This window comes from Sciurus vulgaris (assembly GCF_902686455.1).
Source record: "Sciurus vulgaris genome assembly, chromosome: 1".
NCBI classification, from domain to species: domain Eukaryota; kingdom Metazoa; phylum Chordata; class Mammalia; order Rodentia; family Sciuridae; genus Sciurus; species Sciurus vulgaris.
The window spans coordinates 72,269,018-72,413,196 of record NC_136461.1 but is presented as its reverse complement, the minus strand read 5'-3'; the positions used below and the strand labels follow the sequence as shown (position 1 = coordinate 72,413,196).

Here is a 144,179-nt window from a genome sequence, read left to right as displayed (position 1 = left end):
CTACCCTCAACGGATTTGATGTCTAGTGTTGGAGACAAACATGTAAAAAGCAAGGATAATACAAGGTCAGCCCAAGGTGCTACATGAGAGCAGAATGGGGTTGCTCCTGGTTCCCTAAAGCATGTGCCACAGCCTCTTAAGGAGGCTAGACAATGCTAGACCTGAGGCTTGAAAAAGACATTGCATTTCACCAGATAAGGTAAAGAGAACACAATGGCAAGAACTCATCTCACCAGCAGTGGGAGATGAGATGAGGCGAACCTAGTCAGTCAGGAAAATCATGCTTTGGAATTGGCAGAATATAGGTTGTGACACAAATGGTATGCCTCTACTTCATGTACAAACAGAGAAACAAGTTGTACCCCATTTGTTTACAATTTAAAAAAATACTATAGGTTGTGCATTGAGAAAACAAGAAAGACTAGAGAAGCGACAAGGTAGGGCCACAGGGGCTATGTAAGCTTTAGATCTGGGAGCTTAGATCAAAGGCAGAATTGTGGAGGACAAATTGGGGGAGAGAGACAGACAGACAGAGGAGCTATTACTGTGTATTTAACCACAATAACAAACACAATGAGAAATTTGCCCTGAGAATTGTCTCTAAAGAAATATATCACATTGTGTGTATATGTTTTCCCTACTGTATACATATTGTTCTTCTTCAAAAGACTTTTCTCCTAAATACCAAGTCATTTTTTGAGGCTTCCTAATTTTGACCTATGCACTAAAAGGAGAGGGTATCCTTTCATTACTTCTATTATTGAGAAGCATATGTGCTAGGAAGAATGAGTTGAATGCATACTTCTATCACATGGATATTTCTCCTTCCTGAAGTTTTAAGAGGCTTATTCAAGACTGTTTCTGAATCATCCCTCCTCAGTCACCCTGACACCTACACATTCCGAGGTCTCTGACCTCAGCCAGCAGAAGTTTTGTGTCATAAATGTGACAAGGCTTGTAGGTGCTCCCACTAACAGTGTCAACCTGACATGGTAGTCTGAGGGTTACCACTGCTGCCTGTACCCTACTGCTAACCACCATCAAGATTTGGGGTGGGATCACAAAGATTTAGAACTCAGTGAAGTTGTTGTGGGGAGGGTGTTTGAAGCAAATATTAGGAAATGCATTCCTTTTATCCTCCCTCTGGCTGGGCCAGCTTGCATGGGACTGCGTGGGAGGTGGAGGGTTAGGGGGAGAGGGTGGTGAATGATGGAGGAACTATGAGAAAGGATTGCTTTATACCTTCCCCTGTGACTGCCTCCATTTGGAAGATGGTAGTGAATACAGTCATGTTAGCATGGCCCCCACCTCACAATCAAGGAAAGACAGAACTGCACAGTCCTGAGCACACTTGGTGCTGATCTGCCTCCTACCATCTGACTCTCTGCAAGATGTGCTCAAACCAACTCCAGAGATGCCTCCTTCCTATTCCACTATCATCCGGGGATAGAGATGGCAGACTCCTAACACGTCCTTAATATTCAACTCAGGGGGCAGGGAAGAGGGGTTTCCTCACTTCTTCACATAGGAAGTCAGAGAGCCTGGCTGGGCGTTGGTGTAAGAGAGAATTCCTGCACCCCCACTGGCTTACCATGGAGCAGGGAACCTGTCTTTGCCCTTGGGGCACACTGGGTAACCTGTCACGGACTGCTGGAGGTTCTGCTCTTTGCAGCGTGTTTATAAGACCAGCACTGAGAGCCTGGATGATCAGCAAGACAAGGGGGAAGCCCTCATTGTCCACAGTCAATTCTGGAAAATAAGACCTCTCAGTCTGGGTCTGACCTCTGGTGAAAATGTGTTCTATCTCAGGACAGACTAACATGGAGACTGCTTCCTTAGCAGGTCTCTACTACTTTTCTCTTGCAGGTCAAGTTCCTGAAAAAGCTTTTAAGAAATCATAGTAATGGACGGAGGAAGGGTTGGGTGGATCCATGATGATTCTTCTACTAGATTTTTATCTCCCTTTCATAAATGGTTCCACTGTCCCTCTGGAAAAGATGAGCACAAGGAGAAGGAATGTGAGATAAAGGCTATTGGGGGTGGGGTGGCTAATGGAGAGATGACATGATTTCACCTTCCTCAGGGAGGTCCTGACCTTTAGCCCTTGTGCAAAATATTCTGTCAAAGTTTCCACACTTACATGACTGAGTGAAAAGAATTGCCTTTTATTGTCTGCATTAAAATTGAAGCAACTAAATAGGATAAAACCCACAGATACATATTTCTCCCTCCTGGTCTTTTCAAAGAATAACAATCCATTTTTACAACAGGCAGTTTAAAAGGTAAGTAATTAAAACAGAAATGGATACAAGCCAGTATCACAGACCAGTATTGTCGGGAATATGTCTTAAAAAATGATAACTGTTCAGTCATGTAGCCAAATGGAATTTTTTCTTTCAGTCCAATAGGTTGTACTCTATAAAGCAAAATCTTCAGAAAATTTAAAACATAAACAAAAAAATTTTAAAGCAAATTGGGGGAAAATAATGATAGCATATGTGACTGGCCCAGTGTCCTTACTATGTAAGGAATCATTACTAATGCCTAAAGCCTCTGCAAGCCCCATGTTTTCTCTCTCTGTTTCATGTGTCTAGTAAGTTTCCTGGAGAGTAATATGTGTTCAACAAATAATATATTTTAAAAAGCTATATTTTGTTGAATGTTCACTGTCTGCATGTATTATTGCTCTCCTCCCAATACACTAACAGGTCACCTATCAAGATTTCCATTTTACCAGAGAGAAAACAGAGCACAGAGCAAGTGGCAAAGACGGGCTTCAAACCCAGGGCTCTGACTCCCAGAGCTTTCCCCTTCTTCCTTTCTGGGGCCCACCTTTATCTGAATAAATGCTTATTTATTGGAATTGAATGGCAGAAAAAAATATGTTTAGCTTATTTAATGAGAAATATGACTTCTTTTTCCAAACAACACCTTGTTAGGGAGCATGCCTTGAACTCGAATAGTGCTGGTGCTTATGGAAAATCATCTTTACCTTTATGAGGGAATGGAAAGGCCCATAGAAGCTTCCAGCTCTCACACTAAATTGCTCAGTGATTTAGACAAGTTGTTAAGCTGTTCCAAGTCTCCGAATCCTTATTTGTAATGCACAGATAATCAAATCAAGGGTACAGAGAGGCTCAGTAGCTTGTCCAAGGTCATGCAACGGTAATCACCAGCACAGGGCATCAGACCCAGGCAGCCCATCTTTAGAGCTGAGTAGTTCACAGGCTGATGTAATGTCTAGGAGAAAAATGGATGTAAGCACACTTTGAAAATGCTAAACTGGACATGTTGAAGAGAAAACTTAATATGCTAAACCTGGCTTTTGTTTAAGAAGTATAAAAAGTGGAGTTCAAAAGGGATGCCTGGGTGTGCTCTTTTGGACTGAATATCTAGTTGTAAATTTCTGTAGCTTAAAATGTAAGCTGGTAGACAGATAATCTTCTCCTTCCCACTCCTTTTATAGTAAACCAGTGTGACAGTACTGATTAATGCATCAAAGTCAACATGCCCACAATTAGGATTTTATCCGAGTAGAGCCTTTTAAAAATTGCATCTACTGGGGTGGAGTTTCTGGCACGTGTAGTAATGAATCATCAAAGAGTTGAGATGGAAAAAAGATAGTCACCCCATCAAACGTGAATTCAGCATCTCTTTCATCTCACTGGCTGCAAGCCAGGAGAGTTGGTGTTAATAACATATTTTAATATCACTCATGTGCTTTCCATTTGATCAGTGATGAGGTCAGCAGTCACACATAATCTCAGTGCACCTTTTGGAAGATGTTCTTCATGGTCTCTCTCTCTCTCTCTCTCTCTCTCTCTCTCTCTCTAATTTATGTATTTTAGTTTTCAGAACCATCTGAGAGAAGATTTCATATATTATAAAAGGGGAATGATAAAATATTATGAGGCATAAAGGGCATGACTTCATATTTTAGGGTTTTGTTAGTCAACATTTCATTGCTATGGCCAAAATACCTGAGAAGAACAACCTAGAGGAGGAAAAGTTTATTTGGCTCATGGTTTCAGAGGTTCAGTCCATGGCTTACCAGCTCCAGGACAGAAAAGTCATGGCAGAAGGGTGAAAGCTCTCAGTTCAGGGCAGCTGGAAGAGAGAGAGAGAGAGAGAGAGAGAGAGAGAGAGAGAGAAAAGAAGGAGGAGGAGGAGGAGGAGGAGGAGGAGGAGGGAGAGGGACAGGAGAAAGGTTCAGAGACAAGATATAGTCATCATAGGTATACCCCCAGGCCCCTACTTCCTCCAGCCATGTCCACCTGCCTACAATTACCACCCAGTAACCCATTCACATTACTAATCTATCAAATGGATTAATCCACTGCTGAGATTACAGCTCTCCTTGTCCAATCTTCGCTGCTGCATTGCCTGATGAGCTTTTGGGGGGACATTCCTAGATCTAAACCATGCCAAGTATGTATTTCCTAAGCTGAGGAATAATTATCTGTCTAGTCAAAGTAAAATGGTCACATTCAGGAACTTTAACACTGATACATGCTTTCATCAAATCTGCAGTTCCTAATCCGATTTCATCAGTTCTCCCAATAGTCCTCTTGATTGCATTCTTTTCCCCTTTAGTACAGGTTCCAATCCAGGGTTGCCATTGAATTTAGTTGTCATTCCTCATTAGTCTCCTTAATCTGGGGCAGTTTCTCAGGCTTTCTTTGTCTTTCATTTCACAGAAATTTTTGAAGAATAATTGATATTGTTTTACATATCCTTAATCTGGATTGGTTGATATTTCCTCATGACCTGATTCAGGTTTTGCATTTTTGGCAAGAATGCACAGACCGTGGTGTCTTTCTCAGGGTGTCCTTGTCCTTCAGAGGCACACGATATTGTTCTGCCCCTGGTAGGTGGTATTTATTTTCATCACCCAGTCAATGTGTTGTTGGATTCCTCCTTAGGTACAATGGTCATAAAAATATGTGGCTCAGATCTCCCGTTGCGAGGAATGTTGTGAGGAATTGATGGATTGCCCTGGCTGCTGTGCTCGGAATCCATCTGTTTAGGGATCAACCAGCTTCCCATTGACTTCTTCCAGCCAATCAGTCAATGGCTGCATTAGCATTGCAACTTGGATCTTTTTAAAATTTATTCCTTCATTTTTTGTTGTTATTGTTTGCTTTTTTTCACACTCATTATCTACCTCAAGAATCCAGGGTTACTGAGAGAAAAGTAAAGGACCAAATGCAGTGAGGCATGGCAAGACCTTGTAGTCACCCTCACGAGAGAGAAAACATTTCTTCAATGGTGGGATGAGACAGACATCGTTACCCTCTGTACACGTATGATTACACGAATGGTATGAATCTACATCGTGCACAACCATGGAAATGAAATGATGTACCCCATTTGTGTACAATGAATCAAAATGCAGTCTGTAAAAAATTTAAAAAGAAATAAATAATTAAAAAAAAACATTTCTTCACACTAAGCACCAAAAATATTTCTTCTTCTCTTTGTGTATACATGTAATCTAGTTGGGTACATGTCCAGTGATAGAAAAGTAAATGTTGGGAACTGTTTTACTGGGCCCTGATTTGCTTATATTTTTGTAAATATATACATGACAGTAGTTTTGCTCTTATAGGGTAGACAAAGCTCACAATAACAGAACTAAGATTTTCTTTACTCACCATTCAAGAAATGGTGAGTAAAGATTTTTAATACTAACAATCTGTCATAGAAACATTATTCATAATAAGAATGATATATTTATATACTACTAAAAGGTTTGCAAAGGCTTTCACATGTATTATTTAGGTTTATCCTCACAATAACCCTATGCTAGGCAGAGCTTATATTATTATTCCTATTTTGTGTGTGTGTAGGGAGGGGGAATTGTATTCTTCACAAACAGAAAAATCAAAGAAAGTTAATTGAAATTGCCCAATAATCATAAGAAATCTTTCTGAAACCTGGCATGAGACATTCAGTTTCTGAAACTACCTATTGTTATACCTGAAAATTTTCATTTCTTTTATAATGTTTAATATTTAATACAATTTATAATGCACTAGAATCAGTTTTCCCAATCTGCAGAGAACCCTCTACAATTCCTTTTGATGCTTTTGGCAATCAGGATTTAATAAATAAAATAATACAGGTATTGAATATGAATTCTTTTCCTTTGACATTGCTGAACATTTTAAAGCAAGTTTAAACTTCTTAGGTTTCCATGGGTTTAATTTAAAAAGAGAGAGAAAGGAATTGAATTTAGTAATTTGAGATCTGATTTACCTGGGAGGCAGGATAGAAGAGTTGTTATTTTTTTTCCAGTAGAAATACATTTCTAAAAGATGCAATGAAAGTTGTGGTTTTATAGACAAAAACTTGCTTTTCAGCAATATCTTTGAGTTATATATGTATCAATTCTCTTTATCCAAAGTAATGCTTTTGGTTTTAAGGTCTCTTTTGTTTGATATTAATAGAGTTACACAGGCTTTGTTTGGTTAGTATTTGCTTAGTATATATTTCTTATCATTTTGATTCCAAGACATCTCATTCAAATAGAATGTGGCTGGATTTGTTGGTTCGATTAAAATTCTCCAAAGTTTATAAAGAACTTAAAAAACTTTACACCAAAAATGCAAAGAACCCAATCAATAAATGGGCTGAGAAAATGGGCAGACACTTCACAGAAGAAGATATACAGATGATCAACAAATATATGAAAAAGGGCTCATCATCCATAGTAATTAGAGAAATGCAAATTAAAACAACACTAGGATTTCATTTAACTCCAACTAGAATGGTTATTATCAAGAACACAACCAGTAAAAAGTGTTGGCGTGGATGTGGGGAAAAAGGCACACTTTTACATTGCTGGTAGAGTTGCAAATTGGTGCAGCCACTCTGGAAAGCAGTATGGAGATTTCTCAAAAAACTTCGAATGGACCCACCATTTGAACCAGGTATCCCACTCCTCAGTTTATACCCAAAGGACTTAAAATCAGCATACTACAGTGTTGCTGCCTCATCAATGTTCATAGCAACTCAATTCACAATAGCTAGATTGTGGAACCAACTGAGATGCCCTTAAACAGATGAATAGATAAAGAAACTGTTGTATATATACACAATGGAATATTAGTCAGTCATAAAGAAGAATAAAATTATGGCATTTGCTGGTAAATGGATGAAGTTGGAAAGTATCATGCCAAGTGAAATGGTCTAAAGACCAAAAAACTAAAGGACAAATATTTTCTCTGATAAGTGGATGGCAATGTATATTGAGTGGGGTGGAGGGAGGGAAGAGAAGAATGAAGGAACTTTGGATGGTGTAGAGGAAAATGGGGTGGGAATGGGTGAGGGACTGAAAGATAGTAGAATAAAACAGTATTATCCTATATATGTATATGATTACACAAATGGTGTGAATCTACATTGTGTTCAACCATAGAAATGAAAAGTTGTACCCCATTTGTGTACAATGAATCAAAATGCAGTCTGTAAAAATAAAAAAAATTAATAAAAAATATATTTCTATTTGAACCCAACAGTTTGTTTGTATTTATTGTGATTACTGATACATTTGGACTTAGTTCTATAACCCTAGTTTGTATTGTCTATAAATCATGATTTTTTTCTTGTTTCTTTCTCTTTTACTGGATTAGTGGAGTTTTTCTTTATTGCCTTACATTTTCTCTCTTTTAGTATTTACTCAACATTTTAACTCGTGACCTGACTCAGAAAAATCTGAAGCTCATCAAAATCTCTTGTCTCAGGTCACCCTCATTCTCCATCCACTCTCTTCCACGTTCTTTCTTGTCCACGATTGTAATTCTTTTTTCCATTTCCTTCCCCACATTGTTATTTTTACTGATTTCCTGGTACAAATGATGCTTATTCAAATTTACTTATGTTTTTACCACTTACTACAGAAGTGCAGACCACTTCTTCTTTCTGGGTTTAGTTTCCTTCTTTCTTCAGTAGCTCTTTTATTGTGCTTCAGTCTCCATGAAACGCCTCAGTGTGTAGTACTTCTTTAGCTGGAAATTAATTTCCAGTTTGCCTGATATTTCCCCTCATACTTTGATAATGACGTTCCATTTCCTCTTGGCCTCTGCTGTTGCTGAGAAGTCTGTTACCAGCCAGAGTAATTCATCTTTTCTCACTGGTTGCTAAATATAAGATTTATTCATCTGTAAGACTTCAGCTTATGAGTGTGTGTTAAATTTAATTGATTTGCGGTAACTGTACTTCTTGAATCTGAAAATGTAGTCTAAAAATGTGTCTTTCCTCAATTCTGAAAGATACTTAGGTCTTAGTTTTTGAAAACCAGTATTTCCATTTGCCCATTTGCTCTTTCCCTGCTTTCTGAAACTCTGGTTAGAAACATATTGGATCCTCTCATTCTCTTTTTCTTATCTCTTAACCTCTTTTTCTCATTTTACATCCCTTTTTGCTTTCTTATATAGTCTAATAAATTTCTTTATATGTATCTTTCAGTTCCTTAACTCTGTCTTCAGCTATTTTTAAACGTCTGAGTGGTTCATTGAGTTATTTTTTTATTTCAATGACTCAAATTTTTCACTTCTATTTTTATACTGATCACTTTCCTTTTTAAAGTGTCTTGCTAAAATTTCTATTTCTTGAGCAAACTGAACTCAATAAGATGTGAACAGAGGATAAATTCAATCTTTCTCAAGTTGCCCACTTAAATGAGATATACGGTCTAGGCTTTTTCTGTTTTTTGGGGGTAGAAATCTCAAACAGGTCTCAAAACTGTTCTAGCTATTACTAGGTAATTAGGTATCTTGTGATTATTTTTAGACACAGTGTAGTCTAACCTCAGTCATTGCAATGTTCTACTTTATATAATAATTAAGTTTCTGAATTTCATTCAAAGTTAAAATCTCTCTTCCTCCAAGCCATGAAGGTTTCTAGTGAGGAAACCTGAAGTGGGAGAAGGGATTCTGGCAGCTTTGGGATTTTTTTTCCTGGTCTGTGACCCTAAGGTCAGTTGCCTTAGTCTCCGTAATCTCTCTAGGTACTAGTCTAGGTCAGGGGATAGAAGAAAGGGCACAGTATTATGTGCCTAGCCTTGCCTTGATCTGACTTTGGGACCATTTGTTCCCAAATATTAAGTTGCTGTCCCTTCCTCTCATGGAATGCTTTCTTGGGTTTCTCAGAGGTAATCCGCTCCCAACACACAGTTTTGGTTAACTTTGTTGATGCTGTGACCAAAAACACCCAACAAGAACAATTTAGAAGAGAAAAAGTTTATTTGGAGCTCACAGTTTCAGAGGTCTCAGCCCATGGATGATTGACGTTATCACTCTAGGCTCAAGGAAAGGCAGAACATGGTAAAAGAGACCAGCGGAGGGTGCTCAGCTTATGACAGGGATAAGAAAGGGAGAGAGGGAAGAGAGGGGGGGGGGGGGGGCAGGAGAGGGAGAGGGACCCTAGGAAGAACAACCCTTCCAGGGTATGCTTCTAGTGACTGACCACCTCCAGACACACCCCACCTGCCTATAGTTACCACCCAGTCAGTCCATTCAAACTAAAATGGACTGATCTCTCATAATTCAATGAATTTACCTATGAAATGCTGCATGAATTTCTGCCTGAATAGGAGCTTTTGTGGGACACCTCACATACAAACCATAACATACACACACACACACCATCATCAAACTACAACTGCACTTCCTGTGAGTGGGCAATGCCTCCCTCATAGTCAACTGCTTACCTCTTCGGTTCACCATGGTTGTCTTATAGGGTGGATCACTTTGCTATCAAGGAGGCCTCTGCAGCAAAGTCTCCTTTAAACCAGGCTCAGGCTGCTGGATCTTATTTGGTTCATGGAAGCACCGACCACCTCTACGCTGCCACAGGTAGAAGTGTCAAGTGCTCCCTGTGTGACTCTCTCCCCCCTCTCTGCTCTTAGGTACAGCTTCTCTTTCCACTCCTATGCCCACTCAAACCCTGAGACAGTAGCTCTCAAACTTTAATATGCATACCAGTCACCTGGGGAGTATTGTTGAAATGCAAATTCTGGTTCATCAAGCCTGGGCTGGGGACTGAGATCCTGCATCTCTAACAAGCTACCAGGTGATGTCTATGCTGCTGTTCATGCACCACATTTTGAGTAGGAAAACTCCAGTGCATATAAGTCAGGTTCACTGAAAGATATTCTCATTTGCATGACATCTAGGGGAAGGACCCTTCTTTTGTACCTAGGAGTAAAATAGATAAACCATCTCAGTATTTCAGTATCATTTTCCAAAGCAATTCCCTTTTTCATTTGCTTCCTTCCATAGGCTGGAGGGGACAGATTGCCAATGCTAAAAGAAACAGTTTTACAACCCCTCCTTACACTTGTACAAGTGGGGTCTAGCAGGACATTTTAGAATACGAGATCCTGGTATCTATTTCAATCTAGGCTTTTAGAACTTCAGCTAAAACTGAGAAGAGAAAGCCATTTACAGCAATGTATTTGAATCAATTTTGCTAATCGAAATTTTAATTACGGAAAGGGAAAAATATACCCCAAAGCAGAGCAAATCATAACAAATACTAATTTTCAATGTGCAGATCAATGACTTTTGTTTTTTATTATTTATTTATTTTTAAATCTTTTACAGACTGCATTTTGATTCATTGTACACAAATGGGGCGCATCATTTCATTTCCATTTCATCTGTGTTCATCAGGGATATTGGTCTAAAGTTTTCTTTCCTTGATGAGTCTTTGTCTGGTTTTGGTATCAGAGTGATTCTAGCCTCATAGAATGAATTTGGAAGGGTTCCCTCCTTTTCTATTTCCTGGAATACTTTGAGGAGTATTGGTATTAGTTCTTCTTTAAAGGTCTTGTAGAATTTGTCTGAGAATCCATCTGGTCCTTTTCTTGGTTGGTAGGCTTTTGATGGTTTCTTCTATTTTGGTGCTTGGAATCGATCTGTTTAAATTGTGTACATCTTCCTGATTCAGTTTGGGAGGATCATATATCTCTAAAAATTTGTCAATGTCTTCAATATTTTCTATTTTGTTGGAGTATAGATTTTCAAAGTAGCTTCTAATTATGTTTATGTATTTCAATGGTGTCTGTCGCGATCTTTCCTTTTTCATCACAAATTCTAGTAATTTGAGTTTTCTCTCTCCTTTTCTTCATTAGTGTGGCTAGGGATTTATCAATTTTGTTTACTTTTTCAAAGAACCAACTTTTTGTTTTGTCAGTTTTTGAATTGTTTCTCTTGTTTCAATTTCATTGATTTCAACTCTGATTTTAATTATTTCCTGCTTTCTACTATTTTTAGTGTTGATCTGTTCTTTCTCTAGGGCTTTGAGATGTAATGTTAGGTCATTTAGTTGTTGACTTTTTATTTTTTTAATGTATGAGCTCAATGCAATGAACTATCCTCTTAGTACTGCTTTCAGAGTATCCCAAAGATTTTGATGTGTTGTGTCGTTGTTCGCATTTACCTCTAAGAATTTTTTTTTTTATTTCTTCTCTGATGTCTTCTGTTATCATTGCACCATTCAATAGCATATTATTTAGTCTCCAGGTGTATGAATAGTTTTTGTTTATTTTATTGTTGATTTCTAATTGCATTCCATTATGGTCTGATAGGATACAAGGTAGTATCTCTATTTTTTTGTATTTACTAATGGCTTCTTTGTGGCATAACATATGGTCTATTTTGGAGAAGGATCCACCAGCTGCTGAGAAGAAAGTATATTCACTCGATGATGGATGAAATATTCTGTAAATGTCCATTAAGTCTATATCATTGATTGTATTATTTAGTTCATTAGTTTCTTTTTTCAGTTTTTGTTTGGAGGATCTATCCAGTAGTGGTGAGAGTGGTGTGTTAAAGTCCCCCACTATTATTGTGTTTTGGTCTATTCGATTCTTAAAATAGAGAAGGGTTTGTTTGATGTACATAGATACTCTGTTGTTTGGGGCATAAATATTTAAAATCCTTATGTCTTGCTGTTTTCTGCTTCTCTTAAGCAGTATGAAATGTCCTTCTTTATCCCTTCTGACTAACTTAGGTTTGAAGTTCACTTTATCTGATATGAGAATGGAGATCCCTGCTTTTTTATTGGGTTCATGTGCATGGTATGTTTTTCCCCATCCTTTCACCTTTAGTCTATGGGTGTCTTTTTCTATGAGATGTGTCTCTTGAAGGCAGCATGTTGTTGGGTCTTTCTTTTTAATCCAATCTGCCAGTCTATGTCTTTTGATTATTGAGTTTAGGCCATTAACATTCAGGGTTATTATTGTGATATGATTTGTATTCCTGGTCATTTTGGCTTATTTTTGGTTTTTAATTGGACTTGGTTTCTCCTTTGATTGGCTTTTCCTTTAGGGTAGTTCCTCCCTTTGCTGACTTGTATTGTTGTTTTTCACTTCCTCCTCACGAAATATTTCTCTGAGACTGTTCTGCAGTGCAAGCTTTCTATTTGTAAATTCTTTTAACTTTTATTTATTGCGGAAATATTTTATTTCATCATCAAATCTGAAGGTTAGTTTTCCTGGGTATAGGATTCTTGGTTGACATATGTGTTCTTTCAGAACTTGAAATGTATTGTTCTAGGTCCTTCTTGCTTTAGGAGTCTGGGCTGAGAAATTTGCTGATATCTGTATTGGTTTCCCTTTATATGTAATCTGACAATTTTCTCTCACAGCCTTTAAAATCCTATCTTTATCTTGTATGTGAGATATTTTCATTATAATGTGTCTTGGTGTTAATCTGTTGTAATTTTGTGCACCTGGTGTTCTGTAAGCCTCTTGTATTTGATTATCCATTTCATTTTTCAGGTTTGGGAAATTTTCTGATATTCTTTCATTGAACAGGTTGTTTATTCCTTTGGTTTGTATCTCTGTGCCTTCCTCAATCCCAATAATTCTTAAATTTGGTCTTTTCATGATATCCCATAATTCTTGGAGGTTCCATTCATGACTTCTTAATATCTTCTCAGTTTGTTCAACTTTACTTTCAAGATTAAATATTTTGTCTTCATTGTCTGAGATTCTGTTTTCCACAAGATCTATTCTGTTGGTGATGCTTTCTATTGAGTTTTTAATTTGGTTTATTGTTTCTTTCATTTCAAGTATTTCTTTCTTTTTTTTTTTTTTCAGAATCTCTGTCTCTTTATTGAAGTGTTCTTTTGCTTCCTGCATTTGCTCTTTTAACTGTTTACTGGAATAGTCCTGCATTGCCTACATTTGCCCTCTTATCTCGTCTTTTGCTTCATGGATCATTTTAATTATGCAGATTCTGAATTCTTTTTCTGTCATCTCTACTGCCATGCTGTCATTGGAGTCTATCAAAATAGCATAAGTGTTAGGGACACTTTCTTCCCCTGTTTTTTCATATTGTTTCTGTATATTCCCCTCTAGTAGTGAAGATTAGAGGTGCTGAAGTTTTCCACCTGCAGGCTTATTGTGACCCTGCATTTTTCCACTACCTCTCCTTTGAAGGGGAGATCAACAATAGCACCCAATACAGAGAAAATGGAGCCCTGAACAAGATAGCCCACATAAAGACTTTAACATTATCATAATGAACAGGATGAGTTCAATTATTATTTACAGTATTTCTAGATGTGAACAAAGAGGATGGGGAAGGGTGTAGGATGTAAGTGAGTAAATAGAGGTACCTGTAAGAGGGCCTCCAGTCTCCTGTAGTTGTCTTCAGGAAGGGAGCCGCCCTTCCAATGTTGACTGCCACGCCCTCAGGAATAATTCAAAATGCCTGCACCAGCCTCCAAAGAAGCCCCCCAACACCAGAGGGTGTGCTGAGTCAGCACAGGGGGCAGGCACAGTGTCCCCCTGTGGTTGCAGGGAGCAGGCGGGCTCAGCAAACTGCGTCCATCTGCAGTGAGGGGGCGGTCCTCAATGACTTTTAAAAATCATATTTACATCACCCCCAGAAGTTGCTTGTGCTTTTCAGTGATTTGCTGGTGGTCTGATTTCTATCGCCATTCCTTAGTTTCTTTTGCTACAGAATGTCATACAAATGGCACGGAATCAAACACTATAAACTCTGTGTCTGGCCTCTTTCATTCAACTTAAAGTTTTTGATATTCATTCTGGCCATCTCATTATTAGTTTATCCCCCCAATTTGGTATTCCATTGCTTAGATTTATAACAATTTGTTTTTTAATTCACCTGTTGATGACATTTGTGTTGTTTCCAGTTTTTAGTTATTACAAATAAAACTGCCATGAATACTGCTGTACAAGTCTTTTTGTAGACCCACATTTTCACTTCTCTTGAGTGAAACACTACAAGTGAAAATACTGAGACATACAGTAGGTAAATGTTTTAATTTATAAGAAACTGCCAAGCGGGTTTTCAAAGTGGTTGTATCATTTTATATTTTCACTGGCAATGAATGAGACTCCCAGTTGACTTGCATTTTGTTAGCATTTGACATTCTTAACCTTTTAAGTTTTAGTCATTATAACGTGTTAGGGGGTATCTCATGGCAGTTAGTCAGGCACAATATTTTTTTATGAAGTGTCCAAGTATTTTTCTCACTTTAAAATTAGACAGTCTTGAAGGTAAAGGATGGGAAAAAACATATCATTCACATGGATCTTGTAAACAAGTAGAGATTTCTATCCTCATATCAGATAAAGTGAACTTCAAGCCACAGTTAATCAGAAGGGACAAAGAAGGACATTTCATACTGCTTAAGGGAATTACACATCAAGAAGACATAATCATAAATATTTATGCCCCAAACAATGGAGTATCTATAAACATCAAACAAGAATCAAATAGATCACAACACAGTAATACTGGGTGACTAACACACCTCTCTCACCACTGGATAGATCCTTCAAACAAAAACTGAATAAAGAAGCTATAGAATTAAAATATAAAATTAATAATTTAGACTTAAAAGACATATGTAGAATCAATGACTGAATACACTTTCTTCTCAGAAGCACATAGATCCTTCTTTAAAAAAAACACCATATCTTAAGCCACAAAGCAACTCTTAGCAAGTATAAAAAAATAGCTACCCTGCATTCTATCAGATCATAATGGAATAAAATTAGAAATCAATAATAAAATTAAAAATAGAAGCTACTCAAACACCTGGAGACTAAATAATATGCTATTGAATGATGAATTGATAGTAGAAGAAATCAGGAAGGAAATTAAAAAAGTCACTTAGAGGTAAATGTGAATAATGATATACCATATCAAAACTCTGGGACACTGTGAAGGCAGTGCTAAGAGGAGAGTTCATTGCAATGAGCTCATTCATTAAAAGAATAGAAAGTCAACAAAGAAATAACCTAATATTACATCTCAAAGCCCCAGAAAAAGAAGAACAGATTAACACCCAAGTAGTAGAAGATAGAAAATAATTAAAATCCGAGCTGAAATCAATGAAATTGAAACAAAAGAAACAATCCAAAAAATCAACAAAACAAAAAGCTGATTCTTTGAAAAAAATCAATAAAATTGATTAAACCATTAATTGATAAAAACTATTAGCTGAATTAACAAAGAGAGAGAGAAAACTCAAATTACTAAAATTCATGAAAAGGGAAATATCATAGCCAACACTACTGAAATAATGCTAATATTGATAATCAGAACCAATTTTGAAAATTTATACTCTAATAAAATAGAAAATCTTGAAGACATTGACAAATTTCTAGAGACATATGACCTACCCAAATTGAATCAGGAGGACATAGCGAATTTAAATAGATCAATCTCAAGCAATGAAATTGAAAAGACCATCAAACGCCTACCAACCAAGAAAGTCCAGGACTAGACAGATTTTCAGCTGAGTTCTACCAGACCTTGAAAGAAGAACTAACACCAATCTTCCTCAAATTATTCGATGAAATAGAAAAGGAGGGAACCCTTCCAAACTCATTCTATGAAGCCAGTATCACCCCAATACCAAAACCAAACAAAGACACATCAAGGAAAGAAAACTTCTGACCAATATCCCTAATTAATATAAATGCAAAAATTTTAATAAAATATTAGCAAATCACATAAAAAACATATTAACCATGATCAAGTGGGGTTTATCCCAGGGATGCAAAGTTAGTTCAACATACAGAAATCAATAAAAGTAATCTATTACATCAATAGACTGAAAGATAAGAATCATATGACAAAATACAGTATTCGTTTATGTTCAAAACACTAGAAAAACTAGGGGTAGTAGGAACATACCTCAATATTGTAAAAGCTATATATGCTAAACCCAAGGCCAACATCATTCCAAATGGAGAAAACTTGAAAACATTCCCTCTAAGAACTGAAACATGACAAGGATGCCCTCTTTTGCCACTTTTATTTGACATCATCCTTGAAACTCTACCCAGTGCAATTAGAATAAAGAAATTAAAGGGAAACAAATAGAAAAGGAAGAACTCTAACTCTCCCTATTTGCTGATGACATGATAGTATATTTATAAGATCCAAAAAACTCCACAAGAAAACATCTAGAACTCATACATGAATTCAGCAGAGTAACAGGATATAAAATCAGCACCCATAAATCAAATGCATTTCTACACATCAGGGATGAATCCTCTGAAAGAGAAATTAGGAAAACTACTCCATTCATAATAGCCTCAAAAAAAAAAAATACTTGGGACTCAATCCAACAAAAGAGGTGAAAGATCTCTATAATGAAAACTATACAACACTAAAGAAAGAAATTGAAGAAGACCCTACAAGATGGAAAGATCTCCCATGTTCTTGGATAGGCAGAATTAATAGTCAAAATGGTCATATTACCAAAAGCACCATACAGATTTAATGCAATTTCTATTTAGGTTCTAATGACATTCCTCATAGAAATAGAAAAGGCATTCATGAAATTAATTTGGAAAAATAAGAGGCCTAGAGTAGCTAAGGCAGTCCTCAGCAAGAAACGTTAAGCAGGAGGATCACAATAGCAGACCTTAAATTATTCCAGAGCTATAGTAACCAAAATGGCATGGTACTGGCACCAAAACAGACATGAAAACCAATGGAACAGAACAGAAGACACAGAGACAAACCCACATAAATACAGTTACTCATACTAGAGAAAGGTGGCATAAACATACATTGGAGAAAAAATAGCCTCTTCAACAAATGGTGCTGGGAAAACTGGAAACCCATATAGAATAAAATGAAATTTGACTCCTATCTCTCACCCTGCACAAAACTCAACTCAAAGTGGATCAAGAACCTAGGCATTAGACCAAAGAATCTGCACCTATTAGAAGAAAAAGTAGGCCCAAATCTCTGTCATGTAAGCTTAGGAACCGAATTCCTCAACAAGACACCTAAAGCGCAAGAAGTAAAATCAAGATTCAATAAATGGAATTATATCAAACTAAAAAGCTTCTTCAAAGGAAGCGATCAAGACCATAAACTGAGAGCTTACAGAATGTGAGAATATCTTGCCACCTACACCTTAGATAGAGCATTAATCTCTAGGACATATAAAGAATTAAAAAAACTTAACACCAAAAAACCAAATAACCCAATCAAAAAATGGGCAAAGGAACTGAACATACATTTCACAGAAGAAATATGAATGGTTAACAAATACATGAACATCACTAGCAATTACAGAAATGCCAATTAAAACTACACTGAGAGTCCATCTCACTCCAGTCAGAATGACAATGATCAAAAATACAAGTAACAATAAATGTTGGTGAGGATGCAAGAAAAAAAGTATGCTCACACATTACTGGTGGAACTGAAAATTGGTGCAACCACTCTGGAGAGCAATATGGAGATTTCTCAGAAAACTTGAACTGGAACAACCTTTTGACACAGTTATCCAACTCCCTGGCATTTACCTAAAGAATTTTAAATCATCATACTATAGTGACACAACCACATCACTGATCATAGCAGCTCAGTTCACGTAGCCAACCTATGGAACCCATCACTGGCTCTTTGCGGTTCCAAAATCCATGGATATTTGTCACCGCCTGCAGCAACAACTTGCATGGGTCTTATGGGTGGTGGAGTGGAAACTGAGGCACTTCTATCTTTCTCTTTAGTGCACTGCTTTCTTGCTTGTTTATAGAGGATAGAGGAAATGAGGTTTATTTGCTTTGAGAGGAGAGAGAGAGACTTTGCTTAAGAGAGAGAAAGAGACTTTGCTTAAGAGAGACTTTGAGAGAAGGACAGGCTTTGCTTAGAGCTTAGAGGAAGAGACTTAGCTACGCCTTAAAGTCCTGCATCCTGTGATGTCTACCTAAGGTGCCCTAGTGATGCGTCTCAGTTCTCCGTTCTGCGATCTGCCTTCCTCCGCTGCCCCTACTCGCTGCTGTGTTTTTTCTTCTGGCTTTTCTGCTAATGGCTGCTGTTGCGTATGTCCCTACTAGCTACTGCCTTGTGTTTTTCCCTCTGGCTGCTAATGGCTGCTGTGGCGTGTCTTCTCTGGCTACTGCCCCGCCGCCTGTCTTCTGCTACTGCTTTTCTGCTAATGGCTGCTGTCCATGTCTCTGTCTTGCTCCGCCTACGCTTATATTACCTCCAGGAGGCGGAGAGCAGGGCCACGCCTCTTATGCAAAGATTAGGCTAGACGCTCGGAGCAGGCAATTAGTGCTCGAGAACACACGCGCATACATTGTGTGCGTGGACGAGAAAATCACCTGAGTGTGCTTATGTCAATTAACCTCCTCGCTGCCGATGTGATCAGGCGCCATCCCGGCGCCACCAACATGGCACAGCCCCCAACAGGAACCAACATAGGTGCCCTTCAATAGATGAATGGATAAAGAAAATGTGGTACATATACACAAAGGAATATTACCCAGGCATAAATAAGAATGAAATTATGGCATTTGCAGGTAAATGGATGGAGCTGGTGAATATAAGCTAAGTGAAATAAGCCAATCCCCAAAAACCAAAGGCCAAATGTTTTCTCTGATATGTGGATGCTGATTCATAATCGGGGCAGGGGGAGGCAAGGGAAGAATGGAGGAACTTTATATTGGGCAGAGGAGAGTGAGGGGATGGGAGTGGATATGGGGATGGGAAAGATGTTGGAACGAGATGACAGTATTATCTTACATCTGTATATGATTGCAGAAATGGTGTGACTGTGTTGTGTACAACAAGAGAAATGAAAAGTTGTGCTCCATATGGATACACAGAGTCAAAATGCATTCTGCTGTCTCTAAAACTAATTAGAACAACAACAAAAAAAAGGTTGAATATTTTCTCTGATATACAGATGCTTATTCAAAATAGGTGGTGGGAGGGGTGGGGAGGAGGGAGGAGTGAAGGTTCACTGATTGGACAGGGGGGAATGGGTAACAGAGGGGGATGGGAATGGGAAAGACAGTAGAATGAACCAGATATAACTTTCCTATGTTCATATATGGATACACAACAGTATATTGTGCATATGGTTGTGTAACTCCACATCACATATACAAGAATGGAAGTTATAGTCCATGTATGATATGTCAAAATACATTTTACTGTCATGTGTAACTAAAAAGAAAAAAAATTGGATAGTCTTTTTATTATTTATTTGTAAGAGATCTTTTGCATGAGGGGTATGAGTCCAAACACACGTACATCATCTTTCCCCTGGTTTATGTATTGTATTTTCATTTGCTTAATGATATTTTTCAGAGAAAATAACAATTGTTTTGAATTCCAATTTATTACTTATTTTCTGAGAACACTGTTTTTTTCTAACAAATATTTGACTCATTTTAGTCTCCTATATTTTCTTCTAGAAGGAAATCTCAGCTTCTGTGAATAGATTTATGATTCACTTCAAAGCAATTTTCAGGTGGAATGAGACTGATATCATTACCCTACATACATGTATGATTACACAAATGGTGTGAATCTACATTGTGCACAATAGAAACAAAAAGATGTACCCCATTTGTGTACAATGAATCAAAACGCAGTCTTTAAAATAAAAAAAATTATTATTATTATTATTTTTTTTTGCAGTGCTGGGGATTGAACCCAGGGCCTTGTGCTTGCGAGGCAAGCACTCTACCAACTGAGCTATCTCCCCAGCCCTAAAAAATAATTAAAAAAATTTTTTTTTCAGTATGAGGTGGCAGTTCATCCCCACAACCCCTGCATGTAGATATTTAATTGTTCTGGCACCATTTGTTCAAATGCTTTGTTTTCTCTGTTGAATTACCTTGGCTCCTTTGCTGAAAATCAGTTGACCGTTTATTAGAGGCCAATTTCTGGCCTCTGTTCTATTCCATTGATCTACTTATCTAATCCTGCATTAATATCACTCTATCTTGGTTACTGTAATTTTTTAACCTGGAAATCAGGTGGAATAAATCCTTGAACCTTGATCTTTTTTTTTTTTTTTTTTTTTTTTTGGGTGCTGGGGATCGAACCCAGGGCCTTGTGCTTACAAGGAAAGCACTCTACCGACTGAGCTATGTCCCCAGCCCCTTTGATCTTCTTTTTAGCATCTGTTTTGACTTTCTCATTTATGTTTAGAACCAGCCTGACACTTTCTACAAAAAGGCCTGGTGGTATTGTGATGAGGATAACATTGATTTTAGAGATTGTAGTAGGAGAATTAAAATCTCGACACATTAACCATTGTATTGGTTCTTATCTATTCTAATCCAAAAGTCTTTCCATTTCATTAAATTGCTTTTTTGCACAGCTAGACTTTCCTGTGCAATGTTAAGTAGAAGTGTGAAAATGAACATTCTTGCTTTATTCCTGATCTCAAGGTAAAGTGTTCAAAGTTTTGATATTAAGTATGATGTTAGCTGTTAGTTTTTCATAAATGCCCTTCATCAGATTGAAGAAATTCCCATTTATTTCTAGTTTACTAAGAATTTTTAAATTTTATTTTTGTCATAAATGGGCATTAACTTTTGTCAAGTGCATTTTCTGCATGAATTGAAATGATATAATTTTTCTTCTTATTCTGTTAATATGATGAATTAGTTTGATTTTTCAAATATTGAACTAAGCTTGCGTTCAAAATATGTCTTTCTTGGTAATGCTATATTACCAGTATGTATGAGATTTTACTTGCTATTTTTTGAGGATTACTTTTATAAGTTCATGAATGATATTGTCTGTAATTTTCTTTCTTTTTGGGGGGGGTAATTTTCTTTTTATAATCTTCTCGTCAGGTTCTGCTATGAAAGCTGTGTGTGTCTTATAAAATAGATAGAAATGTTTTCTCTCCTCTAATATCTCAGAAAGTTCCTGTAAGATGAATATTTCTTCCTGAAATATTTGATAGATCCATGCATGGTGGCTCATGCCTGCAATCCTAGCTACTCTAGAGCCTGAGGCAGTAGGATTGCGTGAGCCCAAGAATTCAAGGCCAAACTGGGCAACATAGTGAGACTGTCTCAAAACAAAACAAACATATAAACAAAACTTGATGGAATTCACCAGTGAAGACATCTGGACCTGGATTTTTGCTTGTGAAAAGATTTTAAATTACATACTCAATTTCTCTGGTAGGTAGGATTTTAGTCAGATATTTTATTGCTACTTCTGTCTGTTTAGGTAAGTCATGTTTTTAAAGGAATGTCATTTTAGTCTAAGTTGTCATATTTATTTGTATAAATATATATTTGTATAATATTATCTTGCTATCTTTTGATGTGTATGTAATCTATAGTGATGTCCCTCTCACTTTTGATACTGGAAATTCATATTTTTTTCTTCCTTATCTTGACCAATCTATGGACATACCACATTTTATTAATCTTCTCAACTGAACAGTTTTTGAGGTTTCAATTTTCTGTTGTTTTCTATTTCACTGGTTTCCATTTTTGTCTTTATGATTTATTTTTTTACTTATTTTTTAAAAAATTTTTTCTAGTTTTTTAAAGTGAAAGCTTCAGATAACTGATTTTAAGCTTCATTTCTAACATAAGTATTTAAAAATATAAATATTCTTTTATTAATTGAGGCACTGGGGATTGAACCAAGGCTTTGTACATGCTAAGCAAACATTCTACCACTGAGCTACAACCTCAATCATTTTTTAAATTTTATTTTGAGACAGAATCTTGCTAAGTTGACCAGGACGGCCTCAAATTTGTGATCCTCCTGTTTGAGCCTCCTGAATAGCTTATAAACATCTTTTTAAGCACTGCTTTGGTAATAGGTAGTGTTTTCATTATTATACAGTTCAAATATTTTCTAAATTCTCTTGTGATTTCTTTGTTGATCTGTGGGTTATTTATATGTGTGTTGCTTAACTTCCAAGTATTTGGGGTATTTTCTAGATTTTATTTATTTATTTACTTTTGTTGTTGTTATTGGCTTCAATTTTACCACCATTTTGGCCAGAGAACAATTTCAGTTCTCTTAGACTCACTAAAACTCATGTCGTGATTTAGAATATGGCCTATCTTGGTGAATGTTGCACATACACTTAAAAACAAGTGTATTTTATAATTGATGGGCATAATGTTTCATAAATTCCAATTGTGTTAAATTGGTTGATAGCATTGTCAAGATATTCTATAATTTTATTTTTGTCTGCCTGTCCTATCAATTATTGAAAAATGTTGAAATCTCCAATCATGATTATAGATTTGTTTATTTCTCCCGTTAGCTGTGTTAATTTTTATTTCATGTAATTTGAAGGTCTGTTGTTTGATGGGTTGATCGTTTTACCATCATAAAATCGCACTTTCTTCTAGTAATAAATTCATTTTTAAAGTTATAGTATACCATCTCTTTTTCTTTGTCACTGCTTTTGGAGGTAGGTACTATTACTTGTGGTTTTGGAGACTGAATGAAACTCACTGAAGTCATTTAACTGGTAAATACCGTAGAAGGTACTAAAGTTTTTGAACTTGACAGTAAGTCTTAGAAGTGAGGTACTTTAATTAATACAATCATCTATGATACAGTCTTCCAACATATCTTATTTTTATTCTTTTGGTTTTCATAACTTTTTTATCTACATGTTTATTACCACACATGGGTCTTCTCTTTACTAACTTTTGTATTTTTTCCCCTCGTTGTTTGTCTCCACTATATCTGTACCATCACAGTACAACATAATCAAAATTAACCATGTCCACAAGTCATGAAGATGAAACTAAGATTTGTGTCTCTTAGAAAATCTTGTCTTACAACAAAATAATTTAAAATGACATATGTTTTTGTTGTTGTTGGTAAGTAAAATATTAATGGCTGCACAAATTTAAAATCAAGTGTATAATTATCACAGTGTGCTTCCTTCATAATATTATAGAATCCTATTTTATTGTGAATTATTTTTTATTTCAAACTTTATTACATTAAAGAGAATACTAAAAACTACTTAGCTCTTGATCTTCCACTTTAAATGAATCAATCCTCAATTTTAAATGGACTAAAAGTTAACAGCTCAGACTGTTTTTATAGTGCATTCATATCTTAGTCTACTGTGTTATTATTCAAATTACAAAAAAACATTAAATATTAATCTGGCCAGTATCCATCAAAATCTAATTGAAAAGAATCAATCCCGGAGATGAGAATGTTAGTGTCATATTTCAGCCTTCTTTTGCAAAACAAGGGGAAAAGTTTAGTGCATACAATGCAAAAAATTCCACAAGATTTATTTCAACTCTTTCCTTTTTCAAGTTTACCAGAGTAAATATTTGTGCAGCTGAAAGTATTGCTGGTAGCAGGTTCTTGTTGGCTGCCTCAGACAAGGCAAATATCTCACCCTAGCTTGAGCATCAGTTTTGGGAGAAGTTAGCCCATTACATAAGGTGTTGCCATTGTCCCATATATGGCTTCATCTTGGCCTGAGAGGACCCCCAGCACCCCACAATTGTTTGATGATGCTGTGATATGTACTCATTTCTGACTGTGAAATTAGGCTGGCAAACTTAAGTATTTTTGTAAAAGTGAATCTAAAGTCTATCTTGAATTCCCTGTATTTATCCCTGATAGTGAATTTTGTTTTGTCACCTTTCAGGTAAATTCAACAAATTCAACGTTCTCCATTACTTCAAGTTTATACTTAACACTTCTGTTCCTCCCCTTTTCTCACTGTCTTGGCTTCAAAGTTTTGAAGGGATGTTGCAGTGTTACAGGCGTTCAGGTAAAGTTGGCAAGTCATAAACATCTGACTCAATACCTTTTTTTGAAAGGTGATTCTCCCTTCTAATCTTTGGATTCTGGCCTTGGTCCCTGCTACACTCAACTGCTGATGCTCTTCATGGATTGTTATCAGCAAAGAGCTGACTCTAGTGCTGTTCTGCATCATTTCAGGGCCCACAGAAAACTCAGAGTGAATTCAGTGCCTCCTGAGTCTAGCTCTGCCATGTTATCACTTCAACATGGCCATTTCCACGGCATCATGTCATGAGGCACATAGACATGAGTATTTCCTATCCAAGTGGCAGATGGAAGTCAGGACACAGTACTCTTTTTCTGTTTTTTAGGATAGGACAGGTTATGCTACGGTGAATGCTTCCCAAATCTCAGTGGCTTAGATGGTCGATGGTTTATTCCTCACTTGTCTTCCTGGGTCAGCCCTGGTGCCATTCCATGCCGTCTTCTCTTCTGGCTGTTGGGTCCAGCCTGATGGAGCTGGTATTGCTGATATCAGAGTAGAGGAAAAGGAGAATAAAGTGAATCTCGTGCTGCTTAGTATAGCTCACACATTATTAGCCAAAGCAAGTCAAATGGATAAGCTTGAGAATAAAGCACAGATAAGTGTAATTCTCTCCTGGGACAGCACAGGTTACATTTTTAAATACAACCTACCTCATTGTTCCTACATTCCTGAACTGAAAGGAGGATCTAAGCTTCTCTAATAACTTAACCTGAGGAGTGGTGAGATGTCAGAAACACCCCTGGCTTTCAGCGTTGTTTCTTCTCCAAACCAAATTCTCCTGCCCAAGTCAGGAAACCCTATCTAGTCTCTGGGGAGGGTGGTCAGGTTCTTCATCTGTTCCCGTCTCACGGGTTGTTTGTGAACAGAAAGTTCATGTTCAGCTTCTTTCTGCAGTCGGCCCTTTGGAGCTCTAGACAATGCATCTTTTGCAAATCACCAATCTTAGTACTTAAGATTATTATTTTTGCTATGAGTTTAAGAAAATCTATTTAGGAGCCAAATAACTGATAATGGATGTTCTTTGCTCTATTTTTTTTTTTTTTCTTTTAAAGATCATTGTCTTTTTGTTTTGTGTTGCCCCTTGATAAATGCCCCCAGAAATTGCAAATGTTCTTGACTTGGTGGGTTGAGTGACAGGGGCAACAAAGGAAAGTAATCAAAGGAAACCTCAATTATTATCTCTAGATGCAAGTCCATCACAATGGAAAATAGTGAAGCGGCTGAATGAAGTTGCCTGGGTGCTGGGACCCTGAGTGATTTCTAGAGTGGGCGTACTTTGGTAGTGAATTGCTGTCTCCCATGTCATCACCCCCAAGGCTCACTGCAGAGGACGTGTAAAGGGTTTACAATGCCAGATTCCTGCTTTCTGCTTGGGGCCTTTCTTTTGAGAATGACCATGTTTGTCCATGGTTTAAGACTAGCCAAGCTCACAGGTATGCTACACCAATACTCAAGTGAACCCACATGAAATTAGAGTGAAGTAGAAAATGAATAAGACAAGAAACTTAAGAGTCTGTTTCTTGGGCCATTTAAAAGTTAACAAGCCCTGATGTCTTCATTAGACTGTATCTAATGAAGGACTGTATCTAAAGGAAAATTATAGACATTTTCCTTTATCTATAATTATAATTATTCATGTTTGAATTCCTATAATAGTTATAGGAGTTCACTTAAAATGTTATTTTAGGGGCTGGGGTTGTGGCTCAGTGGTGAAGTACTTGCCTAGCATGTGTGATTCTCAGCACTGCATATAAATGAATGAATAAAAATTAAAGTTCATCAACAACTAAAAAAAATAAAAATATCATTTTAAATTTTGGGGTTATACGTGGTATATGTGTTTGTTACAGAAAATTTTGAAAATATGGAGAAGTATATATAAAAAATAAAATACGCTAATCCCACCTCCCCAGAATAACAACACTTAACATATAGGGGTATTTATTTGTGGTACTTTTTCTCTCATTCAAATAAACACAAGCTTTTAAAAAGGGAAAAATTGATTATGTAGTTTTGCATTCTATAAACATGGAGTGATGAATATGTTTCTATGTTATTTTACTTTCTCTGAAATGTAATTGTGATAGCTGTATACTCTCCCACAGTGTGGCTGTATAATAATTTATTTGATCAATTTTTGGTTAGATGTTTATGTTCTTTTAACCATTTCAATTATATAAATCATACTGAAATATTTGTGTTTGTATTAGAACATTTTATGCTAACCTCATAGAAGTGAAATTACTCGATCAAGTATTATGAACATTATTAGGCTCTTGATATATATCACTATTATTTATGTAGTTTACTTATGTAAGAAAAAAATGATGCCAATTAAACCTAATACTTTCTTACCACTTTCAACTTTTATTTTTGAAAGAATTTTCCTTGTACTTATTCAAATATAAAATGAGTTTACATTTTATTCTTGTGTCTCTATAAAGGAGACACAAAAACCCTGGTTAAGGTATTCACTCCTAAACCTTCTCATTCTTCTGAGTCACTCTGCAACTTCGTGTGGTCCGTGATCTGAGTGCCATCTGAAGCACTGTGATGCAACCTTAAGCAGCAAAAGAGAAAGAACGCACTCCTTTCTTCCCTCCAGGATTTCCTTCCAACCACTGACCTACATGCTTAAAATTTGGTGCATATGGTCAAGCAAAGGCAGCTTAGCCACAACTGCTGCCTGGTTGACAGCAACCATGAAGCACTACTCAATTTAGAAACATTAAAAATACACTTCTGGGCTGAATGAATATGTTGTATTGCAAACTGTCCATCAGAAAGATTTTACCAGTTTGTACTCTCACCAGCAGCACAAGTGCTACCCACGTCCTTTAAATCTTAGTCAATCTGGTGGGATCCTTAAAATAAAAAACCTTTGCCCATTTGATAGGTGGTAAGTGATATCTCATTTTAACTTACACTTACTGTTAAACTAGCTGAAATTCATTTTTATATATTTCTGGTCACTTGGATTTTTCTTTTGCTGATGGTACATATACTAGGTTAATTTTTCTGTTTTAATGCTAATCTTAACCCTTAAGAGTTCCCTGCAGGCCTCCCAGCAAGTAATGTAGGGAGCCAGTTAATCTTTCATCTATCATACATTAAAAATAATTTTCTCCTCTAGTTTAATTTTTATTTCAACTTCCAGGATTATTTTTGTATTTATGTACAGATGTATCTGTTTGCATATTTTTCTTTGTGACTTTTCCCTTGTTTTTATGTTTAAAATTCCTTCCAAACCTGAAATCAAATAAACATTAATCTAATTTCCTTCTAATTACTTCATGGTTCTTTTTTGCCAAATTATTTCATTAATGCACATGAAAATGTCTTTGGTAAGTATCTATCCTTGTTTTTCCTCAAAAATCAATGACTGTACCAGTGCCACTAAGACTTACCTCTCTTAATTATTTAAGAAGCCAACTTATTCAAATATACTTTTATATTTCCTGGGATCTGTATGTGGCATAACTTTTCTGGTACAATGTTTTGTGCCTCTGGTCTTGCTCCAGTCTTAAGTATTAATCAAGGTGACCACATAATTTAGAAACCAAATAGGTAAACTTTGCAAGCAGTATGTGGGTCATCCTTCATATTATGCTTTTCTAATGTATTTTCATATCTGCTAAAACAAGAGTCCCCTCATGACTTTTACTTTCAAAACTGGACACTCTATTCTGAAGCATAAAAGTATGCAAAATTAAGAAGCGATAGGATGAATATCTAAGATGTTTTTTTATTTCTTCATACGTAAAGTTCTTCCAGACTTCATGTGGGATATGGTTTGCTTGATTTAAATGAATCTATGTTGATTTTGATTTTCAAGATTTTTGTATTTATGGTCTATTGCTATAGCTTTCTGCTGATTTCCACTTGAAGTTATTCAGATGTAGTAGAGAGATACTGCGCAGGTCACCTACCTTGCTGACATCACCTCTCTCTTCCTTTCTATGTAGTTTCCTGTTTGATCCATTTTTTCTCAGAACCATATAGTTAGCTGTGATTTCAGGTACCACTTAGGTCTCTCATTCACATTATTCCAGTGTCCCACACCATTCACCTGCTGTAGGCATCCTCATCCCTCATCAGAACAGATAAGTGAGTTTCAACAGAGCCTCAGTTCAGACACTTCCTAAAGTACAGGGTAGAAGATCCATGAATTCCCGCCCACGTGACCCCAAGCCCATGCTGAGTTGGGGGCAGAGGAACATGGGCCTCTTTCCATCAACCCAGACAGGAAGTATCCCTGGAGTCCCATACTGCTTCTCACTGTGGCAGGAGGCAGACGGTTCAAATTTTTGTTTGTTTATTTGTCTTACAGCATCTGTGCTCTTCCATGTAAAGGCTGACACAGGCTCTCCAAGTACACAGTGTAATACAAAACCGATACTTTGCTCTTTCAGGTGCAGCCATTTCTCCCGGCCTCCCAACCCCACTTGTCAATCTGTGCTCCGCTGGCCTCTTACGTCACAGGAATTTCCGGCCTACCCTACAGCCATTTTCCTGCTTCCCACGTTATGTCCTAACATGCTAGCTAGCTATTGGTTCAGCTTGCAAGTATTTTCCTCTGCTATTGGTTCCTTCCAGCCCGGGAGATTCCAATATCTGGAAGAAGCATCCACGCCATCTTTCTCTTTTCCTTTCTTTTCACTCCAGAGCAAACGCGCTAGTCATCCCCATAATAAAGTCTCTTGCGTGAGCCCTTGTGTCCACCTTGGATTTTTCTGGGAGCTATTGTCCAGCCACAACTGAGGCAGGCGCATGCAGGGGCAGTTCGGCGGGAGGGGCTGAGCTGCATTTTTCCTTACACACAGTTCCTTCAGTCATTAGGTTTCTGTTCTCTCCAGCACTCCAGAATGCCCGGTTTTCCTCTTATAGACACCATTTTATGAATCTTCGTGTCTCCGGGAACATAAAAACACAAGGAAGCTGATAAGCAAATGTTTTTTGAAAAAGTTTTGAAAGACTTTCCAGTCAGTGACCCCTACTGGAAAGTAAAGATCTTCAGGCTCTGTGCTTGCCATTTTCAATGTTAATTTTTATTTGGTTTTTCTAATATAAACATTTTGGTAGAGAAATGAGACATCCCAGACCCAACTAGGACTGAAAGAAAGTTTTGGTGGAAAATTATTGAACTTTATGTGAAAGATTGGATTTGGGGTTCACATCTTTCTCTTTAGTTGTCTTTTACCTCTTGTCCTTTTTTTTCCCCCGCTCCTGCTCCCAAGTCTTTATCACTGCACCTGTTTTCCTAAGTCACTTCTTGCCTTCCCCTCACAACTGATCCACACTTGTTTAAAAACCAAAGAAACCAAGTAGCAATAGCTAAACTGTGGAACCAACCTAGGTGTCCTTCAACAGATGAATGGATTAAGAAAATGTGGTAGGTATATCCAATGGAATATTACTCAGCTTTAAAGAAGAATGAGATAATGGCATTTGCTGGTAAATGGAGTTGGAGAATATTATGCTAAGTGAAATAAGCCAAACCCAAAAAGTCAAAGGTTGAATGTTTTCTCCGATATGTGGATGCTAATTCACAATAAAGGGGTAGGGGCACTAGGGAAGAATAGAGTTACTTTAGGTAGAGGAGACCGAAGGGAGGGGAAGGGGTTGGGGGGCAGGAAGAATAGTAGAGTGAAAGAGATATTTATTTCTCTCTCTATATTTCTCTCTATATATGATTATTAACTCATGTGCATATATGACGGTATGCGCAATGTGATCCTACAATATATACAATAAAAAAATGAGAAATTATACCACATTTATATACGATTTATCAAAATGCATTAATGCCTTCTATTGTCATGTAAAACTAAATAGAACAAATTTTAAAAATTTAAAAACCACATAATAGCTACAATGTCTTTCTCCTTTGGCAACACAGCTCCCCAGACCTACTTTTCTTTTTTCCTTTAAGATTCATGTATTAGGCCTGGAGTTGTAGTTTGGTGGTAGAGCGCATGCCTAGCACCGTATGAGGCACTGGGTTGGATCCTCAGCACCACATAAAAATAAATAAAGACATTGTGTCTGTATTCAACTAAAAAATAATATTAAAAAGTTATTTTAAAAATTCATGTATTAAAGGTAGTTGCACCTGCCTCTGGCTAATGCCCGTTCTCCTTTGCAGTGCTCAAGTTCAGGAAGTTCCCAAGTTGCAACATAATGTGTTTCCAAAGTGCCTTTGTTAGTAAGTCGTTTGTAACTTGGAACAGATTTTCCCAGCAAAAGGCTCTAAGTGGTGTTTACAGTTCCCAGGCCAGCTTACAACTTACTGAACACACTACACATTTGTTGAGTCAAGCATTCGCTAAGTACTGGTGGTTGAGAATTTTTGGGCTCACCAGGTTGCCTTTCAGCACTGTGCTGCTTGAATTGTGCGGATTACTCCCCAGATCCTATTCTCATCTATCACACGCAACATTCCTGCTTGTTCGGGTAAACATATGAGCTTTCTTTGATATTAGCTTTCCAAACTGTACCTCTCTCTACAGAGTTCATCTGCAAAATACTGCAGTAATTTTCTGAACCCCCAGGTGAGCAACAATTATTTGCACATGCAGATAAAAATTTAGCCAAAATACTCCTATGAAGGGATGAGATTCACGGGGTAAGGAATCTAACATTAATAAAACATTGTCTTCAAAGACAGCAGAATTTCTTTGGTGGTAGGGGACAGATTGACAGGTGGTTTCCTAGGGTCTAATTCTTAGGGCCCCATATCAGTGTTGAATGTACAACGAAGGAATGGCAAAGGGCTACAGGCACATGTCTGGAAATATGCTCTTAGAAGTACGCATAGGAAGGACTTTTCATCTTACACCTTTGTCTTCTTGTGAGGTTACAAGACTTAAAGACTCATCGTTGAGCATCTCGGTGACCTGGATTTTGTTTTGCAGGATCCAGACAGAAAAAAATCTTTATGACATTTGTTTTTCTTTGCATCTTTCTTTACCAAAGGTGGGTTATTGAAGGTTTTATATGTCAGCTTTGAAAAAAAAAGATGTGTCCAGTACTCTTTACCCCAGGAGGACAAAAAGCCTCCTGCGACAAACTTAAATATATTTTGTTTCCTGATGTAATAAAAAGGTGCCTAGGATAGGCCCCAAGCCAGATGTACTTCAACTTCCTTGGCCTCTGGTGGTTGCCTGCACCCTGGGGTAGCTTCGGGGTTCGAGTTTTAAGACCATCAGGTCTGGGCCTGGCAGTGAGCCTGCCTCCCACAGGTGGTGGGTGTGGGCTGAACTTTCCCCGCAGCCACTTCAAACAAATCTCTCCCTAGCGAGGAAGGAGAGAGAGGGACTGCGTTTGAATCCGGAGAGTCTTTGAGGTGTGGCTCTGTAGAGTGTTAGCGGTCCTTCGGGTGGGCTCCCTCCTCTCCTAGGGCCATCCTCCTGGGGATCAAATCTCAGGAAGAAGTGCATCTGCAGAAGGGTTGCTGTCCCCTGGCTGGCGCGGACCTCTCCGCGTGTGAGTTGCGGTCTTGCCGGTGGAGGGCGCTCTCCCGTGGGAACTTTTGGACTCACGGGGCAGGGCGGGTCCAAGCAGGGAGGCAGCCTCCTCCATCCCCTCCCTCGCTCAGCCAAAGTTTCGTCGGGCTTTGGGCTCGTCGCCGCGGCTGCTGGAGAGCAAGAGCTCCGCTGATCGGCCGCGGGTTCCCGCGTCCTCCACGGCTTCTCGGTGCCAGGTCAGAGCCAGGCGCCCGGTCGCCCCGTCGCTCTCGGCCCCGAGGGCATGCGGCAGTCGCAGGGGTCCCCGCTCTTGGTCTTGGAGGTGCGGGCGAGAGTAAGCGGTGAGTGCAGCGCGGGACAATGAGAGGGTTCCCAGAGCCGCCGCCCGCCTGGGCACCCACGGGGACGCCGGACGCAGGGGCCTCCGCCGACCCAGCCCGTGACTTTTAAGGGTTACCTGACTTGCAGTCTAGACCCCAAGTCCACTGCAAATTCCTGGGACAGAACTCTCCAGTCCCCCGACCCCCAGAAGCAAAAAGCAATTGAGAGGCAAACTAGAGGTTGCGTCGGTCTCCGCTATGGGCGGGTGGGCTAGGCGCAGGACGCGGAGGCGCGGAGAGCGCAGCGCAGGTGGCGCTCCGCATAGATGCTGCTTTTCCAAACTCCGCCTGATTGCGGTCGGTGGTTCTTAGGAAACTGAGGTTGTTGTGCGGATCCTAGGAAGATAACATTTTTGGCTACCAGTTACACCCGATAGGATGGTTCGTCCGTTGAGAAACATCTTGAACCGAGCGCAGGCATCTAAAGATTCTGGAAAGTAACTAACTTGAAACGCTTCAAAGTTGTGCTGGGTAAGTGAAAGCACTCGCTTTCACATCTCGGTGGACAGAAGTGCTTTGTTTTGTAGCAATGTTACTTTATTACTTTCCCTCAGCAAGTTGTAACTACCCAAAATCTCTTACAAAATTCTCAGGCATGTAATTTGAGAAGTGACTGAATATTGGAAACAATTTAGTCTTATTAAGGGAATCATTAAAACAGTCCTTTAAAGCATTTACAGATCAATTTTTAAGCAGTAGTTTTCACGAAATGTTTTATCCATAATTTGTTATTGTCACTGCAACCCTTTTCTCCCTCCTCATTATCTGGTCTTGGAATGTCACTTTAGAAGTAAAAGGCCGCTCAACTTCTCATGATTCCTACTTTCCTTATGTAAGTCGGAGCATGTAGTTAACATCAGTCTCAGGCAGGCAATCTCTTCTTTGTACATAGGTGATCATTCCATGCATGTACTACATTTCATTAATGCATGAAAGTTTGTATTCTTAAGGAGAGTTGTTGGGTTTTCTAGTGGGTACTATCTGTCAATAGTTGCTAACCCCGTTTCCTGTAAGACATTGGATTCAGGTTGGTATGGTGATTTGTGTTCAGCGAGTAGAATTCCGCCCCCATCCCCGCCTTTTTTTTCCGTCCAGAAGTGATACAGTTAGAAACACACAGTTTTGGCTCCATGCTTGTCTAAACAAATGGGGCCATTCTGAAAAAAAATTAGTCCGGCTAGCAAACTGCCAGTGAGGGTTGGATACTCATAAGCTTCCAGAGCTTTCTTGTGCCTTGAGACTGTGGACCTAGTATCACATAGAGACCTGGACATCTAAACATCTGGATAACACTTGTATTGATCGTCACTACCATGTTACTAGTAAATTGGATAATTTTGGCATTTTTGTTTTCTTATTTTACTTTTTGGCTTCGGAATTCAAAGCTTTGAAGCTTTGATTCATTTACAAATGACACTTTTCTAAATCAGGTCAATTCATTCATCAACCATAAATCTTTATATCAGATCAGATCTATTTTAGGTATCTGGCAGTTTTACAGGATGCTTGATAAAACAGATCTGGAGGTGTTTTCTATAAATGAAGACTGAAAGGAAAACATTAAAATAGGGAACTGTTATTTGTGTACGTTCACCAGAATCTGAGATATAGAACATGTTAACTTGTATCTCATTTTTCAAGAACACACAGGCATAGAGGAACAAATGCACACTCAACAGTGTAGCCAGGTATTAACCACAGTACATGCTCTCAAAGTTAGTTGAACACACATCTCTAAGACTGACTGCTGTTTCTTGAAGTTTCCTAACTTCCTGCTGAGGTGCAGTAATCCGCCATAAATCAAGCTCAACCTCTTATTTCTTTGGGCTGGGGCAAGGGGAATCACTATAACTTGAGAGGGAATTACTATAACTCAAATGACCCATTAGCCATTCTCCTTGGAGTATACATTAGTTCAAATGCTTTCTGGCCTGTGATTATACCCAGCAGAGTGGTTAAGTCTGATTGTAAGCGTCTAAATGGGCAGAGAACAGGCCCAAGGCATTATTAGTGTGGGATAAAGAGAAGAGCAGGGCTTTATGGTCAGACTAGCCTTTATTGCAGAAGGGCTTTCTGACCCTGGACACATTGATTCACGTCCCTAAGCCTTAATTTCCTCATCTATGAAAATGAAGACTATATCTACCTTCCAAGATTAAAAGAGAAAGCACTTAACAGGGTCTCTGATATACAGGAAATATTTCTAAAATGGTGGTTGCCCTCTTTTCCTCCTAAACATGAAAGTATTGACATTTATGTCAACATGTATGCAAATCTATATTATTCTATTGATTCCCAAGCTGTGGGTGACTGAGAGATGCTTTATAAACTTTTCTTATGTGCTGTCCCCTTTCCTGACCATAGATCTTTTGCTCCTTCCTTTATCATTCCTCCTACAAGTAATGAGCTTCCTCCTTGTGGCCTTGTTGATCCTTATCCTGGATTTTGTATGTAGGTGTAGGAGTCCTCTGGAACTGAGTCCTGCTATTGATGGCTGAGATGGTGTTGCAGGTGGGGAGCTATCTGCAGAAGCAATGAGAGTTTGTGCTTTTACAGATAATGGACTCAAGACACTTGGAATACAGGAGTCTGGGTTCTAATCCTAGCACCACTTTTGTGAGCTCTTGTGACCTTCAGTATACTTTTCATCCTTGATCAATTGTGTCATTTATACAATGGAGATAATAATTTCTTTTCTATGTGTCTGCATGGGTTACTGATAGATTCCATTAAGTCATGTGTGTGAAAGAACTTTGCACCCTGTGAAGGTCCATATAAATAGTGGAATTAAAAAGGCATGAGGTTCAAATGTGAGGCATCCCAGTCAGACTCACTTATTGACTGGGGATGGCAAGATCACCATGTGGGTATCTTGTGTGCCAACTGGACACTGCTGCAGTCCATCCACTTCCCTCTCTTTTATCCTCTGAAGTCATACTAGACTTCAAAGGGGGAAATTGTAACCAGAAGTTGAGAAACTGCTCTGTGGAGAATACAAGAAGATTAATATCAGGACTGAGACTACGCAACACTATGTGATTGATGCACAGGGAATTATTCCAAAGAAGCCATAATTCCTTTTTTTGTAATTATATATACTGTCTGTTCATCTTAGTTATTAGTGAACAAAATCAAAGAGCTAGCTAGGACACAGTAAGTCAGGAAGAGAGTAACAAGGGCAATCACAGGCGTTGATGTGCCTTCTTGCTAAATTGAGTATTCAAGGTACACTCTGCAAAGCAATAATATGACTCAAGATGATTTACTTATTTCATTCAATCTGTAAAATGTGTGTTACTCTCAACACAATAGCAAGTCAGGAGAGTACCCACTGAGAGAAAGTTTCCAGCATCCTGGGTGGTCTCACCCCACCTCTTCAGCATCTCCTAGGTCTATTCCTCTTCTCTCTTCCCTTCCTGGCCTGGCCTCTGTAGCTCCTGACCCCCTAACCTCCTGTCCAGACGATGTCCTTGAATGCCTCCCTTGCACATGATCCCTGATACTGCCCCACTCCCTGTAACCTTGTCTCCCCCCTCAGATGTGAATTATTCATATACCAGACAGCATATTGCTCTGGAAAGCAACCCACCTATATAGTTTGCCCTACCCCTTCCTAAAAATGTTAGCTAGCTGTTTAATTACTCAACAGCTAGTCCTAAGTCTTTGTTGCTCCCTGGAATATAGACTGGAGGTTCTACTAGCCCTGTCCTTGACTTAGCCATGTGCAGATTGGTGGTGTTATTAAGGAAGGGCTCAGCAGGTGGCAAGGTGTTGTTGGAGGGCATATTAACCCCCCTATAAGTACACAAGACAGTTTAACTAAAGGACTTTCAAGCAAATATGAAGTCTAAATAAAAGTGGTGTACTTGCTTTGTAAATGAAACTTTAAACAAGCCCTTATCTCTCTTATCTTTAAACCAGGTGTTACAGTTTAGATATGTGGTGTCCCCCAAAAGCTCATATGTGAGACACTACCAGAAAGTTTAGAGGTGAAATGATAGGGCTGTAAGACCCTCAATCTAATCAGTACATTGATCCACTTGAACGGATTAACTGGAAGGTAACTAGGCAGGTAGTGTGTGGTTGGAGGAGGTGGGTCACTGGAGGCATGCCTTTGGGTTTGTATTTTGTCCCTGGTGAGGGGAATTAACAGTCTGCTTCCTAATTGTCATGTTCTGAGCTGCTTTTCTCTGCCACAATCTTCTGCCATGATGTTTTGCCTCACTTTGGGCCCAGAGCAGTGGAGTTGGCCATCTGTGTGGACTGAGCACTCTGAAACTGTGAGCACCAAATAACTTTTCCTCCTCCAAAATTATTCTTGTCAGGTCTTTTGGTCATAGCAGCAAAAAAAGCTGACTAAAACTCTCAGGTTACTATAATCCCCATGCTTTATGGAAATTCTGGGGTTTCCCACAGACATTTTTTGCACCATGTTAGTCAGAGGTGGGCAGTGGGTACATGCAGAGACATGCACTACCCAAGGAGGGCTAGAAACCCAAATTCAAGACTCACAGCCTATTGGCAGTGACTCATTATTGAAAAGTCTATTGGGAGAACATCAAGGAATCATTTACCTCCTGTCTTGCTTGATCTTTTACCCACTAACTCCCAAGTTTTCAATTCCATGAATATTTCAATGCAGTTGATACAGGGGCATTAAAATAGATTGGGGTCATAATCTAGAGCTTACATAGTCGTGGTATTATCATTAAAGACAAAAATACAGATTGTCCTATAAATAGGGCACCAGAATAATATAGTATCTGATAATTTTAAATACAGTGCATTTCTCAAAGGACAATCTATTTCTAGAAATACTTTCATGATGCATTTCTTATGTTACATATGTTATGTAATATTTTGTTCCATTAAAACTTAAGTAGAAATAATGTTCACATCAAAGTTTATGTCATTTTCACAATGAGTTTAAAAATATTTTCAAATGCTCTATTACTTTTCTCAAAAGAATAGACTTCTAAAAACATAATAATTATTTTGAAATTACCTTAAGTGGTATATTTGTTGTTTAAGTTGTTATAGGTGTTCCATATCTATGGATGAGACAAAATAATATCAGTTCCTTGACTAGGGTTCTTGCTCTGGACAAAAATTAACATATGGATCTGACAAAAAGAAAATAAGTACACTTACCCCTATGAATTCATGCATTCCATGTTTGCAGATTTAATAAAAATATTTGGGGAAAAAACTCCATCTGAACATATACAGACTTTCCTCCTTTTAATTATTCCCTAAGCAATACATTGTAACTATTTATATAGTGTTTACATTATAGTAGTTATCATAAGTAATCTAGAAATGATTTAAACTATCCAGGAAGATATGTGTAAGGTTATATACAAATACTATGCCATTTGAGAATAATGAATTTTGGTAAAATCCATAGGGATCTCAAAAAACAGTTTCCCAAAGGTACAACTGTATTATCTTTTTCTGTGTTCCCATGGTATTAGGATAAAAATCTCTATCTCTGACTCTGTCTTTATATATGTAATTTTAATATAAAATATACATTGTATATATTCACATATATATGTGATAATTAGTCTTTATTCTGAATATTTTGGAAGTAAGTATAATTATTATTCTCCACTACCCTTGGACATTCCAGCATTTTTTTTCCCCTAAAGCAAACACTTTCTTTCTATGTTACCAGCACACAAACCACCAAATCAGGAAATGGGCATTGGTCCAAAACTTTCTTTGGCACACTATCCAGAGTGCCAATGCAATGCCTATTTCATCAGTTGTCCCCCAGTTGAACACTGTCCCCATCTGATCCAGGTTTCATGTTGCATCTAGTTGTCACATGTCTTCTGGAGTGGTTCTTCAGACATTCTCTGTTCCTAAAGTCCTTGCAGTTGTCCAGGAAGAGGACAGGTCTTACACCCTGTAGAATGACTCTTACCTGCATCTGCCGGGTGTCTCCTTGGAACTGGACCCCACAGTATTAGCAGGGTACTACAGAAGTGAAACTGCTCTTCTCGGCTCCTCACAACATGGTACCCACCCATCCTACCACTGCAGTATTGACCTCAGTCACCTCCTTACGTTGGTGTCTACTGTATCTTCCCACCTTAAATCTACCATTTTTCCTTTGAAATTTATTGGTAGTTGTCGGGACGTATTCTAAGATTATGTTAATGTCCTATTCTTCATTAAACCTCCACCTACAGACTTAGCCTTCATTGATGACTTTTGCCAAAATCAGCTACCTCTGAAGATTGTTGAAGCATGATTATTTCCATTCCTCCTTCAACATATATTGGAATTCTACTGTAAGGAAGAACTTATTTTCTCATTTTTTTATTTGTTCTTTTTAGATATACATGACAACAGAGTGTATTTTGCGGTATTATACATACATGGAATATAAGGTTTTAATTCTCATGTGCTTATATTAAGAAACATTGGTTCCTTTTGTATTCATTAAGTTGAAATCTTTTCCTTTTGTTATTTATTTTGATGCTGAAATTGTCCTCAGTTTGGCCAGTGGAAACCCTATAAAGCTGGCTCCTGTTTCCTATTGACATATGCTTATCATTTATTAAACATTTCTTTATTTTATGGCACCACACAGATGACCCAAGTTCATCTTGTACTTTCTCTGACCTACTGATTCCTCCATTTAGTACAGAATGGTATTTTTTTTCCTTTTTGAATTTTATATATTTAAGAAGTACAGTATAATATTTTGATATGCTAACCTTAGTATATCAAAGTATGTATAACTTACATAGTGGTATCATTACTACAATTGAGCAAATGAACATACCCATCATCTCATACAGTTAGCTGGGTTTTTGTTGTTTGTTTTTTGTTTTTGTGGTAAGAGTATCTAAAATCTACTTTCATGGCAAATTACCAGTATCCAGTGAAAAATTATGAACAATGGTCCTCCGGTCATACACTGCTCGGGAGAGGATGAGGGAAAATGTGAAGATGCAGATCAAAGGGTGCAAAGTCGCAGCTAGGTGGGATGAATAAGTCTAGAGAGCTGGCTTAGAACCTGAGAATAGAATGAGGACACCAAGATATGAAAGGTTGAGATGCCCAATGTATGTGGGTGTTATTGCTTTTAGGTCTCTCAGAGGACAGAGCTAAGAAATACACAGCACACACACACACACACACGAATTTTTCTGTATTAAGCCATGCATTATAAAATTACATGAATGCTTCCAATTTCAATTCAATGCCCAGGGACATTTTTATTCTTCCCTCTTTGCATGTCTGTACATATCTTCTCTGGCAGTTAGAAAGTTGACTCCCATTGTCTTAAATATTTTTACTTGTTTACTCAGGATAAACAGTCTCCCAGACATGAAGGACATCCTGCCTTCTCTGTGTCTTTTCTTTTTTTACCATTGTCTCTTGTCCTTGGCTTCCAGGCCTGCTAGTCTGCATCTCTGTGCAGCTTCATCATCTGGTCCCTCCAGCTCACTGCCCTGTGTGGCTCCCAGATGTAACCTGTGCCTCTGTGTACCTGCCCACAGTCCCTTTCATCATATTGCAGTCTCAGCCACAAGCTGACTGCTCTGTTCAAGGGAGGGAGGAAAGGAGATGAGAAAGGAAGAGAGAAGATTGTGTATTAGTCAGGGTTCTCTAGAGGAACAGAATCAACAGGAAGTATGATTGTAGAAAGGGGATTTGTTAGATTGGTTTACAGAACCAGAAGCTGCATAGTTCACAATGGCCGTCAGCTGCTGGAGAGCTGGAAGAGCCAGCAACTGCACAGTCCAAGATGCAGAAGCCCCAGAACAAGAAAGATCAACAGTGCTACCCTCTTCCAAGACCAAGGCTTCTGGAAACTATATGGAGAATCACTGGCAGAGTTTGCTTTGGAAGAGAGGAGAAGCGAGAGTCTGATATCCTCAGAGGATCAAAGCAGCAATCAAGAACCCATTCAAGAAGAGTGGAGCTTGCATCTGCATCTGCTTCCTTGTTCTTCCAACTTTTATTCCATCCAAGCCACCCTCTTACTGGGCAGTGCTGCCCATGCTTAGGGAGGGTCTCCACTTCAGTTCACTATCCCACATTCCAATCATTCCTAGACTCACCCTCACTGACACTCCCAGAAGCCTCTTAATCATCAGCATCTCCTTATACAGTCAAGTTGACAATTCAAATTAACCATTACAGATGGGAATGGAAGGAAGGCCAAGATAGGAATAGTATGTACATACTATTTAAAAATCTGTTAATATACATTGCTAAATTGCCCTCCCAAAAAGTTGTCAGTTTACATTCCCACCAACATGTTATAAAGGTGTCATTTGCACCACATCCTTGAGTATTATTCACCTGTTTGAATGTTGTTAATCAGATAGCACTTTGCTTTTATCTTTATATCAGTTCTTACCACACTTATCCCTGTGTTATACTCTTCTGTCTTATATCATTCTCTAAATCTTGATACCTCAACCTTGGCCCTATGGACATTTTGGACTGATAATTCTTTGTGTGGAGGACTGTACTGTGCATGTGGAGCAGCATCTTTGGCCTCTACCACCAGGAGCACCCCCAGTTGTGAACAGTGTCGAGGTCTCTGGATCCTTGGGAGGTATCCTTGGGAAGAGGAGAGGCTTAACCTTGGCTGGGAACCCACTGCTCTAGATTATGAGCTTCCTGAGGACATTTTATATCCTTGTAAATGTCTATGCAATCTCCATCTTTGTCTTGCTTATCATGAACGATGAGCAAATGTTAACGAGGATGAGAAGAATCACTGATTGGGTAGAATCCACTGTGGAACTTGTCCATTACATGCATACAATCCTGCACATATATAAGTTCCAGGGACATCCAACAGAGGAAAATGAAAAGGAATGCCAGAAAAGCTAAATTTCCATGGATTATTACCTTTCTCATTTTATTTTTGCCCTATTTCTTATAGTCAAATAATTGAAGGTTATAACCTTGTTCAAATGGTAACCTCTGTTTTGTTGATGGAAAAGTAAACTGCTTTAGAAAACACGTAAAGAAAGTTATATAGTTCATTGTGCTAGATGTGGACTAGGTTACTTCTCTTCAAAGCTTTCTCTGAAACTGGCTGAGTGACTAAGCATTGCTATTTTCTATCATGTATTTAGATATTTAGAGTATTATTTTGACATTTTCATTTAATTAGATGGACCTTTCCCCATAAACTTTTATCAAAAACTCTAAGGAGAGGGCTGGGGATATAGCTCAGTTGGTAGAGTGCCTGCCTCGCAAGCACGAGGTCCTGGGTTCAATCCCCAGCACTGCAAAAAAAAAAAAAAAAAAAAATTCTAAGGAGAGATGTGCTTATAAATTTCTATCAACATTTAATAAATGGATTAAATTTCTTCAAGAAATTGAATTACAAACACAATTGGATTACATTTCTTCTAGAATCAAAGTATGTTTGCAGAAGACAATTATTGTTATTTGGAGAATAAATCTGCATATTTCATTTCTTGTGGAAGCAGAGAATTGGCTTCCAAAAGGAGTTTCCAGTGGTCAGTGTGGGGAAAAGAGCCCTGGGCCAGAAAGAGGAGAGCAGATCAGAATGAACTGATCTCCCAGTGATGGTTTTATTCATTGTGCAGGCTACACTGCTCATCTCACTGGGGATCAGATGGGGAGAGAGATGTGAACTCACTCCGCAAGCTATTTGGTGAATGCATCTTGACTGGTTACTTTAACATCCCAATGGAGTGGTCTAGAGGAGCCATGGCCATGTACAGATACTCCTCGTCTTACAATGGGCTTGTATCTTTCTTTAAAAAATTATTTATTGATTGATTGATTTTTTACAGACTGCATTTTGATTTATTGTACACAAATGGGGTACATGTATCTTAATAGACCCATCATAAGTATAAAGTGTCCTAGTTGAAAATGCATATAGGACACCTAACCTCCTGAGCATCCTGGCTTAGCAGTACAGCATGCTGTAGAGTATTCATTGCTTCCCGTGCGATTACATGGCAGGCAGAGGTCTGTAGCTCACTGCCCCTGCCCAGCATTGAGAGAGTATACTCCTACAAACTGCTAGCCTGGGGAAAGCTCAAGACCCAAAATTCAAGTTACAGTTTGCCCTGAATGTGTATCACTTCCACACCATTGTAAAGTCAAAAAATCAAGTTGAACCATTTCAAGTTGGGAACCATCTGTAGTTAGAACGTTAAACTTCAGGTTGTAGGGCCTGCTGTTTCCCTCTTTACTGTGCATATTCATCTGGGACTATATGTTTTCAAAGGTGACGAAAAAAATACCAGCTAAGCCTCTGAACAGGGGGAAGAAGAGAGGTTGTCTTTCTGGTGACCAACGCCCTCTGAGGGAGAAGATTCCTCTTTGGTCTCTCCTCCCCATTTTTCTCTGTTGGTACTCACTCTCCCCACCTCTTGGGAGCAGGCTCACCCTGGAGCTCACTTGGCATTCTGACTGCTCTAGACTCAGGAGGGAACTGGGGCTGTATACTTGCCATGCCATTCACTTCACCCCAATAGCCTAAGTTAGATCTTGTGTTCTTTTTATAGCAAAAGAAACTGAGGTGCAAAGAGGTTGAGTAACTTTATCCAGGCCCTACTGGTAATAACAGTAATTAAATTAGCACCAAGTGTCAGAGGTTGTTCTAAGTACCTTATTTAAATCTCTCAATAGTCTTAGTAAGAAAATATTCTTATTATCCCCATTTTGTAGAAGAGAAAGTAAAGGCACAGAGAGGTTAACTAACTTTCTGATTAGCAGGGATTCATACTCAGTCTGGCTAGCTCCAGAGGACATGCCCGTTTGCATGCATATGTCCAGTTTTCCCAACACCATTTGTTGAAGAGACTCCCTTTCCTGCATTGTGTGTTCTTGGTATTGTTGTATTATTGTTGAAGATCACATGATTGGATATGCCTCAGTTTATTACTAGGATATCCACAATATTCCATTGCTCTATACACTTGAATTTATGCCACTACCATACTATTTTAATTACTGTCGTTTTGTAAAATGGTTTGAAATTGGGAAATGTGAGGCCTTAACTTTCTTCTTTCTCAAGGCTTTTTTTTTGGCTATTCTGGGTCCTGTGTGATTCCATATTATTTTTTTTTTTTTTCTATTTCTACAAAAGATGCCATGAAGATTTTTTGGGGGATTCCATTAAATCTGTAGATCTCTTTGGGTACTGTGGAACATTATAACAATATTAAGCTTTCTGGTCCATGAACATGAGATGGCTTTCCACTTATTTATGTCTTTCTTAATTTCTTTTATCTCTGTTTCATAGTTTTCAGCATATAAGTCTGTCTTCTCCTTGGTCAAGTTTATTCCTCAATGTTTTTTTTTTTTTTTTTTTCTTTTTGATGCTATTTTAAATGTCATTGCTTTTTAAATTTCAGTTTTGAATTGTTCATTATTAGTGTGTAGAAATGCAATTGATTTTTGTATGCATCTTACAACATTACTGAATTAATTTATTAATTCTAAGAGAGTTTCATTGTTACTGTTGTTTGGTTTTTAAGTCTGTAGTGTTTTCTACATTCTAGAACATATCATCTGTAATGGAGATAATTTTACTTCTTATTTTCCAATCTGTATACCATTTCTTTCTTTCTCTTACTAATTAATCTGGCTAGGATGTTTAATGAAAGTGAAGACAATGGACATCCTTGGCTCATTCCTGATTCTAGAGGAAGGCTCTCTGTTTTTCAACATTGAGCATGTATGTTATGGGGGTCCTGCTTTTAACCTCTCAACTACCTGCTTCTCTACTAGTATTTAAAACTTGAATCCAAATCCTGTGTTCTTCTACCACGATGTTCTGCCTTCTTCTCCCTCCTCTTGTTCTTTCGACTCCTGTCTCCCTGCTGGGTTTTGAGTGGCAGCTCTGAAGGTTGATCACAGTGGCATTAAGTCTATACTGAGGCAAGAGAAGGACTTTCCTGGACTGTTGTTATTTTAGGGTAGTTTATAGGATGACTTTATTACCATTCCTCATTAGAGCATGAACAGTTAAACTCTCAGAATGCCAGTTGTATATCATTGAATTTTTAGAAATTTTGAGTCATCTCACCTTAGGAAGTACTGTATGCCACCCACTGAGTACTGTCTGTGCTCTGGGCTAGAAGGATTTCTTTCATTAACCCTTTCCACAGCCTGTACAGTTGCTATAGTGATGACACCATTTTCAGAGAAGAAGGAAAAGGTCCTGGCCAGGTAGATGGGGTGCAAGTTAAAGCCACTGCTGCAAGTGATGGGCCTACATCAGACCCAGGTCCAGCTGATGTTCCCTCACCATCCTGCCCCACTCTGCGTCACAGCCTGCTGTGCTTTCCCTGAAGGTTGTAAGCTACTCCAGAACTCCACAGGTGTGGCTCTCTCTTCTCTAACCTCTGTTTTAAATACAAATGCTAAAATCTTTTTTTTTTTCTTTGTTCTGACTGATCAGTACCTACTATATCATGAAGGAACAGAAATAAGAAAACCACAAGAAAATCTTCCATTTAGAGGAATGGGAGTCATATAACTGTCACAGTTGCCTACAAATGATGCAGCCTGCTGGGCAGGAATTATAAAGACCTCCCTGCTCTGGCAATGGAGTAAGTTCTGTGGCTGGCCCCTGCTCCCGCTCTTTGGGTCAGGCCTCCCAGAGCTCCAGACTCTGACTTTCTCTGTTGGGAAGTGTCCTTGTCCTTCACCCTCTGTTGTCAAATCAGAAGTGAATATCAGAAGCATGTACTCCTTGTAGAGGATGAACATGGGCCTTTCCAGGCCAAGCTGTGACCTCCCTGGAAATACAGTTCCTTAAAAACTCCACAGGCTTCTGTTCTGTTTCTAGCCAGTACCATGTGCCACTCACCTCATCTTCAAATTCCGGTCTGATACAATTCTTTTTTTTTTTTTTTGGTGGTGCTGGGGATCAAACCCAGGGCCTCATGCTTGCAAGTCAAGCACTCTAACGACTGAGCTATCTCGCAAGTCCCCCGATACAATTCTTTAAACTTGCTTGTTTCCCAGCTTTGGGGCTTGGCCCATCTCGCCCTTCCTCTATTTAATAGGTACTTTGACATCCTTTGAAACATGGATGGCTTTCTTCCTTTGTCCCACTACAGAATCCAATTGAGAGACCTTTGGGAAAGGCTGGTGAGTGGTGTTGCCGTTTTCTGCTCTTTGGGGTTATAGAAGCAGGTATTTTTCCAGACCCTCCAGGACTCTTAGTTTCTGGACTCTGTCCATTCCTTTCCAACTTTGCTTACAAATGTATAGACAAATTCTTGCCTGAGCTCATCTCTTTCTGGCAATAACTTGCTAAATGCTACAAGGAGCAGCCAACACTTGCTCATATTCTGGTTCTTTCCTTCATGTAGAGTCACGGTCTTCTGAGGCAAAGAGGCCCCAAAGACTGACTTGAAGAAAACAGAAGTTTACTTTTCTGTCACATCAAGTGTCCAGCAGTGAGTGTGTAGGCCAGAGGGTTCCCTTCATCTCCTTTCTCTGCTGTGCACTAGGACCCTGCTAGGACTCAAATGCTTTCTGGCTAAAGACAGGTTTTCCTTATTTCTAATAAATCATTTTGTAATTTCTGCCAAAGACCAATAACTTTGGTTTTTCAGAGAAAAATCCACTAATTGTGCATTTGTGTCTCACAGCAGTGTCAAATTGCTGTAAACATGTCTAATTGTTTACTCTCAATTTTTTGAATTGATTTCCTCATAAGGGGAAACTAGTCCGTGAACTACTTTGATTTGTGCTGCCTGAGGGCTTTGCCCTGTCTGGATGCTCAATGCCAGAATGGCAGGCCTGTCTGTGTTCCCACCTGCAGGAGGGGAAAAGAGCGTGGAGGGGTGCACACTTGATTTAGAGCTGACCTGGCATAGCATGTTTCATTTATGCTCATGATGTGCTGGCAAGTGCTTACTCGCACTGCTACCTCAGCTGCCAGGAAGCTGGGAAATAGAATGTTCCGCGGGACATCCAGGTGCCCAGTACAAGTGTGTTACTCTTTCTTTTTTAATTTTTGAAAATTTGTTCTAATAGTTGTACATGACAGTAGAATGCATTTATACATTTTGATGAATCATACATAAATGGAGGGTAATTTCTTATTTTTCTGATTGTACATAATGTAGGATCACATAGGTCATGCAGTCGTATATGTACATGAGGTGAAATGTTTGTTTCACTCTACTATCCTACCCATTCCCATACCTCTTCCCCTCCCTTTACCCCCCTCTACCTAATAAAAAGTAACTATTCTCCTTCCCTAGGCCCTGCAACCATTGTGAATTAGTATTCGCACATCAGAGAAAACATTCAGCCTCTGGTTTTTGGGTTTGGCTTATTTCACTTAGCATGATATTCTCCAACTCCATTCATTTACCAGCAAATGCCATAATTTCATTCTTCTTTAAAGCTGAGTAATATTCCATTTATACACACACACACACACACACACACACACACACACACACACCACATTTTCTTAAACCATTCATCTGTTGAAGGGTACCTACGTTGGTTCCATAGTTTAACTATTGTGAGTTGAGCTACTGTAAACATTGAACAAGCATGTTATTCTTTAAGAAAAGGGAAACATGATTTAGCAGTCTGGGCTGCAAAATATAAGGCTAAAAAATAATACAAAGAAATAATTGCAAGAGAAGTCACAGGACAAAATACAATTATGGGCAAATATGTTAAAAGACTGACTGTGAGTTCAGTGTCACTCCATGCAGAACAGGACTTTCTAGGAAAGGAGCCTGGGGTCCTGCTAGCCCTTTAACGCAGCCTGACAGTCAAATACCAATTGTGTGGTGAGGCTGACAATGGGAAATCATATCAGAAGCAGCTTAGGCCCATTCTCAAGGGAAGTCTGGAAACCAAATTACTCAGGCTGGGAACAGAGTTAGATTCCACAAAGATATAACCAGAGTGCAGATCCAAAGGCAGGGATTACTGTAAGAGTCAGGATCCAAAGAGACACCAAGGACAGTGGCTGCAGTAGTCTACCCTGAATCCCAGTAAGACACCAGAGAGGGAGGGGGGAAATAATCCTAGCCAGTGTGGTTAGACAGAGGTTTCCCATTCTAAACCACCCTGCCAACTTGCTAATACTGTCCTATAAACAACTAGGGGGACCTGAAGTCACCATCGTTTTAGCCTTTACAGCTGAAACTTCTTTGGTGATGTGGCCCCATTATCCATCCACTGAGCTGGGCGAGATCGAGAGTTCCAGACAGAATGCATGCTGCCCACAAGGACCTCTCAGTTTTCTTCAAGGCACCTGACATGCAGATGGACTGTCGATCAGAGAGGGTGTGAGAGGTGTCATGGCTGGAGGTGATTATTTGGGGTCATCCACATAGAGGAAATAATTTAAGTAATAATCTTTTTGGTGGGAAGAATGTAAAGGAAAAAGAAGAGAGGACTGAGAACTGAGTCTAAGAGTGTCTCTACTTTATGGTCAGTGGAAGAACAGGAGATCGATGGGGACACCGTAAGAGAAGAACTAGGTCAGTGGAGTCACAGAGACTGAGATGGGGACGAGCATAACCATGGTCAGTTCCACAGGGAGATAAAAGGAGGACTGGAATCTGAATTTGGGAAACCACTGAATCAGATTGAACATATTTTTAAAAACATGTGCCTATTACAAGCCAGATTCTGTGTTTATGCTTCAAAACATGGAGACCGAAGGATAAGAGCTCTGCTTCCAATAAATTTGGAAGTGCGGTTAAGGCAGATAAATATTTAGTAAAGGATGTGGAATGCTGTAAGAGAGGCATCAAGAATTTCTCAGCCAATTTTTAAAAAAGAATAGCCTATGCTTCTTTTCCTACTTCTGTATCACCTCATGATGGTTCAGCATGACAGATCTGGTTTTCATCTCCTCTGCTTCCAACAACTGAGACCCAGCAACCGACTAGCACCTACCACAGCCGCTACACTGAGCGTTAACTGCACAAACACGAACGTTCTTGCCCTAAGAAGCTCAGAGTCTGGTGGGAAAGATGGAAAAACAGGAAAAAATGCTTATTCAGTACTGTATCTGGGGATCCTGCCCCATCCCCCGCCAGTGACTGAAAGAGAACCTGAATATAATAAATACAAAGCTGCTTTAGGAAACTCAATTTATACATGTACAAAAGTTCCAGATTACAAAGGACCCAAAGTTGGGGATCGCTCTGATCTTCCCTATACATATCTGTATTCCAATGGGAAGGAGCAGGTGAAAGAGCTAAATTAGATGAGGGGAGGGGAGGGGGCTGTCTGATGGTAGCTAACCCAGCAACTCACAGCCACCTGGAAGAGAGGGAGCAGGCAAAGGCAGCATCCCCACCTCAGTCTCCTCCTTCCTTAGCATCTCTTGTGGGTCCTGTCATCTGCAGAAGCTGGAAAGTGAGGAAGCTGGTTGATGAGGCCTGTAAGGACCAGCCCTGTAGGATCAGAGTAACCAGAGATGGGTAGGTAGGGGACTGACATGATCAGGCATAGCATTCAGATGCCTTTTATGTTCACATACATAACCTGGCTGCTTTCACTATCAGACAGGCAGGTGGGAGAGGGAGGCAGAACACACGAGGAGGGTTTGAGCCTCCCACTTCCATGATGAAAACTTCTGCTTCCTGGCCCAAGCATAGCACTCTTACAGAACTTCTGACTTACTTGATTAGCAGTTCATAATAAATAAAGTGTTATCCTTTAGGACCTCTGAAGTTTGATTAGAAGAACTGTTTTCCACTGCAGCCACCATGCTTTTAAAATTTTGTTTTCCTTTCTGCGTAGAATTTGAGGATTCAGCTGGAGGGAGGATCTCCAGAAGCACAGAGTCACTGCAGGTCACTGTTGGCCTTTTGCTGGTCACTGTGGGAGATTATTTGTAGAGCAAGAGACTCCTGCACATCCTTCTCAAGACTGGAGGCGGGTCACGCAAGGCAGAGCCCAAGGGAGCTCAATATTGTGGCTGGGTTAGGACAGCTCAGGCCACAAGTTTGTCTGTTGTCAGTTTTATAGTATAAAGTCACTCGGTATAAGCGAGCACTTAGAAATTTTCCAAATACATTTTACAGATAACAAAAGTTCTTTGGGCAAGTTTATCTATTTCAGTTATGACTGTTCCCCCACTGAATTTTGACATTCTTGACTCCTTCCACTAGTTAAGCTACTGAACTGTGATTACATAATGGTCTAAGGATGGCTTGCTGCATCATAGAACATGTGGAGTTACATGTAAATATTATTAAATTTAAACATTTTGATTAATATCTTTACTTTTATGAGGGTCAACAGACAAAATATACCTCATCTTTCTAGCTGAATGAGTTAAAGATTAAAATTTCATAATAGATAAACACAAAGATTGTATTATGCTCAGATAAACTAAGGGAATTTACTGTTCACATCAAATCTATGTGTCACTTCTTTTATTTAGTTCTGTATGTTTCCATGCCTGTCTTCCTGTTTAATCAAGAGGCTTAAGACAGGCTTCAGTCACCAGGAACACATGGGAAACAATACCTTGGGTTATAGTTGTTTATTAAACAAGTCCTAGGGAAGGAGCCACATGTATATGACCTACTATAAATCCACCCACTTGATGGAGAGAGAGGGCAGTAGGTGTGACAGCTGACATGTCCCGGGTTGTCTGTTTTTGCTGACTAAAATCTCATAAATGTGCTCTGGCACAATAACCTGTTTATTCTGCTAAACTTGGGCCGCAGATTCCCCCTGCATGTCCCCACCTCTGAGTGGACACTGACTTGAGGCCCTTGAGTTTCTCATTTGTATTAGGTGTTTCCCAAGCACACCGGTGGGGACCTTCCCTTGGGGTGTAGATATCGTGGAGACATTGTTGCTATTATATGAAGGACAGAGACTCTGAATCAGAGTGGTTTTTAGGTGCCTGAGTTTAAGGTTGGTTCTTTAGAAATGGAACAATCAAACTTTAGCAAAGTTTAACTTTCTCAAGAGAAATTGTAATATAATAAGGAAGCAGATTTGTAAGGGCCCTACCTTTAGCAAGCACTGCTAAAGTAAAGTAAACAAATCAGCTTTGTCCAAAATTATCAGTGGCTCCTAATACTCTATTATGAACAATGTCTGTTTCAGTTTAATCTGCAACCAGTTGCTACTCCTCTGTAAAGTAACTGCTTATGAAACAGGAATATTATTTATTTTGAAATTAGTGTAGTATAATAATATAATCCTCCCTCCTCCTTCAAAAATTTTAAATACTTGCTTACAGAACAGTTTTATATTTGCAGGAAAATTGAGCAGTCATCTACCCTCCACCTACACACAGTATCCCCTGTGATTAAATCTTACATTCATATGATACATTTATTATCATTAACAAACCGATATGAATAACTTTATTCAGATTTCCTTGTTTTTCCCCCTTGTTCACCTGGGAGCACTATGTACTTTGCCTTTTTATCTCCGTAGGATCCTCTTGGCTGTGACAGTTTCTCAGGTTGTCCTTGTTTTTGATGACTGTAATAGTTTTGAAGCCTGCTGGTCAGGGATGTTGTAGAATGACCCCTGATTAATATTTGTCTGATGTTTTTCTCGTAATTAATCTAGAGTTATGCTTGTTGGCAGGAAGATCACAGAGTAAATTGTTGCTCCTAATATATCATATCAAGACTGCAGACTAGCAACACAACTTAGAGCTGATGATTTTGAACTTGATCATCTGGTTGAAGTTGGGTTTTTCAAGTTTCTTCTCCACTGAGAAGTCACTGCCCTGCCCCACTTCCATACTGTAGTCTAGGGAGGGAGGTTACTACATACCACTTTTTTTTACCCCCTTTGGGTTTGTCTCTTTTTAAAAAATTTTATTTTATTGGTTCTCCTTCATTATATATAACAATAGAGTCCATTTTGATAAAATTATACAAACATAGAGATATATCTTATTCTAATTAGGATCCCATTCTTGGTGGGTGGGCATAATGGTGGGGTTCACTTAGGTAATTTCATATGTGTACATTGAAAAATTATGTTTGATTTGCTCTACTGTCTTTCCTGTTCCAATTCCTCCCTCCTTTCCTTTTATTCCCCTTTGTTCAAGCTACTGAATATCTCTTCTCCCCCACCACCCACCTTTATTGTGGTTTATCTTCCACATATCAGCAAAATCATTTGACCTTTGGTTTGGGGGGATTGGCTTATTTCACTTAGCATGATATTCTCTAGATCCATCCATTTCCTGGTAAATGTCATAAACTTATTCTTCTTTATGACTGAGTAATACTCCATATTGTGTGTAAATAGAGATAGATAGATAGATAGATATAGATAGATGACAGATTGATAGATTAATAGATAGATAGATAGATACATGTTTTCTTTATCCATTCATCTGTTGATGGGCATCAAGGTTAGTTCCATGGCTTAGCTATTGTGAATTGTGCTCCTGTAAACATTGATGTGGCAAGTCACTGTAGTATGCTGATTTAAAATCTTTTGGATACACACCAAAGAGTGGGATAACTGGGTCAAATGGTGGTTCTATTCCTAAAGGAGAGTTATACTTACCTCCTTCAGGGTGGAATACCTATGTGATTTATTAGGTATTCTTCTGCCTAGGAGATTTGTCTTTTTTATTCCCATTAATTATTTTATTTAGTAACTTATTTCTATCAGTATGGACTCATGGATATTTATTTTACACTTTGGATTATAATCCCATACTGCCTTATTTATGTTACTGCTCGAATTGTTCTGTCTTTGGCCATTGGGTCCACCTCTCTTTTGAAGGTGTGTAAGAGAGGAGTCCTCCTTTCTATGTCCAACTCAAGGGGAGCGGCCTGTCACAGGACTGCTTTTCGGACCACCCAGACTTCTCTGTTCTGCTTAAGCTGCTGCCAGGGTCAGCAAACACCACTCCTCACACCTCTCAGCCTGCGGGGCTTGGAGCCAAGTCTGTCCAGGGAAATGAAAGAGTGGTGAGATCCAAATTACAGAGTGCATATACAGAAGAAGAAAGTCATGATGGTCAGTTTGAGTAAAAGGTTGGGAGGATATAAGCAAGGGTGCCCAAGGATACTTCACTTAAGTCTACACTTAACAAGTATTTACTGAGAGCCTACTGTGTGTTGGGCATTGCTGCAGGCACTAGAGATGTGTGGAAACAGCACAAAATCTCTGTCTTCCTAAGCAAAACTTCTAGTTGGAGAGACAGACTGAGTATTGGCTGACCTTGTCTTTGGTGTGCCATCTTGCTTCCAAAGAGGGAGAGGAGAGTGTTATCAGAAGCCAACTAAAGAGCCAGGCAGCAACTTGTCAGATGTAGCTAGAAATAAAAGCAGCCTGAGTGGTTTTCGGATGTCTTAATTTTCATAATTGTTTCCACATTCTGGGCTGCCTGGACATTTTTTCAGAGAAAGACGTTTGGGAGAGTCTAAATGAGAGCTTTGCTCATGAAGTTTTCATTTGGAATCTACATATAGACATTCTAGACCATCATTTTATGAAGTCTTAAATTACTGAAGTTTGAAGTTGTGGTAATCCCTCCAGAATTTAGCATCTTTTGTTTCTGGGTCAGAACTATTAAACCTTCTAAACCTTTAGTATGAAACAAATAAACAAAAAACAGCTTGAGATCTGGCAGAGTAAGATATAGCAGCACTAATGTGGTCCTGTAGTTGACCATATTTTGTCCTACTTACCATGAATTTGGAAGCATATTTTCAGAAAAGTGTCTTTTCTATTCTTTTCAGGACTACTTAAAAAAAAAAAAAAGTCTGAAGACTATTTAGAATGCCTGTCTATTTTTCATAGTGAGACTAAAGACTATTTAGAATGCACTACTTAAAAAAAAAAAAAAAAGTCTGAAGACTATTTAGAATGCCTGTCTATTTTTCATAGTGAGACTAAAGACTATTTAGAATGCCTGTCTATTTTTTATAGTGAGGGGCAGTCTTTGAATGTGACTTGATCAGATCATTCTATTTCAGTAATGCTATAATGTAAATTTAATTATAGTTCTTGGTTTGTCTGGTATTTCATTTGCTTAAGAAGAGAAAGCATACTGTTGTAGACAAACATGTGAGTTTATGGAACAGTCTTAACATAAATGTATGTTTATCCCTGAACAGATTTTTCATTACCCTTCAGTGTGACCTTTGACAGGTACTTCAGTTTCCTCATCTGCAGAATGGGTGTAATAATAGTATCTACATCATTTTCTGGAAGATTAAATGAAATGATCCAGGTTAGATGCTTAATCTGGCACAGAGTAAGCACTCAAGCAATATTAATTAATTAAAAGTAGGAAGAAGAGAATGGCTATATGAAGTAACTCACTTGAGAACTCATAGTTAATAAGTGAGAGAACTCTCCAATTGTCATTGAATAGTTGATGTAGAAGTCAGCAAAGCACTTAGCTGAAACTTTTCACTTGAAAGGAAGGGAATAGTGTAGGACAGAGGATCATTCATTTATTCATACAAAAAAATGTTGATGCTGCCAAGGGAACTTAATAGGCAGGGAGCACAGTGATCTAATTGGGAGTTAGACTATAAAGGCAAATGCTGAAGAAAACATATGCAGTGCTGGGTAGCTGCAGGGAAGCTTAACCAGGGCTCTTGGAATTGAGAGCGACAGGGCTGCTTTGAACTGGTCAGAGAAAGTATCTTGTGGAGAGAACTTTTAGGCTAGAACTAAACTTATTAAATTGTTTTAAATCACAGAATCACGTTTTAAGGTTTGAAAGAGGTCAAGAGATGATAAATTGGTCATTTGTTATAAGCTCACCAAAGGTTTTAGTGATTTTCACCTTTAAAAAATGTGACAATCTGTATCAGACTGTCAGCAAACACTGACCATAGGTTTAGTAGCGTATGGCCAAGAAGAAAAAAAAAAAAATCAAAAGTATTCATTGCAAAACTTTTAGGTACTCATTTTTGGAGACCTGGGGTGATTGAGGAAATGTTTTATAGGAGCATTTGATGAGTCATGTCCTGATAGAGTCACTGGCCAGCAAGGAAACTTTTGGTTATATGAAGTTTTAAGTAGAAAATCAGCTTATTTTCATTATTACTGGACCTGTAAAGTGCTATGTTGGTAAGAGTGGACTGAACATGCGCAGCTCTTTGAACATGGAATTTAATTTTTCAGAGCTATCATTCTAAAATAAAGGTAGACTACGCTGAACAGAGTAGATGTTCCTAAAACAGAATTTGTAAACTAACTTTTAAAAGTCTGTTTATTTACTTATTACAGAAAACATAGAAAAGAAAAACCTGGAAAGAATTTTTCTTAAATGATCCAAAATTTCATTCTTCTTAATTAACTGATTAAGTTTTGGGATTTTTTTTTTCTGTACCGTTTTTCTATATCTTTAAAAGATGGTACACACACACACACACACATACTTGGTTGTGTGTATCTCTGTGTGTATACATATAATTATTTGTATCTGCAATTAAAATGATGATGTGCATTTTCTTGTATTGCCACTTTATGGTAAACATGTACTTATTTTGTTGCATAGTATTTTCATCGTGAACTTTCTTTTTTAACCAGTTCATGATGAAAACTTTCTTACTGTCTTTGCCTGTTACTCTCAAAAGTAGAACCTGGGCCTGCTGGGGGGTGTGGGAAACTGCTTAGTGAGAGTCTGCCTAATCCTGGTCTTCCTATGATATCTCAACTTTAAAGTAAGACCAAACTACTTCTCTGTCTCAGGACAAATTTTGCTAAAATGTGTCTTAAGAATGTGCCATTTTTGTTTTGATGAGGGGAAGCTGAATTTGAAGATTTTTGAAGTAACAGTCATTGAGGTTTTAGTGCATCATATAATTACATATTTGACCAAATGTAACAACCAAAACTAAACTGCTAAAATGCTAAGATCCCTTTGAAAAATTAGGAAAAAAAACTTAGCAGCATATTTTGGTAACACTTGAATTCCAGCATCTTCGTGACATACTAATTGTGATATTTCAAAAAAGTTAGTCAAGGACAATGTAACATTGAAATATGTTCCTCCTAGCTTTCTAGAGCATGTTACAAAATAAAATACATGAATTAATTAGAGAAAGGACACTTGAAAATTGTATCATTATAATTTCTCATGTGGTGTCTTCACATTACAAACATTATAACAAAAATACCTCAGACTAAGTAATTTATAAACAACAGCAATTTATTGCTCACTTTCTGGCAGCTGGGAACTCTTAAGATCAAGGTGGCAACAGATGTGGTGTCTGGTGAGGGCCTGGTCTCTACCTCAAAGATGGCATCTCCTTGCTCTGTCCTCTCATGGTAGAATGGCAAAAAGGGTCTCAAACTAGTGTTTATATGTCTATCTACTTATTATTAGATAAATAAGTGGGCCTCTTTTATAGCCACAGGCATTAATCTAGTTGCAAGGACAGAGCCCTTATGACCCAGTCCTCTCAAAGTCCCCACCTATTAATACTACCAAAAAGGGGATTAAGTTTCAACATGAATGTGGAAGTGGGGGGAGATAAAAACATTCAGATCATAGCAGCTGGTTTTTGCATTGTTTGTATTAAATTTTTATATACTTTCAACATGGTTGAAAGATGATTTTTCTCTTTGGATATTTAGATTAAATTTCAGTAGATTAGTATCCTCTATTTAACTCTCATATACTACTGATGGGACTAGAAACATGAGCCCTTTCAAATACAGTTGGACAAAATGCATCAGAAACCTTTAAGTAAATTTATATCCTTTATATTATTTTGAAATCTATGGACTATTTCTTTTTTTTAAAGGAGGAAATAACATTTGTTATTCATAGTGATTTTCAGTTAACATACACACAATAACGTTCAGTTCATATACATATAGTAATTTGTACATATCAAGTGCTCAGTATTGCATGTTATCATTATTATTACTATTGTTTTTGTTTTTTATTTAATTTTTTTATTTTTGCAGACTACATTTTGATTCATTGTACACAAATGGGGTACAACTTTTCATTCCTATGGTTGTACACTACGTAGATTCACACCATAAATGTAATCATACATGTACATAGGGTAATGATGTTCGTCTCATTCCATTATCTTTCCTTCTCCTCCTCCCCTGTCTCATTTCCCTCTACACAATCCAAAGTTCCTCCATTCTTCTCTTACCCACCCCCTCCCTGCTGTATGGACTATTTCTTTTTTTTTTTTTTGGCAGTGCTGGGATCGAACCCAGGGCCTTGTGCTTGCAAGGCAAGCACTCTACTCACTGAGCTATCTCCCCAGCCCTGTATGGACTATTTCTAAAGAAAGAATTGCTCAAGAATATAAAGGTTAATGCTCAAGAATATAGCTTTGTTTATAGAAGTGAAATCCTGGGAACAACCTTAATGTCCAACATTTAGGGATAAGTTAAGTAAGGTATAATATGTTAATACAAGGAAATATTATGAAGCTACTAAAATGATATCATCTGTATTTTTAATTTGGGAAAATTATCACAAGATAGTATAGCTATATTGGCCTACTGAATGAAGTTACTGGACATTTATAACTAAATGTTGGTGAATGTCTGCCAAAGAGAGCAATTTTTGTTTTGTCTTTATTAAAACCGAGTCCTCCTTCCTTGTAATTAAAAGCCACGATAACCGTTTGTCTCTTGAGACCATTCCTTGTTAATTTTTAGTATATAAAATTATGTTTTACCTCCCATTTACTGGACAGAGAAGCAAGTATCTAACTCATTTAAAAGTATCTTTATGCCATTAAAGTAAAATTTAGAAAGTAGACTATCTGAGATACATTTCTATTTGTACTACTTAAAATTGTTATCTGGTCTGTTTATCCTGATTTCTGGATATAGTATTGGGTTCCAGGATTTTCAGTACCTTTAAAAGCCAAGGTTTTCCACTACAGTTTGCTGTTAGAGCCACTTCATTCCCACCAGTGGATGGCTTAGCGCTTGGGCCTACTGGGTCTCTGGCTCTCCAATAAATAAGTTGCAACCTTGTTCCTTGGGAGGAATCCCACAGTCCTTCTACCCAGAGGTAGACTCCTGGCTTTAAATCCCAGTCTCCTTTGCTAGGACCCTTCATGGCTGTGGACATACCACTGTAAGGCTGAACTCCTGATTTACCCTACCAACCATAGATAAATGGGCATCCTTGGAGCCTCTGCCCAACCCTGCCTTTGCCAGAATCTCTCATCTTTTGGATCCAAGAGATCTGGTACTGGGAGCTTTGCTTTCTTTCTCTGTCTGCCCAACTTCACACACATGTCCCAAGGACTTGCCCCCTGCTTGGCAGGTGTATTCTCACATCCATCTTTGGTTGGATATCTGTCCAAACTCTGGATCTCAGTCTTACCCACAGAGGTCTCATCCTCCACATCTGTTGGGTGGAGCGTGCATGAGGTGGGGTGGGGGGCTGATGTGAAGTGATTGAATTGGAAAATTCAGTAAACAAATTCTCATTAGTATAGTTTGGATTAGGAAACCCTAAGGAAAACGTGAACAAAAAAGGTAAGGAAAAAGTGTTGAGACCTAAGCCTTCCTTCCTATACCACATGCTTAATAAGTAAATATAATTGTACCTTGAGACCAAAAGATGGTCAGAGGAGGATTTGGAGTAGAATCAAAAGTGGCAGAAAATTGACCTCCTGGAGAAGTCATTGGGTCATGTGAAGAATAACTCATCACCCATTATCTTGGCAGGAATGTGCTTGGCATTACTAGCCTGCCCTTGATTAATCAACATGCCCCATAAATAAGAAATGGACTAGAAACCACCAAGAGGAAGCATTCATTAATGCTTTGTGCTGTGTGGTAATTGTTACCCGTGCAGAGTGCATATTGCAGTTCTCAGCACTTTTGATATATTGATGCTTCCATGATCATCCTGTCATTCATTCAGGCAACTACTCAGCAATTACCTATCATGAGGCAGGCAGGGCACTGGATCTTGGGGTTATTTATAAGTGAACAAAATAGACACAAACCCTCCCTCATTGAACTTACAGACTAGCCTGGGAAACAAATAACTAACATGCAAGCTAAATGCTGGGGTAGGAGGTTGGGGACTAGTATATGGGAGTAAGGGACATTTATATTGAGACATGAAAGATTAATAGGAGTTAGCAAGAAGGAAAGACCTAGCAGTGGAAATTGGTGGCTTAGTGACTAAATCCATGAAGAGTGATATTTGTTTTCTCTTTAAATTTCTTTCTAGGATGTTCAACTCTTCTCCACAATGAATGAGTGTCACTATGATAAACGCATGGACTTTTTTTATAATAGGAGCAACACTGACACTCCCGACGAGTGGACAGGAACAAAGCTTGTGATTGTTTTGTGTGTTGGAACATTTTTCTGCCTGTTTATTTTTTTTTCTAATTCTCTGGTCATCGCAGCAGTGATCAAAAACAGAAAGTTCCATTTCCCCTTCTACTACCTGTTGGCTAATTTAGCCGCTGCAGATTTCTTTGCTGGAATTGCCTACGTATTCCTGATGTTTAACACTGGCCCCGTTTCAAAAACTTTGACTGTCAACCGCTGGTTTCTCCGCCAGGGGCTTCTGGACACTAGCTTGACAGCTTCTCTGACCAATTTACTGGTCATTGCTGTAGAAAGGCACATGTCAATCATGAGGATGCGAGTCCACAGCAACCTGACCAAAAAGAGAGTGACACTGCTCATTCTGCTTGTGTGGGCCATTGCCATCTTCATGGGGGCAGTCCCCACGCTGGGATGGAATTGCCTCTGCAACATCTCTGCCTGCTCTTCCCTGGCCCCCATTTACAGCAGGAGTTACCTCATTTTCTGGACTGTGTCCAACCTCGTGGCCTTCTTCATCATGGTGGTGGTGTACCTGCGGATCTACATGTACGTCAAGAGGAAAACCAACGTTTTGTCTCCACACACAAGTGGCTCTATCAGCCGCCGGAGGACACCCATGAAGCTAATGAAGACAGTGATGACTGTCTTAGGTAAGAGGAACCAAGCGATCCATTATTCTCATTCATTCAGCAAGTCTTCACTGAGTTTCTACTTATGAGGCAGTTAGAAGGCAATGGTGAAGAACAGACCTAAATCCCAACTCACCTGGAGTTTTTACTATAATAGGGGAAGGTGAAACTAGCTATTCTAATGGAGGTAAACAGAAGAAGTCAGACATAAAATGAGTCCTATGTGGAAAAAATAAGTGAAGGAAGAGATATAGGAATACTAGGCAGGTATAGTTTGCAATTTTAAAAAAGCATTTTAAAGGACACCTAGAAGATAACTTTTAAGCAGAGATGTGAAAGTGTAACTAATTAGAACAAATAAATAAAAAATGGAGAGAGATGTGAAGACATGAGGGGCAAACCACATGGATGACTGGGGAAGGATTCCAGGGAGAAAACCTAGTAAATGCAGGAGTCCAACAGCAAGGAGGCTGGTGTGGCTGGAGTGGAGTGAGCAAATAAAAAGTAGGAAGAGGCGAGGTCAAGAGCTGAGGGCTAAGGGTGGGCCTCTCAACTTATGTGGGGTCATGCATTCATAAGGACTTCAGGTTTTGTTAGTGGGAGGAGAAGCTACTGGAAGCTTTTGAAAGGAATGACCTGATCTAACTTCCATTTGAGTGATGTTGCTCTGGCTGTTGGTTTTAGAAAATGCTATAGTGGGTCATGGGAAAAAATCAGAGAATTGTTTGAGAGGGTATTTCAATACCGGGGAGAATTACAGAGTCACAGCAGAAGTTGGAGGTAATGGTCAGATCCTGGATAGCTTTTAAAGGTAGAAGTGATAGGATTTTTGATGAGAAAGGTGAAGGAAGAAGGGGAGGTGGGGAATGTCATTAACTGAGATGGGGAAACTAAGGTTGGGAGGGAAGGGCAGGAGTTTGGTTTTAGACATGCTTAATTTATTATCCTATTAGACGTTCAAGTGGAGGGCCGATCCTAGTGGGTAGGCAGTTGGATATATGAATCAGAATTTCAATATTTGGGACTGGGCTTATATATCTTTGAGAGTCACTGGTGGAGAGGAAATGGTACTTGAAGCCACAAGATGACACCAGCTAACCACGAAAGTAAATGTCAGTGGTGAAGAAAAGAGGGTCTAGGAAGGAGCCTCAGGGGACCCCAATATAGGGAGGTTGGGAAGCAAAGGGCAGCCATCAGAGAAACTTCAGGAGATTATGATGGCCAAGAAACCAAGAGAAGAAAGCAGCCAGGGGAAGCAGGTACGGGCTGAGAGTCCCTGACCCAAAATGTTTGGATGTTTCAAACTTTTTATTTGTTGGTGCTCAAAAAGTTTTAGACTGTTCTATAATTTGGGTTTTGGATTTTCAATCAATGCTCCTGAGAGGTGGAAGAAGACAAGGTCTTACTGGGTTTAGCAGAGTGGTGGTTGTTTGGTGACATGGAGAGGATCGAAGATGCTATAGTTGAGAGCCTGATTAGAATAAAACTAAGAAAGAAAAGGAGGAAGTGCTTAGGACAGGGAACTCTGAGGAGTTTTGCTTTGTTCTGTGAGCCCTGTCCCAAAAAGATACATGTGGTAAGCTGGACTTTTTGCTTTGTTTTGTTTTCAGTATGGAGGTAACCTGTTGCCCCAATTCCAGTTCTGGGCTATAAGTAGAATCTGTGATGTGTAGGCACATAAAAACTTTTGTGATTTTGTACGTCTTGTCTTCTAAGGCAAAGAGAGCTTTTCTCACCGTGAGTGGTGGCTGCTGCTGTGGGGACCATTAATGACAGGTTCAGCTGTGTATACCTGCCATCTCCCAAAGTGAAGGGACTATAAAATGACCTTCAGGGGGACCATTCATCCTGGAGCATGCAGAGCATTGTGGTGTGGATGGAAGCCATCACCATGTCACAGGTCCTGATGCTGCTCATAAGGTTTGGAGGTCAGCAGACGCCTAGTATGATTGTCAAGACAATTTCAGTCAAAGGGTTTACTTGGTAAACATTTACAAAGTGCTTAGTATATGTGCTTAGCATTGCCCTAAGTATTTTTATATTAGCTTGTTTAGTCCCCATGGCAACCCTATGAGGGTGCTATTATTGTCCCCATTGAGCAGATGAAGAAACTGAACAGAGGTTAAGCATCATGCCCAGAGTCATTTCAGTGTTAGTGATGGGACCCTATGTCTCTGTGCAGTTGGCCTCCAGAATGCACTTGCACCCTGCAGCTAGTTTTGCTTTATTTGAACTTTTTACTGGTGTCCTCTTTATGTGGTCCTCTGCATTGACCACTTCATTCTCCATTTAGCACCTAGACAAGGACAGGAAAGGTCAAGTTTTCATTCATTTGTATTTCCCCTCTTAAATTAGAGAGGATATTGATGTCTTTGGTAAGGAGTGAAGTTTGACATTTATAAGTAGTGCCAATGAACTGCAGTATATATGTCCCCTGCTTAACTTGTAGGTGTAATCAATTGCTTCTTCCTGTGTCCTGAGGAATTGCCTGCCTGCTTAAAGAAAAAAAAAACTTTCTTCTTTCAGCACATTATATACAGCATGTAACAGGACATTGAAAAGTCTTCTGTACTTCTAGGTGGAGAGAACAGGACTCCATATGGTGGCCATAGCTTCAGTGTCATATGTAACTTTATCTGGAACAGCTATGTGAGAGTTTAAAATAAAGGATATATGTGGTTTTGACAGATGTGGTGTTGGGTAAGAGAAAAACAGGAATAAATAATGAAATTGGCAAGTAGGATAAGAGAAGTCGTGGGATTAATATGAAACAGCACTGGGGAATTGGTTTATGGCAGGAAGACAGCTTGGTGTTGAGGGCCTAGGGAAGTTCCTCAGTGGTGAGACAGAGGGATCTAGTGGAAGATGGGAAGTTTGGGGACAGAGGAAATGAAACTGAAGAGCTAGGTGGTGTAAAGGTTTTAAGACTTTGAACTCCTCATTTCTTTGGATAACAGAGATTTGGGGTTTGGTCCCAACCCTTTCATTTTTCTATAGGATGATCTGAAGAATATTAGTTTATTTTTTTCTGGGTTAAACATTCTTATCTGAGGTGGAATAGATAACCTTCAAGTTCTTTCCAGGTAATAAAGTTCAATGATCCCATTAAAACAATAAGTAACTGAAGGTGAGAATGGGAAGGAAGAAAGGGTAAGGAGTGAGGGGCATAGTAGGAGAGAAAGAGGAGAGAAAGGGTGGAGAGAGAGTACATGAGAATCTCATAGGGCAGCAACCAACACAGGCCTGTGGATTGTCTGTGTTATCGAAGCACATTGTACATAACAAACAGATCCTCTTTCCATGAGAGCACCTACTGCAGTATTCTCTTAGGGAACAAGTCCCCAGTTGCCCTATCTAATAAATATAAGAATTCAGTTGCCTAAAATGAGCATCTCCCAAAGGATAGTATTTTAGAAAAATCAACACCATTGGCATTTACCATCATTGCAATCACTGGTTCTTGGTATGTGGATAGCAATAGCTTAATATTAATTTCTTCAATAATTACATGATTTAAATATCTTTATGACATAGTACTAGACCTTTCTAACTGCTCCTCCATATATATCCAGTAGGGAGAGTTCATTTAAAATTAAATCCTAAAGTTTCTTACACATACTGGTCTTTGAAATGTTATAGTCAGTCAGTAAATACATAACTGTCTATTAAGCAGTGTGCAAAGAGGCAAGGGTTGCATGAATTTAGTGGGCTTAATCTCAGTTCTGAGAAAGAGGCAAGGGGCTGTCAAGTTTGGGGAAGATGCTTAGCTTGAGATGTAATCAGAAAGGATAGATGGGCTTTGTGTGGGCAAGAGGAAAGAAATTCTGGGTAGGAGAAACTGCATAATGAAAAGTGAGATGGTAGAAACATCTAAAGCTTGTGTAATACAGCAATGAAGGGCCCATCAGCACATGATTGTCAGGGCACAGTGAAAAACAGTGCCATTGTGAACAGGAAAGTTTCATTGGCTGTTCTCATTGGAAGGAAAGCGGTAGACCAGAAGTCATTTGTGTTCTTTTCCAGTGTAAGATTTTGTTTGAACACACACATCAGAATGGGGAGCCGATTCTTTCCTTGAGGTTGGTGGTAGTGAGAATGGTGGTATGAGTTTCAAATCTGTGCATGGGTGGAAAGGCATGTAGGCATCATGTTCCCATTTTAGCAGCCCTGAGGCAGAATGCTTGCTTGCCTCGGAGTTATGATGTGTGATAGGGCTCTTTATGTGAAAAAAAAAAAAAAAAAACTTGCTTGTTGGTTCTCATTGAGAAGACTTTGGAGACATATGATTCTGCTTTTCAAAGGGCACTGAGGACCTGCCTGAGAGAGTTTTGAAATTGTACTTACTTGTCAAGGAGCCTAATTAGCTTCAGTTACCACACACACACACACACACACACACACACAAAACTCTTGTTTGTTGTCAAACAACACATCATGTAAAATGTGCACACAGGGATCACAAAATGGGACTGGACTTTCTTCTATTTTTCAATGTCTTGAAACACAAAAGAAAAGAAAGGGTGAAGGGATTCGTGAATCATGATTTTGGAGCCTTTAGCAAACCTTTCTGGTTGTCAGGGTGATGTTTTTCAGACTGTGGGTTATGACTAGTAGTCCCCAGTTATCCATGGGGATATGTTCACCTGCAATGAATGCCCAAAATCATGGATTGTACTAAGCCTACATACGGTGTTTTTTTCTGTATGTACATACCAAAGGTAAAGTTTAATTTATAAATTAATCTGAGTAAGAGATTAACAACAACAACTTGCCATAGATCTCAGCACTTTGGCTCTTTTTGGCATGCCCACAATGCCAGCATGACTGCTCTTTACTTTGAAGCTTCTGTTAAACAAAATAAGCATTACTTGAACATGAGCACTGTGATACCATGACAGTTGACTTGGTCACCAAGATGACTCTAAGTGACTGACAAGCAGGTGGCACATATAGTGTAGAAGTGCTGGACAAAGGGATGATTCACATCTCAGGTGGGATGGAGGGAAATTCACCGCCCAGGTGGAAAATCTCATACACATTGTGCTAATCAGAATGTCACAATAAAAAGCTTATGAATTATTTTTTTCTCGAATTTTCCATTTAATATTTTCAGGAGTTAACAAGGTAATTGAACCTATAAAAGGCAAAACTATAAATGGTGGTGGTAGGGGGTAAAATAGTGAGATTTTTAGCCAACACATTTTTTAAATGACATCACATATAAAGAAATGTCAGGATACCTTGCATTTGATAGGTATAAGTTCTGTTTCATAATCTTTCTTTTTATGTGTATATGTGTACACTGGATCGTGATATAAAATGTATTTCTTGACACAGGAGATAGTCAAGAACATTTGAAAGGTCATGGTTTATTTTGGTCGGTAAGGACCAAATTCAAAATATGAAACATTATTATTCTTAAAGGGACTTTGAAAAGGTTTGTAGTAATTGAAACAAGGAGTTAGGTATTTTTCTTCTCACTTCCTTTCTTCTCTCCTCTTAGATTGATGATAAATAATCAGCGCACTAAATTGTTTACATGCCTTTATTTTTAACTAGAGCATGTTCACTTTTAAGTCAGGAACTGTCCCTTTTTATCTTTGTGTTTCTAACATGTACTGCCCTCTCTAGCACATGCTTATTGAGCTCAAGATAGAGTGAATAAATGAGGAAATTGAGATTTAGGGAAGTTAAGTGACTTTTAAAAAGCTGGAACTCAAAGAAGAACCCAGGTTTCCTCAATTCCAGCTTGACCTTTGGCAGGCTCTGACTGGGACATGGCGATGAGCTAGACAGTAGAAGGGAATAAGCAGGTGTTCCGTTTTATAATAAGAGGAACCAAGGTCGCAGAAGAATAAGGGATGGAACTATCTTGGGAAGGAGAAAAGAAAAGACCGTTGATGGGTGCTCCTTATAACAAAATTGGCACATTCCTAGCTTTTAGTATTTTATTTCACTTAATCCTCATGATAACTCCATGCAGATTTAGCTTACAGACAGGAAAACTTGCGTGGACTTGCATGTCTTGGCCCTAGATTCACACTAGTACAAACATTGAAATTGTATGTTTTACTTTCATTTACATATTTTATTCCATTTAGTATTCATGCCCACTTTATGAGGGAGATTCTATTATTATTACCAGATGAGGAAACTGAGGCCCAGAGAGGTTCAGTGTCTTTCCCAAGGTTCAAATTCAAGTATATGGGCTTTGGAACCCCACTCTTCACAGTCAATTAATGGCCTCTTGCAAGTAATGAGGATAGAATGACCTGGACTCAAGTCATGGAGTTTATAACTCATATCTCCCCTGATTTTTAGTTTATTTCTATAATGCTCTTGATTTGTTCTTAAGATTTTGCAAAATGGTAGTGATGGTTATAACACCTCCAGGGGAGCAACAGCTCTGTACTTGTCCAATTCCATAAACTTCATGCTTATTAAAGTAGACCGTACGAGTAGGGGAGCAAAGTAGATTTAAACTCTGGCTTTGGCACTTCCAAGTTGTGTGACACCCAAGCAATCTACCTAACCTCTCTGTGACTTCATTTTCCTGTCTGTACAATGGCAATAATATTAGCACATTTGGCATGGCGAGGCATCGAGGATTCGGTGAGATGATATGCATAAAGCATACGGTATAGTGCTTGGTACACAGTAAGTGCTGAGTAAATATTAGCTACCCTTCTTAGTCCTTACTTTGATTCTGAAGAGCTTTTTCCTTTATTCAAGCTGAGTAATCTTTTATTCCTGGTAATGTCACCAAGTACCTTGGAGAAAGTGACCAGAGGCCTACTGCTATTGTCCCAATGGCATATTTTGTAATGTAGACAAATAGCCAAGAGAAAGCTAACCAGGTGTGCTGGCAACTGGTACCAGTTTCCAGAAACCCCAGCCAATCTGAACACATGGTCACACAAAACTGAGAAACTCTGAGCTTGCATTTCTAGTTCCTCTGCACTACCCTCTCCCTGATGAAATTCTGTTAATCATTGCTGTCTCTGACAGATGAACTTTGCATTAAAAATTCATATCAATTTTGCAACATTTATGAAGAAAGCATTGTAAATGAGACCTTGACCACCAGGAATCAGCTTGATACAAATCCTGTATACAGCACCAGCATCTGTGTGTAGACGTACTGGATGTTCCTTATATGAAATTGTCCCCATCTTGCTGAAAATCCTACCAGGGTGACTTGTTAGTCAACTGCCTTTATTTCTGAGGATTGAAAAATTTGCCTTGAGTCTGCAAAGAACTGGGACCAGAACCCAGGCCTTTGACTTTGTTCATGGGCTTCGTCAGTGAAATGTGTTTGCCCAAAGGAAAGAAGGAAGGAAGTCGTGTGTCTGATTAACACATGCTTAACCAGGAGGCAGGGGAAGCTAACCAGGGAACCTGGGAGTTCTAAGACCTTTGTTTTCTGATTTCATGTAGTTTCTTGTAGTTACCTGCACAGCACAGAAGTCAGCTTTTCATGTTAGCCACCTATTGAACATTTATATGAAAAAAATGAGCTAAAGTTTTGCCTTGTGCCATGAATAGACTGTTGGCATACAGGGGCTCTCTTATCACTGTGCAGAGTCATATCAGACAGAGAAAGACTAAATCTTTCCAGAGTGAAAGCTTCCAGGCACCATTACTTAGTACATTGCGTCCAGGGCTGTTCTCTTGTCTTGAAACAACTACTCAGAGAACCTATGTTGCAGATTGTGACCTTCCTGTGTGCATCATGACATTGCAACAGGGCCTTATGGGAGGGATGCATTGTTTCCTGGGCAAGGTGTGAATGAGTGGGTGCAAATCTGCCACTGCCTCTCAGCTGCTGCCCAGCCACACACTGTTGTCCTTTCCCCTTCTGAGGGGGTCATGTGGATTGAGAAGACCTCAATGTCTGATGTTAGAAAGAAAACAGCTTCAAATTAAAAAAAGAAAATCCATTGTCACATGCTACTTCATCCTACCTTTTCAGATTGTCACCTCACTGCCCCTTCTTACCATCACAGCACTGTTAGGAATCTGTCTTTTCCTTCCTTCCTTCCTTCCTCCCTCCCTCCCTCCCTCCCTCTCTCCCTCCCTCCCCCCCTTTCTTTCTTTTTTTCTTTCTCTTTCTTTCCTTTTCCCCCTCTACCCTGTGTGGCTATTTGTCATCTCAAGTCTGGCCCTTGGTCCTTCTTCCCCATTTCACTGTCGCTGGTCTCTCCCTTTACAGTCAGTTTGAAAGTCATTTTTCTCAAACCTTTGTCCTTGTTTCTAGTGTGGTCACTGCTCTGCCTTCTGCCTTCTTTCCTTTCTTCCACATACCCTCAAGTTCTGTTGCATTAAATGCACTTCTGGTTCTGTTGCATTATTCCACTTTCATGTTCCCTTCAAAACTTTTTTTTTTTTGTTTGCTTTTATTTTTTAGAAAATTGAGACCTTTGTCTTCAGCTAGAACAAACAAGTATTGAATATTTTCTGAGTGCAAGGGACAGAAACATTCCTCAATTTGACCTTTCTGAGAAGAAGATTTTTTGGGGGGAAAGTTCCTGTACCCAACCACATCCAACCTCCCTGCCAACACCTGGCCTCCTAGAAGGCTCAGAATTCCAAAACACAGTAAAGCCCTCTCTCAGGGCCTTGATTTCTGCTAAAGGAGAATGTGGTTATTATCTGTTGCTTGGGTTTCACATCACCAGGCTAATTTAACACCTAGAATACTATGGTGTATGCTGACCTATGGGAGACTTTTATCAAATTCACATTAGCATTGTTTATACTTTGAACATTTCAACTGGAAACTGCTGTATCCAGTGTGTAGCTAAGGCAAACATGTTGGGTAAGAATCCAGAGTGAAAGGTGCTTTCTAGAATTACAGCCTATCATGGACCTGGAGATCAACATGGAAGTTGGGTAAAGGGAAAGAGAATCAGGAAGTAGAAGCTACCGGGACACCACAGGCAAGCAGCCCTTCCTTCCTGCTCTGACAGTTGTCCCTCCAGCCCAGACACCTGCTCTCCTTTGCCACCAGATTGTTATCATGAAACCTGTGGAGTGTGTGCAGGAAAGATCCCATTGCCTTGAGGAATTAATATCAGTTGAGAGATTTGATCAAGTTCATCTTGTAAATCATTGCTAGTGCTGTGGCCAGAGTTCTGGGCTTCCTAGTTCTTACTGCTTCCAGTGGGTTCAAACTTATTGCCTTGGAGAAATATACCTGCTCTTGGATGCCTGAGTGGCAGTGATATACCACAAGGGTTGTATGTTTTCATCAGATCAGACGGTTTACCACGCAACTATGGGTCTATTTTATTCTTTGTGTTTTCTCAACAAGAAGAGAGTTCTGCTTGTTTGTTTTCTCATCATAAACATTTATTGACACCCTCCTAGGTTTTAGGCAGTAGATAACTCTAAAACATGACTTCTACCCTAAATGTGTTTTGACTCTGTACTTGCTCTGGTTGTTTATGGTTGTCAGGAGATGACCAAGGCTTGTGAGTCAGCAAGTTGTGTCACGTGACAGAGCACACAGAGGCAGGTCTGCTCTGTGAGGCTTTTCTTATGCATGACTTACAAGGAACACTGTTTATGGGCTTATCCGAGAAAATAGATGCCTCCTCAAAAGATAACTAAAGAAACAAAGAAATGTGCGCAATGGCCAAGTGAGGGGATCCAGGCAAATAAAACACTGGATGGTTGGTGGAGGCCTTCCCAAGGAGGTAGGATAAAGGCTAGATCTCCACAGAGCCAGCAGGGAGATGAGAACAAGACCTTGAAGATAGGAGGAGAGGCAGGGCAGAAGACAGGCATCCATAGATCTAGAGAGGCCATGCTGGGCCATGGGTTAGTATGGGGCAGCACAGATTATTTCTGGAGTAAAGAACTAAATAGCAATGGCAATCCAGTTTTAGAGGCATCCCGGGGTCAGAGAATGGAAGGCCTTGAATTCTAAAATAGTGTGGGCTTTTTTGCCAAATAAAGAACAGAGACCAGGAAGATAGATGAGTATGTGAATTGTACCTAGGTGGTTATAATGCAGAAGGGAGGGGTAGTATCTGTGACCAATGGAATAGATCTTGTCCTATGCAAAGACATTCAGATTTCAAGTGTTGTTAAAAGATTATGCAGGCCAAATTAAGTAGGTCTGTAGTCAGTCTTCAGCCCCCAGTGAAACTGCCCCATCTAGCAATATTGATGGGTTAACATGAAGGTGGGATCTGAGAAGCACAGAGTTTTAGAAAGGTGAGAGGTAGGTGAGAGAAAGAATGATGTAGGCAGCTCCCGGGCAAGGCCCAGGGCTCTGGGGATGGTCAGTAGCTCAGGTTCCAGAGAGAGGCAGAACTGGTTCTCATAGGAGCCCCTGCAGGAAGGACCCTCTGCCAGCCACAGCCCAGTGTATACCAGAGGGACCATCAGCCAGGGAGGCCCATCAGGAGCTGCAGAGAGCAGACAGGGAGGAGACCAGTAGAGTGAGAGCTTGTTGGAATTTGCTGGAAATTTGGCAGGAAACAGAGATCCAGAAAGCAGGTCTGGCAGAGACCAGAGAAATCTGAAAATAGGTTTCCATTATGCTAGATACTGAGATTCAGAGGCAGAGGACAGGCAAGAACTAGACTGGATTCATCAAACTGCCACTTTCCTTAAGGCCTCTGAGCTGTGCCCTCGCTCTCCTCCCTTCTGGTCTGAACACCCTCCCTTCCTTCATCTGCATGGACCTCCCCTCCCCTACCCCCCATCCTTACTTTCTCATTTTCGGCTGGAGCCCATTACTTCCTTCCAGGAGCTGGGGAGCCAGAAGCCTACTCTCGCAAGTGTTTAACCAGAAAAGAGTACAACCTCGGACATTACCTCCCCTTCTAACTACCGTCCTCTCTCTCTCCTTGCCATCATCACCGGACATCTTACCCTTCATTATCCTGTTTTCTTAATACCTTGAACTGTGTCGAGCTGGCTTCTTACCCCACCACTCTTAACAACGCTGCTTGATTAAGCCTCCTTTGCCACATTTAGCTGCCTAACTTGACTTCCCTGTTGTGTGGCTGCTGCTTCATGCTACCCTTTGATGTGTTCCGTCTCCTCCTGCTCCTTTTCTGTTGCGTGTCCAGTCTCCTCCATTTCTGACCATCCCTGAAGTGCCCCTTGTCCCTTCTCTTCAGCTCTCCAAGTCCTTTCAAGGTGACCTTCCTCTTGAGGCTTGAGCCAACACATCCTTGTGAGTGCTTCCCGAGCCAGTGTCTCCATTCTTGGCCTTTTTAAAGTGTGGCAACTCATGTCCTCCCTTCAAGATCCATCTCAAAAGTCTTCCTTCTCCATGATATTTTCTTGGATTCCCATAGGCAGCATTAATTATCCAATGCTTCTACAACACACTTTTATATGTGTAAAGTATTAACTTGTTTTGTTATAACTCATAATAAAATAATTTAAAAATGTTTGCTAAATTCAATTAAATTATCTTTTGCTGAATGCCTGCATCTCTCATGAGACAGGGAGCATGTCAAAGACAAGACTGTGTCTGTCTGTTTTTATATCTGCAACTCCTGGCACACAGTAGATACTCAACAAGTGCTTATATATAAACTAACAGACACATGTATTTGTGACAACTGGGGCAGGAACCAACTCTTTACTGGTTAATGAAGGGTCTGGTCATAAGAACAAAGGGACAAGGAATGAGAAGGTAGAACAGAATTGACATTTATCAAACTCCTTGAAGTGTCAGGCACTTGTATGCATGATTTCTCACTTCTTTCTCTTCAAAAATTTTTTATTGCTCTTTTTAGTTATACATGACAGTAGAATGTATTTCAACATATTATACATACATGGGGTAACATCCCATAACTTCCCATTCCTGTGGTTGTACACAATATGGAGTTACAGCAGTCATGTATTCATATATGAACACAGGAAAGTACTGTTCCATTCATCCTACTGTCTTTTGATTGTCTAATCTCTAATAACAACCTTATCAGGGAAAAAATGAGGGTTTTACTGACTCGAGCATCACATTGTGCTTTTAAATCCTCTTGACAGCTCTGTAGGGAAGCCTTGCTGCACCCATTTTGAATATGAGGAAAGAGGCTCAGAGAGATGGAAACCTGCCCTAGGTCAGTCATCAAACTGTGGCCAAGCCTTTATTCCAACCCCACTGCCTGACCAGGGCTGTGCTACCCTCGCAGTGCCGGAGCCCACTTCTCAGCAGCTCCAGCCAGGAGATTGCAGAAATATGCAGTTGGTGAGAGGCGGGACTCTTCCCTTCAGGGCTCTTCTGCCTTGAGCAGCTTCCAGAACCTCAGTTCTTATTCTTATCATTACTGTGGGGCCAGATTCAGCAGCACTAAGGATTTGCCTTACTAATTCTGAACATCCTGTCATGATTACTTCCTGGCACACAGGCCCCCGTGTCCTGGTTCTCACCAGGGACCATCATTTTATGAGCTGGGGAGGGTCTGGGTAGGAAACCTAATTATCTTGAACTAGCATTGACTTTTGTGAGTGACTCTAAAGCATGAAGGGAGATTTCTTTGGCAAAGTTGGAGGACCTTCAGGGTCTCTGGTGATGATTAGCATGATTCCCTCCTTCGCAGGGCAGTGGTTATTTGGAGGGGGTTACATTCATACTACAGACAGGGCCTGCTATGTAATTTGTGGGTCCCTTGCTCAAAAGGCAGGGGGAAATACACTAAAGGTACTAAAACATAAAACCCTTTCCTTTTTCTTCACTTGTCTTCCCAGACTTTCTCATGTTCCATTGGCCCCCTTACAAAAACTAAGTAAACATAAAATTATTGAGAATTTCAAGACAGGTTAATAGAGCTAAAAACCAAGGTTTAGCTCCTGTGGGTGCTGACCCCATATGACTGGCACCATGGCCCAGTCCATGAGGCTGACCTTAGTACCGAGATGAGCCTCTTGGCCTGTCCAAGCCCAGAACTAACCCTACTAGGGTCCATGGCACTAGAGGAGACTTAGCTCTCATTAAAGTAGCTCCCCAGGATTAGGAGGGCCAGCTGTGTGTGTTGTCTTGTGATCAATCCCAATTTCAAGAAGTATTTTCTTAGAGGATTCTTGTCTACTCTAGGGTTGATTTTTCAGGCCAAGTTTCCTCATCAACAGCCTGGAGTCCTGACACGTGGCAGCCAGCACTGTGTGGTTGAGAAGTCTTGCACACAACTGGTGCTCCCAGGACTCAGCTACAATTTCTGTGTTTCTGAGCTTGCAGAACTGGACTCACCAATGAGTCAGAGGACAGTCTATTCTTGCTCTGTATCCTTCCTATCCAAACCAAGGCTTATGATATAAATGTTATATCCAGACTAGTCCCCCTGATGACTGAGTTCACCTGAAAAATTCCACGCATGGGACTTTTTGTACAACATGAGCAATTCCTGCCCTGGCAGGTCAGTGTCTTCCTTCCCAGGAAATGTTCCAAGCTGTTAGTCCTAGGGCTTCTTATGCTTGTGCCCAATATTCTGTTGAAGGCTCTGGGTCCCAGAGATATTCTAAGGAGTTTGCTTTTGAAGGTCTAGGTGCTGAAGCCCATGCAGAAAAGTTCCTAGGATCAGCATGATTGCCTGGATGTTCCACTGTGACTCCAGACACACGTTGCAAATTTATGAATGCTGTCTCAGCATGGAGTTTGGTGCTTCCTCGTGGGACTAGGAGAGCTAGTAGGACACTGAGGTGGCACAGAGACCTGAGTTTTTCTGGAGGGCTCTCATTGAATCCATATGCAGCTTAGAAGCTAAAATTGTGTCTGTTCAGTAGTATGGGACAGATCTTCAGAAGGACATAGAAGTTGTCCTTAAGAAGTTAATGCTAAGTTATGGGGTGATGACTGGACCCTCCTAAATTTATTATAACACATTTCTCTGATTTAAGGCAACTTGCTGTTTAGGAGGGTAGCATTTGTGTTATGTTGGAGGATCATTAGGCTTCCTGATATTTCTTTGCTGACCTCTGAATAATAAAAGGTCATGCAGGGTCTCTTGTCCCAGAGAATCTTTCTGAATGTGGTCCACAGGGACAGTGCTAGGAACCAACAACTGGATTCTGGATTTCTGTCATGTGGAACAGAAAGTGACTGGCCTCAGGGCCCAGCAAGGACAGTCTGGAGGTTCATAAATCAAAGGCTTTCTTGGATTCCTATAAAGTCAGGAATGAGATTCATGGGAGCTTGACTGCTGGGTGGGAGAGTCAGGTCTCTTTCTGCTCCACATGTTAAGGAGATGGTTGGTCTTGGCCTAGGGGGATATAGTGATTGTGATGTGGACAGGTCGTGAGCAGTGGGAGCTGGCAGAGAAGGATGGGGATTTCTAAACTGAGAACCTGACTGGGACCTGGCTCTGTAGAACCTACAAAACCCCTAGGGCTAGAGTCCAGGATCTGGGGTCTTACAGGCAGTCCCAAGAGGCTCAGGGAAGCCATCTTGGATGACTTAGAGACAACATAACTAGATCCTGGAGGTTCAGAGAACACCAACCAGCTGAGCCCATTAGGCTCACAGGCCAGAAGCAAATTTGGATAAAAGAATGGAAGGGTAGGTCAGAGTTTGAGGTTGTGCAAGAGAGTCCTCATCTCATAAGGTGCCTTGAAGACTTATTGGGACACACAATGGATGTCCTGTATTTACCAGTCAGCAGGTAGTGAACTGAGTACCCCATTACAAGGGAAGTGTGAGAGACTGGATGCAAAGATCACAGTGTGCATTTCTCCATGGGAGGTAAAGTCCTCGGCATCTCTGGGCTCTGAGTTTCCTAGAGAGCTCTCTGGCCAGTGCTCTCTGGGCAGAGGCATGGGTGCCTGAAAATCTGAGGGGCCCCTGGATGGAGCTCTTTTAATAGCCCAGGCCAGGAAAGAAAGGGTCACAAGGTGATGCAGGGCCTACATTTTTCGGTAAAGGAAGTAGTGCAGATTGAAGGTGAGCACACAGATGGACAGTGCCCTTTCTGGCTGCCACTGTTTCTGTAGTAGCAGAAAGTCTTGGATCTTTGGCAGGCTATGGCCAGGGTTGCCAGACAATTCAGTGGAGGGGAGGGACTGGCTCTGGGCAGATTCCTAAAGGCTGTGCCTGTCTGGAGCAGGACAGCAGATCATTGTAAAGTGGCAGCTCCTAGATGACAGAGCATGACAACACGAACCCTCGAATGTGTCTAGGAGCCACCAAGAAAGGGTAGAGATCTGGGAATGAGAATCAGGGACAACGAAATGTACTTCCTAACAACCACGTGCTTAAGTGCACTTGGTAATCAGTAGTTGAAAGTCAGCATCAAGGAAGCCGTTGACATGGGCCAGCATGGGAGTCAGGAGGAGTGGACACGTCATTTGGAGGAACTGGGAGCCCCAGCACCAGGTTTCCCTGGAGACTTTAATTAATGGGACTAGGATAGAAAGCAGGCATCCAGATCCTAGTCAGTCAGCCTGCTGAAGCCTGGGACTCCTGATCCCTCCTGAATAGAGGAGCATTTGCTGCCTGGGCTGGCAGATGGGTTCTCACTGGCTCCAAGCGCTGAGGTTGGAAGGCTGACATTGTAGAAATGTAGCTGTAGGTGCTGTGACTCTTTTCCTCAAGATCATTGGGCAACATATTTAATATGTGCGTGAGCCTCCCCAACCCCCTACACACACACACACACACACACACACACACACACACACACACACCCCAGTCTCTAATTCAGTGTTCTGCTGGTAGAGTCCTGGCAGTTGTGCTCTGGAGTACCGACAGAGTTGTTCTGAATGGCCCTCATCCCAGGCAGAAGCAGTTCAGAGGCAAGCGTGGCTGTGATGGCAGTGAGAGAGGCACAGAAAAGCAGATCAGAAGGACAGCAAAAGGACAGAAGCCTCAGGAGGTAGGGGAGCAGCAAGAGGATGGATTCAGCGTCTGACTTTTAAATTCAGTTAACTGAAGGAACAAAGAAAATGGTGGTTTAGGACTGAAAGAATACCAATGAAATCAAGAGGCCCAAAATGGCATCTCTGCTATTCCCAGGGAACATATATAGAGAGATATAAACTCTCTCTAAAACCTTTGGGAAATACCTAACCCCAGCCTTAATCCCTAGGAAAATAAATTGTAGGGTAGCCCCCCACACCCCAAATTTCCAGATTGCACTTTGAAGCTGCATCATTTTGCTCTATTAGAATCCCTGTGTTAAGCACATTTTTTGTCTTCTGCCTGTATATCATAAGAAAATTCTTTACAAAATTTTGTCATTGCCTCATTCTTTTAGTTAGTAAGGGTAAACTATTTTGTTAGGTTGAAATTAGCCAGTTTGAATTTGTATCAGATCTCATTTACTCTAACACAATAATCCCTCTGTGGGTAATGAAAACAATTTAATGGTATGGTCTGAAGGAGAAAACAGTATTACTTGAGCTATTAACACCAGGGGACTTCTTGCTGACCTATACAGTGACCCACAAACTGTGCTTCCAATAGTATAGCACACTGAGGAAGATTGGAATGAAGTCTTGCCCAAAAATATTTTAAAGAACACTTCATAAAGAGGGCATAAAGACCATTAAAAAAAAAAAAAGAGGGCATAAATAAAAGCAGAGAGGTATAAGTAGCTATAAATGAGAGGCAAGAAGGGACTTCTAGAATTATCCTGATGGCAAGTTTTACTAGTTTTGAGTGGCACGTCATCAGGGTGTCTGACTTGGGCCCAGGAGCCTGTCACTGCAGCATTATGCAAATAAAAATTGTGTGGGGTTCCACAGTTTTGTGTTTTGAGACTCATTGAGAGGACTGGAATATTCAGGTCCATGAAAATTAGGCAGAGCATTTTCAACTTTAACTGGGGCAATGCGACTGGTAGTTCTCTACTGGTCCCTTACAATGCTGAATCATCTTTAAGGTACCTTTTTTAACACTTGGGGAAACTTACCTTTGAAATCTTCATGACAGTGTTTTATGATTAACAGATTTACTATCCAGCACTGTGTGTTATCCAGAACTATGGTACTGGGAATGTGAGAGAACTTTGAAATACTGGACTCAAATTAGCTGCTTGCCTGAAGCTGAGGGGATTGAAGTTCACCCGCCCACTTGGAAAGGAGCCCTCATATTTGACTTCTTGGTTGGGGTAGTAATTTAGTCTTGTAGCTGTGTGGAACTGGTAGAACATGTCCTTTCTCCAGGTTTGTGCACCTTGATATGTATAATGGTGACATTACTATAACATGCAAACTGTCACAAACTTCTCAAGAATAAAGTATCCCTTTTGCAGTTTGGTAAACTCATTGTTCCTGCTTTTTTTCCTTGGAGTTTTATTTTCCCTATAATAAAGCATGCTTGTTTTATCAGAACTTACATTTCCTTTCCTCCTCCTCTTTCATCCCCTCCCCTTTCCTCCGCTTCTCCCTTCCCCTCCAGCTCCTCCTCTACCTTGTCTGTATTCTTCATCATCATTTGGAATTTTATGAATAGGTTTTCCTGAATGCTTCTGGTTACTGGTTTGGGCTGCCTCAAATCATATTATCTGCACATCATTAAAATGACTGATTTGTTTTGGTAATAATGGACCAACACACTTTGCAAGATAAGAAACATAATTTTTTCAGTACATTTTTACTTTATTTTCTAGTTCAAAGGAATTTGTCACTATCAATTACTATAATCCTAGTCCCTTTGGTCCTGGATAGGTTTATAGTCTGCAGGGCCTTTGCATCTACCTGCTTTCTGGGAAGTATGGGAGATGAAACAAGGATTTAAAGATGAAAAGTTTGATTCTACTTCTGTTTTCCACAGAAAAAAATTAATTTCTGTACACTGCAGTTTTCTTATCTGTAAGAGTTGTAACAGTGTATTCTTAGGAGTAAATTAAATATAATACTAACAAGAAGCTTAAACTATGTACATAACGGTTGCTTGGCATTTACTTAGTGATTTTAAAATGGTTCCCACAATGTTGATTTAGCCACTTGGTAACCCTGAGCAGTAGATGAACAAGTATTCCTAGCCCCATTTTATAGTTCAGGAATAAATAAAGCTACAGAGGTGACAGCATTTGTTTATATAAACATTGGGACTAGAGCTCAGAAATTTAAATAGTTTTATAAATATTGAAGTGCTTTAGCTCCAGAATTTAAATGAAATTTAACATCTTTATTGTTTTTGTTATTATGAATGTCATTTGCTTATTGTTAAAATGTAGACTTTACAAAATTTATTGTTTAGAAAGTGGAAGTCCTTCTCAGTTCTTTCTTTAGAGATTCAAAACCACTGCTAACAGCTTGACGCACCATTTTTCAAATACTTTTTCTCCAATATAAAAGTGTGTGGGGGGGGGTGCATAAGTGTGTGTTTGGGTATGGGTATGGGTGTGTGCACACTACCCATGCACACAGTGATCATTTTTGTACAGAAATGTGTTCTTACTATTTTTTTTATATCATTCGTCCTTTGGCTTTTTGAGATTGGCTTATCTCACTTAGCATGATATTCTCCAATTTCATCCATTTGCCTGCAAATGCCATAATTTTATCATTCTTTATGGCTGAGTAATATTCCATTGTATATATATACCACAGTTTCTTTATCCACTCATCAATTGAAGGGCATCTAGGTTGGTTCCACAGTCTGGCTATTGTGAATTGAGCAGCTATGAACATTGATGTGGCTGTATCTCTGTAGTATGCTGATTTTAAGTCCTTTGGGTATAGGCCAAGGAGTGGGATAGCTGGGTCAAATGGAGGGTCCATTCCAAGTTTTCTAAGGAATCTCCACACTGCTTTCCAGAGTGGCTGCACTAATTTGCAGCCCCACCAGCAATGTATGAGTGTACCTTTCTCCCCACATCCTCGCCAACACCTGTTGTTGCTCGTATTCTTGATAATCGCCATTCTAATTGAGGTGAGATGGAATCTTAGGGTGGTTTTGATTTGCATTTCTCTTATTACTAGAGATGTTGAGCATTTTGAAATGTGTTCTTAGTATTTATAATAGTTTTTCAGCTTGCTTTTTTTTTCCATGTCACTATAGACACATGTCTAATTCTCGTCAGTGACTATATAAGATCACATTGTATTCCACTCTGTATTGTAGCTGTGTGAATTATCGATATTTTTTGAGCTATTCCTAATTTTCACCACTAAAATAATGCTACAATGAGCTTCCTTCTATATACTTCTCCAAGCATTCCTGGGCTATTTTTATGAACTGTACTATTTGAGAATTAGTAGATCAAGAAAATACTTGTTTTATAATTCTGTTAGGTATTTCTAAATTGTCTTCCAGTGGATTGCATTAATCTATACTCCCACAAACAGTGCAATAAATCTTTCTCTTTGTGTTTTCCTTTAATACTGGGTTTTTATAAATTCACATACCTTTAAATTAAGGATTCCTGCTTCAGCACAAAGTATCTGAAAGGGAAAGAGCTATCTGTCTATTGTTCCTGTCAGCAAAAAAGGGCAGGAAGCATAGAGAAGTAAGTTAAAGCGAGGACCAAGAAAGCGAGCAGAGGTTATGCTAGAAATTGAGGTATTTGGCTTTCGTTCCTATAAATTCATTCAAATAGCACTAACTGAGGGCTGCCATGAGCCAGGCTGTGTTTAGACCCTGGAAATAAAGTGATAAACAAGACAAAGTCCCTCCCTCATGAGCTTGCATTCTAGTGTGGGTTAATCATAAATAAATTAGAATGTAGCATCAAGTACTGTTTAGATCTTCAATGAAAAAGAAGACAGAGAAAGAAATTAGGAGGGTATGGTGAGGGGGAGGAGGGAAGCTGCTTTAGACAGGGTGGCCCTGGTAGGTTTCTCTACTGATGTGACCCTGGAATAGAAATCCAAACAGTGAAGACTGAGCCCACCCCTGTGACCTGGGAAAAGCTCCATCTAGGCAGAGCTGACAGCAGCGAGTGCAAAAGGCCTGAGAAAGAAACCAGTTTGGCAGCTTCTAGAAATAGCCCTGAAGCTGCATTGACTTTGATTTGCCAGAAGAGAAAATTGGGCTACTCACTTTCTTTGTAGAATTGCACATTCAGGTGAATGAACTTGTGAACTGCCCATGTCTGTCTAGAAGAGTAATGCTGTTAGTGTAGAGCAGCATGTTAACCACTAGAATCTGCCAGCGAGTCTCGGTCCAGCAGATGCCGTGTTTTGTACAACCTCTCTGCCTAGTCGAGTCTGTGTATGGTGGAGTGTATACGAGGGCAATCCAAGCCCACTGCACCTTCAGCATGGAAGAGGCTAGACCTACACACTCAGGACTGATGGGTCCTTCTTCCTGCTTTCTAACCTGGAGAGAAGAAATCACAGTTTATAGAGACTAAAATATAACTCATTGTGTATTTTTTTGTTTCCTGCACACTAATTTCTCCGTGTCTCAACATGTAGGGAATCTTTTTTTTTTTCCTTTACTCTCCTCTAAGAGTGTTATGCAAGAGGAATCAAACAAGAAAAACCTCCTTGTGAATAAAGCATCACCCCTGGAAGACTTTGAAATCCATGCCAAATGTGATATCGAACTTGAAATTCAAACATAGGACTGTTGTTATTATTATCTTCCTCTCTAAAAGGAACTCCCAAATCCACCCTCATTTACCTACATAAAGAAAAAAAATGTGCTTGCTTATAAGTACTCCACTAGATAATTTTTTGAAGAGGACAGTTTTTAAAGAGTGCTACGAATAAGCTGACTGATGAGGTTTATAATTTGCACTAAGACTTTTCATCTTATCAAAATGAAAACTAATCTACTTACGTGCATTTCTTTTTTTATTTTACTATTCTTTTTTACATTTCTTTTTAACATCTCTCCAAAGCTCTAACTTATGAAGCAAAAGGAAATGTAAGGAAAATAGTGTCTGCTTGTTTGTTTACATGCTACAATCACCCACATACCCATGCAAACGCTTGGGGAGCATTTTTGGCCTTTGACCAGTGACTGATTCTTTTGTTTGGGACTTTAAAATTACTGCCAATGCTTGATCTGATAATAACTTATCTGGAAAAAAAGTATATATTTCAGTTTGGGGCCCTAGACTTAAATGACTTAAACTTAGAGTTTCATTCATCTATCAAACTAATGCATGTCAGCTTAAGTGAAAAAGGAGAGGAACAGGAGTGCTTTATACAACCCAAGGGCATGGAGATTACCTCCTCAAAGAACAGCCTGGAACCCGAGTTGGAAAGCCCTGTGTTATCCAGGAAATCTTTTCTATTCATTTCTCATCTCGGTTTCTGTCCATGTATTTATTTTATTTTGCCTTTGTCAACTTGCCTCCACCTTCTTCTATTTATACAGTGGAAAACATGGCGGACCATAGCTCCTGTGTGCATGTATCAAGGTCTCTCTCTTTCTCCGATTTGCATATTCTCTGTGAAGGAATACAGCTGGTTCATCCTAGAATCAGTTGCCCACCCTTAGACCCTTAAAGTCTGGCCAGAAGCTGGGGTCTAGAGAGGCAATTTTTGATTGATCTGGTCTGAGTCACATGCTTTGAAGAAACTGATTTTGGTTAGGAGTAGGATCAGGAGATGAGGATGTGAGAGTGTGCAAGAGGCTGATTAATGGAGGGATATGCAGAGAACAATAGTCACCCTAGAAGAGAAGATCTTTGACTTGTAGGTGGTCATTTTCATCTCAACACATGGAGCTATACTCACTGAAAATCTGACATGGCAGAGGCAGAAACTTGGAGACTAACAGGGAACTTTGAAAATTTTGGACAAATTCCTCTTCATTGAAATCCAAAAATCTCTCCAGAGTTTTGTTTTTAAAAATGCTTTGATTAAATTAAGGAGTAAAACAAACACGATGTTATAAAGGGTTGCCCTTGCAACCTCTTAGATAAATATTTTCATGATTTTGCTGACATTTTAAGCAGGTTTTAATATATATCACAAAAATGGGAAAGAAAGTTTCAATAATTCATTTTTGATCTGTGATCTAGAAAAAAAAAAAAAAGATGTGCCCCTCAGCAAATACTGTTATTATTTTTGTAGAATAACTGTATAGGATTGAGGGACTGGGTTCCATTTATAGTAAAAGTTTTGATTATCCTTTCTTCACAAGTAAATTCCAGTGAGAATGGAATATGTCACAGACATGAGGACAAAGTCTTTGTATTGTTCAGAGGAGGGTCAATTTAAAACAAAAATCTTTCATATTTTTTGTGTCTCCTTTGGTGAGAACCAGTCACTACTCTCAGAAAGTGAAGTCTCTGTTCCAGTAAAAGACAATGTCCCCAACAAGGGATCCAGTATTTAATTACTCCAAAACCCGGACACACAATTGTCAACTCATTTGGTTTGATCTTTTCTTAAACCAAATTATTGTTTAAATGAGACAATCTGCTTTACTTTGAAGAGTGTACCACTAAATCCCCTGTTGAGGTCTGAGGATGCAAATTGCTCAGAAAATTTCCCCATAAGATGAAACTTTATTGGTCCTAAACATTCTCACAACCTAAGGAAACATTTCCTTATAACTTTCTTGTTAATTTGGTCCTTATGTTTGGGAGTTTATCTTTCATATGAGTAAGTAGTGTGCTTGCTCTGAATGATACTTCTGGATCATTGCCTCTTTAGAGTTTGTTAGGATCCTACCCATTCATCTGCTGTTTGTTGTTTTAAAAGTCTAGTGATAGGATTTTTTGTAAGCAATCCTTAGGCTAAGTATTTGATGTTTTGTAACAATTCTTTGGGTGATGATATTTAATTCTAGGACCAGCATATATTTGAGGATTATCACTTTATCTCTGTTATTTCTCTTGCCTGTAAAACTGAGTTAATGATATTCATTTCATTTAACAAGTGCTTTTAGTTTCTTCATTATCATAAAATGCTTATAATAGCATAGCAAACACTTATATAATCCTTGTTATGTGCCAGACATTCAACTAAGCATTCTGCAGATATTTACCCATTTAGTTTTTCTCTGAAGTACAGATTATCATTATCCCCATTCTAGGGAGAGAAATTAAATAACTTGCTCAAGGTCACACAGTCAGTATTGGAAGAGCTGAGATTTGGACACAAACATGTTGGTGCCAGAGTATGCTCCTAACATACCATGTTGCAGAGCATTGTCATCATTTATCTGTTAATTTCACAAATATTCATTAAGCTCCATCTATGAAGCTACCAAAAATCAGACCTGTCTTGTTGCTTCAGGACTTTCAGTCCACAGTACAGAACATTGAGAAAACAGATCGTCATCATCAAGCCTATGATCAACGTGGGGCTCTGGGAGCACACAGAAGGGGCACCCCAACTTGGAGAAATCACACATGCTTCCCAGAACAGTGACACCTAAACTGCCTCAGTGTCCTCCTCTGTAAAAGGGGAACACAATCATACTACTCCAAAGGGTAAATGTAAGGGCTAAATAACCAAGTGGATGAGACTGTTTTCAGTGGGACTCCACATAGTAAGTATAAGCTACTATTTTTATTAAACCAAGTGCTGCAAACTGTGGAGTTGTGTGAGGAACTGGGCCGTGGATCTGTAGAGTGTATCGAAGGCAGAGGAAGTTTCAAGGACAAAGCCCCAGAAATGAAAGACGGGATGGCCAAATCAGGGCACTGCAAATAACACAGAAGACAGGACTAAAGAGTGAAAAAAAGGAGTTGCTCAGAGGAGTCAGGAGGCTGGTGGATCAATTGCAGTGAGGTCATGAAAACCTGCCTGCCGGGTGGTGGACTTCAGGTCTTCTCTAAGATTTCTCAACAGGGAGGTAGCTTTGTCAGACTTGCCTTTTATAAGGTTGCTGACCACACTGTAGAGAATGAATTCAAGGGGTTAAAACTGGAGGCAGGAAGGCCATTTGGAAGGCCATTAGATAAATGCAGACTAGAGATGGTGGTCTGATGTAACCACCGTGGTAGGAATAGGACAGTTGAGAAGAAATGAGTGGATCCGGGCCAGATTAAAGAGGCCCAGTGCACAGTTCTTAGTGACTGTTCACATGTGGGGGTGGTGGAAGGGGAAGTCAAGGATGACACCCAAACATCTGTCCTGAAGAACCGTGTGTACAGTGATACTGTTCATTGTAACTCGGGACATGTGACCCGTATGTGAGTGCAGATTCTGCATTCTTGTGAATGGGGCTCACAAGAAGATGATGAAGTATACAGAGGGGAGTGTGATCTGCAAAGGAATCCACCAGGATTCAGGTGTTGATACTGGCTGGTACAGATTTCTTAGCATTCATGCTAAGACTACTGGCACAGGATTGCTGGCAGCAGTGATCCTCCTCCTTAATACCTCCTGCCCTAAGGATCTCCTGCTTGTCTCCTAGCCTGCAGGCCTGCCCAGGTGGGTGATAAGTACAACCTGTATCTCCAGAAGTTGGTCTGATGCTCTTTATGCCCCAATACATGTTGAAATTGGTGTTTTGCCGAGCTCTGGTGTTTTAAGGAGATTTTTAAAATCACATCATATTACACCAGTGGGGACCCCAGAGGCTGTCTGATTCAACCATTCAAGGAGAATATTTTACAAGTACATGTCATACTATGGAACTATGTGTATTGCAAGGATATCATTTCTGAATCTCACCATTTTTCTTCCGGCTCCAAATAACATTCTTTTCACCCAGTTTTCTGCAAATAAGGACATAAGTTTCTACACAAAGGTAGAAACCATACCCTGTTGATTTTACAGTGGCTATATAAGAAGTGCTATGTAAAGGAAAGTGAAGGTTGCTTACAATTTGTACAAACTCTTTTGGTCTCACTGCACTCCTGTTTCTTGATCTTGTTATCACTGTTAGTTTTTCAGCCCTCCTTTTCAGTGTCCACAAACTAATGTATTATTTGTGTATATGTGTCCAAATATATGTAATAGAGACTTGGCTAATGGACATATTTTCATATTTTATGATGAGAAGTTCCAGCCTCAGTTTAACATTTCACATATCCCTTTGTTGACTCTATCAGAGTTGATGTCAGCTTGTTTCTTTCTAAAATGGAAAAAGACCCCAAATCCTTCTCTTGCTAGTACCAAACTGGCTCAGATCCTGTAGGTAAGTATATTTGCTGACTATATGGGATCAGCCTAGGGGAATTTTCTCTTTCTTTAAATGATGAAAGTAATATATTTGTATCAATTTTTTTCTCTTTTCCTTTTGTTTAGAATTTTTTCTTAAGAATATAGGGCTTTTAATTTTCAGAATAGATTAGCTTTTATTGTATTATTTGCTAATAAGATTTCCTTACACCTCTGTGTATCAGTTTCCTCATCTATAAAATGAGGTGATTAGAAAGCATATACATTACTGTTACTATTGAACACAGTAGTTTTAACATTTTGCTCTAATATTCCACATTGAATCCCAAAAAAGTTAATATAGTTAGTTGAAAATGAAATTAAGTCATTATTCTTTCCCAGAACAGTGTATATTTAAATAAGGAATGCTACATTTTTGAACAGTAGAACTTTAAATTTCACATTCTGATCACCTTTGGAAGATTTTGAATATAAATAGAAGCAGTTTTGTATGAAGTTAGAAAATGAGAGCATGAATTTGTATTGCTTTCCTGTTTTAATATTTGAAAAAGAATCTTAACTGTTAAGCAAAATTACAGAATGGGTATTATTAAGGTACCATGTAAATAACAAGTTAACGCAATTTACACTTTGTGTTACATCCTTTGATCAGGTAAAGAGAATGATGTAGATACTGTGTGGTGGGTGTCAAGAAGGCCTTTGGTAGTTGGTCATAATATTCTGGTGGTCAAGAAGAACTGTAGCCAGGGTGATAGAACAATCAGGACACTCTTCAATAACTGATCTATTATACCTGAAGGTGACCTGAAGAGACGGGACCAAAGTCAACCTATTAAGAATCTCAAGGTGTGCTGAAGAACTCTTCACTTGGTCAGTATTTCCTCAACAAAATAGCAATGACTTAGAGAAGATATAAAAAGAAACAAATTAATAAATAAAGCTGTGTGTGGCAAAATACATGGGAGATAAAATGGGAAAGAATAACTAATATGTTAGAAAGGAAGTTACTGATTCAAACAGTCATCAATAGAGCAGAATGATATCCCCAAACAAGATAGCCTTTTGTAAGAATAGATATGGCCATTAAGTTTAGATAAGATGCACTTCCCAACTACATGAACACAAAGAAGAGGAGAACTCCTTCACAACAGTGCATGTTTGGGGGAAACCAAAGACCTCAGTGTTTCTGTTACCACACGTGCACTGGTAGAGGGCTCCTTTCTAAAAGGGAAAGGCAGTCATGGACATGGGTAGAATTCGGGTTGGGGAAGAAATAATTTTGCCTCTTCTGGATATAAGTAAGACTATGGTGGCTCTTAAGGTCAGTTCTGGAGCTCATATTTTAAGAGGAATTTTGTTAGTATAGTCAATACCAATAGGAGCATGACTGAGGTTTTGAAGGATCCAGAACAAATGAAGGAAAAGATCTGGGGACCCAACAGTTACCTTAAAACATCTAAAGAAATGTTACCTGGAAAATGAATTATTTTATGTCAGAGGTTTGAGAGTTACAACTAGGACTTAAGGATAGATAATAGGGAAAAATATTTTAGTCCATTATCAAATTCTACTAAAAATTAGAGCTATTTTCTGATGGAGCTGCCTGCCTAGAGGACTGAATGCCTTCTCCAGGTGTTAAGGTGGCCGTTAGATGACCCCGTACATAATGTTAGTTAGCAGATTCTTTCATAGAGTGGGAGGACAGATGGACAACTTGTAAAAATTTTGGCAAGTCTTAGAGTCTGTGATTCTATCAAAAAATTTTATTAGCTTTATCAGTAAGCATTTTTATAAGTATAGAAAGAAGATTTGAGCTCATCTGAACTAGGCATAAACATTAAATACTTTAATTAGATATGTATCATCTACATAAAGCAAAATGATCTTGCCAAAGGCCTGTGAAATGCCTTTGTTCTTCCTGAACTAATTAGAATTGCCAAGCAAACAAGATGATTCATAATAAAACCTCTGTTTAATAAAAATAGATGCACAGCAACCTCAAAATTGAGGTTCTGGGTTATAGGAATGGCATTCTTGTTCATCTGTCTTCTCATCTGCCACTGACTCCCACCTGGTTATCCAGGGGTCAAATGCTGTTCTACATGTATCATTAAATCATTTATACATTCACTCATTTGATCATTCACTTATGAATATTGATCAAGTTTTTGCTGTATGGCAGGTATTATGCTAATAACTGGAAATACGAAAGTAAATTTGCTATATGTAGTCCCTGTTCTTGAGATACATATGGTCTAGTGGAGAAAATGGATGTGAAAACCAAATAAATAATTTTTTTTTTTAATGCAGCTTTGTTAGTTCTGTAATAGAATTTTGCTGACTGGATTAATCTCAGCATTCAAGTCTTTTTCATTTCTTTCCATTTGTACAGCTTTGTTCTAAACAACTAAATTTATTTTATTTTTTTTTTAAATCAATACTCCTCTGGGAATCCTCAGAAAACAACAGCTAGTTTCTGCAATTCGGATAGCTCTGGTTTCTTAATAATTTTCCAGCCTTATCCAGACTCTTGAATTTCATTCTGACCATTGTTGAAGTTGGAGAGCAGCATTAACAGCAAGAATGGCCTCGTTCTAACTAAAAAAAATAGCAACAACAAAAAGAACAGCCTCATGTAAGTAAGTCATTTGGCCCTTCCAACCACCTGACCAGTGGGCAACCTTATCATCCCCAGGTGACAGTTGGGGTAGCTGAGGTACATGTGGTTTCGTAGATCAAATAAACGTTAGCCAGTGTTACCCACAAGCAGTGGTAGACCCCTGGGTCTGGCTCTAGATGGCCAGATGTTAAAATACTGTACCATATTGGCCCTTTGACCAACTGTTCTAGGTTTCCAAGTATCAGATCAATATAGGCACCTGGGAATAGTAAGAGAGCTCAGGGTCACCATCATGATTGTGATGATGAACCAGTGCCAAAGCCACATGGAAGGGCCTTCTACCTGCCCTCTCATTGGGTCCTCAGCCTTGGAGGGGGGCTGTTTATTGTCTGTTTTGGTCTGACGAAACAAGGCTTAGAGGTATTTACCCAAGTTTACCTAACTAGTAAGTCGTCCAGTGTATCTCAATCAGTGGTAAAAATACCACATTAGTCACTGTACACAATAACAAACAGTCGTTTCAGGAAAATAAAAAGGAACATGTTGAAAGAGGAAGTTTTGAGGTGTTCTCCATGGGGAGAGGAGTCCTAAGGGACCAGAAGATGAGATTTGTGCTACTTGAGAATCTTCGGCTCCACCGTTTCAGTGAGAGAGTGTCCAGGCTCCCTTTGTTGAAATTTGGGCGCCTGTAACCTGGACCTATAGACCATCTCTAAATCAAAGAAAGACTCCCTTAAACCATCCCTCTCAGCATCTATATTTCTGTCATTTAGAAGTTTCTTCACTGATTAATAGTTTACAAAATATTTATTGCTGTTTACACATTTTGACTCACTGATTTCATTTGACTGCTAGTGAAGTAATCAAATGCTAGTAAACGAAGTACTAGTAAAAGTAACTTTTTAAACAGAGAATTCTTTCAAACCATGATGTCATATGGTTTCATTGTGTTTGATTTTCCCAAATGTAGAAACAGAGGGATTGTAAGAAGAGCCCCAGGCACTTCCGTTGAGATCATAACAACGTTTTCAAAATGAAAGGAACCCTGGCTTCCCAGGGACCTGGTATCAGTCTCCAGTTCCTTTGGGTGGCATATATACTGGGAGTTATCCCAGCTTGTCATTCTTATAGCACCATATATGGTGCCTAGTCTTGAAGATGTTTGGTATACTATATGTTTGACCAGGGGACAGGGTCAAACTGTGAGTTTTCTTCCTCCCTAATAATTCAATTCCTTCTTGATTCCCTCGTGCCCTGTCTTCTCCACCATGTCTTCTTCAATGGCCCCAACTTGCAATTTCTTCTCTGAGTTTCTGTCTTATCCACCCATTCTATTCATGTAATATGTCATTTATTATTTTATGACCGTTATTTTTATGTGTGTCCATTTTACCCTACCAGAGGGCAAATGCTTGGAGGGCAGGAATTGTCCCTTAAGTCATCTTGGCTTCCCAACATGTATCAGAGAGATTAAATGTGTTGATGGTTATGGGAAGGAACAAAAGGAAGAAGCACTTGCGCATTTTCCATCATTGTTCCAAGATGGGATACCTGGATGGTCAGCAGTACAGCACTGCCAGTGTTAATTACTCCTTGTGGTTAAGCTCCCTGCATACTTTCTAGAACAAAGTGATAGGAACTAAGTTCAGCCCAACCAGTAGGAACAATGTCTTATAGTGTTCCCACCCAAAGGCCTGGAATGTGCAGTCTTTCTCTAGAGGGAATTTATACCAGTACTCTATCATCCCTCAACTATATACTTCTTTGTATGTAACATAAGGCAAATATATGTATTTCAAGTACACATGTGTATGTTGTATAATGCATATATGTATTATACAGAGTGAAGAGAGTACTTCATTGTGTTTTAAGGCTTAATTTATCTTGTTTTCAAATACAGAGGCATCAAAAGTATCAAAAGAGTGGTGGGAAAGGACTGAAGGGTCTTGAATAAAAAACAAACAACAACAACAACAAAAAATCAGAGAACTCCCTCTTGCACCTACTGCAGGACCTGGTGGGGATTACACAAAGTAAGGCTCACAGTCTGGGAGGAGACTATGGGAATTTTTTCTAAATATTAGCAAGGGTAAAAAGGATATAACTTGTCGAGAATAAATCAATGAATAAAACCACCACAAATGAAATCTCTCAAAGTCTGGAATTGCTTATCAAGTGATTAACCACATATGGGTGAAATGGGTTTTCACGAGAGACTTATGAGCTACATATATTAGTGTGCTCATAACAAAAGTGTGCTTTGAATTTTGACCAAGCAACTTGCCAAGTGTGTGAACAGAACTGGCTATTGAGGAAACTGATCAGGTGGGACTCCTGAAGTTCAGCCGCCTCGACGGCACCAAAAAGCGATCAGCTGATTGCTTGGAAACTGTTTTGTCTGAAGACGGTACAGTGGAATAAGTCATTCTTGGTGGGAAACTGGCAGGAAGCCCATTTTAGTTTCCCATTGTGTTACCTTTGTGTATCTTCTCTGTGACATTTTAGCTTCAATATCCTGATTCTCTGAAAACTGAACCACCTACTGAGCATCCAGCCAGATTAGGTGTGGGGGTTTGCCTCTAGCTGGCTACAGGGGCATTAGCCCACATCTACTTTGGAAATGTGTCACAGGGAACATTTGACTCATCCAGGGGAGAGTGACTGGGGAAGGCATCATAGAAGAGGTTGGCAGATGAGCTGTCCTTTAAGGAATGAGATCACCAGCCAGTAATAGTGGCAGAGGGAAGAATGTGAGGAAGAACAGGAATCAGAAGTCATTGCCTCTTTCCTATCTCCCTTTGGCCTACTCCCCACCCCCCACCCCTACCGTGTGTGTGTGTGTGTGTGTGTGTGTGTGTGTGTGTGTGTGTGTGTGTGTGTTTTTAATGAGAATACCAATTTTTTTTGTCCAAAGAAAATATAATTACCAAGGGGTTCAGATACTCAATACCTAGCAAGTTCAATTACAATCAAAAATTGCATTTTGAACAGAATCAGAGCAACAAAGATATCTACCCACCCACAGGAACAGACTGACCTTGACCAAGGACGTTTCCCCCTGGGAGAAAAGGGTCTGTGTAGACATGGCTGGCCCCCATGATATTCTTTCTCGCTGTTGCCTTCAGTCAGATCAAGTGGAGGTTTTGCAGTTCTGAGGTCTAGAACATCTCTGTCTGGTGACTTTGGTTTCAGGTTTAATTCACAGGGCAACCTTTTTTCTCTCATTTCCAGGTTCTCTTAGAACACCTCATTGGCATCTGCTTGTCCTACTTGCCGTGTCTGTTCTTCCTTTCCTTTCCCTTTTATCTTTCTACATCCTCTTTATGTCCTCTCCCTCACTTTCCATCTTCTGCTTTATTACTTACTGTATGCTTAAGCCACTCTTCTCCCATATTCCTTCTGTTAAACTTTGGAAATTTGCTTAGTTTAGATGATGAAAATATTTCCAGCCCATGTGTGTTCTTTCTTTTTCCGGTTGCATAATTTGCTCATCACAGTAAGTTATCAGCATGATCAGCCTTAAAAAGGGTATTCTTTTTCTTGAGCATGAGCCTAACTGACAATGGCTTTTCACAAATTCCTACATGCCCAGGCCGTTCATTATTAACAAATTACATTTCACAGGAGGGAGCCTCCAGTGAAGACATTTTTCTTCACAGCATAAGGACCCCTGAGAAACCATTCCCTTGGTGAAATGGACTGCCGCCATTCCATATCTGCATATGATCATAAGATTTTGGATTGTAGATGAGAGTTAAAGATCTGGGTTGTAAAATATCTAGCACCTCCCACGTTCCCTTGAGCGTGAGGATCCCTTGGGGCACTTGTCAAACGTTCTAACTCATGGGCCCCACTCCAGATTCATGAAATCAGAATCTCCAGAGGGGAACTCAGTAACACTGAACACATGGGAAGTACCTGTAGGTGAATTAAATGAACAAAGTCTCCACTTTCAAGTTTACTTTGCAACTGGGGTACTGACAATAAATCACTCAACCAACCAACCCATAAACAAAATAACTACAGAGAGTAATACAAAGAAACCAAACAGAATAATATTTGAAGGACTGGGTACTACTTTATTGGACACAAAAGAAAACCTCTCCAAAGAGGCAAATTTATGTCTAAACTTTGAAAAGTTGCCAATGAAGTCAGAAACTGACTAAGAGAGAGCTTGTGTCTATCTTATTTTCCTGCATCCTGAGCAATTAGCACTAATGTTGGCTTCTTGTAGAGGCTTATTAAATATTTGTTATATAATGCATGAAATCCTTAGAGAGCAATGTTGTACCCGGGATCTGAACAATGAAAGCAGGTGAGTTTTGTTTAAGTTTAAAGGAGTTAACCTAGTTAGGTGGGGTAGATATCACAAATAGGATCCTAAGGAAGTAGAATGAGGAATAGAATGAGAAGCCTAAGGAAAAACAGAAAATTTAAAAAAGTAAATAAATGAGAACATCTGAGAAGAATAGGTGATGGAGAAGGCAGTAGAACAGCTAAGGAGTTGAGGCAGGAGATTGGGAAAGCCGTCCATGTGTCTACCTCTGGCATTACATGCTGCCAGTTAAGAAGTTAATCAGTGATTGTAGCCATTTTCTTGGGATTGAGTACTGAGCTCTTACTAGCATTGCTTTGTATATTACAAAGTTAACTTAAAAAATAAGTCCTTAGAAAACAAAGATGGTATTACATTACATTCCTTTGAAGCAAATTAGGGTAAATACTATTACAACTAGGTTCGGGAAATGTCAGATATGATCAGAAGTAACAAGTGGGAGGTATTCAATAGAATTTGAATGGTCCTTTGAATCATACCCCTGCTGAGTTAAAACTATAGATGCTTGTTATTTGGATTCTCCCCACATACAACCCCCCACACACAGACCTCTTGGCAGCAAAAAGCATTAAAAAGCAAAATGAAAGTTATTGGAGAAGCTGGTTATTTAAGAATTAGTAGTGTGCGTACTCACAACAGGCTGTCTACATCTGTGTGTGTTCAGAGCTTGCTTAGCCTATGTCCAACTGGTGGGCTTGGAATAGGGGGTTAAAAAAATAGAGGTGAATATGTTTTCCTATGTCCTTGCACCAGTGTCCAGAGCTCAGATGGAACTCTGGAGCTGAGCTACCTACTACTTGCTTAATATCCTCTCTCTCTCTCTCTCTCTCTCTCTCTTGCTCGCTTTTTAGCTGTTTTATGTTGCTTTGTTTTGCTTTGATTTTAAGTGGTCATTAATGTGGTGCATTCCTTTTCCATCTTTTATGAGAGAGATTCTTAAAATTAGCCCACAAACAGATAGAGTGTATTTTCCTGGTGTCCACCAAATCTTCTGGCACCTACACTCATGGTGGAAAATGGCCTCCCAACACAAATAGTTGTCTCAACATCTTTCAATATGCTGTATTTCTGATGTCACTCTTCAGAGCTTTATTGACTTTTTAATTGCAGTTCTTAGCAAATGTGTTTGCATTCTAAGCCCACAGTACCTTAGAAGCAGCCAGCTGCATGGGGTGGGCAGCAGAGCTTGTTAGAGGCACAGGGACTGCTGGGTGTGGATAACTGAGAGCCACAGAATAAGGGAAGGGAAGCCGTGCAGTGACATCACCCGTTCCAGGGTTAATGGATGCTTACAGTTGTGACACAGTTATCCAGAAAAGCAGACTTGTGGTCAGTAGGCTTCACAACTAAAAGAAAAATTTTCATCTTCAATTATCTGAGAGGTGGACTTGCATGAACATTCATCCTCTGAAAGTAGATAAATGAAGGAATCTAGCATCCCTCACACCCATAATAGGCAACTTGTGGCTTGCATCTCCCCCAACCCTGTTTTCAGAGGGGGGCCAGTTATAGTTGTAGTCTTGAGGGGAGAGAAGAAGTGATCCTTTGGGACCTTTGACTCGGCATATATTACAGGATGTTTTTTCTTTCTCAACTTTTGTGCTTTTAGTAACATAATGTACAACCCATAAAAAATTTCCAATTAATAATACATTTTTCCACTTAATTTTTTCTATGTAATGATTCCCTCATACTCTTGCTTTGCATCTTCCTATTTAATGAATTAACTGTTGACAAAATGGAGAGAACCTGCCATTAAAATATTGATTGGGAAAGGTACTCATGACCTTCTAGATTCTCAGTGTCAGAATCAATCCTATGGTGTTTCTTGCAGTAATGAGTGAAAATGTATATATTCCCATAATGGAAACAGAAATGGCTTTAGTGAGGGTGTATTACTTCAAACAAAGGCAGATATGCTCAAGACAAAAAATTAAAACAATGAAAAGTATAAAGAAGAAGATAAAAATCATTTGGACCATGCTACTTAGAGATTGTATCTTCTAGGGTTTTTTGGATGTCTGTTTTGGGATCTTTTCTAAGTACACAAATATACATGCATATGTGCTTTATTGATTTATCAGTCCATTTAATAAGTTAATAATTTATTTAGGCAGAATGCTGCCATGCTGTGCATAGTGTTTTGTAATCTGTTTTTTTGTTAAAATAAATAAATAAATCATGAACATATTTCACATGAGTATTATTGCTTTCAATAGCCACATGCTGTGCCACTCTTTGGATAAATCATGTTATGATATGTTATTATCATAATATGTTGATCCTTCATTATGCAACACTTTTTGTTTTTTTTTTTTAAAGACAGATTTAGGGCTGGGGAGATAGCTCGGTTGGTAGAGTGCTTGTCTTGCAAGCACAAGGCCCTGGGTTCGATCCCCAGCACTGCAAAAAAAAAAAAAAAAAAAAGGTGGATACAATATCTTTATTTTACTTTTATGTGGTGCTGAGGCTCAAACCCAGGGCCTTATACATGCTTGGTGAGCACTCTACCACTGAGCCACAACCCCAGCCCCAAAACATTTTTAACCTTAGCCTTTTTAGGGTACTTAGCTACATTATAAAATACATAGATATCTAAGGATTTTTAAAAAATCTTAAAAGGAAAAAAACACGAACAAGTCCTTGTGAGCTGAGAAAACAACCAGAAAAGAAAAAGGAATTTGAAGACCTGAAATTCTCTGAGCTAAAAATTTAACCAAAGTTCTTGTTGAATTTTCTGATCAACATTTCATCAGAAATGACAAATATGGGATTTATAAGGTGAGTTAGTAGATAGTTTTCAAACTATCTGTAAAAATTGTACCTTTTCCTTTTGAGATACATCTACTGAGCACTACTGAGCTATTATATATGATATATATGTAAATAATATTTTTATATGAAATACCTATGGAGCTACTGAGAAGTAATGTTACTAATAGCACAGAATATTGCATCAGATGACTTCAGGGGACAGCTTCATCATTGTATTTTCTGTGATTGACATTTTCTGGACTATTACAGTGCACTTTGTGAAGCCTTACCCTTGAGTGATGTGATGCCCATATGGTGTGTATTTGCAGGCTTTTGCATTATTTAAATAGCCTGTGGGATTCTGTTAGTATTTACCTTGGTTGCTTTGTAACTTTTTAAATATGGTTCATTCATTGTTCTTTCACTTGTCAGGTATTTCCATGTACTCACTGTACTTAACCAATGTTCTTGGGGAATTGGAATCCCAATGGCTTGCCCACTTTCTGATGACCAAGACAGGCCAGGCTCTGCCTCTTAACTTTTTCTCTGTTTGAGTTAAAATTTCTTGGAGTCATTATCAAGCCTGGGAATATTTTGTTTAATGATGGACTTATAAGCAGAGGGAGTTAATATACATAATGTAATGGACTTGAGACTACATAGTAGAGCAGAGAGAAGTCCAGTTCTAGGGAAGGAGTCACCATTCATTGGTCTCCTTAGTGTCTCCTTTATAATTCATGGCCAGAGGTATTCTTAACATTTCTACCCATTTGAAAGCTCAAGTTGTGGTGACCCTACAGAGGACATTCATTTTAACTCTGATGGAGACCATTAGGCCCTATACTTACAGCACCTTGTGTGTACCCAGCACAATAATCCTGTATCCTCTACCCCTTTGTCTTGCTGTTGCCAGTGATTAGCAGTGTCTGTCGCTGATCAAGTGTTTGCTGTATATTATATAAATGTCAAATATCTGGTGCCCCATCAGAGTACCAATTTCTTCTGGAATCACGTGACATGCATCTTAAATTTTACCACAAAATTCTTTTGCCTGGTACCATGCAGAGCATCCATTTTTGTCTTTTTATTCAGTTGCTGGGATGATATATCAGCTATGACTAAAGGAAATCATTGACTAGAAGAGTCAGAAGGAGTCTTACAGGTTCATTCTCTTCCAATTCCATTAATATACAGATGAAGAAACGGGAAGCATTTTGAAAATCATACTCTAGTTTAAAGTCTGGACTTGAATCAAGATCCTTTACTCTTTTATTCAACAAGCATTTATTAGGCACTTATTGGGTATATGGCACTTGGCTAACCACTGGGTATCCCAAGTTGAATAAAATACAAAAGGAATCTTCCCTGAGGTTTTCAGTCTAGCAGGGCAGCCAGATGAATACAGAAACAGAGAAGAGTGTAATAAATGTTTTGTGTGTGCATGTGCTATGGGTTGGATGTCCCCTGCAAAACTTGTGTTGAACTTTAATCAACATTGTACCAGTATTAAGAAGTAGGACCTCTAAGATGTGATTAGGTTATGAAGGCTCTGCCATCATGTCATGGTTTGGATATGAGGTGTCCCCCAAAATTTCCTGTGTTAATTTAGTAATGTTCAGAAATGACATGATTACGTTACGAGAACTGTAACCCAATCAGTGGATTAATCCATTTGATGGGTTAGTAATATGACTAGATAAGTGGGTGGTAACTATGGACATGGCTGAAGAGGTAGGTCACTTGAGGGGGCGGGGTCCTGGAAGGATTCATCTGTCCTGTGATCCTTTCCTTTTGTTCTCTCTGCTTCCCAGCTGCCGTAGGGGGATGGGGAACAGCTTTCCTCCACCACTCCCTTCTGCTATGATGTTCAGCCTTACCTTAGGCCTATAGCAATGGAGTTGGCCAACCATGGACTGAGACCTCTGAAACCATGAGCCCAAAATAAACATTTCTTCCTCCTCTCAGTTGCTCTTATTAATGTCATTATTCCAGGAGTGGGTTAGTTATTTCAAGAGTAAATTTGGTGTAAGTCCAACCCTGACTTCCTGCTCTCTGTCTCATGATTGCCCTTCTGCCATGTTATTGGGTAGCACAGATACCAGCACCATGCTGAATGTCCTCTGTAGGGTCACCACAGCGTGAGCTTTCAAATGGGTAGAAATGTTTAGAATACCTCCAGCCATGAATTATAGATAAAGGAGACACTAAGAGGACCACTGAATGGTGACTCCTTCCCTAGAACTGGACTTCTCTCTGCTCTACTATGTAGTCTCAGAACCATGAGTCAAATAAACTTGTATTGTTTATCATTTCCTGAGTCTGTGGTGTTCATTATAGCTGCAGAAAATGGTCTAAGACAGCACATGTGTGTGTTCAAACAACAGCAGCTAAAGCACTTTACCAGACCTGCTTGTAAATCATGTAAAAAGCATAGCACAGGAAGTAGCCAACAGTATCTGGGCAATCAGAACTGATGTTTTCTGGGTCGAGTACTCTCCACATAGTGTCTCATTAAATTCTCACAAAAATTTTGTCCAGTCACATCACCATGCTCATCTCATGGTAAAAAAAAAAAAAAAAAATGGAGGTACAGGAAAGTGAACTGATTTTCTCTGCTTCCTAAACCAGGATTTCAACTCAGGATCTTCTTGATTTCAAGCCTGTGTTTTTTTTACTCTGACAGAGATGATAAGGGGATTTCATCTCAAGGACAAATTCTGTTTGATCTCCAGAGGTTGTTTGGGCCCTGTGCTACAAGGGATTCAAGGGCATACCTGGGTTGAGAGGCAAGTACTGTCATGATGAGTTAGTGATGGTGGCCGTGGTGTAGGATGGGAAATGGTAGTTCTCTCAGGTCTGTTTTTACTGAGCTCTACCATGCTGTAGTTTCTTCCCTTTCTCTGAGCTCAGAATGGCATTTTTATTTTATTTTATTATTATTCTTTTTAGTGATACATGACAGTAGAATTTATTTTTACATATTCATACAGGCATGGAATATATCTTGTTCTAATTAGTTCCCAGTACTCTCCTTTCCCCTTCCCTCTCCCAACCCCCATCTCCCTTCCCTCTGTTGATTTTTCTGCCATTTACCTATAGTTATTTTCTTAATTAATTTCTTGTGAGTGCACATGATGGCAAGATTCTCTGTGATGTATTTATATATATATATATATATATATATACTTAAGAAAGTTATGTCAGATTCATTCCACTGTCTTTCCTTTTCCTTCCTCCCTCCCTTCCCTTCATTCCATTTTGTCTAATCTACAGAACTTCTATTCTTTGCCCCCCTGTCTTATTGTGGGTCAGTTTCCACATATCAGAGAAAACATTTGATCTTTTGTTTTAGGGGGTTGGCTTATTTCACTTACATGATAATCTCCGGATCCATCCATTTACTGGCAAATGTCATAAAGTCATTCTTTATGACTGAGTAATACTCCATTGTGTATATACATCACATTTTATTTATCCATTCATCTGTTGAAGGGCACCTAGGTTGGCTCCATAGCTTAGCTATTGTGAATTGTCCTGCTATAAATATTGATGGTGGCTGCATCATGCAGTACACTGACTTTAAATCCTTTGAATATACACTAAGGAGTAGGATAACTAGGTTGAATGATATTTTCTTTCATAGTTTTTTGCGGAATCTCCATCTACTTTTCAGAGGGGTTGCACTAGTTTGCAGTCCCACCAACAATATGAGAGTACACCCTTTGCCCCACATCCTCTCCAACATTTATTGTTACTTATATTCTCGATAATTGCCATTCAGAAAGGCACTTTGTACCATCTGCATGTCCAGAAACTATGCAGTGTCCCATGCTGTAGCCCTTTCAAAATTTCCAACCCCATCGAAGATATTCCTTCTGCATTCCCCAGGGCCCTGTTCTGTGCTAAAGGCAGTTTATGTGATAAAATATCACATGCCAGGCTGGGATTGTAGCTCAGTGGCAGAGCACTTGCCTAGGATGTGTGAGGCACTGGGTTCGATTCTTGGCACCACATTATAAATAAATAAAATAAAGGTCCATTGATAACTAAAAAACAATTTTTTAAAAATCTCTCATTGTTAGTGTTCCCAGGTAAGGTACAACAGAGGTGTTCCTAATACAAAGAAGTGACTGCAGAAGGAAGCACTTCAGACCCTTGGGCAGGCTGATTGGGATCTGTCAGTCTTTAAGGTTATAGTGGGCAAATTGCTGCTGTTCTGCCAATGCACACAGCTGACCTCACACCTTTTCTTAGATGCTGGAAAGCCCTTGATTGAACAGTTAGTGAGGTGCTGAGGTATTGCTGGTCAATCCATATGATGCTTAAAGTAGAATCTGGAGGTGGAGATGGTGTTTTCTTACTTAACACAGTTTATGGTTTCCAGCTGTTGTCTAGAATTAAACACTAGAATTAGGTCTCAGCTATGGTTTAGGCTGGCATGCCTCTGCTTTAAGTTTTACCTCATAACCTCTTGGCATCAAGATTTTTAATTTTCCAAAGCTGGCCACGAATTTAAAACAAGTGTCTAAAATTGGTTGTTGGAATCAAAAGACCCAACAGTCATAACAATAGTGTCAAATGAATCATTTGTGGAAAGTTTAACTGCTCATCATCTATCTCAATAATCTTAGGGCTTCCTTGTATTCTGCAATAAAAATTAGTCAGATTTACTAAAAGTATATGTTTTCATTCCTTTCATATGTATAAAAATGTATTCTCTCAATTATTGGACTTCTAAAATACTGTGATTGAATATCACTTTGAACACACATCACATCTGGATATGTTATTTTTATATCATTGAACAAACTTTTTAATATCATAAGAGCATTTTCACTTGAATATTTTGTTAATATATGACTTCCACATTATAATGCTTCCAACTAAAAAATAGCTATTTACTTTAAATTTTTACTTTTAAAGTTTCTTTTCAAATAAAAAAAGCATGTCCCTAGGATGAGGTCCACAACCTGATTTTATGTAGAACTGTAATTTTCTATTTTAGTAAATCAGACAGCCCTGTGGCTTAGTAAGTTAGTATTATTGCTTGTGCATTGCTGTTTTTTCCTGGATCAAAAACAAAGAATAACAGAGTGAACAGATTTAAAATATATCTTCCCGTTTGATGAAATTAGTAGTCCATGTGCCAAAGTGAGACTTTTTTGTGTGACTGATTTTATCATTATGGATGTTTTGTGTGCCACTCACATGTCAAGATTTTTTTGTTGTTAATTGCATGTGTGAATTTTTAAACAGATGACCATATGGCTACAAGCCTAACTACATGGAATAGAAAAGTATGAGTCCTGAAGATCAGGTTACATGCAACTTAAAATCCCACTCTTGTGTACATCCTATCTGTCACCAAAACCCCAGGAATGCTGAACTGTCTTAAATATATCCCAGTGAGGGTGCTTCTCCCAGCTGGAGTACTATTCTCCCTTGCTGTTTCCTGTAATGTGGAGAAGAGGTGTTAGCCAAGACATTGTTAGAGATGTTTTGTAAATTGGGATGGGGGAATGTAGATTACTTAAACTTAATATTGATTTAGAAATTTGGAAAGATCCTTTATTTCACTTGTCAACAATATTTTCATTTATAATTGTACCTTCCAAAGTGTTAAATATTCCTTAATTTGATGTTGCTGATTACTTAAATTGAAGTCATTAAAATGTCATCTCAGAACTGTAATTGAATATTCTAGTATATGATTCACTATACTTTAAAAATTAACATTGAACTCACGTTATTGATTTTTGAAGATAGCACTCAAACTAATTTTTTTGATTGCTGGCAGAAAGCTCATTTATAGTCTAATTGGACTATTAGTGAGTATCTTACATGGGTACTGAAAGAACATAAACCACTATTAAAATTAAAAATAACTGTTTCTGATCAATATAACTGACCTATCACTTGGCAATGGAAGGAAGTGAGACTGCTTCATTATGAAGACATTAACTTTTAGTAGCTGGTTCTGGAAGGTGATTGCTTAGTAAATATTTAATAATGGAAGGACATATGGATTTAGTTGCCATCTATTGCTGGTAACTCCCAAGTCAACATCTGTGTTGGGAGCACTGAGTTCTGACCCAGGATTCCGGCTGCTTCCTGCACATGGAGGAGCCACAGATACTCCTAAGTGCCTGATGCCTAAAACGGAACCACTGCAACCTTCTGAATCTAGACCTCCTTGTCTCCCCCACTTGCACACAGGCAGACGCCACCCAGTCACCCTAGATTCTTTCCTCCCCCTCACTTCCTAGAGCCAAGTATTCATCAAGTCTTTAGTGCTTTCCTGCTTACTCCCCCTCATACCCATCCACATCTGTCCATCTCCACCACTACCTCTTCAGATCCTGATTGGATCCCCTTGGGTTTTAGCCAGTCTTCAGATGTGTCTCCCTGCCTGGACCAAGGGTTCTCAAATTTTAACTTGCTATAGCATTTACTAGGGAACTGGCTGAAAACTGGAGATACCCAGATCACACCTCCATCAGTTTCTCATTTGATTGCTCTTGAGGGGAGGGGCAGGAATCTGCATGGTAAATGGGCATTCAGGTGATTCTAATGCAGGTGAGAACAGCCATATAGTTTCACATGCCTCCTGTCCATCCTGAGCATGTGAGTAAAACTTCACTTTAAAATAAAAGATTTATCCCCACCCCTGATTAGAAATCTTCAAAGAACTACCATTCTCCAGTAGTAATTTTTAGACTGTGATCAGTGGAGTTGCCAAGGGTTCCTTAGAGGTGCCTCAATGTATGTGTGTGTATGGGGGCAGTGTTTGGAGTTTGAAGATGAGAGGGAATTTTGCTCTGCAGGGCTTTACCTGTGCCCCCTTCCCCAGCGCTTTCTTTAGTCAGAGAAACCTTGCTTTTGAAGTGTAATGAGGGAACTCCTTTGGGAAAAGTATTCCTCTACTAAAAAAAAAAAAAAAAAAAAGATTTGAAAACCACTGCTCTACAGAAGTGGATTTCAAACTTTTCTTTAGAAAAAAAAAAAAAACAAGACCCATGTTAAGAAATAGTTTGCATTCTGAATCACAGACAAATACACACACACACACACACACACACACACATACACACATACACACACACACATTCATATGTGTGATCAAATTTTGTGAAGTACACTTCATGAACCCTGATATTTTCTGTTCTATTTCATTTCTTTAAAAATATTGCTGGTTGCAATCTACTAAATGGGTTCCACAATGCACCGAGTTGCTACTGAGTCTGAAAGACCTTTGACCTAGCCTTTTTCATTAGAGTTCCCTTATGAATCATGGAATACAAATAGTTTCCTAATCCTATCAAATATAGTAGATAAATCATACCTAGATGCTTAGAAGAGAAGTTAATTCTTTACATACAGTGGATGCCTGAAGGCATTGAGGCCTCATTCTCTGGATTAACTCCTGTTTGAAAAAGCCTCTTAGTGTCTGATCTACATACTAAATCTAAATTCTTGAATCTTGCTCACAGAGTTCTTCTGAATTTGGCCTATTTTGACCTCTTGGACTTTATCTTACTTCCTCAATCATGTACCTGGGTTAAAACCATCCTGAACTATTTGGAATTCCCCATATGCCTCATGCTGTTTCTCACCTCTGTTGGTTTTTTTTTTTTTGAGGGGGTAGGGGGCAGTACTGGGGATTGAATTTAGGAACACTTAATCACTGAGCCACACCTCCAGCCCATTTTTAAAGTTTTGACAAGGTCTTACTAAGTTGCTAAGGGCCTCACTAAGTTGCTGAGGCTAGCTGTGAACTTGCAATCCTCCTACCTCAGACTCCAGAGCTGCTGGAATTTCAGGGGTGCACCACCCCACCCGGATGCACAGTCTTTCTTGATGTTCAACACCCACCTCAACTAAGTGCCACATCAGCTGAGCTCTTGTTGGAGAGTTGTTAGAATCATGGCCTAGCTTCCATCTCTGTCAACTCTGAAGGGCAGGACTGGACACTATTCACATCTGCAGGTGCTTCAGCTAGAGTGGTACCTGACTCCATGCTAGTCCTTGATAAACATCAATTACATTCACCTGACTCACCACCTTGCTACTGAGTGTGGTGCTCCACACTTAGTTCTCAGGACATAACAGGTCTAATGGACAGCCTGCGTGCTTAGGGAACTTTAAAAGACCTGGGAGACAGGACCTGTATATTTAAAAGTATCTCCAGTATTACATAAGGCTCAAAAACTTGCTTGGCAGAGTTGGGCCTGTGCTCAAATTGTGATTCTTTTGTTTGTCGACTTCGGGGTCCAGAACAAACTATTGAGCCATTCTAAACTTCCAAGTTCATCATGTATTAGACTAGGATATTAATGAGAGTATCAGCCTTATAGGCCTGAACATTTTAAATGGAAACTGCATACATTGAACATACTGCCTGACCAGAGCTTTCAGGACATGATAGCATGGAACTAAGCAGGTGATGTGCCCAGTGCCACATGAATGTTGCAGGTGGACAGTGCGACAGGGGTTGAGAGGAGGGAATAATCACTATGAGTTAAGGAGCCAGGAGAGGCCCAGTGGAGGAAGCAGACTATGAGCAAAGCTTAAGAAGAAGAGTAGACCTTAGATTAGTAGGTGGCAAGGTATTTCTTTCTGAGAAAACCAAAGAGCTGAGGGAGCTCCGGCGGAGGACTGTGTGCCTTGCTGTAGACTAGCTTTGCAGTGAGAGTTTATACACTGAATTATGCACATGTGCTTGAATATTTTTCCAAGTGAAGGTTGAAGGTATTGATCTCTAGAGATGCTTGTTTTCTTGTTTTAAAGAATTCTGTCCCTTCTCTCTTCTCCATGGTTTTTAGCTGAGTCTATATGGAGTCTACAGTTTTGCTGTGGGTATCAGCTTGATGGAGTCATTTTGGGTCAGCATAGATAAATGGTTATAAGACTAGATGTGCATCATAATCACCTAGGGACTCCCACCCCACAGATTCTGATATTGAGTCTGATGTGGGACCAGAATCTGTATTATTAAAAAATAAATCTTTGAGTAATTCAGTTGGCCAGTCAAGTTGGGGGCCACCATCTTAAAGAATTTGTCTTCCTCAGTTTTGGGCTATAGCGTCTTTTTTTTTTTTTTTTTTTTTTTTGAAATTCAAAGTCTTTTTTTTGTGTGTGCATTTCTTTTTTTTTTATTGTAAACAAATGGGATACATGTTGTTTCTCTGTTTGTACATGGCGTAAAGGCATACCATTTGTGTAATCATAAATTTACATAGAGTAATGTTGTTTGATTCATTCTGTTATTTTTTCCCTTCCCCCCACCCCTCCCACCCCTCTTTACCCTCTATACAGTACTTACTTCCTCCATACTTGACCCCCTCCCTAACCCTAATCCTAACCCTAACACTGACCCTTCCCTCCCCCCCATTATGTGTCATCCTCCACTTATTAGCGATATCATTCGTCCTTTGGCTTTTTGAGATTGGCTTATCTCAGCATGATATTCTCCAATTTCATCCATTTGCCTGCAAATGCCATAATTTTATCATTCTTTATGGCTGAGTAATATTCCATTGTATATATATACCACAGTTTCTTTATCCACTCATCAATTGAAGGGCATCTAGGTTGGTTCCACAGTCTGGCTATTGTGAATTGAGCAGCTATGAACATTGATGTGGCTGTATCTCTGTAGTATGCTGATTTTAAGTCCTTTGGGTATAGGCCAAGGAGTGGGATAGCTGGGTCAAATGGAGGGTCCATTCCAAGTTTTCTAAGGAATCTCCACACTGCTTTCCAGAGTGGCTACCCTAATTTGCAGCCCCACCAGCAATGTATGAGTGTACCTTTCTCCCCACATCCTCGCCAACACCTGTTGTTGCTCGTATTCTTGATAATTGCCATTCTAATTGGGGTGAGATGTAATCTTAGGGTGGTTTTGATTTGCATTTCTCTTATTACTAGAGATATTGAACATTTTTCCATATGTTTGTTGATTGCTTGTAGGTCTTCTTCTGTGAAGTGTCTATTCATTTCCTTAGCCCATTTGTCGACTGGATTATTTGAATTCTTGGAGTAAAGTTTTTTGAGTTCTTTACAGATCCTGGAGATTAGTGCTCTATCTGAAGTATGGTTGGCAAAGATATTCTCCCACTCTGTAGGCTCTTTCTTCGCATTGCTGATAGTTTCCTTTGCTGAGAGAAAGCTTTTTAGTTTGAATCTATCCCAGTGGTTGATTCTAGCTTTTATTTCTTGTGCTATGGGAGTCCTGTTAAGGAAGTCTGGTCCTAGACCAACAAGGTGAAGATTTGGACCTACTTTTTCTTCTATAATCTGCAGGGTCTCTGGTCTGATTCCGAGGTCCTTAATCCATTTTGAGTTTAGTTTCATGCATGGTGAGAGATGTGGATTTAGTTTCATTCTGTTGCATATGGATTTCCAATTCTCCCAGCACCATTTGTTGAAGAGGCTATCTTTCCTCCATTGCATATTTTTGGCACCTTTGTCTAGTATGAGAAAATTCTATTTATTTGGTTTTGTGTCCGTGTCCTCTATTCTGTACCATTGATCTACCTTTCTATTTTGGTACCAATACCATGCCGTTTTTGTTACTATTGCTTTGTAGTAGAGTTGAAGATCTGGTATTGCAATACCCCCTGTTTCACTCTTCCTGCTAAGGATTGCTTTAGCTATTCTGGGTTTCTTATTCTTCCAGATGAATTTCATAATTGCTTGCTCTATTTCTGTAAGGTACGCCATTAGGATTTTAATTGGAATTGCATTGAATTTGTATAGCACTTTAGGTAATATGGCCATTTTGACAATATTAATTCTTCCTATCCAAGAACATGGAAGATCTTTCCATCTTCTAAGGTGTTCTTTAATTTCTTTCTTTAGTGTTGTATAGTTCTCATTGTAGAGGTCTTTCACCTCTTTTGTGAGATTGATTCCCAAGTATTTTATTTTTTTCGAGGCTATTGTGAATGGGATAGTTTTCCTAATTTCTCTTTCTGAAGATTCATCACTTATGTATAAAAATGTGTTGGATTTATGGGCATTGATCTTGTAACCTGCTACTTTACTAAATTCACTTATGAGTTCTAAGAGTTTTCTGGTGGAATTTCCAGGTTCCTCTAAATATATAATCATGTCATCAGCGAATAGGGATAGTTTGAGTTCTTCTTTTCCAATTCGTATCCCTTTAATTTCTTTAGTTTGTCTAATTGCTCTGGCCAGAGTCTCAAGAACGATGTTGAATAGAAGTGGTGAAAGAGGGCATCCCTGCCTTGTTCCAGTTTTTAGGGGAAATGCTTTCAGTTTTTCACCATTTAGAATGATATTAGCCGTGGGCTTAGCATAAATGGCCTTTACAATGTTAAGGATTATTCCCACTATCCCTATTTTTTCTAGTGTTTGAGCATGAAGGGGTGCTGTATTTTATCAAATGCTTTTTCTGCATCTATTGAAATAATCATGTGATTCTTGACTTTAAGTCTATTAATATGGTGAATTACGTTTATTGATTTCCTGATGTTGAACCACCCTTGCATCCCTGGGATGAAACCCACTTGATCATGGTGCACTATCTTTTTAATATGTTTTTGTATGCGATTTGCTAAAATTTTGTTGAGAATTTTTGCATCGATGTTCATTAAGGATATTGGTCTGAAATTTTCTTTCCTTGATGAGTCTCTGTCTGGTTTAGGTATCAGTGTGATATTGGCTTCATAGAATGAGTTTGGGAGGGTTCCCTCCTCTTCTATTTTATGGAATACTTTGAGAAGTATTGGAATGAGCTCTTCTTTAAAAGTTTTGTAGAACTTGGCTGAGAACCCATCTGGTCCCGGACTTTTCTTTGTTGGTAGGCTTTTGATGACTTCTTCTATTTCAGTACTTGAAATTGGTCTATTTAAATTGTGTATGTCCTCCTCGTTCAGTTTAGGCAATTCATATGTCTCTAGAAACCTGTTGATGTCTTCGAAATTTTCTATTTTTTTGGAGTATAGATTTTCAAAATAGCTTCTAATTATGTTTTGTATTTCACTCGTGTCTGTTGTGATATTTCCTTGTTCATTCCGAATTTTAGTGATTTGGGTTTTCTCTCGTTTTCTCTTTGTTAGTGTGGCTAAAGGTTTATCAATTTTGTTTATTTTTTCGAAGAACCAACTATTTATTTTGTCAATTTTTTGTATTGTTTCTTTTGTTTCAATTTCATTGATTTCAGCTCTGAGTTTAACTATTTCCTGTCTTCTACTACTTTTGGTGCTGTTCTGTTCTTCTTTTTCTAGGGCTTTGAGCTGTAGTGTTAGGTCGTTTATTTGTTGAGTTTTACTTCTTTTATTAAATGCACTCCATGAAATAAATTTCCCTCTAAGTACTGCTTTCATAGTGTCCCAGAGATTTTGATATGATGTTTCTTTGTTTTCATTTACCTCTAAGAATTTTTTAATTTCCTTCCTAATATCTTCTGTTATCCATTCATCATATAATAGCATATTGTTTAATCTCCAGATGTTGGAATAGTTTCTGTGTTTTACTCTTTCATTTATTTCTAACTTTAATCCATTATGATCTGATAGAATACATGGTAGTGTCTCTATCTTCTTGTATTTGCTAATAATAGCTTTGTGGCATAATATATGGTTTATTTTAGAGAAGGATCCATGTGCTGCTGAGAAGAAAGTGTATTCGCTCTTGGTTGGATGGTATATTCTATAAATGTCCGTTAAGTCTAAATTATTGATTGTGTTATTGAGATCTATGGTTTCTTTGTTCAATTTTTGTCTGGAAGATCTGTCCAGTGGTGAGAGAGGCGTGTTAAAATCACCTAGTATTATTGTGTTGTGGTCTATTTGGTTTCTGAAATTGAGAAGGGTTTGTTTGACATACATGGATGAGCCACTGTTTGGGGCATAGATGTTTATGATTGTTATATCTTGCTGATTTATGCTTCCCTTAAGCAGTATGAAATGTCCTTCTTTATCCCTTCTGACTAACTTTGGCTTGAAGTCCACATTATCGGAAATGAGGATGGATACTCCAGCTTTTTTGCTGAGTCCATGTGCATGGTATGTTTTTCCCCATCCTTTCACCTTTAGTCTATGGGTATCTTTTTCTATGAGGTGAGTCTCTTGCAGGCAACATATTGTTGGATCTTTCTTTTTAATCCAGTCTGCCAGTCTATGTCTTTTGATTGATGAATTCAGGCCATTAACATTCAGGGTTATTATTGAGATATGATTTGGTTTCCTGGTCATTTGGTTCATTTTTTAAATTTTATTTATTTATTTGTTTGACACAACTTGGCTCCTCCTTTATTTGACAATTCCTTTAGGATAATTCCTCCCTTTGCTGATTTGCTTCTTTGTTTTTCATCTCTTCCTCATGGAATATTTTGCTGAGAATGTTCTGTAATGCTGGCTTCCTTTTTGTAAATTCTTTTAGCTTTTGTTTATCATGGAAGGATTTTATTTCATCGTCAAATTTGAAGGTAAGTTTTGCTGGGTATAAGATTCTTGGTTGGCATCCATTTTCTTTCAGGGCTTGAAAAATGTTGTTCCAGGCCCTTCTAGCTTTTAGGGTCTGGATTGAAAAATCTGCTGATATCCGTATTGGTTTCCCCCTGAATGTAATTTGGTTCTTTTCTCTCACAGCCTTTAAAATTCTGTCTTTATTTTGTATGTTAGGTATTTTCATTATAATGTGCCTTGGTGTGGATCTGTTGTAATTTTGTGTATTTGGAGTCCTATAAGCCTCTTGAACTTGATTTTCCATTTCATTCTTCAGATTTGGGAAATTTTCTGATATTATTTCATTGAATAGATTGTTCATTCCTTTGGTTTGTTTCTCTAGGCCTTCCTCAATCCCAATAATTCTTAAATTTGACCTTTTCATGATATCCCATAGTTCTTGTAGATTCTGTTCATGATTTCTTACCATCTTCTCTGTTTGTTCAACTTTGTTTTCAAGGTTAAATATTTTGTCTTCAATGTCTGAGGTTCTGTCTTCCAGGTGTTCTATCCTACTGGATATGCTTTCTATGGAGTTCTTAATTTGGTTTATTGTTTCCTTCATGTCAAGGATTTCTGTTTGGTTTTTTTTCAATATCTCTAACTCTTTATTGAAATGATCTTTTGCTTCCTGTATTTGCTCTTTTAATTGTCAATTGGTGCGATCATTCAATGCCTGCATTTGCTCTTTCATCTCATCATTCAGTGTGTGCATTTGCTCTTTCATCTCATCGTTTGCTTCTCTGATCATTTTAATTATGTACATTCTGAACTCCTTTTCTGTCATTTCTTCTGCCATGCTGTCATTGGGTTTTATTGATGTAACATCTAGATTTGTTTGCAGCATTTTCTTTCCTTGTTTTCTCATATTGTTCAGGTATCAGTGGACCGCTGAGATATTGCAGATTTCCTCTATTGACTTACAATGTCCCTGAAGATTTCTATATATATCCCCTCTTAGTCTTCAGTAGGCTGAAGTCTTGGAGAAAGTTGATAATGCGGTGCTCCACAAGGAAGCTGCCTCTCTAGGAGTGGTGGCCTTCAGGTGGGGTATAATCCCTGCTAGTGGGCAGAGGTGCCTCCACTTGTTGACCAATGGTCATCCAAAGGGGACCTAGGCTGCGGGCTGAGGCAAGGCCTGTTTGGGCCTGAGTCTCTGGTTTTACCGTCCTTGTGGGGAAACCTCACCCGGCAGGGAAGACTCACCCGGTGGGGAGGTCTCGCTGATCAGTTCCCTCCTAGAGGTTCCCCTCAATTTATAGCTACCGCCTGGGCTGGGCTGCCTTCCTCTGCAAAGTTCCCAGGGGCCCGGCCCTACCTCCTGGGCCTGGGAGCCTCACCCTTCGCAGATGAATCTCCTTAGGCTGCCCCTCCTCAGAGAATCTGCCCGCAGGCCTGGAACCTTCGCTCCGCCCTAAGTGTGTCTCTGTGAGGCTCTTCCACCAAGAAGCCTCCTAGATCCTGGAACCCTGCTCTGCACCTAATCGCCTGGCTATGCGGCCCCTCCTCTGAGCAGCCACCTGGGGCCCCGTACAATCGCTCTGAGTCCCAGAGATCCGCCACACGCCTCTTCCTCCAGACAGCCGCCCAGTATTCCGGTGCGGTCACTAGGAGTCCAAGAAACTCACTGCGTGCCTCCTCCTCCCACCAACCACCCGTAGCCCTGGGCAATCAATCACTCCGAGTCGAAGTGACCCTCCCCGTTCCTCCTCCTTCTCCAGATAACCCCCCTGGGTGTTCAGGAGCGGTCGCTCTGAGTGGCTCTGAATCCACGTGACCTGCTGCACGGGTCCTCTGGGCAACCGCCTGGAGCTCTGGTGCGGCCACTCAAGACCAAGCGACCCACCACGCTTCCCCTCCAGGCAGCCCCCCTGTGTTCAGGAGCTGTCACTTTAAGTCCAAACAACTCACCACTCGCCTTCTCCTCTGAGCAGCCGCCTGGAGCGCTAATGCAGTCACTGCGAGTCCAAACGACCCGCCGCGCTTCTCCTCCTCCTCCTACTCCTCCGGGCAGGCCCCGGTGTTCAGAAGTGGTCTGAGTCCAAACAGCTCGCCACGCAGCCCCTCCTCTGGCAACCGCCTGTAGCTCTGGTGTAGTCACTCCGAATCCAAGCGGCCGCGCTCCTCTTCCTCCTCCTCGTCCTCAGGGCAGGCCCCGGTGTTCAGAAGTGGTCTGAGTCCAAACAGCTCGCCGCGCAGCTTCTCCTCTGGCAATCGCCTGTAGCTCTGGTGCAGTCACTCCAAATCCAAGCGGCCACGCTCCTCCTCCTCCTCCTCAGGGCAGGCCCCGGTATTCTGAGTCCACACAGCTCTCCTCGCCACTCCTCTCCTGGGCAGCCGCCGGGGTCCCAGTGGTTGCTCCGAGTCCCAGTGCTGTGCTGAGCGGCCTCCTTTACGGTGCTCCCAGTTGACCGAGTTCACTGCTCCAGCGGGGGGAGGGGTGTCTCGCGGCAGCTCTACTTCACAAAGTTCCCTGCGTTCCGGGACTACTGTCCCATCCGGAACGCCTCCCCAACGGGAGAGAGTCACCCGGCTGCTTTGAGTTGGTCCCAAGTGTCTCAATATCTCCTCTTTTGAATCCTGAGTCCTGGAGCAACATGAAATGCCGCCACCCTCTAGGCCGCCATCTTGAAACCTCTCCACTATTGCGTCTTATAATCGTGTCTGGGAAACAAGTAAAGTGTGTTTGAATATTAGGAGGAATTGAAACTCAGAACTTCGGAGACTTAGCAATCTTCTACTTGGAATAGAGTTCGGAAGACACTTAGGCTGCCTTTTATTTAGGAAAAATAAAAGCTTGTACAGCTTTTATTTTGTACAGCTCAGGACAGTCTAAGCAAAGGACATAAGCTGGTCAAGGGAGGCTCCCTGCCTGCTTAAATAATAGATTCCCTTCTTGAATATCTCCATTTACTTGAAATCTTACATCCAAATTCTACTTCCTTTTATTTCCCATTTGTTCTGGAATGGCCCAGAATAAGTCTGTGCTTCCTCACTCTGTAAGACCACTCTTCAAGTTTTGAGAGACAGGTTCTGAGCATGTGAGCAGAGACTCCAGACTCAGTCTCCTCTTAGCCCTTTCTTGTCAAGAGAAACATACTAATTTCTTCCACTGGTTCCTAGATGGTACCTGGGATACTCCTATTTGTTAATGCCTGATTCTTTTTTTTTTTTTTTTTTTAAGTGACTTCAGCTTGTCATGACCTCTTGTGACTCTTGCTGGTCCCCAGCAATGATATTTTGAACATCGATTGAATACTAAATATTCAAAAAACATTACTATTTATTTTTCTTTTGCTTTCAAAGAGAATTTATTTATTTCTTTACATATTTATTTATTTTTGTTGTACTGAGGTCAAACCCAGGGCATCATGCATGCTAGGTAAATGCTACACTGAGCTACATCCCCAGTCCAGAACTTTATTTTTAGGTTTTTTTTTCTAGAATTTACTGAGGATTAGTAGAAGACTAAATGATCTGTACCTTTCAAGATGTCACACACACACACACACACACACACACACACACTCCCCCCACTTTAAAGAATTAGGATAATTGCTCATTTGCATGTTTCTGTCATTCTGTAAGAATTCTCCCAGAACCAAAACCATTCCTGATATTTTCTCTTTGAAAGATTTTGGAATGAGGGCTCATATCTAGCCCCTGACATATGGAAGAAGTCCTGAAGAGTGACCTGTTAGGTAAACTCTGCCTACCTCCTGTTGCCGCCCGCAGCAACAATCCCGCGGATATTTGTTACTGCCTCAGCGGTATTTATCAGAGGTGGACTGGAAATAAACTACTTCCATTCCTGAGCTGCTTCCTTGCTTGCTTGCTTATTCTCTAGCTTATAGATGAAGAGAGGCTTGCTTGATTTTAGAGGAAGAGAGGCTTTGAGAAGGAGTTTTAGAGGCTTGCTACGCTTTCAGAGATCTATTTCTTCTTAAAGTTCTGCTGCTTCTTCTTAGAGGTGCGTCCTGCATCCTGCTAACTAAAGGTGCGTGCTAGAGGTGCGTGCTAAAGGTGCTGTCTATCAGAGGTGCTTCTTAGTGGTGCGTCCCGCACTGCGGTCTGTGATCTGCGACCTAGAGGTGTGTTCTTAGTCCTCCGCTCTGTAATCTGCCATCTGCCTTCTGCCTTCTGCCTACTGCTTTTTGCCTTCTGCCTACTGCCCACTTATATTCCCTCCAGGAGGCGGAGGGTAGGGCCATGCCAGTTAAGTGAAGATCAGGCAAAGAGCCAGCTGCCCAATCACGGCAAAGGTCAAAACGAGCAGGCGCAAGCAGGAGCACTCAGGAACACATGTGCATGCCTTGTGTGCGTGGACTCACTTGAATACGGCCAATGATAAAGCACCTGAGTGTGTCTATGTTAACCGACTTCCTCACCGCCGATGTGATCAAAACAACTTCTGGCTGGCTGCCAAGCACCATCTTGGCGTAGTCTGCATGGCATAGCGCCCAACAACCTCCAGAGATGTGCTTGAGCTGACAACTTAGCCTCTAGGTACCAAAGTCCTGGAAGGGCCATGTTTCCCCCGGTGACTACCATGGAATGTCACTATCAGCTCATGACCACATATCTGAAGCACCTGTTCCACACTTCAGCCTGGTGTGTAGGGGCTATTCCATCAAAGAAAACTTGCCTTTCATTGGTCTTTTGGGGCACTATGAAGACAAAATCAACAGATTCTTATTTCTCTTCTTACCCTGTAGCCAGCCTCTCTCCTCCCATTCTTGCCCTTCTCCTTCTATCCCCTTCCCTTTTCTTCTCCTTCCTCCCCCCTCTTCTCCCTTTTCTGGCCAGATAATCTTTATTTAGCATGTCAAAGCATAACTTATATGCAGCTTCATGGTCAGATACAACATAACTCAAAAGGAACTTTAAATCCAGAAGTACTCCCATCACCACTTTAGCAATGAGACACTTTCTGGCCCAACAGTGAGCATCCTAGCTTAGGGACAGGAGTATAGACTGTGGTGCAGATCCTGGCTCTGACACTTGTCAGCCTTTGAGCATCTCACCTAACATCTTAGCCTTCATTGCCCCAAGCACAGTGGTGAGCACCATTTTCCATTACCTCTGATCCCCAAAGCCACCCAACATAGTTAAGTATATTATCTTATTTTTTAAAGGAAAGAATGAAGGCTTAGAAAAAATGGAGTAATTTGCCTATGTTGGGTAGCTCATAAAGTGAGGAGCTGGGCATACCTGTCTACCCCAAAGCTCATGGTGCTTCCTCACCTTGTCTTACTTTGTATTCTATCTCTCAGAAGGAAGATAAAGTAACAAGAGCAAACTGTCCGGGATTAATTCTAACCACTAAGAGTAACTAGTTGTTGCTATAGTTTTATAGATTTATCTACTTATTCTTTGTCTGGCATTAGCATTTTAGCATTAACATTTTAGTACGCGGTCGTCACCTCCTCCTGTCTAGTAGATCTCCTTGCATGAATAAGCAAGTGTATTTAGAAATGACAAAGACATGGAAAGAAAGCAACCACATCACACTACTGAGTCAGGTCATATGGCCAAGAGCATAACCCCTGGCAAAAGAATGCTTACATTCAAAATTGTATCCCTTAAAAACTATTCAATCATAGGCAAGTTATATAACTTCCCTGGTGCCTCAGTTTCCAGGAGATAATAATAATGCCAACCTCATATTGTGGTCCTGAGTTAATCAAGGGAAATCATTCACATCAGTACTAGCTCCCGAGCACTGTATAAAGTATAACTGCTACTGCTATCTGAGGTACTGAGAACTAAGTGCAGAATATTGTATCCTTGACTTATATTTTAAAAGAAAAATTCAGGAAACTTGGAAGTAAGGTAAGTGTGCTCCAGTGGCTAAAGACAGGCAAGACTGCTGTTCATTTTATGTTCAATTGTGGAGTCTCAAGCACTTTTCTATATCCCCAGGAAAATTTTATTTCTGGCAAAAAAAAAAAAAAAAAAATTAGAACATCTTAATCTAGAGCAGGTGGTTAAGCAGGTGACCTGTGGAGATGCCAAAAAGAATGTAGTGCTTACCAAGCATCAGCATTAATTTGTGAAGAATAGCATTTTTGAGCCGGTGACTTAGTTAAAACCCTAGAAGATATACCACAGATGCAACGTGTCCTATTTTCAAGAAAACATTTAGAAAGTCTGATTTGGAGAACAGCAATAGATATGGTTACCTGTGTGAATCCTAGAGTTAGAGAGGCTTCTCCACATATCCCCTGAGGAACCAGATCTCAGTTCTACATCTGTCAAATGTGGATAATGATCACAGCAGCCTTCTAGTGTGGGTCAGAGAAATACTGGAGATCATATGGGTATAGGGCTTCCTAAGCAGGAGGTCAGTGTAAGCTCTGAACCTTATAACAAGACCTGGGTAAGTCTTGCCCCTGTTCACTGTATGACTATTGTATTGGTATATCTAAAATAGTTCAGTATTATCTTGAAATAGACAAATTAGTATTCTCTTAATTATAACTGAAATAAAACAAATCTCTTAGCTCATCTTGGTGGTGGAGAAAGAAAAAAAAAAAAAAGACCTGGGTAAGCAGGTGAAATAGTCAGGTCTCAAATGCTCAGATGAAAGCTGGAAGTTTGCTTTGCGGTTAACAGAACAAATCCTTGTGGTCCCTTGATGCCACGGACTGAAGGTTAGGAGAAAAGAATCCTGAATAAGTCTGAGTACATGTTGTTTCTTGTTCTCTCCCTCCAGGGGCATTTGTGGTATGCTGGACCCCAGGCCTGGTGGTTCTGCTCCTGGATGGCCTGAGCTGCACACAGTGTGGGGTACAGCATGTGAAACGCTGGTTCCTGCTGCTGGCACTGCTCAACTCCGTCATGAACCCCATCATCTACTCCTACAAAGATGAGGACATGTACAGCACCATGAAGAAGATGATCTGCTGCTTTTCTCAGGAGAACAACCCAGAGAGGCGTCCCTCCCGCATCCCCTCCACAGTCCTCAGCAGGAGCGACACGGGTAGCCAGTATATGGAAGATAGTATTAGCCAAAGCACGGTCTGTAATAAAAGCAGCTCCTAAGCTGTGGACCTTTCCTGTTCGGGCCTCCCTTGGGGAAAGAGCTGTTGAGAATGGTTACCTGTCTCTAACAAAGCCCATGTACAGTGTTATTTGAGGTCTGAATTAATCACTGCTAGATTTAGAAATTTGTTCTTGTTTTTCATAGTTTAAAAGCATGGGCAGTGAAGAGAAGACACAATGCATTTAGTGAAAATGCACAGAAAGAGGGAAGACAGCACAGTACCTTCCTGCTCGTCATCCTGTGAACTGCTCAAAGCATCTCCTAGCTGGCCGGGCATTCTGGGCTTGGCCGCCATCTTGTAGCCATTCTCTTTGTGTTTCAAAAGATGTTGTTAAAGGGTTTAGGCTGAAATAAATAATAAATGATGTTACTTGAGCCATTTTATTTAGCTGCTAGAAAAACCTATGTAGTTCTTTCTGCATGCATTTGAAATTTTCAGAAACGCTTCACCAATTGTATTTTTCTTTTTTCCCTCAAAGAAACCAGGCCAGTAGCTAGGTGTTCAATAGGAATCTAAGAACAACAATTCAGTAAGAGCTCCAGGATAAATGTGACTTTTAACAAAAAGAAAGTTCTGAAGAAAACCATTTACTTAAAAATAGCAACAAAAAGGCAAAGGCTTTAAATGTTTTTGGAAGTGGGGAAGGCTTCAATGTGGTTCTGTGAGTGGGCATGCCCACATGAGCATATCTTCTTATCATTAACTCTGTTTCTAAGGACTCCAAGGATGGTGGTGGTGAAGGAAAGTCACTGGTTACCTAGACTTTTCAGTCCAGGACAGTAGCTATAGAAATAACCTGTTGTGCTCTAAAGAGAGAAAGAGAGAGAGAGAGAGAGAGAGAGAGAGAGAGAGAGAGAGAGAGAAGTGTTCATTTAAAAACAGACTTTTAAAAAACAGCCTACTAAAAGGTGTATCAACAAGCAGGCATATATCCTTTCCACATAGGATCAAATACAAGTATGACTAGAGTCCTTATTTTCAGTAACCTCCACGTCACTGAAAGTGTGTGGAATAATTTCACATCTCATATTTTGCCCTCGATTATCAACCTACTTCAATACTTACCCAACTTGTGAAATGAATTTTGATCTGGGTTCTATTTTGAATTTTTCTGCTTCTAAGACTTAAGTAGGTAACATAAAAGGCAAACAAGTAAAAAAGAAAAAAATATATATATATATGCTACTGACCAAAGTTTTCTGTGTAAGACATTTAGAACATATTCTGATTTAAAATAAGAATAACTTTAAGGCAGATATTATAGTATTTATGTAGTTTGCAAAAGAAGTTTACATTTTTTTTTTTTTTTTTTTTTTTTTTTGCTATTGTGATGTAACATTTATGTGCAGGAACTACTTGTAATATTAGAATTTGAGAAGTCATGCTTTTAGATATAATGGCCTAAAATAGAGAGTATTATGATTTGAAGGTGTGGATTTCATGAGCTCTGTGTTATAAGTGGCTCTACCTGAAGCTTCTATCAAAGCCACCTATAAAAATAAAATTTTAAAAAGATCTGTTCTCTCTTGTTGAGGTGTGTTACCGCTTTGTATATTTTCTAAGTAAAAATAAAGTTTGTGGTAACTATGGCACACATTTCTATTGCGAAAGAAAAATCAAATTTGTCATGAAGTACATACTGCGGATGTTTTATGTAAGCATTTTGAATCTACAGCTGGCCAGCGGGTGGAGAATTGAAATTGTATTCCAGTCCCCAAATAGCTACTAAGGGATCTTTAAAGGTTTTATTTTGAGGAAAGAACCATTTTTACTACCCTGCAGCCGAGTGTCATATTTGGAATGGTTCTGGAGGGGATCCAAAGTGTGGAAATGCAGGGTAGAAATATATAGTTTTTGTTTTTTATGCATGTACATATCTCAGTGATGGTGCAAGAGAAGAAAAATCATGTATATTTGGAAATGACAAGTGCCAGGGGTCACAGAACTCGAGATCACTCAGCAACCCTGGTCCTTGGAACAAAAAAAAATTTTAAATAATATTCCTCTGCAAATTCTAAGATCCCAAGCTTATCTGCACGACATTAAGATGGTAATACTGAAAATGTTATCCAGAATTTATCAGATCAGCCCTTGGGCTACTTCCTAACCAAACAAGATTTCATCTTCTTAAATTCGCAGCACTCTCCAAGGTGTTCTGATCAATCTATATTGGTAAGAGAACTTAGTTATTCATGAAGACTGCTGCTTGGACAGAAGTAATTTTTTGAAAGTAAATTTTAAATTTCTTGGCGAATTTCTTTTTTAATTGAGTAGTATATTTGAGGCCAGTTTGTGGCAGTTCCAATTAAAAGTAATACTAAACCATAAAGTAAATGCAAGCTTTCAACAAAGTTCTGGTCACCCTCATAATCAGTACTTTGATGGATGATTTTTGCAAATACCAAAATTTTCCAGGTGTGGTGGTGCACACCTCTAATCCCAGCTACTTGGGAGGCTGAGGCAGGAGGATTGCAAGTTCAAAGGCAGCCTCTGCAACCTAGAAAGGCCCTAAGCAACTTAGGGAGACCCTGTCTCAAAATAAAAAATAAAAAGGGCTGGGGATGAGGTTCAGTGGTTAAGCACACCTGGGTTCAACCCCTGATACCAAATAAATAAATAGGATTGAAAATGTGGCTCAGTGGTAGAGCACACCTGGGGGTTCAATCCCCAAAACTAGAAAAAAAAATTGAAATATATCATATATGGTACCATCTTCCCTGGAATTCTGAGTACATGAAGAGTTGATGGCCTGGGACCAAGGACTCAGTAGAGTTGACTGCAACAGCGTCATGTGGTGCCAAGGGTGTGGCTCTACTTCCCTGTCAATGTGACCTCACACACTGCTTGCTGTGTCCTGTGTTGTAGTTAGTCATCCTAAGCATTTCATGCTTAGTAGCTCATTAATCCTCTAGCTTGGGGAGGGAAGGCAATAAGATTGCTTGACCCTCTTTTTTAATTGGTTGAACAGGCAGAGTGAAGGTAAGTTCTGTGAAGACATCAGAAAGGGTGACTTAGTGACAAACTCAAAACCTGTTAGAGCCTGGACCAAACATACCCACAGCCTTATCCTACATGACATTGCATCTCACTGTGTACTAGACAAATTAATAACACACAAAAACAGATCTAACTTCTGGAAGGCTTGCCATAGAATTACAACCCCTTTGTGGAACACTAAATGTGGTGCTAAATTGAACCTCCCCCCCCCACCCCCCCACCCCACCCCCGCCACCGCCAGCTTCTAATTTTACACATTGTCTTTTAGGCATAGAGTGGGAATTGGAATCACTGAAAGACATAAAGAATTTTTAAAGTAAGGGAAGCTGCACTTTGTGTGACAGATGCTCTCCTGAATACATCCATAATTTCAAATACACATAACTTAAAACCAGTTTTCACAGAAAAATATTAGGTGGGATGCTATTGAGGCTTTTTGGCCCTTCTGCTATATTTTATATATCATTTTCTCCAGTGCTTTTTAAAGGATGCTCTCTCCTAAATTAACAGATGATACCCTGTTGATTGCAGTGGTTAGGGGTTCTGAGTGTTTTATCACGTGTAAGATCCTAACGGTTTATAGTGCAGGCAATGGCATGATGGTCACTGACTCACACTGGAAGTTGCAGTGCACAGCACTTGAAGTGTGGGTCATTCCATACTGTGCAACACAGCATCTTTCCATGATGATCCATGAATCCAGTTTGCAATTTGCTGGGTTAGCCACTTTGGAATTTGCAGTTCTTGGCAGCTTTTTAGAGAGGTGCTATTTTATGCAGCAAAACTTTATAGTATTTTCTGAAAGCAATTTCAAATTTGCATAATTCAACTTTCCATAAAATGTATCTGTACTATATCTGTTATTGAGATTAGTGCCTGTACATTGTACATTAATGGAAAGGTATACTGAGTAAAGAAGGGGAGGGGCTGCCAACCACCAGCTTGTGTTACATCTTTGTACATATTAAAAAATGGTATCCCTTCCTCAAGGAACTTCTGCATCTTTTGAAAATTAATACACTAATCGTGTTTGAACTTTACTGCTATCTGGCCAGAAAACTGTGCTAATACATATGCCTGTCTGCAGCATAACTGACATATATAAAGTAGTGCAGTTCACCACTCCCACAAATGCATGTGACAACCATGTTTTAAAAAGCACTGAATTGGGGCTGGAGATATAGCTCAGTTGGTAGAGTGCTTGCCTTGCACGCACAAGGCCCTGGGTTCAGTCCTCAGCACGGTCAAAAAAAAAAAAACACTGAATTGAAATTCACATAACTGGGTTCTGAGTTCTGTTCTACACCAAACTGTCTATGTCTAGATGTGATTACTGGTTTCCTAAATGAGAGGCTAAAGTTAAATGATCTGGAGGAAACTTTGCAGCGCCAAAATTCATATTCTAGGCATCATCTCCCAGATGTGAATCCTATGAAAAGCCCTAAGGCTTTGAATTCTTTAGACTTCATTCCTTGCATGAGGATTCAAAGAAACAGAGGTCTACTTTCATTTATTGCAGAGGTTCTCAAGTTTCAGTATACACAATAATCACTTAGATCATCTAAAATCCATTTTAAGCTAGTGTGAAATGTGTAATCGTAAATCCATCCATGATTACAGGGGAGAAAGAAATCCTGAAATAAAATGGACAGCTAACCCATATGGGGAAACTCAGAGGCTCATATTTGCTAAAAGTTGACTCAAATTTGAAATGTGTGAGCTGCTGTTGGCTCCATCAAGACAAGTAGAAAATCACACAGTAATTTTACATTTAATTTAACCAATAAATGAAAACATTTCCTAGGAGCTGAGGACCCTCCCCCACAAAGAAAACACCTTGCCTTAAAAGAATTGACAAAACCATAAATCCAACAAATACACAAATAAGGAGAATAAAGTAAAAAGGAGCTGAAAATGTTAGGAATGAACGTTGTGTAACCACCATCCTTAGGGTATCACCTTGGAACTTCGGTGATGCTGGTATGGTAGTTTTTTGATCTGGACTGTTATGATTTGTGTGGTAGTATTCTATAAGACCTAGAGAAGAAAATGAAATGACATAAATGCGTTACTTAAAAAAATTTTTGTTGTTGTTGTAGGTGAACTTTATTTTTATTTATTTATTTATTTTTATTTATTTTTTTATGTGGTGCTGAGGATCAAACGCAGTGCCCCACTCACACCAGGCAAGTACTCTACCACTGAGCCATAACCCCAGCCATGGGTTACTTTTTGGGTTAAAATAGTTTGCAATTTATGGATTGGGGAATCTGGTGCCCATAAACTAAACTAGACTTCTCTGTTTTGGTTTGTTTTGTTTTGCTGAGGTGAATGCTTGACCACAGATTTATGTAAATACAGAAGCCAGGACATATCAGTCGATCTTCAGTCAGAAAAACAGAAACTATTGTGGTATTTGAAGCAAGAAGGTATTTAAAACAGGCCATTAAGCCCTTATAAAACAGGTGGAAAGGCAAACCCATAATTACCTCTTGGGTTTCTAGCTAAATTTTAGGGACTTATTGTCTGCAGGTCAGGAACTTCTGGAAAGGGCCTCCAGAGGCAGGAGATTTGTGGAGGGACTCCCTGAAGTCCTGCAAAATCTCACATCTCAACCTTGCTGTGGAGGAGGAATATGGGCACTGTTTCCCTTCTGGTCTCTTCATCTTTCAGGATTGCCTGGCACTGATGGAAACCAACAGGGATGCTTACTGGGAAGTACTGGGACCGGCACAGAGGGATTTGCAATAGGATGACTGCCAACCAGAAGCCAATGCACACAGGAAAAAAAAAAAAAAAAAAAAAAAAGCAAAGGGTGGGATTTTCCTGGCTTCTGGAACTTTCTCCTTTCTAAATAAAGGTTCTATTAGTTTTTCTTGACTGATGGAAGAAGGTAATATAACTAGTTCTACAGGGAGGGTTCTAAAAAATAAAGTGTTAATACATACAACATAGGAGATTTGCCTTAAAATAATGGGATTTTCTGAAGTTTGAAGACTAGATTTTTTTTAAAAGAGCATAAGAACATAGTTCACTTATTCAAATCTATGATATCAAAGTTGAGATAAGAGCACAAGAAGAAACTATGGCGATCATAGTTGATACACCGCCAATGGCAAATATATCACGACATGATCTTTAGGTCCAGGTGGAGAATAGAATAGGATCTTGAAACAGTAATAAACAAGCAAAGAGGTAGGTGTAAAATGCAGACATGCAGAGCCATTAAAAGTCACACTTCAGTGTTCCGTTAATCCTCAAGACAACAACAAACCAATCCCTTTTTAGGAAGAAGCAGAACTAGATCTATGTTTCAGAGTTGGTGGCTTGTTTGGGGAAAAATAACACTACCGTTTCTACTTTGTTAGAAATGAGGGTCTGATGAAGGCACCTTGCAGGAATTATCTTGATTTTTTACAAAAGGAAACTAAACACCTTATGAAAGAGTGTCTTAGACACATAGTAATTAAATCAAGGATCATGTTTAGCTATCTAAGTTCTTTATATCTTCTCTATTTTAAAAAATACTAGTTTCCTAATAACTATATATAACTTCAGATTTCAAAGAGTCAATTTTTTTTTTTTTTTTTTTTTTTTTTTTTTTTTTTTTTGCGGTGCTGGGGATTGTGCTTGTAAGGCAAGCACTCTACCAACTGAGCTATATCCCCAGCCCGCCAAAAGAGTCAATTTTACTAATAATAGCCATTCTAGGAATTAAGTAGGTTTGCATTCTTTAAATAACTCAATTTCTGAAAATACATGCCCAAGAAATGATTCTAAAAAGTCCTTGGACACAAAAGTGGTTAAAACTACTGAAAACTTCTAAACAATCTAAGTATTCAAGCATAGAATAACTGGGTGAGTTGGTCAAGTTCCTCTGTGACTTAGTTTATCTATAAAATGGAGATAATAATTGTACCCATCTTGTAGGGATTTATGGAGATTAAATAACTTGTATGTAAAGCACTTAGAACAGTCCTGGGCACTGTTCTGTATATGTGTAGCTCTTTTTTTTATTAAAATATTTTTTTACTTTTACAGACACATTTTGTTTCATTGTACACAAATGGGATACAACTCTTATTTCTATGGTTGTACACAATGTATATTCACACCATTCATGTAATCGTACATATATATAGGGTGATGCTGTCTGATTCATTCTACTGTTTTTCCATTCCCACCCCCTCCCCCCCTTTTTCCTCTACACCATCCAAAGTTCCTTCATTCTTCTCTACCCCCCACTACCCCCCCTCATTATGTATTGTCATGCACTTATCAGAGAAAACATTCGGCCTTTGGTTTTTTGGGCTTGGCTTATCTCACTTAGCATGATACTTTCTAACACCATCCATTTACCAACAAATGCCATAATTTTATTCTTCTTTATGGCTGAGTAATATTCCATTGTGTGTATATACCACAGTTTCTTTATCCATTCATCTGTTGAAGGGCATCTAGGTTGGTTCCACAATCTAGCTATTGTAAATTGAGCTGCTATGAACATTGATGTGGCTGCATCACTATACTATGCTGATTTTAAGTCCTTTGGGTATAAACTGAGGAGTGGGATAGCTGGGTCAAATGGTGGGTCCATTCCAAGCTTTTTGAGGAATCTCCATACTGCTTTTCAGGGTGGCTGTACCAATTTGCAACTCCTCCAGCAATGTATGAGTGTACCTTTTCCCCCACATCCATGCCAACACTTATTATTGCTTGTGTTCTTGATAACAGCCATTCTAATTGGAGTTAGATGAAATCTTAGGGTGGTTTTAATTTGCATTTCTCTATGTGTAGTTCTTAGCATACGTGAATATATTTGGCATTTTAAACTTATATGCATGTGCTGGGCAAGGTGGCACATGCCTGTAACCCCAGAAACTCAGGAGGCTGAAGCAGGAGGATCCCAAGTTCAAGGACAGCCTGAGAAATTTAGCAAGATCCTGGCTCAAAATGAAAAATGAAAAGGGCTGAGAATGTAGCTCAGTGGTAAACTACCCCAGGGTTCAATTCCCAGTATCACAAAAAAAGAAAAAAGAATGAAGAAGTATTTCTCTCTCTCTCTCTCTCTTTTTTTTTTTTTTTTTTGCAGTGCTGGGGATTGAACCCAGGACCTTGTGCTTACAAGGCAAGCACTCTATCAACTGAGCTATAAACCCAGACCCATGAATAAGTAAATAAATAAATAAAATTACATGTATGAATAATAATATTGAAAAACAATATAGAATTTGCTGATGGATACGTTCTTAAGAGGTGGGTGTTAAGAATGACTTCAAGGGCTTAGGTCTGAGCTTCTACAAAGGTAGAATTGCTTTTTACTAAAATACAGAAGGTGGTTGAAGCAACCGATGTGAGGGTGGGTGGGAATCAGGAATTTGGTTTAATTATGTGGTATTCAATGTTGCAGAGACAGAATCAGGTGAAGTTGTCAAGAAGGCAGACAGATAAACAAATGTGGAGTTCAGAAGAGGTCCAGACAGAAGATATCAATCTCGGAGTCACCAGTATATGGGAGGTATTTAAAGCCATGATATTAGACAAAATCACTTGGACAGCAAGTTAGACAGAGATAAGAACAGGTCTGAAAACTGACCCTGAGGATTTTCAATGTCTAAGGTCATAGAAATGAGAAGTCAGTTAAGGAGACTGAGAAGGAGAAGTTAGAAAGGTCATGTGCTTCTCTCCAGTCCATCTAGCTCCCTGGCTGTTGTCATGATATAGACAGAGAAATGAATTGTTTTGTTGAAGTCTGGACTCTACTAGCTAAAACCAAATCTCTGGAACTTGGGTGTCTGAAGTGATCATCATGTGCAGCTAGGATTGAGAACCATGGATGAAAGCAGGCTGAGATCCAGGAAATGAAATCCTGCCATAAAAACTCCACATCCGTTTAATTACCTAAATGTCAGCCATAAATGTAACCACTATCATAATTCATAGGATAGGAGCCAAGGGTGGATTAGAACCTGTTGTGGCTTAGGAACTGTGTTGCCCTTCTACATGCTTAGTCTTGAAATGACTCTTGATAAGGATTTCAGCCTCTACTCTAGAATAAACTGGGACTCAAAAAGGTGATGTGAGTTACTCATAGCTGATCAGCTAAGAAACAGTAAAGCCAAGTTTTGACTCCAGAATCAAAGTAGTCTAACTTTTTGCTTAAGACTATAAACTGAGTGCAGTGGGGGCACATCAGTAATTCCAGTGACTCTGGAGGTTGAGACAAGAGGATCACAAGTTGGAGGCCAGGCTCAGCAAATTAGAGAGGTCCTCAGCAACTTAGTGAGACCCTGTCTCAAAGATAAATAAATAAATAAACAAACAAATAAATAGAACTGTAGATGTAGTTCGGTGGTAAAACGCCCTTGGTTCAATCTCCAATACCTGCCCCCCCAAAAAAATACTCAGGGAAGGATACCTCCTGCAACCAGGTAAGTTGGAGCAAATGAAAGAGTGAGTGAACTACCCCATCACCCGACAAAAAATGGATCAGGAGAATGTCTGTTCTCAATGACGAGACAGTTGGGCAGCCGACAATATTCTTGGGGCCCAAGGAAGCTGCATTGCAAAACTGCTAAGCGAACATTCCCTGCATTGTTTGTCCAATTCATTATTCTAAAAAATGATAGCTGTTGGGCTCCTTTGAGATAAAAGATGGCCTCTGAGTAGAAGCTCATTATCATCTGTCATCATGGCTTGGTTGCTTTATGTGTCCACAGAATCTCAGAATCTATATTTCTCCAGCTTTAATCTCAGGGTCGATATCCCAACACAACACTGCTCATAACAAATAGCTAGTATTAAATGATAAAGTAGGCTACTGTGTTTTATTTTATTTGGCTTTCAAGCCAATCAATTTTATGCTGTCTGAATGCAGAAGAAAAATTCTAGAGACAGCTAAGAATCATATGAAAAACTAGAACACCCTGATAAATGAATCTTTATCTCTTCCACTTCCTGCTCAGAAAGAGGCTTGAGGTAGACTGCTGATTATGCATACAGTAAGGCGGCTGCTTGTGACATGGTCCTTTTGATTGTGCAGAGTCACTCCAGGTTATGCCCTCCTGGCCAGTGGGTTCATGTGCACCTGCGTGATGAGCTCAGTGATGACATTGGTTTGCTTGCCTTCTCACAGAGGTATTTTTTTACTTTGATAATATAGAAAATCATATTTCCCAGAATGGTAGCAAAAAATTGTGATATATGGGAAGTAAACTAGCATCTGTCATCAACAGTACTGCTGATTAGAAAGCTGCATCTCCCTCCTCTCTGCCTATTTATTTCTTTTGGAAATATCTGTGGTTCAAATAAGGTGGAATATATCTTGCTTATCCTTGGGTGGAAAGCATTCATTTTTGAGTTCATGTTATGGGGGGAAAAAAAGGTACAAACGATCTTACCAAAAAGTATGCAATAAATCTAACGTAAAAGGCAACTTCTAAGTATAATGGTTAAGTTTAAGTTTCAGCTTCTGCCCAAGAAAGTCTCTTTAGTTTGAGTCATTTGTTGATGCAGCATGCACTATTCAGTCATTCACTGAACAAACTTACCATGGACCAAACAGTGTGATGGGGACTAAGATACCAAGGAAAATAAAATGAACCCTGAACTAAAAAAAGAGCTTACACTAGTGACTAAGGCTCTTCCAGTAGATATTCATGGGGCAAGAAAGTGCTTCATATGCGTGGATTGCCCACACTGTCCAAAGTGCATCACCAAGTCCAAGTCCCTCCCCAAATTCATGACTCTCCAACAATGCCATTTGGATTGCCTTTTTACAACTTGCATGATAAGTTATACAGTTTATTATTGCTATGGAATCAGCTAGCATTTTTCTACTATCAGGGTATTTGAATGTAAAGTGCACATTTTATGTAGATGGGGTTGCAGGCATACTTTTAAGAATGATTATTGCTATCCTGAGGCATATTCCTTGATTTTTATTTCTTTTGTTAATTTTTAATTGTTAAAATCCTTTGATTCCCTCATAGAAGTCTCTGAAGAAAGTCAACAGACATTATCTAGAGAGGAAGAGCCAGGGGTGCTGGGAAGGCAGGACAGGTGGCATCTGGACCGCTGAAGAGCTCATGGTCACCACACGGAGGGCCTTCCCAGAGTCACGCGCTGACTCCAGCACCACAGGAGCACACCTCTTGCATTCCAGGACCCTGCATTCTCTTGGTTGTCCTTCCCAGGATTCTGAATGATTTGGCTCTTCTCCCTGGCTTCTGGATGCTGGAGGTTCTTCCCCTGGTCCAGTTCTCTTCTCTATCTGCCCTGACTCATTTGGTGATCTCAGTCAGTCATGTAGCTCTAAGTATCTTTTCCATGCTGACAACTCCCAAATTTACAACTACAGCCAAGTCCTCTCCCTCTTAAGCTCCAAACTCATAGATAAAATTCCACTCAGAGGTCTGGTAAACATTCCCTCTCACCCCGAGCCTGCTCTGCTCACAGTCCCCCCTCCTCAGCTGAAGGCAACACAATCTCAGAGCCTCCCTCTCTTCTCTTTATCTCACACCCTCACATCTAGGAGGAATGGCCTTGCCTCCATTTCACCTAGGGGCAAAATCTGACTACTTTTCACCACCTCCCATGCTAAGTCCTGGTCCAAGCTTCCTCCATTGCTTACCTGGACTCCTGTGTATCCTCAGATTATTCTCCTGGCTTTTACCTTTCCCGTCTTACGGTCTATTCTGCACACTGCAGCCAGAGTGATCCTTTTAAAATTCAAATTCAATAGGTTACTTCTTTGCTCTGAAACTTGCAATGGCTTCCCATCTTATAAAGTGATGCCAAGGCCTTCATGATCTACCCTGTCACCTCTCTACCTCTTCTCCTCTCTTCCCACCCCCATATCACTCTAGTTATGACCTCTGAACAACTATCAGGCAACAAATTTTAGTACCCTAATCACTAACCTATGTGTGCTCATTGTAAGTTGGGTACTATGGGAAGCACTTGATGTGCACCACCTCTGTATTTATTTTAAGGGAGGAGGGTACCAGGGATTGAACTCAGGGGCACTCGACCACTGAGCCACATCCTCAGCCTTATTTTGTATTTTATTTAGAGACAGAGTCTCACTGAGTTGCTTAGTGCCTCACTTTTCTGAGGCTGACTTTGGACTCTTGATCCTCCTGCCTCAATCTCCTGAGCCGCTGGGTTGTAGGTTTGCACCACCACACCTGGTCATCACCTCTTTTAATCCTCACAACCTAGTGAAGTACCCTGGAGTGATTTTCCTCCATAGCATAGGTAGGAATACACTGGCTCAGAAAGGTTAAGTCATTTCCTAAGTCACACAACACATGCACGTGTACACACATATACATGTACATACATATACCTTTATATGTACATATGAATATATGTATGTGTGTGTGTGTATATATATATATATATATATATATGTACACATATCTTTACCGCTCTTCAATTCTACTTCCTTTAAGCAAAAACCTATTGTCAGAATTGGTTCTTTGAGATTCCTTTTGCAACAGTTGTTCCAAAACCCTGAGAACATTACTACTCGAATGTTTGAAGCTGACAGTGGAAAACACCTCAGAAGTGTGACAACTGGTCAGGCAAAGTCATCAGAGAGATGCCAGAATTCAATTGGATGCTGTTTCAATAACCCTAAGAGTTGATAATCCTGACAGATCAGAAAGTTATGAAAAGAAAGCAGGATTCTGTCATTTAAATGTAGTTATATATGTTAAGTATTAACAAATGCAAAATCAAACCAAGTGAAGTGTGCAGTCTGAGGGTGAGAAATTGGTACAGTCTTCTGTGGGGAGGTAAATAGATTTAATAAAGCAGATGAGAATTTGGGGCCATGGACTGGAATATAGCTTCACCTGAAGGACACAGACAGCACCACTATAAATAGAATGAAGCTTGTGCCAGCAGGGGTGCTACCAGAAAGGAGGAGAGTTCCAGCCACCAGCTCTGGGCGTTCCCCATGACCCACTAGAATGACAGGATTTTTGTGGGGATAGTGGATTGAATTACAACCCCCTAAAAGATATGTCTGTGTCCAAATATCTGGAAACTGTGCATGTTTCTTTACTTGGGGAAAAAAAAATCTTTGCAGATGTAATGAAGTTATTCTTGCAATAAGAGAATCTGGTGGCGCACGCCTGTATTCCCGGTGGCTCTGGAGGTTGAGGTAGGAGGATCTGCAGTTCAAAGCCAGCCTCAGCAAAAGCAAGGTGCTAAGCAATTCATTGAGATCCTGTCTCTAAATAAGATGCAAAATAGGGTTGGGGATGTAGCTCAGTGACCAAGCCCTGAATTCAATTCCCAGTACCAAAAAAAAAGTACCTGGGAATACCCGAATGAGCCCTGAAACCAATGACAAGTGATCTTTTAAGAGAGAGGAGAGAAGACACAGAGGAGGAAAGTGAGGTGGAGATGGAGCCAACTAAGGAAGCCAAGGAACACTGGCAGCACTCCACACACACACCAAAAGTGTAAGAGGCGAGGAAAGGATTCTAGTCTATGGATTCTAGAGGGAGCAGACACCCTGCTAACACTGGATCTCTGATTTCTGGCCTTCAGAACTGTAAAATAACAAATCTTTGTTGTTTTACGCCACCCAGTTTGTGGTGATTTGTTACAGCAGCCCTAAGAAAAGATGACAGTGAGTTAGCATCCTTCAACCCCAGGTGGATTTAGATTTAAGTATGAATGTGTTTAAGGAAATCACCCTGTTGTGTGCTAATAGTTTGTGTGGGGGAGAAGCACATGTTTGATATCTTAAGGGCCCATAATGTTTAGGACAATTTAAGCTAATATTAGAATGAACCGTTTTAAAATTCCAACTTATAACGTATGGATAATGGATTCAAATTTTTGAATGATAATCTATTGCTTATACACAGTTTTAAAATATTTTTAAAAAGTCAAGGTTAACTCTATTTATGAGTTTGAGCTATTGATGTTCTGTTTTAAGTACTCAGGAAGGTTACATTAATTTCATAAACATCGAAGTAATTTTTTTAAAAAGAAATAGAAAACATTGGCTTATAAATGTAATTTAAAATGTTTGAGGGTGTTAAATTATCTAAGCTTATTAGTAGGATCACATGTCCTTCAAAGGCCCCTAGCATAGTTTTAAAAACTATGACTGGTTATATGCAATATATAAGGAACAGTAAAATTTGTTGCAGGACTTAAAAATGTTAGGAAAAAATCTGTGTTTCTTGATCTGTAACTTTAATAAATTGAATATTAATTTTTAAAAGCAACATTAACCTCTGAATAGTTTTTACTGCCCTCAAAAAACCACTTGAGGGCACCAAAAAGCTCACATTTAATGGAAACAACATAAAAGAAACTTTTTAATTATTTCATCCTTCAGGAAGCAGGCCAGGGGAGGCAGTCAGTAGAAGTGAATCAGTGTAGAGAGAGCAAAGGTGATCTATGCTGCGGTGGCAGCAGCACCTGGCTCTGAACTTCACTGTGAGTGCCTTTGTTCTGAGTCAAAGCGTCCCTTGCCACATGGAGGAACATCGGGTCCAAAGGCCTCTAGTGACTGAGCAGATAACGTGCATTCCATCAAAGCTTTGGCTTCTGCTCATCCCTGTGTCTCCTCCCCAAGACAGTGTGGTGAATGTGAGGTTCAGGCAAGCGTTTGATTTTCTGTTTTTTTTTTTTTTTTTTTTTTAATTTATTTGTTTAATTTGATGAACCAACTCTGTTTCCACAGAGATAACCATAGAATAAGTGTCTTGAAATGGAAACCATTTCTAGCTTTAGGACTGTAGTTCCCATTCATTGTTAATGGGATACAGTGAAGTTAACGGAACTTCCCTTCTGGATAATGTTACATGTGACAGTCACGCCCATCTTGCTAGGAGACACCTACCTTCACTAGCTGCAGAGAAGCAGGCTGCCATGTTTTGAGCATGGATGGGAACAAGACGTGCATGGAACTGAGGGCAGCTGACAGTCGACAAGGAAGAAATAGAAGCCCTCGGTCCACAAGAACCAAAGACTATCACCAGCTGCATGAATTGGAGGTGGATCTTTCCCCATCAGGCTGAAGAATGAGAACTCAGCCCTGAATGACACTTTGATTTCAGATTGTAATGACTTGGAAGCCCAGGACCCAGCTAAACATGCCTGAGACTCCTGAACCACTGAAATTGTGAGAAAATAAATGTGCATTGTTTTAAGGTGCTAATTGTTATGAAGGTGTATTGTTATGAAGCAATAAATAACTAATATAGGTGGTTAGGGACAGAATCTCAGGTGACATATACATTATGCTCCCTTGGGAAAATCCTTAGAACAGTGTATTGCAATGTCTGCCTGCACTCTTGAAGCCATTGGCCTTGTCTTATTCTCCTCTGAGTTTTCTCATATGTAAAATAGGATAGTAATAATACACACCACTTGGGATTACAAGTGAAACCATTTAAGTCGTGGACTTAACACCATGCCTGACACTTATTATGTGCTCATTAAACACTGCCTCTAAATTTTCAGGGCTTAGCTCAGTATGTGACACATGGTTTATAAATTTTTATTGGATGAATCATTAAACGTAAGAATTGATGAAGAAAAACAGCGTATCAGTACCTCATGTCAAAAGGAAAAATGATCATACATGTACATAGGGTAGCGATGTCTGTCTCATTCCACCATTTTTCATATCCCCCTCCCTCTCATTTCCCTCTACATATTCTAAAGTTCCTCCATTCTTCTCTCACCCCCCACCAGACATCATTACCCTGTGTACACGTATGGTTACATGAATGGTATGAATGTACATCGTGCACAACCATAGAAACAAAATGATATACCCCATTTGTGTACAGTGAATCAAAATGCAGTCTGTAAAAAATAAAAAAATAAAAATAAAAAAGGAAAAGTGAAGTTGGGCTATCATCTCTCAAGGTTTGCCAGAAGGAACTGAAGATGTATTGAACATTGCCACCAGATGCCTCTGGGTTTTCTGAGGCAGCCTGGTTAAGGCAAAGTCTCTTTGGTTTTGCCCACTCTGGACATAAATTCCCTGCCTGGTGTAGATATGTAGGTTTCACCCAGGGTTTCTTTTAATTCAGGGCTTTATAAACCCAGACTTTGTATTGAGAACAATAAGTAGTTTACATATCTATATACAATGAAATGTACAAGATCATGGGCAGATTCCAATACGACTTTTAAGTTCTGCCTTTCGAAGGATCTGATAATAACCTTAATACTCCCTTTGCTACTTCTTTCATTCATTATACATTCCACCCACAAACATTTCTTGAGAACAACTCTATGGCAGTCACTGGGGTAAGCCCTGGACCTGTCACTCTGCCAGGGCTTGCTTAGTGACAGATCTGGTTGGAATCTCTTCTGAATGTACTGGGCAGCCCTTCCAGTTCCCAGCTGCTTCTGTTATGCTGAAATGTCCTGCTCTTGTTTCTGGGTCTTCAGATTCTTTGCAGTTTTTACTTCTGTATTTGCTTCAAGAAGTATCTTGAGACATTGCGTCGTCATCAAGTAAAATTTATGGAAGGATTTTCTCCCTTTAGTGAGCTCCTTTTTGCACTAATCACCTGTTTAATCTGGATGTACTTTGTGTTCTCTTCTCTGTTTTCTCTTAGGCATGTGAGTTGGGGAGATAGGAGGGAACTTCAATGCTTGAAAATTCATTCTTAGCTTGAAACTTGAGCTTATTGTAGATCCTCATCTGCATAACACTCCACATCTCCAGACACTGTGAAAGGTAGAGGGTGGGAACCCAACCTAGCAGAGTCCAGCAAGGGCCATTTAGTTATGTTTGGGGTCAGATAATCACTACCAGATCATGGGGAGAGATAAGAAGAAACCCAACTACAAGCAATTTAACCTGTCCATAGGAGGCCAGGGAGGCCAGCTCAGCCTACAAGCTATTGCTTTTTTTTTTTTTTCAAACCACTTTGGATCCACTAAGTGGAATTATAAACAACAAGACTTGATCTTCCATGAGCCTAACACCCTATTTAAGGACTATAACATCATAAATATCATGATACTCTCCTAGTAGAGTTGCCAGACTTAACCAAAAACAAACAACAGTGAGAAAGGTGCCCAACTAACTTCAAATTTCAGAGAGACAATGACTAATGTTTAGCATAAGTTTATTTCATGCACTATCTAGGACATACTTAAAAAAACATTTATTCATTGTTTAAATTCAAAATTGCCTGGACCTCCTGCCTTTACCTGGCAACACCTATGAGATTGTCATCAGTCACAGTCCCAAAGCCCCTCCCTGGTAGATAACCATTACCTTAACAGGTAACCTGTTTTGTCATCCCTTGGTGTTATTGATAGTTTTACCACATTTAAATGTATCACTAACAAAATATTACTTCTTTCCCCAGTTTACTAAAATTCATGTTTCATGTATTGTTTTTCCTTTCAACATTCTATATCTGAGACTTAATTATATAATGATTCATTTTCATTGACCAGTTGATTTTTGAGTGCATCACCATTGATTTGTCCATTCTCTTGTTGGTGTACAGCTGGGTTGTATTCAGTTTGTTGTTAATACAAACAAGGCAGTCTTGAACTTGACAACTGGTGTTTGTGTGCAAGAGTCTTTTAGGACATAATCCTAGAAACCAGAGATGTGCAGTCTCAACTGCAGATCATCATGTGAAGTTGTTTTCCAAAGTGACTGTATCATCCATTGCCAATGTTTAGGAGACCCCATTATACTGCAGCCTTGCCAACACTTAAAACTGTCAAACTTTAAGTTTGTACCAATCTTATGTATAAAAAAAAAAATCCCTCATTGTGATTTCACCTAGCTTTTTCTTAATTACTAATGAAATTAAGCTATTTTTATTTATTAATTGATTGTTCTTATTTTCTGTTTCTGCAAAAATAAAAAAAAAAAAACCCTTTTCATTCCTTTTGCCTGTTTTCTGCTCAGTAGTTGGTATTTTTTCATACTAGCTTTTAATAGTTTTTCATGAATTCTGCATACCAGTCTTTCAATAATAGTATGCATGGCAAATATGCTCTTCATTTTGGGGCTTGTTGTTTTATTCTGTTTCTGATATCATTTGAAAAAAGAATCCAATTATCAGGGTTTTTTCAATATGGATAAACTCTCATTCTACACTTTTTATTAACAGTTCATTTCCTGCCATGTCCTTTACCCTCCCACACCCCAACTGCTCTGCAATGCCCATAACTAGTCTTCATATATTCATGGGTTCAATTTTGGGCTCATTATTCTTTCTATTGGTTGATTTGCCTATCCCTGTTCCAATACCACATTATCTTATTTACACTGACTTATCATGATTTATATAGATTTACCTCAAATTTCAGGATACTTCCTACCTTTACCCCTCCCGCCCCCCTCACACACACACACACACACACACACACACACACACACACACACTCCTTATTCTTATTTTTCTAAAGTATTGACCATTTGTGGGCTTTCACTCTTCCATGTAAGTTTTGAGATCAGATTTAAAAGGATCATGATAAACTAAGTATTGACTGGAATTGGATTCTTTTGGGGAAGAGTTGACACATTTATGAAATTGAGTCTATCTATGAACATGATGTATCAAGTATTTTAAAATGTTTTTCAACGAAGTTTCTCCATAAATTTCTTGCTCTTATTTTACTATTATTTTGTTTCCATTATAATGATGTCTTTAAAAATTGTATTACTACATTTTTATGGTCATTGGATGAATGCAATTGGTTTTTGTATATCCTGCAATCTGCTAAAGTTGAACAATTTATCCTTCAGAATATTCTCCATAAGCAATCATATAATTTACTAATAATTATTATTTTATTCCTTCCTTTTCAATTTGTGTATCTTTATTTTCTTTTTAATTTTTTTTCTAATGAGAATCACTAGAATAATGTTGACTAGAATGATGATATTGGACATCCTCAACTTGTTCCTGATTTTAAAGGGAATATTTATAAGTTTGGCAATTAAAACTGAAGCTGCCATCAGTTTTCAGTTTTGGCCTTTATCTTGTTAAATAAGTTAGCTTCTTAATTATAATTCTCAATGTTTCTATCACAAATTGGGATTTTTTTCCTCAAATGCATTTACCCAATCTATTGAAATGATCAAATGGTCTTCCTTTTCTAATCTGTTAATATAACTTAGTTACATTAATTAATTTTATAATGGTAACCCAGTTTTGCATTCCTGGGATAAATCCAACTTAGTGTGATAGTTTTTTTTTTTTTTTTTTTCATACACTGCTGTATTTTGTTGATAATAGTTTGCTTAGAATTTCTGAAATTTTGCTTATGAATAAGATTGGCCTATAATCTTCCTTTCTAATACTATTTTACTTTATTTTAGGATCAATGTTATACTAATTTCATGAAGAATGGGAAAATTTTAAGATTGGTGTAAGAAGATGTTAAATTAAGTTTCAGTTGAAACACCAAGATTCAAAAGATAATCTTCCAAAGTGAGATGCTAGACCAAAACAGTCTTTTCAAAGAAAATGTCCAGGAATCAGTTCTTTCCCCTTCAAGCATGTAAATGACTGGAGAGAGTGAGTTTAATGGAGACTTCTCAAGAGGATATCTTTGGAAAACATTCCTGGTATGAACTGAGCCAGTTGAGAAGGAATTCTGTAGTTCCCTTTGGAGAGCTCCATATGTGTCCTCTTCAGAGAGACCAGTCCAGTGAACTTTTATTTGGCTCCCATTTAGAACAGAAAAGGCAAGAGAAGAACTAGCCTGCTGGCTTGGTAATCTAGTGAAATAAAGGTGTGACTGGGCTTGAATCAGCTTGCAGTTCCACAGTTTGCCTGGACAAGACATGTATGAGTGTTTCCTTGGCTTATACACAGCCAGATATGCACAAAAGAACTGGCATTGCAATCTCAAAAAACTAAAGGACGAATGATCTCGCTGATAAGCAGATGAGGACATATAATGGAGGGTAGGAGGGGTTAGCGTTAGGGTTAGGGTTAGGGTTAGGGTTAGGGATAAGGAGGGTGGTAAGAATGGAGGAAGGAAAGACTGTATGGAGGGAAAAGAGGGGTGGGAGGGGTGGGGGTGGGAGGGGTGGGAGGGGTGGAAGGGAAAGGGAAAAAATAATAACAGAATGAATCAAACAACATTGCCCTATGTAAATTTATGATTTTTAATAAGAAAAAAAAAAAAAAAAAAAGAGCTGGCACTGGATCATCTCAGATTAACCCAAACAGAATCCGGTCAGTTAGAGAGGTGAACAGGTTTCATTACAGGGAGGCTGGAGGTAGATACTGCTTTCCTTGGCACTAACGGTGTGGAATAGGCAACTTCCAGAATACAATGCATTCATTCAGATCAAAGGAAACCAGCAGTGATGGGTAAGAAAATAGATATACTAAAGCCCACACAAAACAGTCCAGGAGAGAAAGAAATAACATCAAATATCTAACTGAGCCAGAGGGAGCAAACACTTTTATACCAGGACCAGTTAGGTAAAGACTTTCTGTTTTTTTCCTTCCCCATCTCCCAGGCCTGGAGAGGATCACCAAAGCAGTGAGTGGATGAGGGATTCGTCACTTAGTAAGTGATTGTCTTTCAGCATCAAACCTGTCCTTTATTGCTCTGCTCTGTGATGCTAAAGCCAGAACCCTGAAAACCACACTTCTGCTTTGCCTGCTGTTCCCTGTTAGGCTCTGCCAGTTGGGGTATTAGAGGGAGGTGGGAATGCCAAAGAAGCAGAGGAGACATGGTCCTCCTGGTCTGCTCTCTGTGGGCCTTCTGTCTACTCTTGGTTCTATGAGTTCCCCAAACTGCATCTTCACCACCTCCATGGTAATTTCTTCCATAGAGTAGCTGATTCAAAACTTGAGGAGTGTCTGCAAAACCTTTGGAGCAGATTCATCACATCAACTCCTTTATCCTGAGACAGTCCTACATGCTGGCCACAGCCTCTTCTTCAGAGTGTGCAAGCCAGCCTCTCAAGATTGCTCCTCTGAGCTCAGAGACCCCAACACCAGCCAAGCATCACCCCTCCTCAGGGGTCAGAGTATCAGCTCTGCAGGATTCTTTGTCTAAGTTTTCAGGTTTTCATCATTCTAACCTCTTCCTTGTAGTCCCTCCCTTTGGGAGATGGTAAGTGTTTCCTGAAATTATTGCTTAGGATATCTTCTTGTCTCTTTAACTATCTGGTTAATAGCTTTACATTTAGTTAATAATTCTTTTTATTAAGTTCCTTCTCAAATAACAGGTGTGTTTTCTGTATCCTCACTAGACTCTGGCTAGTATGGGGGAAGGTGATTCAGAAGGTGAGAGAGAAAAAGAGAAGACTGACTCCATTTCCTTCCTGCTGCAAGTGATGAGCCTGCCTCAGCTGGTATTGGAGAGGAGCTGGTGGAGCAGAGCCTTAACTATTAAATTGGAAGTCTGGTTATTATATCAGACTGGACATTCGAGCTATTCATTTGGGTCTGGGTTTGTTGCTAAAAGTAAATATAGGTATAATAACCATAAAAACCAAGAGACTTGCCTTGGCTTTCATCCAATGCCAGAGGACAATTTAAAGGGATAGTAGAAGACGAAACTGTAGTAACTCTCTTGATTATATCTCATGAATCCTGCTTATTTAACATGCAGGTTATATATAATCTGAGGCTGTAATTGAATGTTTTTCAAAACTCAAATAAAACTCTCTAGGCCTAAAAAAATTCTTTTTCCTTGGGAAAATTTTTGCTGCTGATTGATTACCCAAGTCTTCTCTTTCTTTCTCTCTTTTCTTTCTTTCTTTCTTTCTTTCTTTCTTTCTTTCTTTCTTTTCTTTCTTTCCCAGTTCTAGTAAATTATATTTTTCTTAAAATTTGTTTTAATGCACATTTTCAAACTTATTGGTAATTTCTATTATCTCTTTGATCTTTTTGTGTTCTCCCTTTTCATTCCTAACATTTTTGTGCCCTCCCCCACACAAATTTAAAGATCTGTATATATTTTAATTTCCTTAGCCAATCTTTTCAAAGGCTAATCTCTTCATAGAGTCCATTTTTTTTTTTACTTTATCTATCATCCTCATTGTATCTGTTATCTGTTTAATTTCAGGTTATTTCTTTTTTTACTTTCTATTGGAATATTCTGTTTTCTTTTTAGCTTCTTATGTTTGATGCTCACTGTATTAATTTTAGGCCTCTCTTTTTTTTCCAAACTAACATTTTAGGCTGTAAGTCTTCTTCCACATGTACTCTGGAGAAGCCATTGCCATCCTGTCTCAACTGCTTTCCCACCTGCAGACCTGAATGAATGTGCTGCAGACCACAAAATTTGAGTGTAATTGTCAGGCAGTTAATAGATTTTTATATATTACAGTATGACTTTCGACCCATGAGTTATGTTGTGGTTTGGATGTGAGGTGTCCCCCATAAGCTCACATGTGAGACAATGCAAGAAGGTTCACAGGAGAAATGTCTGGGTTATGAGAGTCTTAACCCAATCAGTGATTTAATCCCCCGATAGGGTCTGAGCAGTAACTGAAGTGGTAGGATGTGGCTAGCAGAGATCGTAATTGGGGCGTGACTTTGTAGTGTATATTTTGTATCTGAAAAGTAGAGACTGTCTCTCTGCTTCCTGACAATGCAAGCTGCTTGCCTCTGCCACTCTCTTCCACATGATGTTCAGCCTCACCTGGAGCCCTGAGGAATGGAGCTGGCCTTCTATGGACTAAGACCTCTGAAACCATGAACCCTCAAATAAACCTTTCCTCCTCTGTAATTGTGCTGGTCAGATCATTTAGTCACAACAGTGAAAAAGCTGACTAAAACAAGTTATTAAGTAATATGTCTTTTAAATTTTAAAAACTCTTTGGTAAAAATATAGAAAATGTAAACATGAATACATATAACAGAAAAGTGCATGTTATAAGTGCATATAGCTTGAAAAGTTTCACAAACTATACACACCTTCATATCTACACATTTGGATTTAAGTGCAAGGAAATGAACATTTTTTTTTTAATTGGGGAGAAATTCTTATAGCATGAAGCTAGCCATATTAAAGTGTACAATTCAGTAGCATTTAGTTCATTCACAATGTGGTGCCACCACCACCTCTGTCCAGTGTCACACATTGCTATCACCATAGAAGCAAATCCTGCATCCATCAGGTGGTCACTCCCCATTCTCTTCCCCTCCAAGCCCCAGCAATCAGCAATCTGCTGTTTATGGACTTTTAAATAATGTGTTTTTAAATTTCTAAATGTATGGGGATTTTATTTTATAATTTTCATTGGTTTCTAACTTAATTGTGATACCCTCTTATGATACCGATTTCTTGAAACTTGATTTGGGATTTGCTCCATGCCCTAATCAGTTTTCATACATGTACAGTGTGATTTTGAAAAGAAAGTGCATTCTCTGATGGTTGAGTACAGTGCTCACGTAAGTCTTTTATATCAACCTTGCTAATCATGTTGTTTAAAGTCTTTATAATTTCATTGGATTTTTTAGCTATTTGATCTGTCAGTTACTAAGAAAGACATGCTAAACCTCCCACTCTGATCACAGTTTTGTCAATTACTCCTTGACATGCTGTCAGTTTTTGCTTTTCCGATAGACTTTTGAGATAACAGAGGCACTAATCAATGCAGAAACTTCGCAAGTGCTAACTGTGCAACAAGATTGACAGCAGCTCAGTCTCTTCTGCCATATTAGCCCAATTTGGTCAAAGTCTTTCTAGAAAAATACAGCCCTTGTTGTTGCTCTCTCACCCCCTTTCTTTTCCTTCCTATTATTCTGGAAACACATCTATGTCACATCAAAAGGATGGTCTAAGAAGATGGGTTGAATAAAAATATTCTAGCTCCTTAGAATTCCCCTATTTCATTGCAGCAATGAAACCAAAAAAAATTTTTTTTTAATTTATTGATTACTAACACACAACCTTGTAGTTTTCTATTTTCCACAAGGGCCACTGTGTGCCAAGGAGTGTTGGACCAAGGATGGACCAAACACTATTGACATCTTATGTCCATGTGGTCTTCAGCACTGTGCCACCTCTTCACAAGACAGTCCTCCTGCAGGGGGGGGAAGTTCCTATGACCACAAATGAATCCACTCAGTTTATCACTATCTTAATCAGAATAAGAGAAACAAATGAAGTGCATCATTGGGCTGGCTTTAGCATCTTCATTTCTTACTCCCTGCTATTTCTGATACAAAATTGCTAATCGAGGTACTTACTGTCTGGTAGCAAAACTCTATGTTGCCATAAGACTAACTGACTGATGTGCTTTGCAAATGCAGCAAAAAGTCTTTTACTATGCTTGGATTCATTTCCCTTAGCAGATGATTTCAATCACTTCACATCATTGTTCATCTGGCAAGTCAAAGGAAGCCAAGATTTGAGGGAAATGAAGCTGGTACCTGGGAGTGGAGCAGACCTGTCTTCCACGCAGATGTGTGTGCCAGCTTCATACTTGCAGAGAGGTGCCTGGATTTGCTCAAATCAACATGTGGTGCCCATGCTAATTGGTTGTTCGAAACGGGCGGTCCAGCTGGCAGCTGTCTAGGCCACTGGAATGGCCCTGGGGCTGCTGACTCATTTCTGTCCCCAAGACTCAATGGGGTATTATTTTGAAGGGAGGCTGGAGCCAACCCAATCTGCCCCAACTCCTTGTAGGGGATGCCTAAGAAGGAGTGGCCTCTCCAGGGCTTCTGCTGACCTTCAGAGCCTCATCTGCACTTTGGCACAGCAAATTGCCTGGGAAACCTGCACTGCATCTGGGACCTCAAGCCTGGAGGCCAGGGAAGGTCACTAGTTTGTGTCCTGGTGGATAGTGTGAGGAAAAAGGATGCAATAAGCCTGGTGTGTGACCTGGTCAGGCAGTATTGCCTTTAGTCCTTTGGGGTCATCACCCACCTCTGAAATACCATCAGGAGTGGCAAAGGAAAGGACTGGGAGCAGACAATCACTTGCTAGTGATCAACACTTTAATACTCATTTGTACAATTCATCTAGTACTTAGTCAATCTAGATATCATATTTATTGAGTACCTATTACATACAAGAAATGGTGCTAGATTTAATGGATATAAAAATAGAAATATGAGAAGATCCTTGCCTTCAAATTCCTTAGAGTCTAAGTAGGGAATCAGGACATAAACACAAAAAGTTAAAGAACAATAAGAACATTAAATAAAACCAAATAACCCACATTTTAGAAACCAGCAAATTTATTTCTCACAGTATTTCATTCCACTCCTGGAAGCGTAAATGATGTGACTCTTCCATGGAACTATTCCTGTTCACCCAATGGAAGTGAACAAAATCAACACCTGTGTGGAACATTTTTAAGCACTTTACTCATTATTTCACTTAATCTTCAGAAAAATTGCTAAACTGTAGCAAAACTCTTAAAAAGTAAGGCATGATTCAGGCTTTAAATTAGACATTACAACAAAAACTGCTCCTTTGAATTTCATCCGTGGCCCAATTTGTGCCCAAGCCCGGAATTAAGTCTTTCTTCTGCTGTAACATGCTGCTTATTCCACTTGAGAAGGATCCGGGCTGTAGATGCAAATAGGAGTGTGTGCTCATGACTCAGACGGTGGCGGGTTAAGGACAGACAGTGGGAACAAACCCTTATTAATAGGAGCCGCTCATAAAAGAGAAAGCATCTCAATAAAAATCAAAAGCTGTTTCCAGTTTGAGAATTAAAGTAGAGGTTGAAAATTTCACCCTATAACTTCTGACCAAGCGTCTCAAGACTAAATATTCAATTTTCAAATATATGTTTAGCAGAGGAACAACTTTGTTATAATACAGTAGAAAAACATCTCCTTGAAATACCATTCACATTAAACTGATCTCTGAGGTCAACTTCAGAATTCTCTGGAGACTTCCTCTGGAATTAGAACATAGGAAGAAAATAAGGTGAAAAACTGCTGTGTCACCCCTGTGCTTCAAACTCATGTTGGCCTAGTTCTTATAGGACAAGGCTCTCCTCGGGTTTGAGTTCAGCACCACCTCCCTCCACAGCCCAGTCACCCTTTCCGGCAGTCAACCCAGTGGGCGTGCTGAGCGTCTACTGTGTGCCTCAGAGGCACGTGCCACTCTGTTCTGTGCCAGGTCTGAATGCTCACCCACCCTTGAGTACTAGAGACCAACCTGGGTCCTGAAGACCACCCTCCACTCCCAGTCCCTTAGAAAGCCTATGTTGGGTTTCATGCCCTCCCCTGCGCTCCCATTTATTGGACTCATGTTTCCAGGTGTAACTCATTCCTACACTGCTCCTTAAAAATACAGGCACTTTATTCATTTTGTATTCCCAGCACCTACCATTGAATGGGGCAAATTCAGTTCAAACTGAACCTCAGAGAAGCTGCTGGCTGGGGTCATGTGGGAAGGTGTTGTATCCAAGGTCCCCTGGGAGGGTTGGGGGGTAAATGGGATAGTGTGTGTGTTAAGTGACTTAGTGTTCATTTCCTGGAGAGGGCTGTGATGCAGATCACTCTACTCTTGACCTCCCCTGCACTTCTGGCACTGAGCTAATTTTTTCTGCATTGGACCTATTTCTTTGGACCCTTCATGGACACTGACAGGTCTGCCCCTGCTACTCCTATTCAACAAGTACACAAAACACTTAGAACAATGCTTCCCACATAGTGACCCTCCAGAGGTGTTGATTATTGCTGTGATTGTTATTGCTACCCATTGGCAGACGGTGGGCCACAGGATTTAGAGTTTTTATTCCTTTCCAATTTTCCAAACTGGGCTTCCCGACAATAATCACATGACCAGCCACAGCTGGAGTGCGGATCAAACCTCCATCCTTCCTATTTTTGCAGTCTCATTTTTGGTCCATGTAGGTCAGTAATACTTACTCCAAGCCCCTCTCATCTCTGATGAGGAAGGGAGGGGCCAGGTCTCGTTCCACCACACCCTAAAGAATGGAACTTGCTCTGATAGCCATGGAGATGAACCCACAGAAAGCATAGTTTCTTCTGCACAGAAGAGGAATGCCAAGTAGTCTGCATGCTCCAATCACCTCAAGATAGTGTCCAGATGACCTCAGGGTGGCCCCCTTTGGAAGGGGCCTTGAAAGCCCTGGCCCTGGAATTTGCACTTCAGGATTACATTCTCTGCTGGGAGAAATCTAAATATGGACAGAGCATGGCGTCTTTAAACATTGTACAAGAGGAGAGGAACAACTGGATCCAAATGATAATATTTTGAAAAACCACAGGGAGCCTCTGCTGTTGTGGAGTTAAAGTCGCTCCTCTTTCATGTGATTAAAGAAGCCCTTGTGGGTTTTTTCTTTTCCTTAGAGACATACCATGGCTTCTCCCTCCCACTACAGCATGAGCGATTTTTAAGATTTCCAAGTGCACTGCATTTACAGTACTACCCGTTCTCTAATGAAAGGCAAAAGCACATTAATGAGCCTCCTGATTACCACAGCTCTTGAGAAATTAATTAAGACAATGCCACATACACTTAACATCCCTCCTCCTCTGCCTGGAGAGCTAGAGGGACTGCTTTGCAACCCGCATGCAGACACGAGCCCCCGAGAGTCTCCAGCCTGAGAAATGGTTTTCCAGGATGCATTTTTGGATTGCTTTTCCTAAAGAAAAGTTGTTTCCTGAATAATTGAGTGACTGCATCTTTTTTTGTGGCGGAGGCTTGGTTTTTTTTCTTTTCTTTTTTTTCTAACCCGAAACTAGGTAGTTTTAGTTTTTCTAACCCGAAACTAGTTTTTGGCTGGAATATCCTTGGATGTGTCTTTTTTCCTTCTTTTTCTTGTTTCTGTTTCTTCTCCTTTTTTCCCTCCTACCTTCCTTTCTTTATCTTTTTTTTTTTTAAGTAAGCAACTAATTATCAAGCATCAGCATTCACCTGGCCCTTCCCTTATAATAATAGACAACACTTAAATGTTGTTTAATTTTTTTAGGGACTGTTCCAACCGCCGTGTGTGTGTGTGTGTGTGTGTGTGTGTGTGTGTGTGTGTGTGTGTACACAGTACATTTATTGTTATTCACAATAATCCTGGGGTAGGTGCTGTTATTATCCCAGTTTTACAAAAGATGAAATAAAGGTTCAGAGATACCAATTTACTTAAGATTATACAGCTAGAAAGTGGCAGAGCCATGATCTGAACACAAAGGAGTCATCTCAGAATTCATGCCCTACCCTCTAATGACATCCACACATATGTACATGTGTATCTTGGATATTTTTAATACTAACATGCTTATTTTTTATTACATGCATTTGATGTATAAAATAGGATCCATACACATACACATATACAGGTAATCAAATTAATATAGCCATCAATTTTCCTAACTTCTCCAGTTCTTTGTGCGTGTTTGTGTTAAAAGCACATAAAGCCTATTCCCAGCAAATTTTTAATGTACAGCACACTTTATCAACTATAAATTAGCTCTCTAGACTTATCCATTCTACGTAACGACAAGTTGTACCCTTTGCCAGACACAACCCTTTTCCCCCACTCCCCACCTGTAGTAACCATGATTCCTTTCTCTATTTTTATGTATTGGACTTTTTCTTTAAGATTGTGAGATCATGCAGTATTTCTCTATTTCTGACTTATTTCACTTAGCATAAAGTCCTTCAAGTTCATCCATGTTGTGGCAAATGAGAGTAACTCCAGTTTAAAGGCTGAATAATATTCCATATCTGTGTCACAATTTCTACATCCATTTATCCATTGATAGGATTAGGTGATTTCCGTTACTTGACTATTGTAAATAATGCTGCAACGAATATTCAAAATGTGTTTCTTGAGATGTTTCCCACTGTCCTGATACAGGGTGCTTTCAGGCTGAATCCTGAAACTATGTAACCTGAGTCAAACTCAGTGACCTTTCCAATGTTTCATCTATAAAGTGAGAGAATAGCTGTATTTACGTCACAGGACTGTTGACACCATGGTTGTAAGGAGCATATATGGTGTGCATAATGCTTGATACATATTGAGCTCTTCATAGAAAGTAACTGTTTTGGAGAGTGTCCAGTGTTTTTTGCTAGATTAGTCCTTCTCCTGAGCACCTGCCACTCCCTCTGAAATGCTCCGCCCCAGGTAGCCAAGGCTCACTCCCCTCTAGTCAGACATCTGCTCAAAGGCCTGCTGCTCAGTAGCTTCCCCAACCACCCAGCCCAAGCAGCTACCGCCTCCCATCTCACTTTGTGCTTTCCATGCACCTGGCCCAGAGGCCATCTCATATATTCATGTGTTTATTTGCTTATTTTCTGTCTCCTCCTACTAGAGCATTAACCTCATGGTGACAGCAACCGTATTGTGCTCACTGCTGGATTCTTGGTGCCTAGTTCAGTGTCTGGCATACAAGACACACAAGGTAAATTCCTATTGAAATGCATGTGAATTTGTGACATCTCTCCTATGTATTTGTGATTCCACACAATGGCATAGCCGAGAACTGTTTGTCTGTTACAGGAGCTATTGCATATCTGGGACAAGCCTTGGGCTTCAGAGCCACCGGTGTAGTGACTGAGAAGGCCTAACCCGCCAAGGAATTCAGCTATGCTTGGTGAGCCCTAACGCCCAGAAGTGCAAAGCAATCATTGATCCAGGCTGGAGGGGATCCAAAATGGCTCAACTGTTTGCTAGAAAAGTTTTAGCCTGGAGTGACAACAGGCAAGCTCAATGCTTCCCAGCTTCTGCCTCCCCATCTCCCTCCAGGATTCTTTATTGGGTCATGGCCCTTTCTCAAGGACAAGAAGCATGTCTTTAAACTAACCTGTGGCAATGGATAGTTTACTGCTTTTAAGCTTGGGAATTATTTTTTAATGGTAGCACAGAGCTTGGCTCATGATTTTCAATAAGTAAAAGCAGAAGTGGAATTTGCTTCCGGCTCTACCTGGCTTCCATTGAAGTGCAGCAGCTTTTGATTCACAAGTTGTTATCCGAATATCACAGCCTCATGGATAGCACCTGTACACAGAGGTGCAGCAGCTCTGTGGACAAACGGCAGCCTCTTTACTGCTGCTGCTTAGTGGAAGCTAAAGCAACTGAGGTCAGTGAGTGCTAGATGTCCTGACCCCGCCTTGCCAAGCTCCTGGGCTCACACTCTCCAGGGCAGAGCCAGATGGAAGGTGAGTCAGGCAGGGGTCATTTAAGCTGCACAATAATGCACCTCAGCCACCAGAGGAGATTGATTTAGAAACAACTCTAAAGGGCGTGGTGTTTCTTCTAAATGCAAGGCTTATAAATTCCAAGCACT

General features: G+C 39.5%; 1 protein-coding gene across 2 annotated transcripts; it reads left to right on the top strand.

The window, feature by feature from the left end:
* Positions 1-31,503: 31,503 nt before the first annotated feature.
* On the top strand, positions 31,504-115,556 carry LPAR3 (lysophosphatidic acid receptor 3). Of its 2 annotated transcripts, none has more exons than XM_079139913.1 (3): positions 31,504-31,870; positions 58,062-58,818; positions 113,637-115,556. In XM_079139913.1, the coding sequence occupies exons 2-3, from the start codon at positions 58,083-58,085 to the stop codon at positions 113,963-113,965; spliced, it is 1,065 nt and encodes a 354-aa protein (XP_078996039.1). In that variant the 5' UTR covers positions 31,504-31,870; positions 58,062-58,082; the 3' UTR covers positions 113,966-115,556. The 2 variants fall into 2 exon arrangements, with proteins under 2 accessions (XP_078996039.1, XP_078996040.1); XM_079139914.1 differs by lacking the exon at positions 31,504-31,870 and adding an exon at positions 31,907-32,380.
* The last annotated feature ends 28,623 nt before the right edge of the window (positions 115,557-144,179 follow it).

Bases quoted from the DNA above. Each gene is read 5' to 3' on its own strand.
- LPAR3 (XM_079139913.1), top strand. From the start codon at position 58,083: ATGAATGAGTGTCACTATGATAAACGCATGGACTTTTTTTATAATAGG. The intron at 58,819-113,636 runs GTAAGAGGAACC...CTCTCCCTCCAG, and splicing joins GACAGTGATGACTGTCTTAG to GGGCATTTGTGGTATGCTGG.